The sequence below is a fragment of the Dermacentor variabilis genome, chromosome 4 (assembly GCF_050947875.1).
Source record: "Dermacentor variabilis isolate Ectoservices chromosome 4, ASM5094787v1, whole genome shotgun sequence".
Classification (NCBI taxonomy): domain Eukaryota; kingdom Metazoa; phylum Arthropoda; class Arachnida; order Ixodida; family Ixodidae; genus Dermacentor; species Dermacentor variabilis.
Window position 1 is genome coordinate 151,371,104 of NC_134571.1, and position 136,756 is coordinate 151,507,859.

The 136,756-nt window shown below is 44.4% G+C and overlaps 1 protein-coding gene across 2 annotated transcripts; it reads right to left on the reverse strand.

The window, feature by feature from the left end:
- Positions 1–749: 749 nt before the first annotated feature.
- LOC142578011 (venom metalloproteinase BumaMPs1-like) lies at positions 750–95,605 on the reverse strand. Of its 2 annotated transcripts, none has more exons than XM_075687439.1 (14): positions 95,463–95,605; positions 94,847–95,010; positions 75,299–75,388; positions 69,455–69,587; positions 67,040–67,099; positions 66,620–66,741; positions 54,744–54,818; positions 41,615–41,760; positions 35,418–35,467; positions 22,530–22,638; positions 17,804–17,971; positions 17,585–17,729; positions 14,649–14,750; positions 750–867 (listed from the first exon to the last, which is right to left on the reverse strand). In XM_075687439.1, the coding sequence occupies exons 1-14, from the start codon at positions 95,536–95,538 to the stop codon at positions 814–816; spliced, it is 1,494 nt and encodes a 497-aa protein (XP_075543554.1). In that variant the 5' UTR covers positions 95,539–95,605; the 3' UTR covers positions 750–813. The 2 variants fall into 2 exon arrangements, with proteins under 2 accessions (XP_075543554.1, XP_075543553.1); XM_075687438.1 differs by having other exon boundaries at positions 95,448–95,538.
- Between the last annotated feature and the right edge of the window lie 41,151 nt (positions 95,606–136,756).

The window sequence follows — 136,756 nt, forward strand, 5'->3', positions numbered from 1 at the left end:
ACTGCTCTCCTATCTGTTGTTTGTACTGTCGCCGAGCCTGTCCTCACATTGCATGCGTGATTAGAAAAGTGGTGCACATTTTTGTACTTGCGTGAACACCGGCGATTACCCTGGATGCTTCAATTGAGTCATGCACCAAAAGGTGTACGCTTCTCAACCACAAATTAGATTTCGACTAACGACAAGTGTGCGCGGGGCTGTTTTTGTGCTAAGGTCTTCTTGTTTTTCTGGGCGCAGGTGCCCCCGATAAGAAACTAGCTTCGTGTCCTGGTCGTTGGTCAGCGTCGCGACAACGTGGCAGTACAAAATAAAAATATTATGCGGACGCGTTTGGGTCTGCTTGCGCGTAATCCTATTTGTTTGTGTGTTGAAAATCGAAACAAACAAATCAAGTAGTTTTGCGGAGGCAGAAAGCAATTTCTAGTTTTTGTTTCTTTTCGTACGAATGTGCCCTCCATCGCTTCCAAATACGGAAAGATACAGGAAAGTATACATGTGCTATAAGTTTCAAGATCGCATGTAGCGCAAAAATAAACACAAAATTGCAAGAAATTTTTCTTCTAGATGCAGAGCAGGTTTTATCCTATCAAATAAATTCAATATTACACATACAAATTTGTTTGATAGCGAGAGCATTCAAAGGCTGCTCTAGCTTTGTTGAAAATGAACCTGCTGTGTAAGGCAGTAAGCGCCCTGCCAAACGACTGCTCGGTTTTATTATTCAATGAAGAGAAACATATGCTATTTTTGTTTTTATTACCTCAAATGCAACCGGTTCAGAGTAACTCGATATACAATTTATTCTTTATTAGTTCATTCCCATTTCTTTAATTTTGCTTTAGAAGTGCAATTGCCAAGAATGCACACCTGCAAAAGATGCAAAATGTCACAATATGTGAATTTGAACAAAAACGCTCTATATAGTTCACCAGCATGTCAATCATAAGCGTTGATAAACATTGCATATGAGAGAACACATAAAATTCCAGGCAAGGCATAAGTGGGGCTAGTACTATAGAATAAAAAACACGCTCTCTTCGTATTTTTCAGTATATGATAGACGTTCCTAGGCAACCCAGTATTCTTCGAGCTGCTACTTGCACTAAATGAACGGCAATGAAACATGGGCGAGACATAAACGCTGTTTCTGCTGGGTCTTTTCTGTACCTTGTCACAAGAGCAGTTCCTGCGTAAGAATTATATTTGTGCCAAATTACCTGTACTCGCCAAGAATAAAAGAAAAATAACGAACAGACGTTTCCGGCCCCGTACGGGTCGCTTAATCACAATGAAGATGTAAGCATGGGCGCGCGGCTACTTATGGGTGAGATAGCGTAGCGTTCAGGTTACATTATATTTAAGCTTTTCAATGAAAGCGCGGAGCGGCGCGCACAGTCGTTTTAATTCGGCAAGATGCACATGCGGTAATGACCTGATCGATATGATTTCCAATAAAAATTTATACTTATCACAACACTGTAAATTCAATATTTACACACGTAAACTTCTAGAAAGTAAAACATACTGGACGCACTTTGACGCAGGCCTGTAACACATACAAGGCATTATACATTAGCAGATTCATTGCTAAACAAGGCAACAAGTTTCACGCACAAGCCCTACTCATTTTGTGGATTTCTTAGACTTTGCCAGTGAACTGCTGTTTCCTCCTTAACTACGATGTCAAAGGAGTCTCACACGCGTCCGCCGGACTCGGCAGTGCCCGCTGCGGCTGCCTCCAGGAAGCGCAACGGCACAAAGAGCGACACTGACAATGACGACACCATGCAGTACTATGTCAGCAGTGAATAGTCTTATGACGACACCTTCGAGCTGGTGCGGAGTCGTAAAGCAAAGGAATGTTTTTCAGTGCATCATCAAATTTGAGTGAGTCCACCGTGAGATCTTCACGGAATACCTAGGTGCTCATTACCCTGTTCGCTCCAGTGCTCGCCACTGACAACCACAGACGCCTCAACAGGCAAGCCGTATCATCCCATCTAGAGGTGCTGGTTCCGAATGAAATAAAAGACACCAGAGTGAGCACCCGTAAGAACGTGCTAGCGATTGACGTAGAACAGGTGGCTGCGTTGGGTTCTTTGCGCAACGTCACGAAACTTGACGGGATGAAAGTCCGCCCTCATATTCCGCTGGGCAATGAAGTTAGTACTGGCGTAATTTGCGATGTTGACGAGACCATTGTCGACTCCGATCTGTCAATCTTAACGAAGCCGGCTACAGAAAACACCATCGTCACAAACACGTTTCATCTCCGCACGTCACAGTGTGCTAAGATCATATTCAAGAGCGAATCCCTCCCATCGCATGCAAAAGTGGGCCACTTCCGACAAGCAGCTCGCCCCTTTATACCAAAACTGTTGCAGTGCGGGAAGTGCATGAAGCTTGGCCATGTGAGTAGTGTGTGCACTAACACTACCATCTGTTCTCGTTCCACTGGGCCCCACACCACTTACACGTGCGAGGCCAGTGTGCTGAAGTGCACAAAATGCAGCGGCCCTCACGATTCACCTTCTAAGAAATGTCCTTTGATTCGAAAGGAAAAGTCAATATTGAAGGAAATGGCTAGAGACTACTCGTCTCACCGAGAAGCAACAACATCTATTAAGCAACGACAATCACGTCGCCCGCGTCGATCAAGAGCCCCCAAAGCTTCTGCAGAACGCCATTCACGCACATTACCACACACGCTTCCGCCCAGGCAAAACGCAGTCAGCTGATAGGACAAAGGTGCATCGAACAGGACGGCTGTTGATGCTTGGCCGGCCCACCCGAGGCTACATGCCCCTACTGAGCGAAATTAGATTTCTACAGCAAGAGACACTTTGTCTGTTCCTGATAAATTCACGGACCAAGATTAACAAATTGTCATAATCAGCTCTCTGGGGAGTGCGATCCGAGTTCTGGACAAGCTACATACATCAACAACTCGAAGTGCATTGCAAGTGCTAGATGCCATCAATCCGGTTCTAGCGAGCCTTCAGAAGTCTAGTGCTTGAGAACTCCTACAGCAGAACCATGGCTCATCTACAACAGCGATCGTTGCAGGATGATGTTAGAAGTGCCTCCATATTCCAATGGAATGCGGGCGGCCTGAGGTCACGTATTTCGGATTTTTGACAGTTCTTGTTTGGAAAGAAAGTGCAGTGGTGACGTAGAGGTAGAGCATCCACATCGCGTGCAAGAGGACCGTGGTTCGAATCCCGGTGCCGCGCAATTTTTCACCGAATTAAAAGAAATCCGCGGGTTGATAAAATTGCCCAAACTGGCCTGGAGGGCGGCCTGATGCCGGTGACCAGAACCGGTAACGCACTCCCTCACCAGAGCAGGATTGGCGACCATGGTGCCGTACTTGGCCACAATTTCCCATATGAATACAACAATCAAACCCCGGCCTTCAGTCCCCAGAAGCTGCGAAGCAAATGACCACGGCGGCGGTCAGACCTGTGACGCGGCAGAGGGTGCTAAGAATCCCTCGATCCGGACAGGCCACCATTGGAATCTGAACCTGGTAACGTTTAACGCTAGAACGTTATCTAGTTAGGCGAGTCTAGCAGTGCTATTGGAGGAATTAGAGGGCAGTAAATGGGATATTGTAGGGCTCAGTGAAGTCACGAGGAAAAATGAAGCAGATACAGGGCTAAAAAGCGGGCACGTCCTATGCTACCGGGTACTAGTAGAGAGACGAGAACTAGGAGTCGGATTCCTGGTTAATAAGACTATAGCTGGTAACATACAGGAATTCTACAGCATTAGCGAGGGTTTGGCAGGTCTTGTTGTGGAACTTATTTGAAGGTCGTACAATTGTACGCCCCCACATCCAGTCATGATGAACAGGAAGTCGAAAGCTTTTATGAAGACGTACAATCGGCGATGGGTAAAGTCAAAACAATATACACTGTACTGATCATCATCATCATCATCATCATCAGCCTGGTTACGCCCACTGCAGGGCAAAGGCCTCTCCCATACTTCTCCAACAACCCCGGTCATGTGCTAATTGTGGCCATGCCGTCCCTGCAAACTTCTTAATCTCATCCGCCCACCTAACTTTCTGCCGCCCCCTGCTACGCTTCCCTTCCCTTGGGATCCAGTCCGTAACCCTTAATGACCATCGGTTATCTTCCCTCCTCATTACATGTCCTGCCCATGCCCATTTCTTTTTCTTGATTTCAACTAAGATGTCATTAACTCGCGTTTGTTCCCTCACCCAATCTGCTCTTTTCTTACCCCTTAACGTTACACCTATCATTCTTCTTTCCATAGCTCGTTGTGTCGTCCTCAATTTGAGTAGAACCCTTTTCGTAAGCCTCCAGGTTTCTGCCCCGTAGGTGAGTACTGGTAAGACACAGCTATTATATACTTTTCTCTTGAGGGATAACGGCAACCTGCTGTTCATGATTTGGGACTGCCTGCCAAACGCACTCCAGCCCATTCTTATTCTTTTGGTTATTTCCGTCTCATGATCCGGATCCGCCGTCACTACCTGCCCTAAGTAGATGTATTCCCTTACGACTTCCAGTGTCTCGCTGCCTATTGTAAATTGCTGTTCTCTCCCGAGACTGTTAAGCATTACTTTAGTTTTCTGCATATTAATTTTTAGACCCACTCTTCTGCTTTGCCTCTCCTTCAATGTGACTTCAATGTCAAGGTAGGCAAGAAGCAAGCTGGAGACAAGGCAGTGGGGGAATATGGCATTGGCACAAGAAATAGCAGGGGAGAGTTATTAGTAGACTTTGCAGAACAGAATAATACGCGGTTAATGAATACATTCTTCCGCAAGCGGGATAGCTGAAAGTGGACGTGGAGCAGCCTTAATGACGAGACTAGAAATGAAATAGACTTTATATTTTGCGCTAACTCTGGCATCATACAAGATGTGGACGTGCTCGGCATGGTGCGCTGCAGTGACCATAGGATGGTAAGAACCCGAATTAGCCTAGAATTGAGAAGGGAACGGAAGAAACTGGTACAACCGAAGCCGATCTTTGAGTTAGCTGTAAGAGGGAAAATCGGGGAATTCCGGATCTAAACTACAGAACAGGTATTCGGCTTTAACTCAGGAAGAGGGCCTTAGTGTTGAAACAATGAACGACAATCTTATGGGCATCATTAAGGAGTATGCAATAGAGGTTGGTGGTAACTCCGTTAGACAGGATACCAGTAAGCTATCAACGGAGACGAAAGATCTGTTCAAGAAACACCAATGTATGAAAGCCTTTAACCCTACAGCTAGAATAGAACTTGCAGAACTTTCGAAGTTAATCAACAAACGCAAGTCAGCTGACATAAGGAACTATAATACGGAGAGAATTGAACTTGCTCTCAGGAACGGAGGAAGCCGAAAAGCAGTGAAGAATAAAGAAGGAATAGGCACGATTCATATGTATGCGTTAGGATACAAAGACGGCAATATCATTACTAATATGGATGAGATAGTGGAAGTGGCTGAGGAGTTCTATAGAGATTTATACAGTACCAGTGGCACCCACGACAATAATGGAAGAGACAATAGTCTAGAGGAATTTGATATACCGCAAGTAACGCAGGAAGAAGTAAAGAAAACTTTGGGAGCTATGCAAAGGGGGAAGGCAGCTGGCGAGGATCAGGTAACAGCAGATTTGCTGAAGGATGGTAGGCAGATTCTTGAAGAAAAGCTGGCCACCCTGTATACGCCATGCCTCATGACCTCGAACGTACCGGGATCTTGGAAGAACGCTAACATAATCCTAATACAAAAGAAAGGGGACGCCAAAGACTTCAAAAATCATATACTGATTAGCTTAGTGTCCGTTGCCTAAAAAGTATTTACAACGGTAATCGCAAATAGAATCAGGAACACCTGGACTGTTGTCAAATCAAGAACCAATCAGCATTCCGTAAAGTCTACTCAACAATAGACCATATTCACACTATCAATCAGGCGATTCAGAAATGTGCGGAATATAACCAACCCTTATATATAGATTTCATTGATTATGAGAAAGTGTTTGATTCAGTTGAAACCTCAGCAGTCATGGAGGCATCAGGGTTTGGACGAGCCGTATTTAAAAATACTGCAAGATATCTATACCGGCTCTACAGCCACCGCACTCCTCCATAAAGAAAGCAGCAAAATCCAAATAAAGAAAGGGAGATACGATCTCCCCAGTGCTATTCACCGCGTGTTTACAGGAGGTATTCAGAGAGCTGGATTGGGAAGAATTGGGGATAAAAGTTAATGTAGAATACCTTAGTAACTAGAGATTCGCTGATGATATTGCCTTGCTTAGTAACTCAGGGAACCAATTGCAAGGCATTTTCACTGACCTGGAGAGGCAAAGCAGAAGGGTAGGTCTTAAAATTAGGCTGCAGGAAACTAAAGTAATGTTTAACAGTCTCGGAAGAGAAGAGCAGCTGACGATAGGTAGAGAGGCATTGGCAGTGGTAAGAGAATACATCTACTTAGACTAGGCAGTGACCGCGGGTCCGAATCATGAGACTGAAATAATCCTAAGAATAAGAATGGGCTGGGGTGCGTATGGCAGGCATTCTGATATCATCAACAGCAGGTTGAAATTATCCCTCAAGGGAAAAGTGTTTAATAGCTGTGTCTTACCAGTACTGATGTACGGGGCAGAAACGTGGAGCCTTACAAAAAGAGTTCTACTTGAATTGAGGACGACGCAACGAGCAACGAGAATGATGGGTATAACTTTAAGCGATAAGAAAAGAGAAGATTTTGTGAGGGAACAAACGCGAGTGAGTGACATCTTCGTTGAAATCAAGAAAAAGGAACGGGCATGGGCAGGACATGTAATGAGGAGGGAAGATAACCGATGGCAAATTAGGGTTACGGACTGGATTCCAAGGGAAGCGAAGCGTAGCAGGGGGCGGCAGAAAGGTGGGCAGATGAGATTCAGAAGTTTGCAGGGACGACATGACCACAATTTGTACATGACCGGGGTAGTTGGAGAAGTAAAGGAGAGGCCTTTGCCCTGCAGTGGGCTTAACCAGGATGATGATGATGATGTTTGGGAACCACTTTCCTTTACTGGTCATCTGTGAATCGAACTTATCAGGCTCCATAATTATACTGTAGAAGGATCGACATTTGGGCTAGTTGGTACTGGTCTAATATCTTGAAGGGGCAGCGCAATTATACGAAGACAGAAGGCAGGAACACGCTGTCTTGTGTGTTCCTGCCTTCTGTCTTCGTCTTATTGCGCTGCCCCGTCAAGATGTTCAGACACCATGAGACTATCAGGATATGAACCTTTTTTTTCAAATACGGGTGTCCGTAGGAGTAAGGTTCTGGTTTACGTTCTCAAGGGCCCTACGTATTTTTCCCAACCCATAGCGCACCACAACGGTAACCAATACGTCTGTGTTACTGTAAAAAGAAGAGGTTGTCTTTTACTCTTATTGCCGTGTACCTTTCCCCAACAAGTCAGTTCGATAGCGAAAGACTAGAAGATATTATGGCTGCTACTCCCGGTCCTTGGATAATAACAGGGGATTTCAAAACTCACCACCATATATGCGGAGCTCCAGGATAAATTCAAGTGGCAGATCACTAATATCCTTTGCATCAGGCCACAACCTGTGTCTTCCAAATGACGGAAGCCCAACATTTATGTGAGGAACAACGTACAGCAGCTGTCTTTATTTGACATTGGTGGCACAATGCCTGACTTCGAGCCTGCAGTGGTTCACTGATATTGAAACCCACGGAAGTGATCATAATCTGCGCTATGTGAGAATTTATGGACTAGACGCCGCATTACCTCTTGTATCTCGCCAAATCGACTTATCAGTCTTTCAAGATCGCGTAGAAGACACATGCAAGAAACATATCGCACGCAGATTAGATGACATAATTGCAGACGCAATGCAAGATTGTACACGCTGCTTCACAAGTTCATCAAAGCGTACAGAGAATGACATTGAATTGGAATGGCTTCGTGCACTACGTCGCCGAGCTGAAAGGAAGTACAGCCGCGTGAAGTCAACTCTTGACCTCAGATGAGCTCGGCGCAAGCAAAAGAAGATAAAACGCCGAATGGAGAAGCTAGCGGATCAAAGATAGAAATGTTTTGCGACTGAGTGGACCCCCGCAAGCCATTGTTCCGCGTGTGGCGTACCCTACGGCGTCTTTGCTAAAGTCCCCAGCAAAGACGCCCTATTAACGCCCTTGCTCTCTATAAAAACCGCCGCGAGATAGACGTTGCAGAGGAATTTTGCGCGAAAATTGTCGGCGGCATAGTTTTAGTCCCTGACATGGCTTTTGGCGACATCCCCTGTCCACGAGATACAAGTATGGAGGCTCCATTATCTATGGAAGAGTTAGAAGCTGCTATGGCGCTCTGCAGGTGTTCGTCTTCACCAGGGCCCGATGGCATAACATATACTGCTTTGCGTCATCTGGGCCCATATGGCAAGATGATATCGTCCCACAGGAATGGAAACGCAGCCACGTGGTACCGCTACTAAAGCAGGAAAGTCGCCGCTTGGACTGGCATCGTATCGGCCTATAGCACTTGCCAGCTGCGTCGGGAAGTTTATGGGACACGTGATCCTCATGAGTCTCGAATGGTACTTAGAACACCACAATATTTACTCTGATTCTATGGCGGGATTTCTACGAGGCCGTTCATCGATTGACACTGTCATCGATCTGGTGTCATCTATAGAACAGCACAAATCTTCGAAACGATTATCAGTAGCGCTCTTTCTGGACGTGAAAGGCACTTACGACAACGTTTCCCACCAACCCATTATAGACGCACTTTTCACAGTAGAACTAGGATGGCGAGTATATGGATGGACCAGAAACTACTGCCGAGGAGTTCCTCAAGGTGGTCTTCTGAGCCCTATTCTTTTCAACCTCGCGCTTCATGGGCTGGCCGAATCCCTACCGGAAACAGTGAGTGTCTCCATCTACGCCGAGGACATCTGCCTCTGGGCATCAGCCGTCACTCGCCTGCAGGTTCGCGCAAGGCTACAGAAAGCAGCAGCACAGGCATTTGGCTCTCTTCACACGCAAGGCCTTACCCTGTCAACAGAAGAATGTACATTAGGCGCTTTTACGCGAAATGCGATGACTCCTTATGCAGTATGCATCAATGACCAACCTATTTCCTACAAAAGAAATAAACGGTTTTTGGGCGTCATTGTTGACCGGGACCTATTTTGGAGCCTTCAGGTTGCCCACTTGATGAAGCTCACATCTATTATTAACGTCTTCAAGTTCATTGCCAGCAAAACATGGGGATCGTGACTGGGCTCCATGATACAGTTATATCGAGCACTTTTTATCGGATTCCTACGCTATAGTTCCCTCGTGCCTGCTAAAACATGCAAGTCAAATCTTGGAGAACTACAGAGCGTGCAAGCACAGGTACTACGTGTTTTCCTAGGCTTTCCAAGGAGCCCCTCAACAGCACGAACCATCATAATGGCTCAAGACCATCCGATCACGACTTACATTAGCACTAACACGCCTAGTGGCCATGTTCGTCATGTTTCACGGATGCAGTAGCTCTCTTGCCTGGCTGCCTGGCAGGACGACGACCACAGGCATCATCCTCCAACGAGGTAAGCATCGATCGTACCTCCTTACTATCGGGCGTCACACTATCAGCATGTTCAACCTCAGCTTTATGGTGTTTAAAAGAACCTGAAGTGCGTCTTACGGTTCCAGGCATAAGAAAGAAGACCAACCTGGCTATTTTGTTCTTGAAACAGGCAGCCCTGGATTGTTTGCACACCTTCTACTTTGACCGCGTCCACATATATATGAATGCGAAAGAATGGCACTGGCGCTCACACACGCACACGTAGACAGGGAATTCAGACATATTCCCGAGGAGGGAATGCGCACACGAAGCTTAACTTTTTCACTCGCGGAAGGGAGACAGCGCTGACGAGCCCATAGAGACATCAGGTTGTCGCGCACGATTTAACCAAGTTTAACAAATATGTTAACAAAGGTTAACGCATTTTTGCAGCCGTGGCATCCGAGGCGTTTCTCAACGGATCTGGGCTGCTGAGCGTTTTTGAAACGTCCTGGCTTTTTGGTTTGGCAGCATTCCACAAATTGTTCATCACACAGGCCAGTCGTTACAGACTGTCCACCGGGAGAAGACAATACCCAGGGGAAGTGCACAGCTTCCGCTACTTCGAGAGTGCACTCGTAATCGTACCGGCGGGTGGTTGCCCCACAGCTTGTGACCAGAAAGTGGTCGGCGAACTTCTTTCGATAGGTGCCTCGTTCCACGTCAAAATTACCGCTCAGAGCATTGTGAGGTCAAACCGCAGCCTCCGGTACAGGACATCATTTAGAACCACACCAAAACCTTAACCGCTCAGCAGGGAAGCGCGAGGCATTCAATTACTTACGACCGCTAGGCTTACTGTCATAAATATGTCACGCTACGCTACTAAAATAAAACGGAAACACTGAAATCCTGCTCGTGAATGTTTCCTACAACAAAACAATTTCTTACGGAAAATTGCAGAACAAAAGAAAAAGTTCGAAAGACAAAGTCGGGAAACGAAAACAACAAAATGTTCATTGGAAATTTATTCTTGCGTTAAGGGGTTTGTTGAGCAACGTGCTTTGCCATTGAGACACCCCTTTTCGCACGATCCTCGAAATAATCTTTTGCAAGAGAAGGCTCCAGTGTTAAGGGCAGCGTCCAACATCATGATCGAACCCTAACTTTCAAGGTTGCCTGAAAATTCACGAACAACTAATACAAGGCACGAGCACTCTTTCTCGGTGGCGCTGTACGCTTTCTCCTGAGTGTTTCATTTCATATATTACTTGAAAACAGGTTGCTCCTCCTTTCCCCTTCGATCTGGGTCATCGAATCTGCCGTGCAGCACTCACTGGCGTGTCCCTGGTCTATATAATCACTTTAATCGCGTGATCTGGAGACTGGCTCACACTGGTTTTCTCTCTCCAGGGCGCGAATTGCTCATTTACTTTTTTGTTTACGGAAAATTATGTTTTCTGGTGTCATCAGAAACCACGGAGTTTTGAATGTCAAGCCTGGTAGGCGTAGGCGATTTATCCCTGGATCGCCCAGCTCAACTTGACGCGTTGCTTCTGTACAGCCGTAGTGGATATTGGCTCTGGGCTTAGCATTGGACCTTGCCTTATCTGACGATTCCTGTGGCATAACATCTCTGTGGTAGGACTGAACAAAATACCCCAGACCCAACAATGCCTAGATCACACAGGAAGCCTGCACGCCGACGGAGCATCTCTATGATTCGTGCACAATCGTGCACTTATCCCACCGACTGCAGATAAGAGGGAACTTGTCGACCTCGAGCACTCAGCTATCGTGAACTATCACAGAGGGAGTATCTCCCGATATCCACCGCCCCATCGCTTCCAAAGACGAAGGATGCTGCTGCCTGGCGTAGGCTCCAGACAGGCACTTACACTACTCTACACATATTAAATCACATGCACCCCACAGCTAACAGCGACGAATACCCGTCGTGGAGGCCACACCAACCCTATACCACACTACGTGAGAGTTCACGCTACACAACATAGAACACGACACGGACCCCGTGAGGGAGAAATGGGAGGTACTGCTGTCAAGCTCGGCGCTCGATGACTAGCTCAAGCTTAACCAGAAAGCTGAGACGATGGCAAGAGTCAGCGAATCCCTGGACAAGGGGCCCGGTCATTAGTGATTATTCTGACTATTCTTTCAATAACATTTATCTACCCCATCCTATGAGGATACCTGTGCTTCATTAAAGCCTTCGTGTGTGTAAAGCTACCACTGGGTGGCCCTTGAGTCATTGAAGGGATGCCTACTAGCCTTACTGGCGCTTCCGCTTAATCAGCTGGCATTCCTACACATTCAAGTAGGCCGCATATCCCCACAAGATGCTATGTCTCGCAGAAACAACCAGTTTTCCTTGAACCTGCTTCCTCGTAGCATGGACTTCAGTGCGACACGTGCAACATGCAGCCTGGCGATACGGCTGAGGCACGAGCAGCTCATCGGACTCTGTTCCCTTTCTGCAGTGCAACACCTCTCTCGAAAGCCTACATTATTTCCTGCGGCATCATTGCTTACATCACCCAAGATATATGGTAATGTAGGATCTTCGTTTTCCTTGGGTCACAAGGCGGAACTGCTAACCTCTAGTGGTGTTCCGCTTCCTGATGTGGGCGTCACATGAATGTCTGTGTTGATTTATCTATCCAATTAGTTTAAAATGATCTCAGTAGCGTTTGCTGCAATCGCGTCGCACCATGTTCACACCTCTTTGCGATTGCGAGGGCGTGCGGCTCCATCTCGCGGTGTGAATTATGTACACCGTGGTCTATCTCAGAAGTGCTGCAGATCTCGGAATGCGGCACGTCTGATGAAACGCCTGAGTTTTGTAGACACTAGAACTTCCGTATTCGCGGCATTGTCATACCGCTGTAACGTGGGCCTGCTTTCAATCTCAGGGGTTTCAGCGCTGTACGCCTTTCAATGGCGCTCGCAGTTTGAAACCACCGTTTCCCGAACCACCGCTTTTGCAGCGTGCTCATTCACGCTGCAAGCTTTGACGAGGACGCTCTTGCGATATCAGAGCACAGCGCTTCTGACTTTTGCTTACCGCTTGGAGCTGTTCGTTAAGGAACTATGATTGCTTTTGCAGCCAGTTCATTCGTTTCTAACACGGATGCTTTCACAACCTTCGAGTGCGGCGCGTCTGGCTCATGCTCGGCGCTTGAAACCACCGTGAAACGTACGGCTTCCGCGGAGAAGGTCGTTACGCTTCAATGCGTGGGCGCTATCGATCTTATCGCGCGGCGCTTCTCTTTAAGCTGCCTCGCTTAAACCGTCGTCTCCTAACCTAATGGTGTTTGAGCGAGCTCACAAGTGTTTGGCGGAGCAGTACTCGCGAATATACATGGTTTCATCCACTCACTATCACCGCGCTTTTCTTTGCAGCGCAACTCCTGTCTCAGTTATTCAATACCTTTGTCGAGTCCTTCTATTTGCTCACGAATTCCTTTTTTCCTGAGTCCCTCTCTTAGAATCACGCTCACAAAGTGTTTGTTCCTGACATAATTAAGTTCACTTTCTAAAATGAATATGCGAATATGCAAATATCTTCCACTGCATCTACATCAAGCTCCCGACACAAATATCTCCAGCAGCCCGACCTTTCGCAACCTTCCCAATTAGAAGGTGCATAATTCTTCGGGCGTTGCTCGTATCTTTCTCGAGCACAGGGTGCCTTGTTGTTCAAACGCGCTGCTCGAAAGATTTCTAGTTTGTCATAGCAGCGTCATGTCCCGTGCGAATTCGCGCTCTCTTCATTTTTTCGTTATCTTGCCTCTGAAGTTCGCGCTCTGGTCTTTCATGTGCACGTATTTTTTTGTTCATCAGCAGGCTGGCGCTCTTCTGCCTGCCTTCTTGGTCTTTCCCGAATTGTCTCAAGGCATTCCGCAAGGTCGACATCAGATGCTCCCCGCGGTAGAATAGGTTCGACCAATGCTGTTTCTTTTAGTGCGTTTGATACATCGATAGATAACTCTTTCGCGAGCTCCGGCAGCTCTGGTTCAAGCAAATGCTTCCATTTCATGACTGATCTCATTGCAGCTTTTTTTACTGGACAGACAACTGCCTTGAAGCTCCCACAAACAAGGTGACAATGACAGCTTTTACCTGCTTTTTACCTGACTGTAAAACGAGTGGTAAAATTCAGTGGAGAAAGGATCGCTTTCACCTAACCTTGCAGCCAAGAATTCGGCGTAGACTATCGTGCCGCAGTTATGCATCTCATGAGAACAACCAATCGATGTGGGATCGCAATGGTCGCACCTGTTGCTGCAAGCTGGCACTACTTGTCAGGCACGTGCCTCTCACTACTTTGCAGCGGCTCACGAGTTCAGGCCAAAACACGAGACGAATTAACATAATGAGTAACAAAAACTAGTCAATACATCGTTACGGAGTGGCCAGTTCTACAAGCTTTGTGGCGCAGAGAGACACCCACGTTGTCGATTGTGCTGAAGGCAGCAGTCCGTCGACGGGGGCGTCCATTATACAGTCTTCAAAACGCCCTCGCCCAGATGAAGTAGAGAGCGAACACCCTCCACGTTTGCGGCAGTCAGTTCAACGGATTTTCCCACCGCCACTCGCGGAGTAGAGGTAAAGGCACTGACGCTAACTGACTCACGCACACACAGACACCACCGGTCTCTTCCACTGCGAGGAGGACGAGAAGGAGGGAATGCGCACATGAAGCTTAACCGTTTCCTCGGTCATGGTTGACACACTGATGGTGTCTACGCAGACATCAGCGCGTCGCGCGGGCGCTGGGTGGAAATGGAAGAATGCGTTAAGGAAATCTTGCGTTTTTTCGACGTTGCGGCCTCCTAGGCCTTCTTTATACATACGGCGGCATGGGAAAAGTTAATTTACTGGCGCAAACATATTTTCCTGTGTGATAGGTTAACTTCTGGCTTCCCGCATTGCAATTAATTTATTTGGATGCTGATGGTGAAGTTCATTTCTCTCTGTTTTACTCCTTTATCTAAATCACAATATACAGACCCGTGAATGCAGAACAACACAAATTAATATAGGGCGCAAAAAACAATGACCAAGCTTCCCTACCTTTCCTTTGCCACATTTTACGCCGTCGACTGCGCCAATCAGCATGTTGTCCCATTTTTTGCTTATAAAGCACTTAATGATGCACCCTTTCGCCGAGTAATGCTGCAAGAAACAAATGTACCGAAATCACTTCTCATCTTATGTAGCAGTACCACAAATAAGTTTAAATAAATGCACGCTCCTGCTGAAGTCACGTTAAGACAGAAACGACTGGTTTACTACGTACTATAGCACCGACAGATTAACACTAAATTAAATTCATGATCCGCATATTGCATAATGACTGGTTTTCGAAAATATTTCGACCGAGGCTTGAGCTGTTGGGGAGTCTACAGCAACATTCAGGAGGCTCACTCTGCCGTAGGGCCAATATCTTTTTTATAGTGTTAGTATACCATACGCAACTGACACGGTACGAATTGTATATTTCATATTTGTCTCTTATACATAATCTCGCCTTCTAAAGACTTTGGGAGGGGGAGGCAGTCTTGAAGGCAGAAACATACCGGTCGCGGCCGGGTTCCTGGCAATGTACATTGTCGCCAGCTTGCCGGCACTAAAAATTCTATCTTTGGACAGAATATTTGTGTTGTTTTGCGTCGTGTGTAAATGTAACTCATTGCACACATTGCATGAGTAAAATGCAGCTTCAAATTGTACCCCGAATTTTGTGTGCGCATTACGTCCTCACGTTTCTTTGGGTGTACCATTATTACCACACAGCGCTGCATTGGCTTTTTTCGTTGAAGTTGAAATTTACGAAATGATGTATGCGACGCTCAGCTGAATCTAACCGGAATTTTATCGCTTCGGAGGAGTTTTCATTTCATGGTTGCCACTCTGTTTGAACCCTCGAGGGAACTTTTCAAAATTTTTTCAATTGATGTGAAATTCCCTATTTCTCTGTGGTATGGCTCACAAAGCAAAGAAATATCACATAATGAAAAAAAAAGAATATTACACCTTACATGTAGCATGTGTGTAAGGCTGCTGCTGGAAATATGTGAGTTATTTTTTTAATATTAGGTCGGAAAGTTCGAAATTGACGTTATCATCCATTTTGGTGCCGTCGACGGGAACGGGTACAAAGAAGAAGTAAACAAACACCCAGCGGTAGGTGGCCGACAGTCCTCGCTTGACGAGCGAAGCAGAATCGGATAACTGGTTGTCAGTGGCGGATGCCTGTCATGATCCCGGCGTGCTTCAAAGTAGGGTCAAGCAGTACGAAAGCGAGAACTGGTAAACAGATGCACACGCGAGCAGGTTGGCACTGAGCAAACACGGGGAGCGGATAAGGACGTCATTCGCGCCCATTAGCGCACAAATATCACCTCAAGAAAAGTGGATATTGGTGCTTCGCCCCGTTCATTTCGTGCTGCAGTTCTGACTGCGAATGCTCAGAGGTCCGTGACTTTCGCTGGTTGCTGATGTCAGCGCACCATTTGCATTGTGACCGTTGGGGAAGCCCGTTTGTGAGACCATGACAAGTTGAACCTTGTAGGAACGTTTTTCTGGACAAATGCTTACATGGCAAGTGTCGACGAGGCCAAAGTACCTCATTCGCAGCTTTTTTGATTTATGGCCCGCAATTACTACTGTCCTACGCCATCGGTTTTTGTAAAGAGGGCACGCAGTGAAAAACGGGTGTCGGGGCAACAAAACATATGTCAATCACCGTGTCTCTTTGCTTCCAGGTGCTACCTGTTACTATTTTACTTGGCCCCTTCTGTTGGGCTCTGTGGGTTTACGCGGGATAAGACTGCTATACGGTTGTGTCTCCTTCCCTTGTTTTTTATGTATTTTTCAAGCAGAGGGGCAAACATCTTAAACTGACTTAAAAAAGAGGGGCGTAGACGGAGTCGAATGTAAAATAGCTGACGGACCACTGACATGACAACCCTCGTGCACGATTGTTTTTTTTTTGTGCCATCTGATCATGAAGAAAACCATCCGGTGGCAATTGGGCTGAAAATAATTGATGCGGCGCGCCGAGGGATAGACAACTTGGCCCCATTACCACGAGCAAGCGTTCTGGGCTCAACTTGCGGTGATAGGCAACATCGGCGCAGCCGATAAAAGGTCGCCTTTGTTTTTCCAGTTTTAGCTTGCATTTCCATGTGTAACTTTGTGTGAAATGTATCAAAAAATTTTCTCCAAGTTCCCACTATGTCTTCTTGCCTCAACCTCCATCGTCTTTGCCCGAAGCGGCCTTATTCCTCACTTGCCTAGACCATGCCTGGCGGTGTGTCTCGGAGCCCAAGTGGATAAGTAATATCTCTGACCTCGAGAGGGAGGAAAGAAGAACCTGCACCCTACTAACTGAATCTCCAATTAAAATGGATTTGAACACCGGAACCACCAAGAGCAAACAGAAATACTCTATGATGAGCACAATTAAAAAAGTGTTATGAATGTATGCCAAAACATACTTTCGTCACGCGCGAAAGAACGATCGCATTGGTCACATATTAAGCCACCGCCACACAGAGTTGATTCCAGAGTATTAATGGCCACGGCATCCCACCGTGCGAGACATTTCAACAACAATGTAAATTATACTATTAGATTTAGGTGCACGTTAAAGAACCCCAGGTGGTCAAAATTTCCGGAGTCCTCCACTACGGCGTGCCTCATAATCAGAAAGTGGTTTTGGCACGTAAAACCCCAAATATTATTATTATTATTAAATTATACTATGCGCAAGTTAGCACGTTCCGAGCAATGCCACCACCTCTAATGTCGACAGCTGCCACACGCCGAGCTACGTGCTGCCGTGAACCTTGGACTGGCCAGCGATCTGTATCATTGGGCGTCACATGTGCCACCCGCTCGCACATTCGTGGCGCCGCTGACCACGGAAGTATGAGGAGAATAGCTCTATTTCCATATGGCTACATTATTCACCCCTTTTCCAGGAACATAGAATGGCAACTTACCCTGTCTACCTTAACGTAACTACTGTACAGCCCGTAAATTTTTTCGCAATATGTTTGACGACTTGACACGGCACCCGGGAGTTTGGAAGAAAATATCCGGGTTTGTAGGCTGTTCTTCACAAGAAGACACTGGTATTCCGGGCGGCTGCGAAGCAATAATTTCGGTTTAGTAACGGAAATCAGGAACCCAACTCGTTATTGAAAGCCAAGAATTCTTACTTGTAGATATTCGTAAGTTCTCTCTGGCAGCACTTAGAAAACCTGTACATGTTCGGCTTTACAAATTTATAACTCATCATGTAGCCAAGATCCCAACCACAGTCTTTTGACCCAATATGTCCATAAGGCCATTGTGCAGCATCGTCCCCGTCGTGCGCACAGCCAAGACTGAAAGGAAGGAAGTGAAAATTATAACATTGTCAACTTGTACTGCAATAGGCACATACCGAAAAAAAGGAACACATATTCTAAGTAACAAAAAACAACTCAGTACCCTTTACCTCTGTGAAGACGGATTACCAGCAAACATTTGCATGGGGGCCGCTTACAGGGGAACAGCACCTCTACCGCGTGTTGGCCCGCATTTCACTATCTTCGGGATCGGGTCACGTATGGAGAGTGCGTAACACGTTGGTCAGCTCTGCCGGGGGTCGGCCCGGCATTGTACTACCTTTGGGATTTTTTTCTACACGTGGACACAATAGTGGGGAAACCGGCCCTTAACACTTTCGCTGTAACTGCCGAATAAATTATACGCAGGACTTTCTTTTTATTTTATAAGTAGCTTTGGTTTCTTGCTTCACAGCCTACTTCTTCTATAAATATATATTTCTCTAGACGTTATATTTTAACGTCAACTGCAGATAACTCTCTGCCCAGATGGAAGAGTAGCAAAAAAGCAGATAATGTTTTAAATATCAGCATTAGTTATTTGAGTTAGAACTCAAGATAAGATGGAGAACACGTGATTCGCTCGGCGCATAACTTCGGGGAACGCGACCAATATTTCAAGTTTAGCCGTGGCGCTTCCGTATGCAAGAAAAGTGACGAGACTAATAACTGCTATTAGAGTAGAGATGTAGAAAAACTGCCAATGCCATTTAGGCGCCAGTAGAGATTTTGGCAAGCATAGGTTAGTTACACTTTACTCTCAGAATAAGCTTGCACACGATTCACGTTGGTTATGGTTTCTTTCTCTAAAGCAATGGTCACAACTGCTGGGTATTAGAAAACATGAGCATGTTCTAGTGCTGGAAATGAAGATCCCTTTTAGCAGAATTCAACAAACAAGCCCTCTGTGCCTGTTGTGCGTTGTACTTCGCTGTTTGTTGTGGTGGACACAAGACCGGTTTCGTAGTTGAGCTCTGCGAGCGGCAAATACTGGGATCCATGCTGGGCCAGCATGGCAGAGCGCATACCGTCGTAAGGCCGCGCAATTACGTACACGATGGTGAAAAGCGTATTGATTTACAACCGGGAGTGCGTCAAGAAGAACGGCACATTACACCGGTTGCACCATGATGACCATCAGCTTCGAGCTGGGCAAACCATGCTTCTGGAGGAGGCAGAAACGGTGGAAGTAGCGAGATGAGCATGTGAACGCCCATGGGCGTGGGTCGCTCGGCGCAAAGCACGTTCTCTCGGGTGACCACATTGGTAAGACACTATGGCGGCCGATGAGCCGTGGATCGTTCTATAATAATTTTATGAAGGCACATCGGAGGCTGCGGCAACCAGACCTGCTGATATGAGAGCGTTATTTTATGATCATGGCAAACTACGCGATATGTGCGGGGGGATGATGGAAGATGTAGATGCGCAGTGATGACGACGCTACAGAAGCCACTCGTGTGACTGATTAATAGGCTAACTTACTAAGAAGTCTTCGTTTATGTCATTATAAACAGTATCGACACGACTGAGTAACTATTCAGTCATTCGCTTCAACTTTTCCTGTAAGTCCCCGCGCGGTCTTTTGCACTCTAAAATTGGTCCTGACTACTACAGTTGGCCCATGTTTCCAGGAATTTATGACGACCTCCCCCCCCCCCCCCGTGAAAGTTTCATGACTTAAGTCTTCTAGTCATTCTGGGTCCTATCTGTGCCTGTAAGCTGGTCAGTTTTAAATCTAAAGCAACGGATAAACTGCACTTGTTGATATGTAGATTCCAGTTGGCCGCCTTTCTAGCTATACGAGAAGAAAGCACACTAGTTTTACATATATTTAACACTCTTACTAAACACGAAAACAAGAATCTTTCATAAATTAAACAATTCCCATTTCATAAGAAAATGGCCGCTGAGGTCTCAGTTGCATTAGAAGTCACATGGGCTCAGTTCAACGAAAATCAATATTCTCTTTTGTGTTAATGCGATTTTTCCTATTATCGCTAAGACTTGTAAATTCTGCAATCTCGTGGGGTTGTGTAACAAAATAAAAATTCTAAAAGCGGCGTGGTACATGTACTTGAATCACGCGTTCTACTTATCTTTTACTGACTACCCGGCCGTGCTTCCGGAGTTTGCTATTCAAGCTCATGTGCTGGTGAATCCGATTTCTGGTGACAGCGCCGAATTCCTAAATTTATCCGTAATGTCAAATTTCTTCTTTTCCTACAGCCCATAGCTGAAATTACTGTTCTTGAAGGGTACACAAGCATATCCATGAGTGATATATTTGCCCAGTCGCTACAGATCGGTGAGCTCCCGGTTGACTGGGGAACCGCAAAGGTGGTACAAGGTCACACGACTGGTGATATTCATGGCGTCACTACCTATACTGGCAAATTTTTCTCACATTTCGTTATAACATCCTCACTAAGCGAAAGCGGAAATGGACACTAGTTTATTCAGTGCCGGCGTATATATATATATATATATATATATCCACGTGACGTCCCACACACACACACACACACATACACACACACACATATATATATAGATATATATATATATATATATATATATATATATATATATATATATATATATATATATATATAAAAACGTTAAGTAAAACAAGTCTCCCAAAAAGTTCGTCGTCTCTTTCCTGCGTATATATATATATATATATATATATATATATATATATATATATATATATATATATATATATATATATATATATATATATATATATATATGTATATATGTGTGTGTGTGTGTGTGTGTGTGTGTGTGTGTAACTGGGTGTGTGTGTGTGTGTGTGTGTGTGTGGGACGTCACGTGGATCATGCACAGACAGTAATGTACACATGCGGCTTGACGTGCTGCGCTAAGACAACTCCTTCGCGCTTCATTACATACATTGTTAAGTTAACATTAACACACGTCGCCCTCATTAAGGGGCAATTACTTGAAATTCTAGTCTTAACCAGTCCGATTGTTGGCGACCACAAGCACCTAGGCCTAGGAGTGGCTGGCACGGACGCCTTGCAAGTCCTGCGGTACAAGCTGCTGATTGGGCGGCGGTGCTGATCCGTCATGCTCTGGTGCTTGCCTGCGATTGTGTTATGCTGGTGTCCAAGGGGAACTGGGACCATCCTGGACTGTTTGCTGTTGTCTTGGTGTCGTAGTGCGCTCTGGTACCGGCAACTCTTCTGGTGGCGGTTTGCTTCATACTCGCATCTGAGTGCGGGGGCGTGTCGGCGGTATCAGCACGCCCAGGACACTGGTAATCGGCGTGTATGAAACGGAGCTGACCGCGTACTTTCACCATATGTGTAAGCGCTCTGACAGTTTAGATCACAACACCCTGTTCCCACGAGACGCGTTCGCCATGCACAGTTTTCACCAACACACGGTCACCCAACGTGAACATGTGCTACTGCCCATGAAACAAATCGGGCCGCTTTTTCAATTCCTCCTGTTTGTGTTGCATGGTTTTTGAAAAAATTAGGTTTCAGCAGTGAAAGCCTTATGCATGGCTGGCGTCTCAAAAGAAGTTTAGCTGGTTATTCTGACACTGCTTCGTGTACTCCGGTAGGCCATAAGAAAACTATCAATGCTTTCTCGTACTGTCGGCTGCTTACACGAGGCCTCACTCTTAAGCTCCTGTTTCAGCAAGGCCTTTTTCATGGTTTCTACCGTTCGCTCTGCAGCACCATTGCACGCTGCCTGATAAGGACGAATACTAACGTGTTTTTACACCATCGGTGATAATAAATTCTGCGAACTCAGCTGAAATGAACTGTGCCTCGTTGTCACTCTCCAATACTTTTCGGGCGAGCCATAAGCGGCAAAAGCACTCCGAAGTTTTTCTAATGTATCTTTTTATTTTTTTTTGGGGGGGGGCGCAGACGTTGACGACATCGGGCGCACTTCAATCAATTTTGAGAATGAGTCGACCAATAAAGAAAACGCTTCTACCCGTCCTCGGGTAGAAGCGTTTCTTTATTAGTAGAAACGCTTCTATCGGCCAAGAGGCTGCTTGTCAGCCTTGTGAGACACGCCGCAACATTACTGTCTCATGTGAACGACACAAATCGCAAATATGCTAGTCGCAAATGATCATACCTCAGGCCAATAGCCTGCGGACCAGGCAAGAAGTACGTTGCCTTAGTGGTATCGTTTTATCACATTAGTGATACATTTTGTAGGTGTCCTTAGCAATATAGAATGCGTAGATGACTACAAAAACTGACTTATGCTCTTTAGGCTTTTATTTTTGCGATGCGGCTTCGGGTGGCAAATTTAGACCTTCTGTTTTGTTTTAGAGATAAATTGTATTCGGAGAGCACTATGATCGTAAACGATTACTACTTTTCAAAAAAGCACGCTCTGACTGTTGTCGCAAAAGTTATGAGAAAAACACTGAGCACTCCAGTTTTGCTAAACAGCTGTTCTGTAGGTTTCCAATGCCTACTTTCTCATAGAATCTAATAGAAACAATGAGCCAGCATTTAGATGCAATGGAAATACAACTGCGAAGACGCTCACTTACCTGTGTGCAATCTCATGTGCGAAGACGTACACGCCATAATAACTGCCAACTCTTTCTTCAGATATTCCCACCTTCCACTCTAGGCACACTCCTCCAAGGAACGCTGATCCTACATAAACAGATCCGTAGAACATTCGGGCGAATAAAAGACCCACCTGGTCATTCACTATGACTGCAGTGCAGATGGTAATGGCAACACGGTTTTCACTTTTAAAAGCTGAATATCGTTGTTCACGTCATAAAAAGCGTACTGCAAGATATTTCTTGTTTCGCTTTAAAACTGAATGAATATTTTGTATGGAACTAATAGACCTTAACATTCTAGAAACATTGTACTCTAAGAAATAGATTGTATGTTTTGCGTAGAGCACAAAGCACACATTTAAATTACTCTTACACGCAGTCATACTACTGTCTACAGCCCACCGATTTGCAAAACTTCAATGCTGTTTTACAGCGTAAACTGTTATGCGCTCCTTCGTATAGCCGTTTCAGTGGGCGATATTGTCCGCCGCGGCCGCCTTTGTCCATCGCAGCTATCTCCAGATTCCGGACCCGCTACGGGGATTGACAAAGAAATGGTTGGATTGTCTTGAGGAAGAAAAAATATAGGACAGATGCATAAAGATTGCGAGAAATAAAAACATGTAAAGCATACCTGAATAAACCAAACAGGTTAGGTGTCTGTTTGTCAGCGCCCTGTTTCAAAGGGGTTCTCGATTAATCAAAATAATAATAATCATCATTGGCATCGTATTGTGCCACCTGCCACGCGATGTGAGATGACCGCCGTATAGTGTCAATGCGTGCGGACTTTCCATTGCAGTTCTATATTATCACACAAGCGGCATGCCAGCTAGCAGTTGCACCCGCCGTAGTTGCCCAGTGGCTATGGTCTTCGGCTGCTGAGCACAAGGTCACGGGATCGTATCCCGGCCACGGCGGCCGCATTTCGATCGGGGCAATATGCGAAAACACCCGTGTACTTATATTTAGGTGCACGTTAAAGAACCCCTGGTGGTCAAATTTTTCGAGTCCTCCAATACGGCGTGCATCATAATCAGAAAGTGGTTTTCGCACGTTATACCCTCTAATTTATTTTTTTTCAGCTAGCAGTTGCATAAGCAGCGGTACAAGATAGCATGTATTTTCTGTGAAGTATGCGCCTCCTACCCACCACAGGGGATCGGCTGTGGCATTGATAGATTGCCTTAACGGATAAAAGGAAGCTTTAGGTGTACGCAAGATGAAAAAGAAACATGTACAGGATACTTGATTATACATGCAGGCTTGTTGGTCACCGCCCCGTTTCAAAGAGCATGCCAGCAAATCGTCATCGTCATCATGAGCAAATCGTGCCACTTGTCACGCGATGTGACTTCGGCGCCGCGTAGTGTCGATACATGCAGCTTTCCTGTGCAGCTGCGTTGTGTTCAACCACGTGTCCCGACATGTAGCGCTTGCATGTAGGAGTTCCATGTGGCTAGTCCTGATTTACTCAAGTAGGCTAAGTGAATATTTGTCACTGCCCATATCAAAGTGTATGCGAATAAACCATCATCATCATCATCATCACCGACACCACCAATAACATCACATTCCCTGTCATTACCCATCTGCAAGCTTTATGGCGCTTCCTCGCAAGGTACGAACCGCTGTTAAATGAATCGTAGACTAGGCGCGCGGCTAGAAACAGACAACGTCAGGCTCCGCAGACCGCTGTGCACAGTGCAGCACATGCCGTAGCTCCCCGTGAAATGACGTGAAATGACGCATAGAGAGTTCCCTGTGAATGAGTGCGAACTGCCCCTGAGGGCGGACTGTAAAAAATGGCGTTCCCATGGAGCCGCTGCTCCAGCTTACGCTGCGGCTGTACTCGATGTGCCGTATCACGTTTTGTAGAGGGCCTCCTTGGTAGGTTCTAGGTTTTCTGTCATATTTCCGATCTACATGTCGCGAAGTGTAGAAAGCAACGATAAGCACTATGAAAGCGACAAGAGCAGTATGAGCGCAGACGAAAGTCAAGATAGTCATTTGTATTTTTAGAGCGCATTCCTAGGCGCTTGTTTCTGTCGCGAGTGTCGGCGTCGTTCCTCGTAACCAACCGAACGAAAACAGGAATTATGAAGGCGAATTCGAAGTGCAGCGAAACATGAAAAACGACTATAGCTAATATTATGCGAGGAGAAAAGGGAATGTTGAGAGTGCAGTGGACCAATGAATCGGAAGGCAAAGGAGGAGAGAGAGAGAGAGAAACAACTTCAGGTAGTCGCCTGCAGAACGACACCATGACTAAATGGCGCCGTGACGCGGGCCCTGACGTCTTCTCAGCGGGTGGTTTCTACTCAACTCCAGCGCGTGTTACTCCCGCGGTCGGTCGCCCTGAGGGGCAACGTTCCGTCGGTTGCGCTCGTCCTTTGTCTTTCAAGAACCGCGGAGACCTGCTGGACGGGGGTATCACGAAAGCATGAGCAGAAACGCGTAGTGCCGCTCTTTGCTGCAGCGATGACTACGAAATGCTGCCAGAGTTGCGCGCGTCATCTCTATGGAAACAAAGCGCTGCATGAGCTGAGGTTTGTCTGCAGTGGCTGCTGTGAAATGCGCCCATGTCTCACCCACGCGCTACCTCTCCTGATCTCCCGATTACCGAGGCAGTGGTGCCACGTCTTACTCCGTTTGCAACGTGCCGCGCGGGAGCGTTTGCCCGCACCAGCCAATATATTGTGAAATGAAAACAATCATAAAGCTTTTACGCAAATTACGCATTAGGGAGTATCGTAATTGAGATGAATGTTTTTTTCGTTTTGCAGAAACGAATTCTTACTTCAACAATTTGTATGTTTCATTTAAGATACCTAATCACTAAGGCGCGAATGGAAACTTTGAGGTAAATTTCGAGAAATGAGCGATAACCACTTTAAAGGACCTTGTTTTGTTTGGCCATATTTTTCACAAAAACAAAAGCAAGCAAGTAAAATGTAACTAGTACAACATGACAACACGATGTGGCACCAGAAAATATGGTCTATTCGAATGTTAACTTGATCGAAAACGGACCTAGATTGTCCCACTGGGAAGTAGAAGCCATGCTCTATCTTTGAGGCGTGAGCACCTTTCCGCACGTATCTTCGTTCCTTATCAAACGTGAACACACGTCAAGCACTGGCTCTATATTGGCGTGAGATTTCAAGCTACATGGGAAGCCTTACGTTTAAAAACGCTCTAATCGCTGACGCGCGAAGCCTCTTTTATCCTTCGCCGATTCGCCCAACGCCGCCTGGATTTTCTTCTAAGTGGTGTTGGTTTGTCGCGCACCCAGCGCGCTCCTTCACACTTTACGCGGCACGCGATTCTCTGCTGCACATCCACGCGCCTTCCTCCTGCGGCGCTCGCTTCTTACGCGGCTTCAAACTATTTATTGCCGATATCGTTTGCGGGCCATTTACGTTTACGCGTCACACGACAGCGTGACGATGGCGGTGTGGCAACGATGGTACGATGAGCATGACGAGTGTCGGGTCGCCAAGCTCAAATAATGGGGATGCAGTGGTCACAACGGTAACATGACTATGATCTCTAGTGGCCCAAGTCATTAGCAGACCATAGAGGGGCAGCCCGCTCGTCCTCCAGGTTCCAGGTAGTGGCCATTAGCGATATAACTTCTAAACCTGCCCCTGTGCTATATGTAATCCCTTATGGCTCTGTACGGGTACCTTTATTTCTTATATTAATAACTGATTTGGCTAAGAGTCTTCCTGTTGAAGCAGGGCTTTTCGCTGGTGAATGAATTATTTACAAGGAAATTCGCACTCCGGCAGATCTGAAATTATTAAATAGCGTAGAATTCGCACTCCGGCAGATTTGAAACTATTAAAAAAACGTAGTAAATTGCATACATACATTCTGTTCAACGTGGTAAATGAGTATTAACGTTAGGAAAGCAGTGGCAATACAGAAAAAAACTGGCAAAGTTCAATCTTTTAAGTTGACTTAGGTCCTCAATCCTACCAGCATACTTGAGCTGTCAAGTTAAATGTATATAGGGCTACCAATGACTGAAGACCTTCATTGCAATGATCGTGTTACCTGCCGAGTTAAGAGAACTATGACACGCTTAGGATACTTTACCGATTTCTAGGTAAACGAACGACATAAATTCTTGTGCGACGAGACGATCGCGCACCTCCTCTGTGAGTGTCCACGTTAGAATGTGCCAAGAAAAGTGCTCGTTGCCGCGCTCGAAAAACTGGACAATCGCCCATTCACAGAAGAGAAAGTTCTAGGACCCTGGTCCAGGCGGGTTTCGGCACTCATGGCCTTAAGGGCTTTGCTCAAGTTTTTAAGGACATGTGAATTGTGCGACCGCCTTTGATTATTGTTGCGCGTAACGTCGCATTACTGTGTTCATTTTCCTTGCTTTTTGCTCTATTCCTTCTCCTTATATTCTCTTTATCCCTTTCCGCAGCTCAGGGTAGACAGCCAGTATTTACACTGGCTAACCTCCCTGTCATTTCTTCCCTTTCCTCTCTCTCTCCCTCTTGGGCTTTAAAACTTATTTAAGTCATATCATCAAGTACGCTGCTATGGCTTGTGACGCGCACACAAAAACTAATCACCAAAAACTCGAGAAAGTGCAGTGTAAATAGCCGGAAAACGCCGCCCGCAACCCTGTTATGGAAAGCCAATTGGTCAGCTTCGAGACCGGGCGACACCGTGATAGATTAAAACGTTTCTATTTACTGTATCATGATATAATTTGGAATAGATTAGATTTTATGCTTCCAATCAGTACAGCGAAGGAAACTCGGTCCTTCTACTTTATGAGATCAGTGAATATCTGCCCAAACCAATGCGTCTAAAAACTCTTCTTCCCGAGTACAATCCGTAACTGCAACGACCTCACCGCGCAAGTGGTCGAAAGCCTAACTATTTCGACTTTCGTGTGCGCACTTGATTGTTTGCAATAATTTGTTTCATGGTGTTCCTTATATCTGCCATGCGTGTCCCTTTATCTATTTCTTTTATTCTTTCCCATTCTTGTTTTCGATAATTTAGCTGCTTTATAAAATGTTCACTTTGTTATGGCGGTGCAGAGTGCTGTCACGCGCAGCGCAAAGATGCTCTTCATGCGGAATTTTTGTATCCCGCTATTGTTTCACTTATTCTTATATTGTTTTATACCAATTCCTGCTCAAGGCCCAACACCAAGGCCGGCAGTATGTACCAAATATATAATTGAGGGAGCTGCGGTCCATGGGTCGGCGTAAGGGACGGACGGACAGACAGACAGACAGACAGACAGACAGACAGACAGACAGACAGACAGACAGACAGACAGACAGACAGACAGACAGACAGACAGACAGACAGACAGACAGATTCAAGGTGGCTGAAGTAGGCAGGGAATGCTATTGGAATTAAAGCGATTCCCGCCCATCTGCCGCATTCGCTCAGTGGTTATAGATATGTGAAATGATTTAATTAGCGTCCCCTTTAAACAGGGCGGCGGCCTACGCCTCGAAGCTCTTGTTTTTATTTTGTCTGTCTTATTTATCCAAAAAAACCGCAGACAAAGTATTGCCAGTATGAAATTTTCTCAACCACTATTGGGAACATTGTTTTTTAGTACTTCATTGTTTGTGGTCTCCCTATTTTTCTGCTACCAATCCTCCAAGTTCCTTCTAGTTCTCTCTTTTGTGTGTATATTGACTTTCTGCAGCTATCCCTAAACCCAAGAGCTTCAAGAAGGCCACAGGGCTCTAAGCCGACATCTGGTTAGATATCTTCACAATCGCAGGGAGCACATGCTTCTTCCTCAATTGTGTACCTCGCTTTATATTGTTTGAATAGAATGGACGCTTCAGAGAAATAGCGTAATGTAAGACGACGACGGACATAGGGGCTTGGCACGAACTGGCTTCCATCGGGAGCTGTGGCTGCATTGCTGTTTTCAATACAGATTCACTCTTTCCTTTATTTGTGTAAATCCGCATGTAACTTTTTAGTAAAGAATCAAGACTACTAATTGGGCTAGTTCGAAAGTTGGATTCATGGTTTGCTACTCTTAAACGCAAACACAATAGACAAAGAAAGGAAGTGCAGGACACTTTGTCTTACTTGAGCAATTACTTTGTTTGTTTCTTGCGTTTGGACGGAAATATCGCAACCATGAATTTTTGCGGTAGTTTGCAAACGGTCTCTTCGCCTTGGAGTTTTGAAGCAGTCGCAACATCGATATCGCTACCATGCCTTCCAGGGATGAGGCCTCATCAACATCGGCTGCGACTCACCAGAGTGCTCCAATTGTGATGATTTTCTACGCACTGGTCTGTTTTAGGCTTGGACGGCACTGACGTGTAACAGTCGATTATCCTTTCTGAATGCGTCAACACTAATAACAGGTGAGAGCCAGCAATAATGCTCGCTAACGTCCTGACTGGCACCACACTCGTATGATACCGTTTCGACGATGAAATAACAAACTTGTACATTTCCAATGAAAAACATGGCGAACTGTTCAGTGACCCCTTCAGGTACACGGTCGCCGCAAGAAACGCCCATGCGACGCTTGCTCTGACCCCAACACAGCTCTGCGCTTTGTGTTTGCGAGACGCCCTGCTCCTTTGTTGCACAGCTGACAACAAGATGTCTGAATTCGAGAAACCTGCGCACATGCTAAAGGATATTATTGCTGACGACGCCTTCAACTCGCTGGTTTTTGGCAATGCTCCTAATATTGACGGCTTCATCAAAGAAGGTCGCTCATTCGGACAAGTCAACACTCGACGTATAACAGTGTACATCGTGCGCCTCCCAAACACGGCTGCTACGTTGATTTGTGAGGACCATCCCCACCAGCCAATCCCATGTGACAACCTAACTAGCGTCGTTTATGGCGAGTTAGAGGCCGCTTATGCACCTTTTTTTGTCCATGACGTCCACTCATTCATCAGCACCCAAAATTGCTATGATCCAAGCTGTTGTCCGACATTAATTTGAAAACACTGGTCTCAACTCCATGCGCTCGTCCAGCCACGTACACAGTGTGCTCCACTTCTTTCGCCGCCCTCTGGTCACCGACAATTTCATCGCGGGCATCTCACAATGCGTCTGAATGACATGTCTCTAATATTATGCTCATTTGCTTCCACTACTGCCGCATTTCCCGCTTCACTCGTCACTGCCGCAACCGACGGCGAACTCTGCACTTACTGCTCCGCATGCTTCTCGCTGGATCTTGTTGCCACTGACGCCCCTGCTCTGAATTTTCGCAACCTTCGATCGCTGTTACCCCGACGTCGTCAGCCTCCTTCGCCCCAGCCCCGTCGCTAATCGTCGCCGTCAATTTCCCCCTCAACTGGCCAGAAAACTAGGAACTGCATCTTCTGAAAGTGAAGCTGCGGTGTCGACATTGGCGCCAAATCCTCTGCTTACTTTGTTCGCCTACCAGAACCTTCTTGAAGTTAACGTTCAAGGCATTGCTGTCACTGCGCTGATCGACACAGGTGCCCAACTTTACATTATGAGCGCTGCATACCGACGACGAATTAAAAAGCTCCTTACCCCTGCACCAACTCACGTCTTCGGCGCTGTGAATGGCGGTACTGTTCCTGTCCTTGGTATGTGTACAATCTGTGTAAGCATCGCCGGCTGCTAGACTGTCTTTTTTTACCGCGATTTGGCATTACCTGCACGACCCAATTCTTGCCCTTGATTGCCTCTCAGTGAAAGCGGATCTTACTGACTGCTCCACCAGCATCCTTTGACTAGAACTGCCCACTTTTCATACTTTGGGTGCAAACCCCAGCCGCTTTTGCCCCAGAAGCTTTGTTCGACTGCCCTCCAAATCATTATTATATATCAAACTGTCGCCTTCCTCGCCCGTTCCTGAAGGAGAGTGATTACTACGCTGCCCGACATTCCAGTGCAGTGAGGTGTCACCTTACCTTACACAGTTAGGACTATCACAGCCAACGGGATTTCCATCCCTATAGTAGACCTCGGTTTAACCAAGCAAATTGTGCTTTTGCGGCTTTCTAACCAGACGTTTCGTCTGAGACTGCCAGTTCTCCAAAGTCTGCCTCTTTGGCTGGTCCCAAGATTCAGAAAATGATTGCGACGGACCTTTTAGCTGCGCCAAGCCGACAACTTCTACAGCGTTTTTTATCCTCCATGGATGTTTTCGAGTTTTAGAATCGCCCGGTAGGGCAGAAACTTGCTCTCAAGCATTGTATTAATACTGGCTATGTGCTACTGCTAACCGAAGGAAGACAATATCGAGTATCTCCGTAAGAATGATGGCTAATGAAAACAGAGATTAACAAGATGCTCGACAAAACATCATTTAGCCTTCGAGTCAGGAGGCGTCTACGGTAGTGTTCGTTAAGAAGGACAGATCGTGGCGCCTCTGTGTGGATTACCGCCATCTAAACAATGTGACTAAGAATTACGTGCACCGCTGCCGCGAGCCGATGACCCCCTTGACTTAATGTACATTGTCAGTTACGTCTCCTGATACTGACAGATCGCCATCGACTACATGGACAGAAGACAGCACTTATAACAGCCGATTATATTTTCCAATTCAAAGTTATACCCTCTCAATTACGAAACGCGCCGGCTACATTTGAGCTTATGATGGACTCCTTCCATCAGGATTTCAAAGGGTCTGTGTGACTAGGCTACCTTCGCGGTGTTATTATCTGTTCACCAACATTTGGCACTCACGTTGAGCGTCTCTCTACCGTACATGACGTTTTTTCTAAGGGTACGCTTCAATTCATCTCGTCGAAATGCCGTCTCAGTCGCGAACGAAATTACGCTTTTAGGTCATCTTGTCGACGCTTCCGGATTATAGCCTGAACAAGAGAAAAACCGTGCCGTCCAAGACTTTCCCCCTCCAAAGTCAGCCTCATAAGTTCGCAGCGTTGTTGGGCTGTATTAGTATGTCCGAAGCATCGTCCTACATTTTGCCGCTATTGCTCCACCTCTCACTGATCTTTTGATGAAATTCGTGCACTTCGCATGGGGAGCTCAACAATCTACCAGCTTCTCTCATCTCATCACGCATTCGAACCCTGCACCGATGCTCGGCCATTTCGACTATATTACCTTGAGAGGAATGCGTACCGATGCCAGTGGTCGGGATTTAGGCGCTGCCCTAGTCAAGTGCCAGTGTCGTCACGATCACGTTATCGCTTGTGCCAGCCGCCTCCTCTCAGCATCAGAGCTTAAATATTTCATTAGGAAACGGGGATGCTTTGCTGTTGTGGGGTCATTGACAAGTTCTGTCCTTACCTTTATGGCCGTCTCTTTTCCTTAGTACCCGACAACCATACTTCTGCTGGCTTTCCTCCCTCAATAATCTCACGGTCCGGTTTGGCGATTGGGCTTTGAGGCTTCAGGAGTTTTCCTATTTGAGGTTCACAAGTGCGGACGCTTGCACCAAGGGGCGTATAGTTTGTCGCGTTACCCCGTCCACAGCACTGATGTCCCTGACATAGGAAATGCCGCTTGTGTTTTCTTCGCGTCGCAGCTCCTCCGCATTTCCGATGAGTAATACATGATGTCTCACTCAAAGCGCTCGTGGATCCTTTTAAATCCGGGACGGTATCCGGGACGGGGATCCTTCTCCGGGACGATAGTTTATAAACTCGTGATGCTCACCCCAAAGACGCCCGTCTCCTTCTTGTCATCCTAATGCACCTCTGTTGAACCGTTTTAAAGGAACTTCACGATGCACCCACAATTTAAAATCTCGGGTCCCTTGGCTATATCAACTTTCACCTTGCCTTTCCTTCCCATTTCCTTTCCTTTCCTTTTGACGCGAACGGTATTTTCTTGCTAAATTTCTTGCAAAATGTGTATACAGTCGTTTCCTAATACTTCTCTTCCAGAATATCGAATAAAATGTAGCAGTCCATATTCTCATACGCTCCAGTAATGTCTAAAAGTGCCACATATAAGGGTCTCCTTTCTTCTCGTGATTATTCAATACACTCACTAAAAACCTATAAATTATTATAAATAGGCCTATCAATTCTGAAGTCATTCTGAAATTCTACCAATATGTCATTATGCTGTGTCTATGGTGTCAGTTTTAATTTAATTGCCTGCATTGCTAACGTGTACATTACCAATATAATGGTAAACGATGTATTAGTGTATATTCTATATTTTTCTACCTTACCTTGATAAGGTACATTCATTCTACTTTGTCGCCAACTGCCTTGTATTCATCTATCTTGCAAGCTTTTTTCTACTGTTTCCCACAGAGCTTCCTTACTTTTGGTCCTAGGTCATTTATTAGACAAACGGGAACCTTGTCCAACCCTATGGCTGTGCCCTTAAAAATGTTGTCTTAGGCTTTCTTCCCATTGAAACTTCACAGTGCCTGTTAATTTTCCATTTGCTTCTCCTTCACGCTCTTGTTTTTTTAAAGCCACCTCGTCATTGCTTTGAAATGATTTGGCTCTTAATTTTCGCATGTAATTTAATGCCGCCTATCCCTCTACTTCTTTCCACGTTCGTCTAGTGTACATTGTTTCGTTGCAGATATCCTGAAAAATTGGTTAATGCGGTTCCATAATACTCTAGGTGCAGCCTTCTTTTTTCTAATGCATTTCTGGTAACAAATGTTTAACTTTACTCATAATTTTTTCTGGTCCAGTATCTGAATCATAGATGTTCTTCTCAAGGTAGCTTTCCCGTTCTGTGTGTATTCCGTCCTGCAGCAATCTGAATTTTTGTCAGTAGATGTTTTTTGACGTTTTCTGTTATTCATCGATCGCTTCGCGTATCTTTCTGTTCCACGAGTTTTTCGGTTGCCCCGTTCCTTTCACATAAACGTATTGATTCTCATTCTTTCTTTCTTTCCTCATTTGCTTAGAAGCTCACTATATTCGTACTCTTCGCTTGCCAGTATATAAGGAGCTTCTCGCTATTTGTGACTGAATGGGTTATTTCTTCAGCGTTAAACTTTACTGGGGGTTCTTCGCCTCTTGCTTTTTTTTCACAAATACACATTCCATTTTCAAAATGATGCGCTTATGCTGACATATTATATTGCTATGCTGTGTTACGTCAGTGACCATTTCTCTCAACTTATCGTAAATTCCTTCTGTCATCAGGTCGTAACCAATGGTCGAGTGCCTTTTGCGGACTTACTATTTCATCTTGCCATCTCATTTAGGCTCCGTATTTAGAGTAACATGGTTACGTTGCCAAAATAGATCTAGCATTAACTTCCCGTTGTTGTCGCTATAGAGGTCTAGATCCTTCATGTGCGAATTTATGTCACCTAACAGGATAATTTTGGCATTATTATGGAAACATGTAATATCAGAACTTAGGCATTCAATTAGGTCTTCAGCATTATCTTTGCAATTTTTTCCCGTCTTCAAATACGTTGCGCGCAGCCGAATTTTCTTTCCATCTAATGTTCCTGATAACTTAAATGCTCTTGACACTTTGAATTCACTTGTTCAGATTGGCTTCTTCTTGCGTGAGTGCGTTTGGTAGGCGAATGAGCTTGGGAGCTATTACGACAAGTTTTTACTGGCGAGCTTTTCTCTAGCTTGCTCCGTGACAGAGCCCAATGTCTGCCGTAGAATACCACTACCGCCATTTTTTTCTGGCCAATCGCAATCTCTACAATCGCCTCTGAGCACCTACTCATATTTGAGCCACCGGCAATAATGACCTTTTCATTCTCTGTTACTAACGAGGCCTCTTCCTCCCTCCGTTTGTCATTCTTTTCTGCGTGACGCAAACTGTACACCGGGCACTGACTGCATCATTCCTGTTTTCTATTTGTGCTAGCTTCAAGCTAGGTGGACCACTTTCCAGCTACCCCAACCGCACATTCCACGCGTTCCACGCATTCCGCGTGCTTTGCTGGCACTCCTGGACACGTCACATCGGGAGTCGGCTTCCCATCGTCAATACCATCTTCATTCCTTATGAGAGCCCTGTTCTCTTTTTCTTTGACCACTCGAAGTCTTTCGTCGGCAGCATTCCGTGCTTATTGCCCCGTTTTAAGCTCAATTCTAAGTTTTCAACTTGTTTGACAAGCTGACCCTCGACATCATCCATTTTCTTTAGTTTACAATGGACGTGACATTGTGAGCCGGGTTACTCGATTTCCTTTCCATTTCCATCCTGCCCCAATGTTACCTTGAGGGAAGTCCTTCACGCTGCACGATTTACCACCTGTCTTCCAATATATTGCGCATACACTTATCTAACTTTCACGCCAAAACCTTGAAAAGCACGTAATTACAAGCAAAGTGAGATACGAACAGAAGCTAAATACTTAAAATGCCACAAATTAGTCATCTACAAAGATTTAAAAGCAATAAATGTTGAACAGACTCAACATGTGACACATGGTCGCCCGTTTTCAAACATAACGCCCCGCTTTCATTGTCCTAGAAAAGCAATACTAAAAACGTATATACTGTCGCCGATCCTATGCGGAGTACCTTGCTTTTAGCGATATTAGAGTCGTAGAAGTCTTCAATGATTTGCGTAGCCGTCAATGGAGGAACACTTTAATTCAAACGATGTGTAGCACAAAGCCACAAACTACAACAATGTCAGTTCCTAATAGTAATTATGCATTATTGTTTGACGCACAAGGTTTACTAGAATATTTGTCTAGTTTTCAACACGTACTTAATGCATCTCATGGCATAAAAAATTTCACAATCGGTTGCCTGTTTCTCCGAAGAACAACTAAGCCCTGCAGCGATTACAACAATACACACAAGAATTTCAAATATGGAGTATTACTATATTTGATCTCACTGCTATTCAATACCATGTTTTTACTGAATGAACAGTGTTACTAGTGTAGTGGTTTCCCTTGCGCGCAGAAGTTGTACGTACCTCCGATCCAATGCTGTAAGGTGCCACCTTCCCACTCGGATAAATTCTTCCTGAGAGAATACAGACGCGTGAATTAAACAATTGTTTCAGAGAGCGCACTTTAGCGCCACAGCCTACAGAATAATGAACATGTTGTAATGAACAGTGTGTGAACATGTTCGCCCGAACCCTAGCTATGTTCTTCGTCTTCACTTCCACCTATGGGCATTCTGTACACTATTACATATGCTACGTATGTAAGGTTGATCGTGCACACTATTACAGCACGTGCTCTCTTCATGAGAGAGCACGTGCTGCAAACAACATGAGGGACAGCAAAGAGTCTGGTGAATAAACAGCATAGGAATGTGCCGCTAGTCTAATGTTCCAAGATGATTCTGCAACCCTTGACAACTTCATAGAATGCTGTGCCCGTAGACGTTTAGCATGTGCTCTGGTGGGCGAGACTGACTTGTGCTCCGGACGACGTCTACATGTGCCGTCCCTAGGGCACATTGAACGTAGTAGTAAACGCTCATCTCTTGACACAGCTTAGTGTCATTCAATTGCCTTGTAGTAGAAAGAGCGGTGGTTGCTCTTGAAACTAGTGCGGACGAAAGGGCGCATGTAAGGAGTTTTCTTTGAGATATTCTGTGCACATGAGATGCACCGATTGTGAGTGAGTCGTCCCGTTTATTATGCTGGGCAATACGCGTTTCCTGAAATGACTACACGTTGTTTGGGACTGCTGAGGCTAGAAAATGGCACTCGGCCTTTTCGTCGTCGCATGCGGTGTCAGCGCGGTAGTCCTTGCAATAGGTGCAGTCTTTACTGGCGGTGCTGATAAGGTCCACGTTCACGTATTTTTGTCGCATCTGCATTTTCGGCGATGCTCTTTGTCGTCGCTTGGGCAGAATTCGTCGTCGTTGTCGCTGAAGTTGGTGGTGGAGTTGATATTGATATTTTTAGTGCTCATGCAGGACTTGTGGATGTAGCGTTTCCATCAAAATTGAACTTTCATTTGTTCGGGAAACTGACTCCGGGTATCCGGTAGACTGCTCGCTTTTGAGACATGTCTGGTTCAAAAGCGTGGCGCCAAGCTTCAGAGAAGGCTCTTTTGAGGCTGTAGTAATATGGTAGGGTGCGGCGCTTGGTGTTTGTGTCACTTCTGCAGAGACAAAGGCTCGTTCGGGAGTTGTACGCGGAAGAAAGCTTGTGTATTGCGAAGTAGTTTGGTATCCAAACGTGCCTGGCTCGCCCGTAGCTGCTGAAAGTGAATTGTCTTCTTTCTAAAAATAGCGCATGCTGTTGGAGGTTTTCTTCTGTTTTCTTGGTGGCAAGGCAGCCTGCTTGATGCCACCGCTGAAAGTAACAGCGGCGCTCGTTTCTTGACTGTTGTGAGTGGTACCACAGTCTGAGTTAATGCGTCTTGGAATCCTGAACGCTCGATCACTGTATGGTGTCGCAGTACACGTGGCTACAGTGCGCGTTTCCAGTGATAAATGTGTCTCTGGAAAATTCTAGGTGCAAGGCCTGGACGAAGCAATTCTGTGAATGAAGGGCTGCGTGATGAGGTTCACAGAAGAATCGCGTGAGTTGAAGCCACGCCTACAAAAACAGTGTACACATTATATTCTTTACCGAGAACAAGTATTTGATGGCCTGATGAAGACACGCGTAACGTCAATTCCTACGCGGAAGAGAAATATGGTGAAATGTTTGATCTCGAAGAAAAGAAACGTGGATATCGGTCAGTGATCGCAAGTTTTACTTTGTCCGTTGTGCGTGGTGAAATAGTACTAGGCATACGATTTATTTTGGTCTTACCGACAAGATCACTGCATAAGAAAAGTTACAGGCCTGCGTGGCGCACGTCGCACTGGAGGAGCGGCTACATTGAAGCTCCATTTTCGACACCACGCATTACAAGGTATTCGGGGCGAAGTATCTTCAGGTCGTTTTCAAGAAAAGGACCTTAACTGTCCCCCCAGCGTTGACGGCAAGCTACGGCTTGCACTGCGGCTTGTTCTACTCTCTGCACCGTATTATGCTGAGCCCGACGTTGCTTGGTTGCAGCCGCGCGTGTAGCTCTACGACTCACTTCTTCAGGTTCGTCCTTTTTGATGAGGCGCCATAACGTGTACCGAAGAGTAAACAGAGGTTTCCGGGCTACGTGGCGCACTTGTCTCGTCTGCTGACCCGTGGCACGGTACGCTGCTGTTCATGATGTTGATGATAATTTTGACAACCTGTTCGAAACGGGTTGGCGACAGTCACCTAGCCTGCTACATGCACCATGCAACTGCTACATACAACAGCTACATGTTGGGACACCTTGTAGAGTATAACGGAACTGCAATGCAAAGTTTGTACGTTTCGGCGCTACGCAGCGCGGCTGTGAAATGACACAATACGATGGTAATGATGATGATGATTAATGGCATTCGCTTTCAATCGGTACAGTGAAAAATAGTCACATAGGCAGCCTGAATTATTCAGGTGTGCCATGCACGTTTTTCATAACATCAAAATTTATACATCTCGGTAATTTTCTTTTTCTTCCTGAAAACTTCTCTATTTACCTTGCACCCCTAACAATGCAGCTGCTGCATTGCATGCCATCTGGAGTAATATGCGACTGATACGCAAAGGACACACGTGTAGACGCTAGGCAACGCGAATCTCATTGCAAGGAAAGCGGCACGATACGATGAAAGGATGATTATGATTGATTTGCATCCCCTTTGAAACGCGCTGGTGACACAGTCATAGCGAGCTTCCTTATTAGAGGTCCACAATGGATATTTTTTCAAGCATCCTTGTACACACTCCTTAAACTTCTTTTTCTTCTTCAAAATTTTTTTAAATATTGTTCCGTTGGATGTTCACATGTAACGTGGCGTGCTACCTTGTGCAATGCATGTGCAATTCAAGACGGCTTCGTATTTGCGCTACGCATTGTTGTCACATCGCGTGTCTCCTCGCGCGCTATGTCGCGTTCATAGGGCACTTTCCCGCTGCATTCTATCTAGCGCAGGTGTGGGTCATTGTCAGGGTAACGGACAGCACGAAGTGGGCCCGGGTTTCATCCCTGCGTGCACTGGGTCTTTTTTCTCATTCCCGGCGGTACCTGCGGTGGAGGTGGTGGTGGCGTACACCATCGCCACTTGCAAAGGGTGTTGGAAGGAGCCCATCAAAGCTTAAACTGTGAAAACTGTCGACGATGGAGTTACACGGGACTGTGGTTGGCAGTGGTGATGATTGCTATGTGGAGACTGTCGGTGACTGCGGCGACCCAAGTCCAACGTCTGAAGCTGTTGAATAACCAAGCGGCCTGCAACGTATCCGTCAAATCGACTGATTACCCCTTTTTCGATTTTCTTCCATGAATCGTTGTTTTCAAAGACGCGCATGACGTATAAACAAAATAGCTAACTGGTGACGCAATAATCGAAGTTTGCGATCATATTCCGTTCCGACCATGATTCAAAAGATGCGTGGAACTCGAAGAGGAGGAACAAATCTTCCACGGGCCCGTCTTCCACTGATCCGGTCTACTTGGGTATCTCTAAAGCTTCCGATGTCGTGGCCAGGACGCTGTTTGGTGTCGGTGGTGGATCTCTGCACTTGGGGTTTACGGCGTGCTTTTCAATGCTTGCGTGATGGCTTGAGGCTGATGAGGTGGCTGCCAAGTTTTTATCTTGCCGACTTGTGTGATGTGAGTAGGACGGTATGAATGTAGAACAACACGGTCGCCCGAGCACTGACTTTATTCTTCGTCTTCCTCGTTCCGCACTGTTGTACGGCACGGTCCTTCTGCGGTCCGCGTGCCGCACACACCACAAGCACACCGCATAGATCACCTCGCCAATTAGCAACACAAATCAAAGCCCAATGCTGATGCGAGCAGTACCTGAACAACTCCTGCTGAAGTTTGAAAAGGATCAGTACAAACGCCTTCATAAGCATCAGCGACCAGGACGACGACTTCGACTCAAGCGACGACGACATGCATCGTCGAAAACACAGAGGCCACGAATAATAAAGGCAGTGTTCAGGCAACAATGTTGCTCTACCTGCACAACCGCCTGCTCATATATATATATATATATATATATATATATATATATATATATATATATATATATATATATATATATATATATAGACAGGACTAAAGCGACCTTGTGGCATTATTCCTACTATTCCGAGGAGCACACAAAAGCAATTATAAAATTTACGTGGGAGACAAATGTTTTGCAACATACAAATTCAAGGATATAGCCGACGAATGTAAGAGGCATGACGTTTCTAATTTCGCTAAACCACTGCCCTTCATTCAAAACACTGCGCCTCCATTCAGAATACGGGCATCCGTTATCGCCTTACCGTGGCAACCAGCAGTCCCTATTCCTGATGGACTTCATTAATATATTTAAGATAAGGGTGGACGAATGTTCGAAGTGTCCGACTAAAGAGTTTTATTCTAACTATTAGGTATTTTTGAATATCAAAAGTAATCTGAATATTTTGCAGGAACACACTGTTAAAAGCCGGTTGCGGTTTCTCGTCTGGTAAATAAAGCATCGCCAGTGATCAGAAGTGAAATAACTAGAAATATATTCAAAGCAATTAAGAAACGGAAGCGGAGTAATGGAACCTCTGCTTCTGTTATCGGTTTCCCGACTGAAGCATTCATGATAACCTGAGCAGCTTCTTTTGTAGTCTGCTATTTATCGTTTATCCCAGCTTAGTCATATGCAACTTTTAACCTTTAGGATACAATCAGAGATGTGTTCCTTATTACGGGCCCTTTTAGATGTGTATATGTTACTCAGGTGCCTAAGCAGCATTTTTGGTAGATTTCCTGTAACCTTTGATATTTTGTCGGCAACCAATAATTTAGCGTTTCGGGTATGCTAGCCATGTAACAGCAATTCATTCTTGTAACGTTTTCTTATAAACATCTCTGAAGAGCCTGAGAAGCTACTGCCGTAGCTTTTAGCGGCAAATATTCTTCTTCTGTTTAAGCTGCTCCTAACTATTCTAGATAGTTGGTTTCTTTTTATCGCTAATTAATGCAAGTTTAGTACCTAACTATATAGAAATAAAATTTATCTTGTGAACATATGTGTCTGCATTTGAGCACATTCGAACCCCGATATAACAAAGTTGTACTTTCAGAGAATCCATTCGTCAAATCGTGAATTTCATTAATTAATGGTATAAAGTTTCAGCATTACAAACAGCACTACAAGGAAGCCTATGAAGAATTGCAGGAAAGTGGGGCCATAATAGCGCGGTTATGAGCGCCAGCGCATACAGTGAAGATCGCACCGAGAGCAATGCACCGATGTGGCTCACGGCGTCCGAGATTTGCGCGTGTTGGGTCACGCGGCACCGTAAATCTCGGAGGCTGTAGCTGACCACGCTTAGTGGCCGCAGGCGGTGCTCGAAAAGTATGGGTAAAAATATGCGGATATTGGTAGTACACAAAAAAGAACTCAGTGCCCTTCCACTCTACGAAGAATGATGGCCAGTCAATCTGTGTCTGTGGGCCTCTGAATGGCTAACTGCACCTCCATCCTGGCTCAGCCCGGTATTGCGATATCCTCAGGATCGGTCAAAGTATGGGGAGTACTTAACGTCTGCTTCACCTTCGCCGCGAGTCGGCCCGGCATTGCACTAACGAAATCGGCCCACGTATCGGGAGTGACAACGCCTGCTTTGCCTCTGCCGTGGGTCGGCCCGGCCTTGCACCATCTTCGGGATCGGCCAACGTATGGGGATTGCTTTACGCCTACTTCACCTCCGCCGCGGATCGGCCCGGTATTGCACTACCTTCGGTATCGGCCCACGAATGGGGAGTGCCTAAGGCTTGCTTCACATGGGCCGAGGGTCTGCCCGGTATTGCACTATCTTCGAAATTTTGTGTCTACACACGGACACAATTCTGATGGAGGTAGCCTATAATAGTTTCGCTGTATAAATTAGTTTCTCCGGAATTCGGAGCATTGACGGAAATAGCAAAGAAATACACGAAGTAGGGTTCATAGTTTTAGCGTTGTCCCCCGCGCTCAGGCAATATTAACCGGTCTTACTCAATGGTTGCGAACTAGCAGTCACAACGCGATGGAGCGTTTGATAGCGTGTCTGAAAATTGAGATGTGCTACCACCAACAAGATCAATTTCATGGCAAGTACACTACACTACTTACCCTGTGAGTAGGAAAATAATGTCGGACTGTTCAAAATATGGTTGCTGCTTTACGTAATTTTTAAAATTATATCTGGTTTTCTCATTAAGAATATTGCGCGTAGCCTCATAGCCATGTACATTAGCCATGTATGGCTCGTCTTCTGGCTGAAAGAAACAAAAACAATTATGTGCATTCAGAAAAGTGCCTATTTTTTACATAAATACGCTTTCGCTACATAAATAACATGAACCATCGTAGCACATACGGCACATGATGACTACTAATTCATAAAGCTGATGTTCTGTTTGTCACTTATTGATGCAATATCCTTTTTACCTTTCATGGACGAGTAATAAGTTTTCGTCAAGTGATTTCTGTATATGGGACCTCCATAAAAGTGAAATACGCCAAGTATTGCCCGGCCTTATATTTCACCACACACTCCTCTTCCATTCCGAACACAGTGTTAGCTTATCGTAGTTCCTCATGATACAGCCCCAGCCTCGACCGCAGAATACTCACTCGGACGCTTTATGGTAATGCAGATTTGAAGGACGCGTGACAGCCTTCGCAACAGCTTTCTTAAAGTTTGTAGAGCTAACACTGTGACTCAACTCAAGCATAGGCTAATGCGGTAGCATATATGGCCTTCTCGATGTCACCATGTTCATAATACGTTCAAGAGATAGAGAACTGTTCGTTGAGAGAAAAGAGCAAAGCCTGATGACCGCATCATAATTGTCAAGCGAGTGGTTGACAACCCAACATTGCTCAGCACTGTTGGCCATGAGAAGGGACGTACATTGTGTCTATCGATTTGCAATGGTTTACAGAATTAACACAGAAGTTCGATCATTAGGAATTTGTTTAGGTAGCCAAGGAGAGAGAGCTACCGCGACCACGATTTATTAGAGCCGACCTGCTGAAAGAGTGATTAAACAGGGATGCAGCAGGCGAAGGCGGATGCTCAAGTCCGACGCACTATACACGCGCAAGGAATTTACAGTCCTAAAAGAGTTTCATTGTATATATACCTCACCTGCTTACATCGATAGGACAGGTCTCTCAGTAAACTCAACAAACTTCTACTAACAGCTAACAGGTAACAGCTAACATAACTTCAGCAAACATTTCGAAATGTTTGCTGAAGTTATATATATATATATATATATATATATATATATATATATATATATATATATATATATATATATATATATATATATATATATATATATATATATATATATATATATATATATAATGTAGCATCAACTATATTGTCATTCTCCTAGTTTTTCACTTTTGTCCCGTCATTCTCCGCTTTTGTCGCGTCAAAAAAATTCTATATATTTGCCAGGCGTTTAGAAATGGAGTAAAAGAAGAGCCCACATATACACCGCCTTGATTCTAACCGCGGACTTACAAATTGCTAATAGGAAATACTAGCTCTCCCCAAGTTCATATTTATCTCTTCATTTATTGTCTTTACTCTTAAGCACCAGATTAAAAGTAAAATGACGGCGAGAAAATTTCGATGTCATGTCGAGCGTATGAAAACTAATAAATTGCACCTCTATATTACAGCGTGACATGTGAAATTGAGACTACACTGTATCTATGGATCACCAAGGAATGCAATAAAAAAGTACAAAGAAAAATTTTCATCATATTTCTTAAATCTAGCGATATCATTGATTAGGAGTTATTTGAAAAGAACAGATGAATGCAATATACCGTTATGAGAGGCGAAAATATTTCCACACGAATTTATTTATCCTTTTGTTGGGCAGTGCTGTCTCACCTGCTAACATTTTAAATTTATCGTGGAGCCCAAGGTATGCCTGAATTATTTAGAACTTATGCGAATGTTATCGTTGATCGTATTTGTTTGTATATGTCCTCGCCAAAGATTGTATAATAAGATTACATGCGCGACACGGACCTTCGATAAGTGATGTATAAAAATCGATGGGCTTGACCGGCTGATCAAATTTGGAGAATCGCTGACTGTGTTCGCTGCTACCATTTTGCTTTCACTGCAACTTGTTTTGAGGACACAGGTTCGCCCAATAAAAAGTTAGTTTCGTCATGCATGGTTTTGTGGGCATTTTCTTCGCCGTCACTGTTACGTGACGTCTGTTGCAGGTGTTAGCGTGTTCATGTACTGAACGCCCCCCCCCCAAGGTAGCAACCCGAACGTGAAGGTAACATCAGCATTAATATGGACCATCGAGCTAGCCGCAGGCTTCAAAACGTGCCCCTCGAAAATGGAGTTCTACCTGAGACGACCTAGACGACCAAGGCCAAGTGAACAACCACAATGTCAGCCCAAAGAGCCCTATACTTTCCAGCGAACTTCATCGGAGAACCTGGAGACATGTCTTAAGGCACACGAGAGAGTGTAAACTGCAACAAGTGGAACGCTGAGGAAAAATTGCGGCACGTTTATTTTTCAGTGGAAGTAGCAGCCAGAACCTGGTTTTAAAATCGGGAGTCCTCGTTAACGACTTCGGACTTGTCTGTTCTGGAACGAGTATATGAAGACATTCACAAGCGTCTTCAAGAAAGAACGGACTGAATATTCACTGCAAGCACGAGTGAACCTGCCCAACGAGACCACCGCTTTTTCGAAAAAGATTATCCGAGTTTTCCGCCATGCTGACCCGAATACGCCTGAGAAGAAAGAACTTCGCTTCCTTGTTCGTGGGGTTATGCAGTAACTCTCCAGGGAAAATATGCCCACCCCGCCCATGACCGCAGCAGAATTTATGACGATCTGACACGTATCGACGATTGTTAAGACGATACAAATACACACTAGGCCGTACATCTGCAGCTCGAGGCCAGACAAGGCAGACCTTCAAGCACTGTGCTGCAATGATTGGCAGGAGAAGATAAGGGCAGTTGTGTAAGAATAAGGGAAGATGTTGCCAGCATCGCAGCCCCAAGTTAATTCAATTTCTGGCGCAGTTCGAGAGGAAATTCAGCTGTCGTTTAGATTTTTCGAGGTTAACCGGAATTGTCTCAGCCCGGGACTGAAGTGATAACATACGCCGTCATCTGCCATCTTCAAATTACCCCTCCGTGCCCACGCCAGGACCTTTTAACGCCGCAATTTCGTTGTTCAACACGGCCACCGCCGCCAGCACGCCCACACGTCGCCCTGCGCAGCTACTTGAGGAAGGCGGACATTTGGTGCGCCCTGGACTACCGTCGGCTCTGCTATCATTGTGAGGAAGGTGGCCATGTTTACCGCTGATGCCCACACGACGACTTGTTATCTCGAATGTTCGCCACCAAAGCACCTTGCCCATAGCAGAGCTAAGAGCCTGATGATATCGCCGGCTGCATCGTCGCAACGCAGTGGACACCCCGGCGTTCTTCGCTTTCGCCATGACCAGGACGCTACCTGTCACCGCAGTACCGACCGCACATAGAACCAGCCCCTGGATGGATCCGTAGTAGTAAGCCAATACTGAGAACAATAAAAGTACCAAATTGTAGAATTGCACTTGCTGTATGTCGAAATGTCAAACATCCTCTGCCTACAACGACAACGTTTCAAGATCCATCTTGACGACAAAGAAACGACATGCCGCTTCCCTGTCGAAGCTTCGAAGCCAAGAATACGGCGATAAAAGAAGACCTGAAGACGCTACTTACCATCTACGGAATAACATGCTCCAGCCGTAATGCGATATCACGACCCAATTTCAATGCAAGGCTAAGAACGAGAGACATCGATGTGCTTCTAGACGGCCACACTGTCAGCACTCTCGAAGGCAGTGTACCCGACTACTCCATAATATGAGAACCCTTCACCGCCAAGCTGAAGAAAGTCAACATTATATATGACGGCCCTTATATCCGGACAGTTGACTAAAATCTTTACAGCAAGAGTTACATTGCATGGCCGGACTTACACTGGAAGCTTCGTTATTCTGCAAGAGCACTCACGCGCCGTCATTCTCGATATGGACTTCCTCAATTGCTTGCTGCTGTTGACTGACACAGACATTTAGCAATCCAAGCTGCGCCACTCACGGCCTCAAATTGTCCATGTTGTGCACCAAAAGCCCTTTTACTAGCGCTAAGACGCTCGTGGACATTGTTTTTTGTTTGTTATTTTTCATCACTATCTATGCTTTAGTGTCTTGCCCTCCTATTTCTAGCACAGGCACGATGCTTTATCAGACGGAGGCATTGCCATGTGTACTTTTTTATCCTTTTCTCGGGGGCTGTTTTTAATCCACTCAAACTTATAGTTATTATAGAACAACTCAACACACACCTACATGATTTTGAAAGTACGCTGATTTTATCGTTGATTCTACCTGTTTCCTTTATGGAACCTTGTATAATGAGATTGCATGTGCGACGCGAATTGCGTACTAGTTTCTCGAAACTGCGGGGGCACGACCGAAAAGTCTGGAACCTTTCATGACTCATGTATAAAGCCAACGCGTTTAACTCCCTGATTAGATTTCAAAGATCGCCGGCTGTGTTTGCCGCGATCGTTGTACTATCAGTGTAGCTTGATTTTGTGGGCACAGCTTCGGCCAATACGAAATCAGTTCAATCGTTCAGTTTGGCGACTGTTTTGTTCACCATAACTACTACATCGCAATATCTTTATAACTGCTTTGAACTTTGCAGTATCCTGAACAGTAGCGAAACGGAGAGAAGGCTAAAGAAAATAGAAACCATGGCTGCTCAAGCTAACAAGTAATATATAGTACATTAAATAACCAAGCAATATCTGGCATTGAAAAGGCCGATTTTTTATTTTTTGTTGAGTTAATAAACAGCTACCATTTTCCTGAAGCGGAAGGGAACATACATAGGAACGACTTCGTTTTGTTTTAAAAAATCCATGAAACTGAGGTCCGCAACGCACTTTTATCACCTAATAACAGTTATACTTGTGACTTTCGACTTTGATAGGATTGAAATAATTCGTGGTAAAAATGCTGTTGTTACTGACAAAGCCTGGCTTTAAATCACGCGCACCAGGTGTTTCCTGCACCCTTCTAGTTGTTCACGGCTACGTACAAAAGAAAGCAGCAGAGAAACAGGCAACATGAGCTCGCAAAACACAGAAGATTGGAGCAACGCGCCATCAGTACGTGATACGAGGAAAAGAAGACGAGTGCAACTCTTGGAAAAAGCCTGTGTGCGTTGAAGTTACATTTTCACTTCAACTGTGTAAACTCTATTACAATTCTGGTGCCGGTGCGTAGTAATGATTGCAAGCCCTTTTTCATTTAGGGAAAGCATTGCTGCCGCAAAACAAAGAGGACCCAGTGAACTGACTATTGGTCATCGGCGCAACAAATGTTGCCTACCTGGTGAAGCCCTGAGCTGAGAAATTCGCCAGATTTTACTGTAGCGTCCACTGATGTTAGTTGAGTTATTAATTAATGAAAAGTCAGGTCACATTACACTTCTCGTGAGGGAAAATCACCAAACGTTTACTTCGCATTAGTAGTTGCGTACAAACAATTTGAAAAACTAACCGACCTTTATGTCATGGGATGCTTACGGATGGTAGTGGCTTGACACTTACCCTAGTACAGTCCGCCAGGCGAAGATTGAATGCTTGGCCATTTATGTAGAAGACATCGTCACCGCCAATTTCGCCGAGCTTACCCGAACAAGAGCAAAGACAAGAAGCTTCGCCATCAAATGCGGGGTTCGAATTAGGAAATGTTCGCCGGGTTAACTTGGAGCCCGCCGCGCACCATCGGTGAGCTTTGTTCTGAGGTGACAACAGTCGAACGAACGTTGCAACAGCGATCAGTGATGTCGAATCAGCATATAAACTGCTCCTTTGTAGACGCAATTTCATCAGTCTTCGGCAAGAGCATAGGGATCACACGGGAGATTGCGTGATTTGTGTTGCGAGAAGAGCTTCAGAGGCTACGACCTGACCAGACTGCTCCAACGCTCTCTCCAATGGCAGATGTGGTTGGCGATGAAACTCATACAGGCGGTCCGGCAACCAACGCTAAATGCTTAGTCTGAAGCAGCGCTACTGAGCCATACGAGCGTCTGATATGCCGATGTAATGCGACAAACTCACGGGGGTGTTTACGTCGCAGCTACTAACGTTATAAATAACCCGATGCCTCGAATTGACGTTACTGAGGTCATGACGATGGCCAAGCGACAGCTTGATGACGATAGAGTGGCGAAAGCACCAAGGCATATGACATCACAAGAGTCGAATGACGAAACCGAACTAAAGAAGATGGAAAGACTATGACGGTATTGAGACAGCGGTGTGGCAACGAATGCATGAGGACTCTGTGGCGACGATATCGTGAAGACGAAGGCATGGGGAGAGTGGTGCGATAAAGTTGCAATGACAACAATGCAATGGCTATGACCGAATCACGACCCTGAGCCAATACCTTGCAGGGAACGCTATGAGACAACTTGGGGCGCTAGGTAAATGTAGAGGGCGTAACGACGACGGCCTTACTAGTCTATGATCACGAAGCTGCAATGGCATCAATAAAACAACCACAATGGCATCTTGACAAGGAGCGCGTACCTAGGGGCCGAAGCAGTAAACTAGATAGATAGATAGATAGATAGATAGATAGATAGATAGATAGATAGATAGATAGATAGATAGATAGATAGATAGATAGATAGATAGATAGATAGATAGATAGATAGATAGATAGATAGATAGATAGATAGATAGATAGATGTTGAAAAGGCTGAAAAACGCAACGAATGCTTTTCGTATTAACAGGAATATCTCTGCACCCGCTGCGGTAACCAGAAGCTTCATTCTATAACAGCAGATTTCATGCACAAGTACACCACATTACATCGCAAAGATCGAGAAAGGTAGTGCTATCCGCGTCTTCAAAAGAAAACAAAATCCGATACCTATCTTTGAATAGTTCAGCAGTGACCAACTGGGTAAGTAATTGCTCACTTTAGTTGTTCGGGATTCTTGTTGTCATGTTTTCTATATTGTTGAATTCTGGGGTTTCCATGCCAAAACCACGATTTGATTATGAGGAAAGCCGTAGTGGGGGTGTCCGGAATATTTTTTACCACCAAAAGGTCTTTAACGTGCCCCATCGCGTGCGACCCGGGCGTTTTTGCATTTCGCCTACATAGAAATGCGGCCCCCGCTGCCGCGATTTCATTTCTTGACCTCGTGTTCAGCAGCGCAACGCCATAGCCGCTAAGCTAGCCCGGCGGGTTTCGTTTTAATGTTCAGCGTATCATCTAGTGTTTGTGTAGTAAGCTCTAAATGTCATCATATATGCTGACACGTTTACTTGTTTGTCTTTATCGGGCTACACGTTTCACCGCCTAACAAATGTTATCGCACAGCGCAGGACGCGCCTGCATGTATCGGAAGTTTCTGGAATGTTATCGATGCTTCCATCCGCTGTCTGTCGCCGAACCTTGTGTAATCTGGTTGCATGTATGCGCGATGCGAATGGCCTAGAACTTTGTGGAAGGCACGCGGGTCCCAGCGGTTACTCTGGAACTTTCCACGACTGATCTATAAAAGCCGACGCGCTTGACCCGCTGATCAGACTTTCGACGATGACCGACTGTGTTCGCCGTTTTCGTTGAGCATTGAGTGTAGCCTGATTTTCTGTGCACAGGTTCACCCAATAAAGTTACTTTTGCCATTCACAGTTTTCTTGCTCTGTCCTCAACCGTCACTATACGACGTGGCAATAGATATATATATATATATATATATATATATATATATATATATATATATATATATATATATATATATATATATATATATATATATATATATATATTGTGCGGCCTTGTAGCCGTATTTGATTTGTACAAGTTCTCACTTTTTACACCAAGAATTTCCCTGTTTCTTTTTTACTTTTGCATCCAGTGATGACTGGTTTATATTTTGTTATTCACACTGGTTTATGTGCGTTTGAGTTGCTGGAGTTCTGTCAACCATTTATTCTCTCTGTCCGCAACCTCCTGAGCAATTTATGCATAACTTTTCGGATAAACACATTCCATATCACATATAGCATCATATCATTGTAAGTATGTATCATTTAGAGCATCTTGACTGCAGGCACAGGTTGAAGACTGGGCGTGTTGGTATAGCAAATAAGAGGTTCGATTGCACAACAATTGGTTGACACACACAAACAGGAGAGACACAAGCCACGTGTTCCTACTTGCAACTATCGTTTTGTTCCCTTGTCAATGGAATAAATACAGGAAGACACTCGGGGGGGGGGGGGGGGTGAGGAAGGTAACGACAAAAACAAAAACAAAATATTTAAGGAAGGTCAACTGCACGCTTAGGGTAATTGTCACTGCTAAAGACACCTGGCAGTTGCCTGTAGCCTCGTTCCTGCAGAGCAGGTTAATATTACTGGTAGTTGACAACCCCTTTCAAAAAAATATGACCAAGCTATTGCGTTTCTACGAGACCTTTCTGACAAGGGGTATTTGGCTTATTCTATTGATGTGAAATACTTATTTTACTCTATTCCTCATAAAGAGCTCTTGTTTTTCATTGAACAATGTATTGACAATTACGGAAACGTTACCTTTCTAAATGATTCACAGATGCATGTTCAAGCCTTTTTAGAGTTGTTGTCCTTGTAATTAAGATCCACCTACGTGTATTGGAATGGAGACATTTTCCTTCAGAAACATGGAATATGTATAGGTTCTTCTATCGCCCCGATTCTGAGCGACATGTCCCTAGCCAGCATTGACAGAACTTTAGCGGCGCGACTCGTGAATTCACGGGTTGCTCGTGTGTTCAGGTTTGTTGATGGTTATTTAGTTTAGTGGAAAATGTTAAAAACAAGACTTAGTAGCCGTTGACACAGCTAGAAAACATGTTCAGAAAAGGGCTAGAGCAATTGGTGATCACAAGTGAAGAGCCAGACTGTGGACCAATTAGGTTTCTTGACTTAAAACTAAGTCCGGGCTCCAGTCATTGTTGTCGGCAATACGAACCACGTGCAAATAAGCCTCTTTTGCACTTCGAACCTGCGCATTCCAAAGTCGAAAAACGAGCCATAGTTGAGTCATGTTACAGAAACGCGTTGCAAAAATCGTGCCATCATAGCATTGCTGACAACTTTCGGGAGCAAACGCACTGGCTCACGGAGGCAGGTTATCCTTTGCATGTAATTGGTATCTGTGGTACAATGTTTGCTCAAGGAAATCGAAACCAGGGCACCATTATCTGGGAAGGAGTTTTGCCGTCCAAGCACCCGAGAAAAACAGTGGGGATGCCGCACATTGATTCGGAGTAAGGAAAATTGCTAAGCGTTGCGATGTAAAAGTGGTGTTTTCCGCACCGGAAGAAATTGCTGAGGATGCGCGCAAAGGTAAACCCAGGTGCCGCACAGAAACGAGGCTGTGAAACACAACACAGAAAAAAGTTCCTCGACGGCAGTAAGGGGGTGGTATATTCTATTCCACTTCAGGGGTTGCGGCAGAAAGTACATCGGACAGACTGGAGAGATGTTTGAATGAAAGCTTAATAGAGCATGATATTATAAGTTTTCAAAAGAAGTCGCCGCACACCTGGGGATACATTTTATAGATTGTGGATGTCGGCCAATCTTTAAGAAATGCAAGATAGTGAGAAAAGATGGCAGTCAAATGACGCGAGAGATAATCGAAGCCGCTGAGATTGCGCGTTTGGGAAGTATGTGCGTGAGCATCCCATCAGTGTCCCTTAGTGCAAAGAAAATAGACTCCCTCATGCGCTAATCTGAAATTTTGTATCCTGGTTCCTTTTTGCAATGTCAAGTGCAGCAAAAATGACCACATGACAAAGCCGGCTTGGCATTGGTAAATGGCCGTGTTTGTAAAAGATTTTTGCTTTCTGTTTTTGTCGTTACCCTCCTCCCTTCTACCCCCCTCCCCCCGAGTATCTCCCTGTACTTATTCTATTGACAATGGAATAAAACAATAGTTGCAAGTAGCGCTCTGCGGTGTGTGTCTCTCCTCTGTGTGCGTCGTCCAAATGTTGCGCAATCGAACCTCTAATTCGTTGCAAGACAATCTACTACTAAACATGGCAACAGTTGCGGACAAACTGTTGAAATGTATATTCGAGGTACCCTGCAGTACGTTTTGCTTTTTTTATGACAAGAAAACTAGAGGACGCGTAAGCAACGCCTATAAGAGTGAAACGCGACAGAATTCGCAGATTCCTCACTGCTTCTCGCGCTTCGCGCAAACTGCAGCTTATGCAACATTAATGTTTAGCGGGAAAAGCTAGCAGTGACCGCTATGGTAGAAACGCGGCGTCTTGGTTGTGTCGATGCCGGAGGTAGTGCACAGCCACGAAAACAAGGCAATATTTTCAAGCTTTTTTATTATTGAGCACTTTTAATATTTAATTGTGAGAAGATTTAACATAAAAGCCATGCGCTGTGGGTGTTTTTTTTTTTCATGGCATTTGTGTATAGGCTTTCATTCTCAAAATTCCCAAAATAACTTTGTAATAAACGTAAGACAAGGCATGAGCAACAATATTGTAAGAATGGTGAGGCAGTATGACCCGCACATACCGCATGTCATATAGCAAGACGTGGCATATACATATACCTCAATATATGTGGGAATTTTCGCTCACGGGGACCCGGGCGCCGGACGCCGACAGCGATGCCGAATTTCCCCCGAGAGGTGTTAAAAGAAACCCAGTACATATTTGATCATGGGGACAATTGGTGGAACGTGTGGAGTAGCAAACGCGGAGTCATCTACTGCAATGCGAAGATGACGCTACACTATTGGTCATCTAGCAGACCATCGCTCATGCCACGATGCCACGCGCAGTATGAAGCAATGATAACCTTAACCTCTCAAATGCGTACAAAGAATGACACGCAGTGTAACCTCAAGAAAATAGGTCGCACAGTGTGTTCTGTGCTTTACATACAAGTGCAATTGCTACACGCAAGTTAAAATTAACATTACCACGCCCGTCTCGTATTAAACCAAGCTTGGAAAAACCTAGATATGTAGTCAACATCAGCATTAATTATCGTCAACCAACGCTACTGCTACAAAAGCTTCGTTTACAGTTACTTATTGCGCATTGTTTCACATCCTTTTATTTATTTATTTATTTATTTATTTTATTTATTTATTTATTTATTTATTTATTTATTTATTTATTTATTTATTTATTTATTTATTTATTTATTTATTGACTACTGCGTACACCTGAGCAATTTTAGATTGCGTTCGCGTGTGAACGCCACGGTCTCTAAAGGAGAATCATGTTGGGGGCTTACACGAGGGTTTACATTCTTGTTGTCGGGTATGTAGACAGCCTAACACTGCCGCCAAAGAAGCACGAAAAAAGAACATGTGTTCACTGAAAGGAGGGTGGAAGCAGGTTGAGTCAGCCTTCTGTTGCTAGGCGAGACCTGGCTGGATATGCATGCACAAAACAGGACTCTTTACCTTCCTGCATGGTCGCAGATTAATTAAGCCTGGTCCCGTGCAATGTGGGCCTAGTATTTGGCCGTAAGAGCCGCAGGTTACTTCGTGTGGTTGAGGTTATCAAAAATCTGGGCCCTCAGTTTCTCTTCCTTGTGTTCAAACTATTGGATATATTTCAATGTGTCACACATATGCGTGTTTTTCTATACAAAGTGGCAAACATGACTCTCGCTATAGACTCAGACACAGCAAATTGAGGGCTCTGCAAGCAATAAATGAACAGCAAACACAAACTCATTTGCAATAGGGAAGTTTAATGTGCAATAAAATTGGTTAACAGTACTATATAAGGTTTTGTATGACAAGTTAAAAGCCGTACACTCTGAGAAAATGTGATACATGAAGCGTTCAACTTTGTATTCTTACTTTTCTCCTTCCCGATATATTCAGAGAATAGCGGTATTATGTTTATTGCTATTATACGTAATAAACGGGAGAGCATGTAGTGATTATTTATTGCTTGCATGACTTCTTCTTTAAATTATGGCCGGAGAACCTGCTTGGTATAATCTTGCCCTAGAATGTTGCGTTACACCCTGATGTGAATACTAATAAATGTGAACCTTGCTATGTTATATGCTACAATTAAAGAAATGTGATATGATGGCCCCCATCAGGTGCTCTTCAACTTCATCTCCTGCGCTCTTCTACAAGTATATTAATGAGAAACTGTTTACATAACTTCAAAAAGTGTGCCAAAGATTAAATGCATTTCGCTGCCATCCTTAGTTTCTAGAGTTTTCAGCAGCCAGCATATATTTTACCTGAATAAAGGTAGTGTTTAAAAGGATAATGGAATCGACTGATGCACCCTAGAGTGCTGCTTACGAACGTTCGGCATACCTACATGTATACCTCCCTGTCAGGTAACGACTAAAGGAGAGCTGGGGCAACAACTCTATGCTTCCACAATCAAGCGAAATGCGCTATACCTTATCGTATACTACACGCAATACAGACAAAGGTACATGAATAGAACATCTGCAACATCGTCCAATCAATACAACATTTCCATGGTGGTCATCAATTTGAGGAAACATCTGAGGCGCCACTGAATGTATTCGAATATTCATCCTAGCAGCTCTGTTTATATTAAAGATTCCTATTCCTACTCCTTCGCGAATTGCTACTTAACTATAATGCAAACTAATTAAGGGGAAATGAGACATCGAGCCAATCGTAGCAATAGCTACAAAGGAATCCCATATGGGTTCCTCGGAAGAAAAGCCTCTCAGTTCAAGAAAAATTCGTCCTTGTCCGGGACTCGAAATCCGGACTACCACCTTTCCGGGGCAGCTACTCTACCATCTGAACTAACTAGGCCGCTAGCAGATGGCCGGACGAAGTCGAATTAATCAACACCTCGAAGCGAAGGCAATAGATTGATGTAATAGTGATGCGGAAACCCGCAAAGGGGCTTTCCACCTTGTAGGTTTCCGCAGAAATATTAAGTCACATAATGGAACAGTTCGCACGTAGGTCCCCAAATATAACCTTGAAACAGAAATATTTAAATATATTGCATGCTTGCTTCTACGCTTTACGACTTGAACCTTCAGCAGTACAAATTGCACTCACATGTACATGCAGTCAAATTTACCGCGTGTATAGAAAAGGTGAAATAAACCAGCTTTACCCTTTTAGTTACGCTGACGCCAACAATCACCAGCTGAACCCTTGGCTGAATAAAGCTTCGATAGCGTAAATTGGCCTATTGGAACAAAAAGAAAGCGTTTACATTCATCAGCCACATAAATATGTGCATTAGGCACGCTAATACTTGTAATGTATAGACTAGTATTGGAAATGTTGGGGTGGAATGGTAAACAATGACATGGAGAAGAATGTCGATAAACTCAGCCCATAAAGCATATTGCAATGTGACGGTTGCTGCTCCCAGCAGTACATTTTCGCAAAAGTCTGCAGCAGTAATAGAACATGTAAAAGAAATTAAGTACCTACAACACATGTAAGTTTTTCGCCATTTACATTGCGCCAATTTCGCAAAGTAAACTTGGCAAGTATACTGGAAACATAATATAAAAGTGGAAAAACGCACAATTTGCTCTGAGCAGGCTCTTTTCCTGCTCAAATATATGTGGCGACAGTTTGGTAAAAATGGCGCTTGGAAAACTTCTTACGCTTTCACTTGGCGACTTTGTCTTTCTCAACAGATAATCGTTTTCTACTGCTCTACCAGAACGGCCATTTTCACTTTCCCGCACGTTCCTTCAGACCCTCCAAAGCAGCTCCCTTGATCGGTCAGGAGCTTTGCTGGCCCAATGAAAAATGCGCGCGCGTGTTTCTGACGGATGTGCAGGAGCACAGCTGCTTCTGCCTCTAGTGTGCCAAACTCACTCTATAGGCTACCTGTACAATGTGAAAAGGAAAGCTGCGTTTAACAGTAGCTTGTGTGATGCACACCGTATTTTCTTTTCTGGTAAGTTATACGATTCTACTTAGGAGCTATGAACCACGTCAGCGAATGCTGCAGTATATTGGAGCACGTAATACGATTTTCAGTTAACTGTCACTTCGCTGACACGATGCTGCAAAAGAAACTCGTCTCGATCGGAGCTTATGTTGACCTGCGACATGACGCCACGTGACGTTGCGTTTAGTACTTCTAATAAATAGGCCAATCAATTCCCTGAAGTGTATTTTGCTGACACTTAGATTTCAGAGTCATTTTGTCCCTAACACCTTCACTGCCGGTACTTGCATCTCATGACTGTGTGCCCTGTCTATCACGCGAGGTACGGGCTCATCTGTCTTTCACCTCAGCGGTGCTTCATCCTGTAATTAAAGAAATCTGACTTCGCGAGCTGGAAGTCACAGAAAACTTCAGCTAATTTTGCTACTAAGCAACAGTATAAACGGTTGAAAACCCCCTAACACCTTGTCGTGCTCACCGAGAGCTCTTTCTTCTCTAAGTCACTTCTTTATGCTGGTCATTACATCAACACGGAGGAGGACTTATTCCTGGCCCGCATATTAGTTTACCTAAACTACTTCCGGAATGTCTGCAGATAACTTGTACGTCTTCGGCAGCCTTCCCCTAACCCGACTATATATCTCTGCTCTGCACCTTTTATCGCCATCAACATTATTTGTCGGCTTCAATCTTTTTGCGCATCTAGCTATCTATCCAGCTTCTTACGCCGAATTAGTGGCTCAAGTTGACTAACAGTTTGGGACACAATGCATGTGCCTGTGGCCGATGTGCCACTGTGTCCGTTGCAGTTTCATTCTTCCAGCTTCTTAATTTGATTCTCGGCTTGTCGTCGTCGTCCAGGCTTCTACACCGAATTAGATGCCCAAGTTGAGTATTTCCTAGAGCCTCTAAGTGTGACTCGTGATCGCAATGCTATTATTGTGCCACATTGTTGTCATCCCAGTTTTCTCACCCGACTGTGGTGATGCCATCATATTCACGCCATCATCTCCATACAGTCGCCATGCTTTCGTTGTCACATCGCTGTCGTGACACCTCCGTGGTCGCTCCATCGTCTTCCGCGTTTTCATTCGACTCTCGTCGTTACATATGTCATCCTGTTGTCGTCAAATATCCGATCGTCAACAAGTGGTCGTTTTGTTTTACCATCCTCATGACTTCCGGAACGTCATGTCGTTGCAGCCCCCATACTACCTTCGTCATTCTAAATATCTCATTGGTTCTTCGTAATTGCATTGTATTTAGGCTGTCGTCATTCAGTAATAATTATGCTCTCACTGTCATGCCATCGTCATTAGGAGGTCGCTGTAATTCATCCGTTGTCAGACTCTTACCGTCCCGTCATCATGACCGTGCCATCGTCATCACTCCAGCTTCGTCATGCGTCTTTCATTATGCAGCCGTCATCATGCTATCGTTCTCGTACAGACTTCTTGATACAATCGCCACCAAACCATTGTCATGATACACTCTTCGTTAGCCCAATGTACTCATCCCAATGTCATCAGCCATCATCATCACATCCTCGTCGTCACGCAGTCGCTTTGCCATTGTCATCACTCCACTACGCCATCCCATTCGACGACTTATGGATTTTATCATCAGCCTGGATCCCCCCACTGCAGGGAAAAAGCCTCTCCCATACTTCTCCAACTACCCCGATCATGTACTAATTGCGGCCATGTTGTCCCTGCAAACTTCTTAATCTCATCCGCCATCTAAATTTCTGCCGTACCCTGCTACGCTTCCCTTCCCTTGGAATCCACTCCGTAACCCTTAACGACAATCGGTTATCTTCCCTCCTCATTACATGCCCTGCCCATGCCCTCTTCTTTTCCTTGATTTCAATTAAGATGTCATTAACTCGCGTTTGTCCCCTCACCAAATCTGCTCTCTTTCTATCCCTTAACGTTACACCTATCATTCTTCTTTCCATGGCTTCTTGCGTCGTCCTCAATTTAAGCAGAACCCTTTTCGTAAGCCTCCAGGTTTCTGCCCCGTACGTAAGAACTGGTAAGACAGCTGTTGTACACTTTTCTCTTGAGGGAAAATGGCGACCTGCTCTTCATGACGGGAGAATGCCTGCCAAACGCACCCCAGCACATTCTTATTCTTCTGAATATTTCAGCTTCGTGATCTGGATATGCGGACACTACTTGCCCTAAGTATTCCCTTACTACTTCCAGTGCCTCGCTACCTATCGTAAACTGCTTTTCTCTTCCGAGACTGTTCTCTTCCCCAATTCTTCCCAATCCAGGTCTCTGAATACCTATTGTAAACACACTGTGAATAGTATCGGAGAGATCATATCTCCCTGTCTGACGCCTTTCATTATTGGAATTCTGTTGCTTTCTTTATGGTAGACTACGGTGGCTGTGGAGCCGCTATAGGCAGTTTGCGAACGTAGTTCCCGCGCCTACTAGGGCGCGCCTCGCGGCGGCGAGCGCGCACCCGGAAGGGTACGACCGGCCCCCTTGCGTTCGGATAGACTGGCTGTGCACTGTTTCGCGCGTAGCTGTTGCTTTTTCTGAGCAATGCCCAAGTGCGACACGAATTGTTGCGTAGTGGGCTGCCACAGCACGTGCAGCTACTCACCAGGAACGAAGTTTTGCAGGTTTCCGAGCCGACCGTATGAAGTAGAACGGCTTCAATACTGGATCGCGCTAGTCCGACGGCAGAAGCAAGCTGTTTTATGTTCCGACGTTATGCCAAGTGCGTTGTAACGCTGAATTCGTTGCTTTTACAGCAATGATGGCGGCAACAAGACACCTACACTGCGTACCAGGATAAGCAGCAAACAAAGTAGTTCGTTTCCACACTTTACCGCAGTAAAGCTGTGGAAACCTTTCCCAATACTCTCCCATTCAAACAGCGCCAGGGCTTGCTGAGAGCGATGAGGAGGGGTTGCAGCTGGCTCAACTGGCATACACCCTTCTGCGCCCTGCATAACAACTAAGGGGCAGTTGAGATCACCAAAATATTTGACGACGTGGTTTATTGGAACTTCCTTTGCACGCACTGAAAAATCGCAACGTAGAAAGTCTCGGACTTCCAGTAACTTGGACGAAAATATTTTCCCAGCATAGTCTAACACAACTGGTAAGCTCCTCACTTTTTTCTTGTGTTTAGGGAGATGAATGTTAGCATACCTCAGGTAGGTCTTACGAGGCGTTCGTACGCCCCACGTTCTTGGATGAGATGTTTTCGATTAGCATATGCCGCCATGTATGTACAGGACAACTACCGCGGCGTGCTTGCACTTCCCTGCGATGCCAGCACGGCAATCGCAGCTCCCCGCTAGGATTTGTCTACTGTCGCCAATCTACAAGAATCAATGTCACCTATAATTTCATGAGTCCACACCGTATATAAAGAAGTAACTTACGCTGAGCTTCACGCATCTTGCTGGGGTGCTGATTTTCGTTTGCGGAATGCACCTAGCAGTCACTTCCGATAAATGCGAGTTCAGCAGTTCCCTCACGTCACGCCCCGCTTCAAATAGACGACTTTCTTTGTCTAAATTCTTTCTGCGAAAAAGCTTTCAAGATCTTGTAATTCCCGAAACCCGGCTAAAATTAATATCGGCGCGCTGTTTCGAGCCATCACTACCGTTTCACAGGGCGCCAAAGACGCAGCGCCAGGTGCTGATGCCGTGAGTAATCCTACCGCATTCGAGCAACTATTCGTCATATGGCGCTAGGGGTCCCAAAGACAGGGCGCCGCCTAGCACTTGCAACGTGCCCATAGATATCTTTCAGTATTTTTACATATAGCTCGTCCACATTCTGATTCCGTTATTCCTCCATGACTGCTGAGGTTTCGACTGAATCAAACGCTTCCTTGTAATCAATGAAAGCTGTTTATAAGGTTTGATTATATTCCGCACATTTCTCTATCACCTGATTGATTGTGTGAATATAGTCTATTGTTGAGTAGCCTTTACGGAATCCTGTCTGGTCCTTTGGTTGACAGAAGTCTAAGGTGTCCCTGATTCTATTTGCGATTACCTTAGTAAATACTTTGTAGGCAACGGACAGTAAGCTGATGGGTCTATGATTTCTCATGTCATTGGCGTCTCCTTTCTTATGGATTAGGATTATGTTAGCGTTCTTCCAAGATTCCGGTGCGCTCGAAGTCAAGAGGCATTGCGTGTAGAGTCATTGCGTGTCATCGCTTTTACATATTTATACAGAAATCATGCTGTTCTTATTCAAGCGTATTTACACCACCGTTATCATGCAATCATTTTCACTGGGTCGTTGTAGATACTCGCTATCATGCAATCGTCATCATACCGTGGCGGACCTGCTGTCATCGTCCTTACAGCTTCGTCACCGGCTGTCATCATAGCCTTGTCATCACGCAATCGTCGTCATAGATTCTTCGACACTCCATTTCCGTTATGTCATCATCACCATCTGCCACAGTTATGCTATTTTCAAACTTTACCAATCGTTTATACATTGCCGTCATGTCATTGTGGTGACGCCACCCTTTTGTGCCAGTGACGCCATTCCTTCTTCGTCGTTCCGTCGTCGTCGCTGCGTCGCTTAATTTAGTCTTCGTCATGGTGCAGTGCTCACGGGCGACTTTGACGAGAAACAGCAATAGGAAACTTGCAGGACGCTGATGCAATGCAAGTATTATAAGTAAGACTACAGATGTTTATTAAACCTCTGTAGTCCTGATTGTAATACTTGCATTGAATCACATCAGGAATAAGGTGTGTCGCTATATTGTTTGATTGACACTCGCATTACTATTAATATTCATCTTGAGATTAGTGCTGCCGTAATTTTTTATCAAGTAGGCCATGACATATGCTAGCTCTGAGTGCAATATCAGGAGGTGCTGCACCCTTATTTCGTTTTTCAATACCTCCATGTGCCTTGAAAATTCCATGACGTGAAGGCTTTATTTTCTCCTTTTCTCTTAGACGGCATGAAGTCCACCTTGAACTCGTTGAGGTTGCCTTCGCTCGGGTTTGTGCTTGTTCTTCTCCTTTATTGTGCTTGTTTAGCTCAATGTGAAGATGTTTCATTTCAATATAAACATTATTAACCTTGATGTTTGCCTTGTGCACTTCGCATTCTGAGCTCCTAATCAGTTGTTCCTGCGTTTCACGTCCTGCCTCCCATTTTTTCTCGAACTTCAATGGATTCAAACCTTTTATCGATTTCCTCATCGCCTGGCCCAAATGCACTGATTCTTTCATTGATATCTTGTTTTCTTTTATGTACGTATGTCTAGAAACTGTTTATACTTGTATTTCAATGCAACATCTGCCTTTGTTTGTGTCCACATGTTAAACACCTCTTATGTAATACCCCAAATTGGGTCTTTAAAGTAATAAAATGAAATGAAGCATTTCGCAGATTCACGGTTTTATGTGATCATCCGTACATGAATACATCTGTTTTGAGCCTATTTTTCAATCAATCAATCAATCAATCAATCAATGAAACAATCAATCATTCACTCAATCATTTAGTAATTACATGATCAATAAATTATTTATTATTCAATCAATCGATAAATAAATCACTCAATTTATATATCTGTCTATCTGACCTCTCATGCTGCTCTGTAGACTAAGTTGTCAACCAGCTTGGGTCACTAGGAATGGGTTCATGGCCGTGATCTCCTGGCCATTCTGTCGTCATAATTCCACTTTCCTAATATGACTGATCATACCATCGTTGTCAAGACTGCTACGCCAACCCAGTCGCCACAATTGTCTAATAGTTTGAACGATTCTGTCGGTACTTGTGGTTGTGATGCCGCCATGATTGTGTCATTGTCGTGCCTCCTGCTTCGTCATTCGACTCTGGTCATGCAATTGTCCTCACGCAGGCTTCGTTATACAGGAATCGTCACGCCGTTGTCTTCATAAAACCGGCATAATAACATTGTTCTCGTACAGTTCTCAAACTGTCGTCGTTATACAGTCCTCTTCATGAACATCATTTTCATACCATCGTCGCGATACCGTCGCCGTCGTACCCCTGTCGTCATTTAGTTTTGGCATCTAACTCTAGCCATGCTATCTCCGCCGCACGGCATCGTCATGTCATAGAAGACACGCGGTAGTTTCCTTTATTCACAGTACCTAGAACGTACGTTATCTAGTCATAGTGTAAGAAGGGCATCAACATGGTAATTATAGCACTGTCATCCTCTTGCTGTCGTGCTTTCGTCGTTTCACTGACGTCCATCTTTCTTCCTCATTATATAGTATTTGTGCGATTGTCATTCAATCCTGAATGTGCCGCCGTTGTCATGTCATCGTCGTCACTGCTTGGTCGACACTAAATAGCTGTCATGCCTCTCCTGTACTTTGTGAGCAGGCCGTTTTTGCCGTTCCAGCGATGTCTCTCAAGCATTGTCATCTGGCTCTTGTCATTTCGTCATCAGCATACATACTTCATGATACAGTCGTCGTCCTGGCAATAGTCATCATACAGTCATAGCCATCGCGTGGTTCTCATATTGGGCCTCTACGATTTTCCACTTTTGGCTATCCGCGAGCTACCAGGGCCAGCCAGAGCGTCTTCGTTTTTCTCAACTTGCTCCGCCCACCGCGCGACGCACTTCCCCCGGGCGTTCGTTTTACTCGGCCTGGACGGTTCTCGCTACCCGCTGGCTGCCATAACCAGCCGGGACGATTTTGGTCTTGCTGCTCTGAGGACGTTCTCCGGCTAGCAGGCGATAAAAGAGGCGATGAGCGCTCGCTGCCGTCTTTGTGGGGACTTGACGGATCGCAACGGGGGCGCATGAGCGCTTTATCTCGCTCAGCCAAGTGGCTACGGTCATTATCGGATTTTCTTACTTCTAACTTTACCTTCTTAGGTTCTAAAGCACATTCGGCATTTTGAGGCGGTGGGATACGAGCGGCAGTGAATCATTTGAAGCTTCTGTGCGTGTGTGTCCCGAGAAGGCTTCTTTCCGGCAGTGAACAGCGCGCCGTGCTCTCATGCGTGCATGTTATCTGCTTCGTGTTCTGCGCAAGTTCTAGACGCTCATTCATACGCATTTTGGTACATTTTTGGTCCATTTTTCTCTTGTGGTTTTCGTTTTCACATATCTTGTGTATATATGCGGTGATATCTCCTTTTTAGCAGTTAGCGAAGGCATCCGGCGGGCACGCGGCGCGAGCCAATATGGCCCTGAACTAAGACCTCCACACTACGAGAAACTCTCGCCACTTCATTAGCAATAAATCTTTTTCACTCTCTCTCCATCGTATTCTTGGGTGCTATCTCGAAGCACCGTGTGTTCTAGCTGCAGGTTGTTGATGTAAAGAAAGCGCTGGTTGAATGATAGGTACACGTACAGTCGCGTGCAATATGACTTGCAACATCCTTGTTCGTGGTCGAAGGGGCTCCAGGGCTACGCAGCAGCTCTGACATGCGAAATAGCGTTTTAATAAGCATCACTAATTGAAGGTGTGTTTAGAAATGGATCACACCCTTTGTCTGCACAGCCGTACAGTGTTGGAGGCCCTTCGACAACGAGGACCGATGTTGCAGGTCATATTACGCGTGACTGCACATTAGCTGATCGCTATCATGATCGTAACCAATATTGTTTTTCGTGTACAACACTTCGCTGGTCGCAGGCGGCGAGCATTTTTATGCTTCAGCCGCATTCCGAGCTCCTTTGGGTCATAAGAGAAGCACCATTAGCGGAAAAAAATCTTTTTGAAATCGAAGGCCAAACATGTCAGCGCAAAACTTTGTGTGCAGATAAAGTGTACCCGACATCCTGCTTTTCTGCCTCGTCAAGCGATGACACAACGTGAACTCATCAATGTCGCCGGTGGGCGATGGGATCCCTTTGAGCAGGCATCCTCGAGCAATCGTTTTCGGGGACACAATAACTTGCGCGCGATATTGCGTCTTGGCATCGCGCGTGTTGGAGGCCGTCTGTTACTCTGCGCAAAGTGAGGGTGGCCAGTGCGCTTCCTGTGCCGAATCGCTGTGAAATCTAGCGAAAGTGCTGGTATTGCTGAATGCAACTATGCGTTTTCAAGCTGGAAACGCACAAATTGGCCGAGTACGCCAAGCGCTTGCAGGGTTCGCCGGGCGGTGCCATGTTGGTAGCATGGTTATATTTATCCCGCGGCTAGCTGACCCGGCGTTCTATTTTGGAAACTTCGGGCAGCTTAGGATTGTCTTGGAATCCCAGCCCACGTGACTTCCTGTCAGGACCGGAACTAGCTGGCTGCCATCTGGCTGCTAGCGGATTGCCAGAACTTTGAAAATTGAAGAGGCGCATTGTTCTCATGCTAACTTCTTCATTACGTCGTCGTCATACAGTCACCCTCGTGTATTCGTTGTCCTAATCGCGTAGTGTTGCCATCGCGTCTGTTCTATTTACGACATTCGAACTTTAACATCGACATACGTTATTGGATAACATGCGACGACAGTCATGCCGTCACGGTGGTACCGCCTTTTTGAATCGACTGATGTCATTCGTTCTTCGTCCTTCTATGTCCCACTTGTCATGCCACCATCGTCATTGCGTCATGGTGAGATAGTGGTATTATGTATCGGTTTTCATTGATCGTTGTCATCAGTGTCATAAGCACTATGTCGTTGACATAAACGACATAGTGCTTATCCACCGAGAAGCAAAATTCATAAACTACGCAGATGATATGAGTGTTTTTTTATCTAACAACTCTTTTACAGGCCTCATTGGTGCAGCGAACAACCTATTAACCCATCTCTCAAGATGGAGTGAAGACAACTTTTTAAAGGTAAACTCAAATAAAACACAAGTAGCCATCTTTAAAACAAGAGGCACGTGTGCTCCATTGACCCACAACATATTTTACAACTCTGAGAAAATAGAGGTTGTTGACGCGGTAAAAGTACTTGGCGTATATTTTACCGACACATTGCAATGGGACGCCCACGTGGATTTTGTACTCCAGAAGCTGAGCCGCATAGCAGGTATACTACATAGAAATCGCTACCTTTTACCAACGTCAGCTAAATTGATCATTTATAATGCACTGTTTGCCTCGCATGTAAACTATTGCCATCTTGTATGGGGCACGATATCAGCTTCCAATCACTCTAAAATACTATTGATGCAAAAAAATAACACGCGCTATCGCAACTGTGCCATACAACTCGCACACTGAGAGTCTTTTCACCAAGTACAACATAATAAAAAGTCATCATCTCTACAAACAAACCCTCCTACGCACCAGTACTTTCAGGAAGAAAATAGAAGTAACTTAATGACAAATATAGCAAGCTTAAAAGAGAATACACCCACATATGGACGCGCAGCCATGAAAAATGGCTCATAACCTTTTCGAGGACAAATTACGGCCATCAAATGGTCGCAAATACCCTGCCACGGCTACTAAATTCTTATCTAGAAGCCGGCACTGACATCCATGCCTGGACACCATCGCAGCTCATCTGTCTGGCGAAAACTACGATTTAAATCGCCATGGTTCTGTAAAACCACATGTATTCATTGAAAGAAATGTAATTTATTTGATGTAACGCACTGTTCTTTATTTTTTCGATTTCTGAAATGGTTCTTCGCCACCGGTCTCCCAATATGTAAAGGGGGCCAGGGACCACTCAAGCTGCCAATAGGCAGCTTTTACCTTGGCCCCCTCCATTTGGTTGTAAATGGGCACAAATAAAATGAAATGAAATGAAATAAAATGAGCTTAACATTCTTTAGGTTATTTAGTTTGTGCTATGACGATAGGACGTCAAGAATGGAAATACAAAAGAAAAGAACGAAAGGTAGAAAGTCCTTTAAGCTTTGAAAAAGGGCTCGTTGGAACAACCAGAGATTTCGGTGAAAGATTTTTAATGTAGAGTGATGTTTGTGCGCTAGTGAACACTGTAAGAAATATCATGGGCCAATATTCATAGCGAATATCACATTGACGTAGGCAGCTGATCAATGAGAAATAGTTCCTACAAATGAAAAGCCTCGTGTATCCGGAAGCAGTTTTCATAGTGTTATCAATGCATTAAGCCGAAGCATAAAGTCCCCCTAGAGCAAGGTATCTTTTCGTCCACATTCTTTACCGTTTAATTTATTTCTGCACTTCAAAAAAGTACAAAAACTGGCCTCCTCTACGTTTTTTCTGGCTTCATCTTCTGTTACATCGCATGGTTGTTAAAAAGTTCGAGGAAAGTGAATCTCATGTAGTAGGATGTTAGATGAAAGTGAGCAATTTAGGCCATTCACAAAGGAAAATTGTTTGACGTTTGGGAACCCCCACTTGTTCCTAGTTTGCATATTAGCTGGAAGTACTGTCCTAGTCAGTAGACTTCCCAAGAAAGAGATGTAGCGCCTTACTCCAACTTTATCTCTGCCCACTGCCCATTATATGTATGGAAATAAACACTACAGCACTCTGTCTACTACACCTTGACCAAGAAACCTGCGTAGCTTCTGAAACGTCAGATAATAATTTTTGGATTGCTGAGTGAGAGTGCGTCGCTCTTGTAGGAATATTTTATGTTTATGAAACATATTTCCATAACGCTCTGGAGATATAGGTAAATTTAAGTCAGCGCTGCGGAGCGTTACAGTTGCTATTGTTAAGCACTTTTTAGATTTGCTGCATACGCATTCATCGAAAAAAAGGCGCATTTGGGTCTTGAAATGCGTTCTATCGGGACCGGTCTCTAAATTGACCACAATCGAAAAGGGCTGCCACAATATTTTGTACTAAAAAATAATAGAGAGGGAATGTTGCACTAATGCTACTAGTTTTCCTGGTTCGACTTTATTAGGCCATATAAATGAGCAAGGTGATACGTCTTGCCCCTTCGTAAATTGTTGCTTTGGTAATTTTCTTTTATCTGATACATTATGCTGGCTACGGTTTTACACTTTACTGTCTTCTGGTGACTGCCAACAGAAAATAAGTTTACTCTTACCAGGAATGTATGTGGCGACATCGTGATTACTTTTTCTTTAATTGTATTTATAAATGGGGGGGAATAAAAAGCAGTAGCTTCTAACCTAACAGTCATTTGGACCTGGCAGAAGAACAGGATACGTACCGAAGTAGTCATAATAGCAACGTATCTTGCAATTTTCTTTTCTTCAAATTTTAATGCTTTGCAGATGAGGTAATCAACGACGACGTATACTTCAGGCGTTATTAACACAGGCAAACGTGGTGCTGTTGAAAAGATAATTAAATGTGTTGTAATTTCTGTGAAGTAGTGATACGCTATTGGGGGTGGGAAACAACGGGAAACAAAGACAGAAGTGCTAAAAAATAAATTCGCCGTTTTCTGAGTGAACTTGCGTCAAGTAAACCGAGCAACATTAAAGGTAAAACTACAGAAGCGAGAACAATCATCGGTGAATAAATTTGCTCTCACGTATCAAGTTTGTCAACTATTTCTATATAGCTATATGGTGTGGTAGACAAGTGACTGGATAAGATGGAGGCTATGGTACTTGAGAAACCTTACCTTTGTACCAATCAAATCGAGGTTCGACCTGTCGCGCCTCCATGCTGATATTTGGCGTTGCTGCAGAAGGAAAGAAGTACACAAACAGTGTCAAACGTAGTATTGAAAGTACTTGAGGCTCTTTATTCTTTGTGTGTGAGGAGATAGTGCTATTAAAATAGCCGCATTCTTACCTTCATGAACATAGTGCTTTATTGCATCTGTTGTACGAACACGTATAAAATATCCTTACGTATAAAGTGGTCTGATTGACGTTTTCGTGATAATAAATTTTGTTATAAGCTAATATACCGGGTGTTTCAGCTTATTTCTGTCAAACCCTAAGAAAATCTATGTTCGGCCTGCAAAAACCCCGCCAACCAAGTGCTTGTAAATGCCATCTTAAGCAAAATAACTAGTTTTGCTGTTCACATAATTTATCAAAAGCCCCTGAACCACCTGTCCTCGAAGTTCATAAACGCAACTGAATTTACAGTAGAGTATTGTAGAAATACCTTGACGCAAAAAGTTATTCTATTCCTTCATAAGAAGCGCAATTGTTGGCAGTCAAAGGTCAACTTCACGGCCCTCCTGCTCCTTCTTCAATGCCTTGCACTGCTAAGGCTATGGTAGAGAAAGGTTGGTCCACAACGTTCGACATACTGAACGCCACTGCGTGGCATAGTCAAAATTTTATTTTGAATGTCCCCGTAAACGGCGCTATTTCCGAGTTTGGCGCCTACGACGCGCCAAACGCGGTCGTTCTCAGCGAGTTGCAGTGCCCACAGCCAACGTACTGCTCCCGGCAACACGGGGATGCCGCGGTGTCAAAGCCACTTTGCAGACCGCAGCTACATGAAACGCTAGTGCATGTGCGCAGTGTTTGCTTTGCGCACGACAAGTCTTGAGTGTGCGCTGGCGCTCATTTGCTCCTGTGTGGCTGTGCTACACGTTTCAGGCTGGCTTGGTTTTGCACCAGCTTGGTCGTTGGATAGTAGCCACATCCAAGATGCGCATTTTTAGGCCTTGTCAGCCGCTAAGTTAGAAGCGAAGTATGCGATGGTGCCTAGCCAGGTGCGGCCAGGAGTGAACGCGCGCTTGCACTCGTATGTGTGGTCTGACGTCATGTAGCGTGAAGGTCGAGGATAATGGAGTGTTCAAAAGTAATCGAGATTTGCGTCACCCGAAGTCTTGGGCACCACTAAGCAGGCTGGGAAAAGCTTAGCGGCTACGCGGGCGGCCGCGGCCAAGGATGAGCAGACGATAACCGGACTCTTCTGCATATACTTAATCCTTACCGTTGTTCGAAAGCATATTTTCTCTTTCTGCAGTCATCTTGTTAAACAGCTTCAATAAGTGCACACATTATTAAAAAAAACAAGCGCAGTGATTCAACCATCTTTGTTCGTTGTTGTCAGTTATTAACCACTTGTTGCCGCATACGCAATATGCTGTACGACGAAATATAGCGCCCGAAAAACTCGGAACGAGGCTTGTGTTGAAAAGAGAATGTTTCAGAATAGGGGGATTTTGCACTGCGCTTTGCAGCGCCACGCGGCGTCTAAGACTGCAAAATGTAGCTAAGGTGTGGACAGCAGCACACGCTATCCGTGGACTGTGCTTTTTCACCAAGCATGAGAGTGGTTCAGGACCCCACTAAATAACTCATTTAACCGACAAACTTATGAAGCTGCAATTCAAAGCCGGAAACGCAGCATGCTGGGTAACGTATTGAGCAACAATAAATGGTTCTTTTTACATTAAATTGGCTGTTCAAATTTTATCATTCCTACACTCATTTAAAACCACTAAAAATCTGGAAATCAACCATGTGATGCGGTTCTAGCGCGCATTCGAATTACTGCCTTCACCATGCCGCAGACGTGTTATCAAAGCTGTCTGCATGCACAACAAAACAATCAATTGACTGCAAGCGGAAGAAGATGGATGACCATGACCGCCTTCTGAGAGGAATCATCATCAGCCATGGTAACCCTCTCCCTCACGTAGCGTGTCGACGGCAAGAAATCTGACAGGGCTACAATATATTAAATTGGTTATTTATTATTATATGACATGCCTTCATTTACTTTACCACTTCCTTGCCCAAATTAAGTTAACAGAAGAGGCTGCTAAAGACCTTTTATTTAGGCCGTCTCGTTTCCTTCTGGTGTAGTTTCGATATTATGCGTCCTTGTCGCAGTGATTATTTGTTGAAAGCTTGGGTGAGAGCACCTTGTGTCGCCACGCGGCACTGCCGAATGCCCTGATACTTTTGGGTGAATCCATTAGAGGTTTGTGAAAACAACTCCTTGCTCAAAACCGGTATACCTAATTAAAATGAATCTCTTCTTTTAGAGTATTTAGAATATTTCCACCGTAGATCGCATGCAAGATGCGAATTCTTAAAGCAATAAGCCAGTGACGTCTCCTTACAGTAATCGTCTCTTCGATGTTCCTTATTCTCTGGGTCAGGAATCTCGTAGAGTTTATGAGGTATTTCACCACTTGACGATCTCTCCATCTCTTCCAACGGTTTTATACGCAAAGTGTGGCCAAGTACACCCTCCTAAAATATTTGCAATAATGAGTGACAGCAAACAGAATGAAAGAGACCATATTTCACTTTAAGGAAAGGAGCACTGCTGAGCACTATGTCTTACTTGCTGTTTATTAGGAATGTAAACACTTAGATGTTAATTCATCGCAATGAAGGAAAAATTAACGATAGAGACAACACCAAATAGTGACAGATACTTACTGGGTACAACCTTAATATAGAGGCAAACTATGGTTGATATGTACGTAGGCTCCAACTGTCAGGCAATGAATGCAATAGTAAATGAGTGGTCACTGCTGAAAATGTTTATTACTGATGGCAGCAAACGGTGCCTCCAGCAACGATAACTGCTCGAAATGTCTTGACAGGGAATGTGAATAAATTTTACGGCGTAGCAGTGGAGCTATGCGATTGAAGGGGCAGCTGTAGACCACTAAAATAGGGGTGAAAGATGGGATGAGCGGCTGCGTCAAATAGGGTCAACGCTGCTTAGTCATAGTACGAAATGCAATGTTGTCAGGCGCATACAGTTTGCTCGGGTGAGGTATGAGGGTGCAAGCAATTAATATGCATGCAGGCTGGGTTGCAGCCTGTTGTGATAAAAGTGGGATGAATTCAGGCATTCTGCATAAAAAGGCCACGTCGAGAACCGGGCATAACGTATAATCGCCGACAAGTGGGTAATTAGGTGAACAGAAATATGTGAAGGATTGACCCTCATGTTAAAACATCTTAGTGTATAGGTGTCTTCGAGCAACAGAGATGCTGAGGTAGTAAAAAAGAGACCTTTTGAGGTATTCTGTAAGTCTTCACTAAGTTGGCGTGTCCATTTCGTATGCTGTTGAAGTTCTGATTTTCTGGGGTCGTCTGGTTATTGCTCACGCGTACCCCAGCCTAGCCAATGAAAGCTTCAGCAGCCGACATAACTGACATGCTCAGAAACTGGACGCTTACAGAATCACCCGCCCTGCATTTAAGTAAACCCCTATCGAGCAATAGATAATGCAGCATGCGTCTAGAAGAAGCCATGACCGATAATCACGTCATCAGTATACTGCAGAAGCATGGCATACAAAGTAGTTGTCTGACACCCAGAAATACTCACAGAAGTGCACATTCCAAGAATCAAACGTGCAGTGCTATCGCTGGACCCTGCAGGGCACTGAGCAGCGGGAGTAATAATTTTGCGGAGCCTAGTGCAGTGCGAAGCACTTATGACAATCCGCGCTCTGCGCTCTTTAAAGGCTTTAATGGTAATATCATCGACAGGAACAGCCACTTGGTTTCGTCATGTACGAGTCGATAATAGAGAATTGTTGTGCACGGTAATGAATGCAGTATCACATCTAATATCTCCGCAACATTTTTTTGCATATCGTAGTTGCCGGAAGTTCGTAAGGAACGAGAACCAGCACGCATGCACGCTTGAGCGTAGAGTAGACGACTGTACCTCGAATTTTGTACTATGAATTCAGAACATTATTGTTCTGAATGAGGCCAAAAACGTCCAGTGCTCTCGCTACGACACCAGAATTGACGACTTTCGTTTGGAGGCGATGACCAGCGACGTATAAAATTGCGGCGCACGCCTCCAACGCGAGTGACGTTCATACATACAGGTTGTTTTTTTTTTTCTTAAATGCTGTAACTTCTACTATCTTGAGCTATTTCTGAACTTCTTTTTTGTGGTTTGTTTATGTAATCACCAACTGCTATGCCCGGGTGTTCTGGGGTCCATTTGTCCCTGCGCATGTTTTCATTTTTCTTACTTTGCTGGCACATGTCTTTTGGTTTCTGCCGCTTTATATCTGCTGGACATTTTATCATATATATTATACGGTACAAGTTGTATGAGTATCCCTCCCATCAAGATAGTTCTGTAGCTCTGTTTGACCACCAGTTGGATATTATCAGCAATACCTGGCTTGCCTAAATCTATTTCCTTTCTCTCATTATCAACTGCCATGTTGCAATCTCCCGCTTTCTACCTAATCGATACGGCTGCTTTACTTTCTGTTAGTGTCGCAAAAGTATACTTTTGCTCCTTTGCTTTTTTGGGTGTTCCTTCAGTTTGGTTGATACTTTTTATTTTAAGTTCCAAGTGTTACTAGTGGTTCAATGCAATGATTTTGCACTGTGCTTGAATTTTCGCGGGCACCAGACTCGTCTGTGTCGCTGACGGGCACTCCTACCCTTTTCATTCATAGCGATCGCTTTCTTTAGCACATCCAGACACTTTTCCACGCGCATGTTTCTTTCCGTGTATGGAAGGGGGGTCAACGTCGGCCAGTAGGTATGAAGCGGCTTCTGTATTGCCGCAGAAATAACATCGACAACTGATGTGTTGCCCAAAGAAACAACTTCGGCACTCCTTCTGCAATATGACCATGTGCGTATTCATGGGCACTTTTCGTACTGATGGGACAATGTGCCAAAAGGCGTCTATAGCCTTCAAAAATGCGGCAGAACCCGTCTGACGAGATCTGTTGCTTGCAATGCATTAGAATTCAATCACTACAGCGGTACAACGTGTTGCGACCGTCGAAACGCCTTTTGTACGAGGCGTGTGCTGCAGCTAGTTTCAACTTTCGCGCCTCCCCAAGAACACTCGTCGCCATCTAACGCCACCGCCGCAAAGCCTGCGCAGGGCCTCCGAAATACATGCACATGCGTGCGAGCGCTGAGAAACACGTGATGCGCCACCGGGATCCTATGTCGCGGTTTTTTTTTGGACACGCTGTGCCTACAAGTCACACTGCTTAGAATTCCGCACGTGGTATCATATACGAGAAGCGTGGCACACCTGTTCCTGTGAACCCTGAGAATTGTTCCCTCGCTTTCCGCACACTCAGTGGACGAGAAGTGCATTGAAGAGTGACACGTACTTAAGGAATTCATGGCGCAGCTCGCTAAAGCGTAGCCGTGAAATTTGAACCCCCCTATAGCATCGCGTTGGCTTTCTTTGTGGAGCCCTTGAGCTATGGCTTCGATTGTAGGTAGCATCGCAGTTTTTTAAGGGATTTTTGGTCATTCTAGGGCGGCAAATTCTCAGAGCAACACACCTAATTACACAAAATGGCATCAAAACGTTTATTGAGGAGCGCCACCCAAGTACTGACACACAACCAGACAGGCTATTTGGCATCAAAGAGGTTCATTGAAGGCCACCGCAGACCGTTTGTCAAATACCTAGTGTTCCAAGTCTGTCCTCGTGAAGGATACCCGCGAACAGCGGTGCCTACCCACTCGCATCTAAGGTGTCCCATGTCGGCGTGGCAGAGTCGTTGAAGAGCAACACATATGTACACGCTGTCGCACACTTAGGGGCCGAACCTGGTTGGGCGGTTGATTTCGAAAGCTCTTGCCCCAAGACAGCAGCCCTATGCGCAAACCATACGGCCACAGATGAACAAGTCACACAGGTAGACGGGGAAGCGGTTAAATACAAATAAAGATAGATAGATAAGTAGATAGATAGATAGATAGATAGATAGATAGATAGATAGATAGATAGATAGATAGATAGATAGATAGATAGATCGATAGATAGATAGATAGCTAGATAGATAGATAGATAGATAGATAGATAGATAGATAGATAGATAGATAGATAGATAGATAGATAGATAGATAGATAGATATCCCTTTAAAGTTCTATACAACCCACCTTACGATAAATGACGAGATTAATGCGATTACCAATAAAGCATCGTAGTATCGCCATAACGCCATCGCAGAGACGCGTCGTGTATGCGGCGTGTATCCCACCTCGCTCCTGCCTTATGCACAAGTCCTTGCTACGTCATGCAGTGCCGCTTCCGCGAAGTCCGGGCTTCCCAATTGTTTCAATATAATGCTGAGACGACTTTGCGTATATAAGTTAGGCAGGTTCAGTTCAGCCGAGCCCTGGATAAATTTAAATTATTATTTTGCCAATGCAGAGTGGTACATGCTAAGGTGCGCAAAGTCCCCCAAGTAGGCGTCAACTAACTTTATGGCAAAAAGCAGATACATAGGGATGCATACATACAGTGGCACATGCGCAGTTGTCCATCGTAAGGCCACGGAGGTTCCCTGAAGAACGCCATATACCCTGTGGCTTGTACCTCGTGACCTAATTTGTCCTCAAATAGGTTCATTAAAGAGCGGCACATAGCAAGTGGTGCAGTTTGTCGTCTGGATGCAGCTTGGCTTCTGCCCGCCCTGCGTAATTTGTATGCTTGATATATTTGCATGGTGTTTATTTTTTTCAGAAATTGTAGAAACGTACCGTTGCGTACCTTGTACTTAAGTTTATCCAGTTTCCCCTCAAGCGCTGTTGTGTGCATAGCAGTGCCGTTTGTTTGCCTTTTCCCACCGTCTATTGCCTTTGTTCCCTCCTCAACCTCTTGTATCTGAATTGCGAGCGAAGAATAACAGGGCCCTTATTCACTAGTTTCATGACTTCATTCGATCTACCCACCCTCTGCCTCCCCTCCCCCTCCTCTCTACTATTCTAGCTAGCTTCACTGTAGACTTGCAGGTTAGTAAAAAGGTAAACGGGATGCAATTTCTGCATTGCTTTTGCGCGATACCGCGGATACTTACAATTGTCAAGAGGCTAACATGGCGACGACCAGAGAGCTCTAGAGGGAATTTTGCACATTCAACATGGTGCAAAGGTCAACCCGATTTTATCGCGTCGCCTTTCCTCTGTGCCACGCTCCTTCCATATATACATGCTCTGAACACCCCCTCCCCTCCTCCTCCCACGCACGGTGCAACACGGACATCAGTAGCAGCAGTAGACAATTCGAAGGAAGAAGCAAAGAAAGCTTTACTAATTAATGTCTCCTATCAACTTGTACCTGTCACGTGACTAGTGTATTGTTCAACTAAACGCGTGAACAGGCTGGACCGCATGATACTACGTACAGCTCTTCTGGCCAGTGAGTGTGTATCGAGTGCTTTGCAAGCCTGCGCATACTCTGAGCACATACAAATTTAGTAGATAAGATCTATTTCTTGAGGTTGAAAAGCATAGCAATAATAAATCAATCCAAGTTCGAAAAATTTTTTGACATGCGGCACACAAGCCTACATGAGAGTTTTAAAACATATTTATATTTTCTTTATTCTAGCCCGTTGAACCAACGTACTGAACATTTGATTAATTTCATGCTTTGCAGAACGCAATTTTCTTTCATTGTTTCGTCCGAATAACAGCCTTCATCAAGATGTCAATGCAGTATTGTGGAATTGGGATCTTCTATTTGGTTGGCAGATGGCTACGAAGGCAAATTATTATTTGAAAGAAAAAAAACAATTGGATATAACAGTGCGCTACCCTCGGGGACATGCGGTCAGCAGTGGCAGCCTTGCGCTGATGAATGACATGTGATGGTTCGTCACTAGAATATTAATTACCTTTGAACCTTTTTTCAGAAAGCGATAGTCGGAACTGGCAACTTGAAGTAAGCTTTCCCTACAGCCCAATTAACTTTTGTCACCGAAAAATTGCGATTACCCGCTGAAGTGTGACCCAACAAATAGCAGTTCTGAGAGTGTTGCAAAAGAGCAACTGGCAGGCTAATGCACACCTTTCAATGCAGCTTTAGAATTTACGCTACTGCGCTGAGCTGCAGTAGCGAATCTGAGCTGCAGACAGCCAGTGTAAGGTTAACACAGCCGCAGTGAGCTCGCTGCATGCCGCAAGGTGTTGACATGAAACTGATACGTACAACGCTCAAGCCATCGTCTTCTGAAACATGTACAGCTGCCATCTGTTCCTGATCGTCATAAAGATTCATGTCCATTTCAGCACCAAGCATCTGAAACAAGAGTACTTATAATGGAAAAATCCGCAGAACATAAATCACGATGACAGCCTATGGTACTGCAGTTATCACTCAAGCAATGTAACAGGAAAGCCTATTGGTTAAGTCATGCCTATTTATAATGTGTATTGGTCAATATGAGACTTCCGTTTTTTCAGCAACATGAGACATACATTGCTTCCAGTGTTGGCTTACTTCATTATTGCATTCGCTTTACAACGACGCCCATAAGCCTGACAACGTGACGACCATTGTATGATGATGATGCAGTGCAGACAATGGAATGATGAGGAAGGAAGGACGCCAATAGGATCACAAAAAAGTATGACGACGGCTGCATGACGACATCGAGATGACGATCTTGAAATGATGGTAATGGTATAATGACAGCGTGACGACCAAAACATAAAGAAGATGGTATGGTGACGAGTGCATGAGACCAACCCGATTACGAAGCTGCGGCGATTACGTTGGCATGATAAGGAATCCGTGAAAATGACTGATAATTATGCAATGTCCACTACAGTATGACAACGGAGGGGTAATCACTATTGAATTAGGACATCAAGAATATACTAGAATGATATAGAAGGAATTGCTAGGGCTATATGACGACGACAGCATGAAGACAATGAGAAAATGTCACATAAGTGATGACGTTAGAAAGACGCCTTCACACAAAGGCATGGCGACAGTGGGATCAAGAAGATAGATTGACGAAGACGGAACGACCACGAAGGCAACACGATGACGGTATGGCTATGAATACTTGACAACAGCGTTATGTGCACGGCGCACTGATGTGGCACGCATGCTAACGGTATGACGACAATGGGATGGTAAAAACAACATGACGACACCTGTACAATGCAGAATATATAATGATGCTGGCATGACTATGGCGTGTGGCGACTATGACATGACGAGAGCTGGATGACGAAGCTGAACTGACGGTGATACGACAACATATGCTGCATCACGACAATGATGTGACAACTAATTCCTGGCGCCTGTATGACGATAATGGCGGGCACGACGGCATAACTACACCAATATGACAACGGCTCCATTAGTGCGGCTTTCTAATGATAATGCAATGGCGACTATGGCATGACAATGCCGGATTAATGCTGATTCCATGACGAGAACAAGGACAGGTTAGAATGAACGAGAATAAATGACATCGATGAAACTACAAATACAGTATGACGGCGACAGCATGGCTACAATTCGTTGATGTTTTTGAGTTAATCACGATGGCAAGATTAAAAACTGGATAGATGCAGCAAGTGGGCATTCGTATAGTGACGACTGTGGGAAAAAATGGTCATAGAAGGATCACGGTGACATCGCCACTACGGCATGACAGCGGGTTCATCAGGATTACAGTATGACGACGCAATGATATGACACCGGTATGTGGACAGTGGATGAGAATGAACGTATGAAGAAGATTTGTTACAACTACTGTATGATAACGACTCGACGATGGCGATGGAATGATGACGATGACATAAAGAGAGCGAACTAATGAACTTGCAATAACGACGATGGAACGACTATGATAGCATAGCGATGACGACACGACAGCGATTGCATGACGACGACCGTATGAAGACGACGACATTACGATGATGCCGTGACAACATTATGAGGACAATAAGGTGCATTCAGTGTACAACAACCACGGCGTGACAATGACAGCTTGAAGAAAGTCGGGTGATGAAGCTGGAGCGGCGGCGATACAACGTCCTCATGGACACCATGAAGTAAAGCACATGCGTATTGGTCCATGCTGCTAGGCTACTTGGGTTACTGGCCCGTCTTGGAAGGCTTGACGACAGTGGCATAACGTAAGTCAGATGGGGCTGCTGCAATGCACCTATGAAACGACCAGGACGTCATCACGACAAGAAATACCTAGTGGTTCGATTTGGTAGCGAACTCGCGCCGCTGGGTAGGCGTGAGAGGTTAGAGTTATTATTGAATATATCGGTGTCCCACCTAATTTGGACCAAGATGTTAAAAATACCTAGGAGCAGTAGAGAAATCGTACCGACTGCATAGTAGCCGCAGTCGTATGTACTTACGGCGAGTATTTTTTTATGACGAAGTATTACTTAATTCCGTCCTTTTAATTAGAGAACTTTTTAATTATTGCTTGAATCAGAAACATATCAATTACAATGTCCTAGGGAACCTTAAATAACCTCCGAATCAAGCATTTATTTGCTGCTGAAGTAGTCCAGGATGTTCCTTTCAAGAAAAAACAAAAGCCCGCGAAATACGAAATAGATACGCACTCGAATGCCCTACTCAAGCGCCTTGAAACCATTGAAATACCATTGAAATATATACCAACCATTGAAATATATACGGCTGCATTCTCTTATCGCCGCAGCGTACGAGGCTCCGCTACGCTTTCCAATGCATCAGTGGCGTGTTTTTTTATGCCGCGACCATCACATAGCGTGAAGCCCTGTGTCGAGCTGCCGCCGCTAGAAAAGCCGTGTATCCGGTGCTACTGGCTTGCGAGCGCTTGAGTAGCGGCGCGTGAGGGCGTATCTATTTCGTATATTGGATGGTTCGCGCGCTTTTACTTTTTTGCGGAAAGACTAACGAGACAAAGCAGAGCACTAAACAAATGCTTGATTCGGAGGGTATTTGAGCTACCCTACAAATTTATAATGGATATGTTTAGGACTCAAGCAAGAATTAAACAGTTCACTGATTAAGAGTAATTAAGCAATACTTAGTGCTGAAAAAAATACTGGACGTAAGTACATACGACTACAGCTACTATGCAGCCGGTACGATTTCTCTAGAGCTCTTGGGTATTCTTAAAATCTAGGTCCAAGTTAGCTGGGGGACCCTGTATATATATATATATATATATATATATATATTATTGCTATTATTAACAACAACCCTTTAAAGCCATTTCATGGGACTCTTCTTTAGGAAGTCGGCAACGAGTGAATATAGAAAGCGATGGATTCTTTGTGTATACGTTGTTGGCTGCTCCTTTGTTTGAGAAGTTACGTACTGGCTAAGTCTCGGTGCTTTATACGTAATATTATCTTTATTGGTTTACATAAATATTCAGTTTTTCGGTAAGGTTAATATGTTTATGTATGTATGTATTATGCATATTATGTTTGGAAAACACCTTTGTTCTGAAGTTTCCCATATTTTGGGGAGCTTGAGTTACATCGTACCTTTACACTAGAATATGGAGAAGCAAGGGATATAGATTAAGGGATATGGATTGGTTGCAACGTCCCTTTCATTTTACGTGTGCCGGTAAATTTAGCGCAAGTTATCGCGGCTTGCTCATGGTATGCCGTGATATCTATTTGCAGATATAAACGACAATGTTCTGGTAGTCGGAGATGGAATAAATTTTATTACACTCACTCGAAGACACCGTTGGGGGCCCTTTCAGGAGATACTTTATATCGCTTCGTACAACTGACAAATTTCTCTTGGGCAGACGCTTATATTTTGTAGACATTTGTTTTCCAAATCACCACGAACACGGTTGTTGAGAGGGCACACGAGCATTTCATTTGGTCATGGTACTTTTCGGCTCATTACACTCTACGCGGGTACATGACAAAGGACAACTTATTTCTCAAATTTTTTTGGTAATCTTGACAGCATTAGTCCAAACATAGTCTTCACGTCCGCGTTAAATGCTGATGCGTCCGGTTTCCGAAATAAATTTCTAAAAGCGCCAGCTGCTCTTTCTTTAGAAATTACAGATACCGTATTGATACAGTTGGACGTAGCATAGAAGAAAATATATGCAACCATACATTCTTTAAAAAATGTGCGCGTAGGCTGTAGATACTTGCGAATAAGCGTTGCGTCGATGTTGCTTTCACTTCGTCGCTATGGCACTCTAGACTTTGTGCTTTAGCTGGAAAATTGGAAACGAAAATGACAACAACCTGTCTGTATAATGCGTGACTGACTACGACAAGAAAATGTAGAATTACATGTTGCTTACTCCCCCTTTTTTATAGAACTTCCCATTCCCGTCTGCTAATACAAATTTGAGAATATCAATACGCGTTTAGTATTGGCAAGAGTGTATACTGTAGCACGTACCGCCCACCGATTGTTTTCTTTACATCCAAAATATATTCGCGTGTGTTTTGCGTTGCACGAGTGGAGCATTGTGTAATTGTTATAAAGCATCGCTTGTAGGCTATCTATTTACTGCCTGTCAATAACCTTCTGAAACATGTTTCAGTATCTTTAAGACAAGCGTAAAAAATGCCGTATTGCATTACAACATTGTTGTAGAGTAAAAGGGTTACAGTGGTTTGGCTTCGAATTCGGAAATGTGCGTACGATTTATTTGCCGTCACAAACTTCCTCACACTCGTACCCATTTTTTGTCGATGTGGCCAGAATATTGTCGCCAAAGTTACATTTTCCTATGAGTTCTCCATTTGTTTGTGTATCTGAGGACAATTGGCTTTGGCTGCTTTCGTACTGAAATTGTTTGCTCGTTTTGTGCGTCTAAACAATATGCGTCAAGGTTTTGTCATGCGGTTTATTTTTCGCTCAGCAGCCAGTGTTAGTGCAATATGAATTTCTCTTCTAGTCAATTAGCTCATTAAAATGGGGAATAGCCATTAAAATTATGGCTACAAGAAATGTATTTGGTATCGTCAACGTTTAGCTCTTCGATGAAAGCTCACTCAAGCCTAGCGTTTATTTTAAAATTGTACTGTAGTTTCCAAAGTGCTTAAGAAAGCACAATAAGTCGCACTGAGCAGAGCTCAATGACAGTGAATAAATGACAGCTGTAGATGAACTGCATTGGACTGTAAACTTTGGTCTCCGAAAACAATTAGTGGCACAAAAGTTCTTCAATGTAGCAAAAAGTGTGGCATGGTAAGAAAGAAATATTTGGCCCCGCTTTAGCTGGAACTATAAATAATGTTTACCAAACTAAAATATTTTGTATTTTCTTATATTTCTTAGCACTTGTGCCATGCCAGAAGATACAGCGAGCATGAAAATCCGCTGCCTAAAGTAAGAGTTAGTTAATACCAGAATTTCTCAAGCTATGTCGCCGTGACTTGTATATCATTACGAACGACTAGAGCTACCTCACCGCCTAATTGAATACAATGTCCCTGGATCAGAAGGAAAAGGATGGAGCTCTGAACGAATTATGTTTTCGGGCGCAAATTTTCTGATAAACGCATTAGGTGATTCCTCAAAATTTATAAAAGTATATTGTATGCGGTCTGAATTATGTGTTAAGCCTCTACAACTTCAATTGATAACAAAATCAACAATACCCGATACTACATAAAAAATTATGCGGATTCCACGGACTGTGGGAATTGTAACCGAAGCTTTCTGTGCTGTTTGCGTCAATTGACGATAAGCGGCGGTGAAGTTGACGGCGAATATTATTTTTTCTTTTCAAAATTCAGTTCAACACGAGGTGGTGAGTTGATGTTAAACGTTACCGTGAGTGCAGCACTGCTCTTTGTCTGCATAGTACACAGACCACGCGGGGAAAGGGGTCGCTTCAGGAGTTTGTGCGCCATATATCAAAACCTCCGAGAAGGTTGTGCGTATTCATTGTCTCACATGACACATTGCACCGTGGTCGAAGTATCAAACCGCAATTTCATTATGGAACTGTACAAGCCGAAACTACAATCGGATTATGAGCCATGCCGTAGCGGTGGACTCTGGATTAATTTTTACATTGTGCTGTTCTTTAACATGCTCCTAAATATAGATACACGAACGTTTTTTTATTTTATTTAGCCTCCGTCGAAATGCGGCTGCCGCGGCCGGGATCAAGCTCGGAACCTCGAGCAATGCCATAGCCGCAACGCTACTGCGACGGGCACAGAAGTGTTTGTGGGATGTCGTGTCTGCCGAAAGACGAATCCCAACATAAAAAGGTAACGCTTCTTTATTCGACTAACGATGGCAGCGGACGGGCATGCCAACGCTACGTTCGTCACAGTAGCGGAAGGTAGAAAGCGGTCTTAGCCAGGCAGCCTGTTTTAGAGCGCAGCTCTTTGGCGTCCGTTCCTGGGTTTCGCGTCGTCGTCGGCGTTGTCGTCGGCCTCGTAACCAGCTCCGCCCCCCTTTCATCCCCCCAGCGCTAGCAGCGACCGACTGATACCGCTGGATGCCGCTGACGCCGCTAGAGAGTCAAGATAACGTGACTGCATAGAACACCGTCGCCGCCATGCAGAAAGAGGAGGAAAGGGTCCCCCCCCCTGTTCTTGTGTGGCCGATAGGGTGCTCTTCAGTTGCCGACGCGCCGGTTATTTCACGTAGGCCCCGGCACGTCGACGAATACGTGACCACCTTCCCACGGCTAGACCTGGTTCTTAGCGCTGCGGAAGCGAGGGTATCATATTGTTTGTGTCGGCATCGGCGGCGTTGTCCCTGAAACCAACTCCGCAGCTGGGGTTGACTCACTATCGGCGTCAGCGGCATCAGTCAGTCGCTGCTATCTCTTCCCTCCTCCCTTTATCGTGTTGTCCGCTTGCTGCGCGCGCTTCTGCCCCCATCGTTTGCCGCTGGGTGTACACGCCGCCCCCCTCCCCCCTCTTCCTGCGAGTCTCCGGTTGTCAAAGCGCCGGCTCGAACTTAATTCCTTTCTTCGCTCCTCCTCCAATGCAACCCCTGTGCGGTGGCAATCAGAGAGCCAGATCGGTGGCGGCGGATCTGTATATGTGCACCGCCCGAGCCGAAATTGCCGCTGCCGTTCGCCCTGTGCGGTGGCAATCAGAGAGCCAGATCGGTGGCGGCGGATCTGTATATGTGCACCGCCCGAGCCGAAATTGCCGCTGCCGTTCGCCACTGCGAAATTATCTGCCAGTTCTTTCTGAGCCATGAGCGAGACGACCGATGGAAGTCCTCCGTCTGCTGCTGCTGCTGCTGCTGCTGCTAAACGAGCTGCCAGAGCAGAGGCCCAGCGCCATCGCCGTCAGAATCCAGAGGTGCGTGCCGCCGAAGCAGAAGCTTACCGTCGCCGCCGTCGAGATGATCCAGGAGTACGGGAAATATAAAAAAAAAATTCTGTGATAGCGCATACATGTGTTGCTCGATTTCTTTGCCTCAATCTATCGAAAAGGTGAAACAGCTTATTTGCTGCGCTCAAATTTCGCATTAGGAAGTAACGTAATCGTCGGTAATTTTTTTATAGCCACCGTCGGTGACGCATACCTCGGGTGACGTGGCGGTGGCGCTATGTTTTATCGACCATGCAGTCCAGCGTGCAGCTGTGTTATGCCGGGCCAGATGATAAGAAGACGGAGGGTGCGCGGAAATATGCGCGGAGTGTGTCGCCACATGTTGAATAGTCGTGTGACCCCTTAAGTAGTGTCTCCTAGATCCCGCACAACCTACATGGGGACTGCGAGCGAAGAGTGGCAAAACTGTTATTCATTCATTTCGCGATTGCCGTCAGTTCTACCCATTCTATGCCTGACCCCCCCCCCCCCCTCTTTACTACCACTTTACTTGTTGGCCTCTGAACACGAACGTTAGTAAATTGGTAAGCGCTGCAATCTCTGTAATGATTTTGCGAGTGGTCACGGATAATTACAGCTGTCAAGAGGCTAATGTGGTGACGCCCAGAGGGTGCAATAGCGCATGGTGCGCATTCCACGCAGTGCAAAGGTGCAAACGAGTTTATCGCGTTGCATTGCTGCGCTCCTGTCATGTATACACACGGCGTAGCCCTCCTCCAACGCGGTGTCCGAGACACCAGCAGAAGCTGCAACAGCAGTGGGAAATTCGAAAGAAGAGGCAGAGAAAGTTTCGCTTGAACAACGTGAGAATCTTGAATCGTGATAATCTTGAAGAATCTTAGTGAGAACTGTTTCCCTAATTCCCGTAGCCTTCTTATAGGCAGTGAGAAGATGTCAGGCCCATTGGTCTCTTTCGCAAGATAATACGGTAACTTGCTTGAGGCCCTTCTAGAAACAGCGGTCTCTTCCTCATGGGCAAGATCCTGTAGACACGCTCCTGTTGGTTCACGAAGCGACAGGTTCACCGTGATCTCCCTTCTCTGCGAATCTGTTGAGCTATTAGATAAAGACGTGCTGCAGAAGTCAGCAATAAAGATCTGTTTATGCACGGTGACACTTGTATTGATGCGAGAATGGATAAATGATTCTGGCCGGCTGATTGAACAAGCACGCAGCGCGTCTCCGACTTCGTTTTAGAGATGAAAACTACCCCTAGCAGGCGCTGCAACTCGGCCTAGGTGCCTACAGGCAAAATTATCTGTGCGGGCCTTCTATGTAGCGCACTGGCAAAAATTTCTGGCTTACTTAAAGTTAGTTTGTTCCTCGTCTGCGCGTAGATGTCTTCGGTCCTCTTTAGTACAATGAACTGATCTAAACGCATTAGTGATTATTTCCATTTACGCTATAGTTTGTATGCAACGAGTAAGCCGCAGCAATACTACAGGTAATGCACCTCTATAACAAAACTGTCGATATCATGCTTCTTGTGTGCTGAACAAACACGTATTGTTTTTCACTGACAATTAAGAAACAAACAGTACAGTAGATAAGAATGAAATCACGAGAGTGAGAGGAACATTTAAGGTAACCTTTGTCACGTGGTGTCAATCCGTGGTTGGCGTCTGCGTGAAGCCAGAGTAAAGCTTTTTTTTATGGCCGCTGCAATCGTTCTAAAAAATCCAAGCAGTCGGCGTTGTCCTTTCGATAAGGTTTCCCTTTTCCCAACCCGAATACGTCCCGCATAGATAGGGGCTCGGGTACATGCTACAGCAACACACAAAATAGCGTCTCAAAAACGCACTTTTGCCGCCGCAAATTGCCAGGTGCGAGAAATCCTTGAAGGCTGTGTGGGTTGGTTGCTGCCCAATATATTTAACCTAATATTTTAGGAACCTATTCGCATTGTGGAACAGATGGAGGAGAGCGGATTACACATTGCAGGTGCTCCATAGAGCTTGCACAATGCTACTCTATGTATCTTTAAATGTGTTCCAATTCGCATAACTCTTCATTCTTCGACAGTGAAGGCCATCTTTTTTTTTAACTAAGCAGGTACCTACTAAGTATCGCCATCGAGAACGCATTGCGCTATCGCAATTTAATTTAGTCACAGCGAGCAGCAGTGAGTGCGGGCGATACCACCAACGGAATAGTTGGCTCTGATCGAGGAATGAAAGTACCTGCGTAAAAAGGCAGCATTTCGTTGCTGTGGTCGTTTCAGAAACTCGTCACTGCGCTCTGAAATAGCGGGAATGGTTCCGATAGTATATGTGAACTTTTTAGCTAGAATGCGCGAAGCAGCTGCAAGTGGGGCCGGTAACAGTTTCGCAGTGCTAACATGAATTTGTACTGTCAGACAATTCACATGGTTTTCGCGCGACGTATGTTGGGAATATTTTAACTACCCAAGCAGACGCTCATTTCCTTTCAGGAAGACCGAAAGCTTCGCTGCAGAGAAGTGCTCGCGACAACATGAATAAAGGAGAAAAGTTGCTCTTTGTTGGGTCAACCCCATCATTTGTTCTAAGATTCAAGCGGCGAAAATAATTATTTTACAGCAAAAGCTGTATGTCGGTTGTCTTCCGTAGTTTTCATGGCGTCCGGCAACAGAAACGGACTTACCGATTTCGAACAAAGCCTTACACGGTGCAGTGCGGTGGCGCAGGTGACAAAATGCAGAAGAGATTGAAACGCTCGCCTTGGACAATATTGTGACGTCAAGTTTATCGCACTATATAAGCAGGAAGGGTATCGGCACTAAAAACAGCTGCGTTATTAATGAGGCGGACACGTATGTTTCATCCGCCCAAAGAACAACATGCGTACGAAGAGCGCCGGAGTAAACAGCAATCAGAAGGTAAACGGAGCCGGCGCGAAACGACCACTGATGAAGAACCTTAAACGATGCTGAACGAAAGCAACAATGATGAGCCCAGGCACCTTCGAACGAGCAAGAACGCCAGACTTGCAACGTAAAAAATGACAACCATTCCACATTGGCAGGTAGGAATGGCAGCAAGAGCACTTTGCTTTTTATTTGAGAATTTTGACCGTCGCCAGATTTCACTGCCACTCCATCTTCACAGAGTGGAAAGGTTGTCATTTCGTTTGTTCTCAAATTAGCTTCAGAAAAAGAATATATACGATACTAAATACGAAAAATAAGCAAACTACTGCGCGTAGGTAACAGAAGGGCAGTGCCATTTATTGACGCTAAAACATCCTCGGTATTTGTCGACTTAGGAACAGTCACCACTTCTATTAAGATACCTTAATTGATGAAAGAACGCATTACAGAGCTAAACAAAGAAGTTTAAGAGTGCACTACTGACTAAGAGATGTTGGCAGAATTCGTAACAGTCCTGAAATTATGTTATTTCATAAAATAGGCTCTCGGTCACTTGAAAGCCAAAAAAGGAAAGGAAAGCTCCGCCAAGCTAAACAAAGAAGTTTAAGAGTGCACTACTGACTAAGAGATGTTGGCAGAATTTGTAACGGTCCTGAAATGATGTTTTCTCATAAAATAGGCTCTCGGTCACTTGAAAGCCAAAAAAGGAAAAGAAAGCTCTGCCAAGACGTATATTTCCCCCTATGGCAGTGTCATTAGATAGCACAGAGGAAAGTGCTCGTCTATAGTGCAGAGGCTCCATCAAACTTAGCAAGCTAGAACTCCGAACTTCATTAGAGAGGTCTGCAAATGCCCAAGGTTTTAATTTGCGAATAGCTGGAGACATCCGTGACTGAATTCCAAAGTCCTGATGACGGTAAACATTATCAGTGGTCGCATACCTTTTTACTCGAAAGTAGCTGCTACATCAATCGATAGTTTTCAGGCACTTGTGAGTGCGCGGAGGGCACTGTCCACGTTGCAACGAAACGCCTTAGCGGCACGTGTCGTAAATACAAAATACCTTTCGCGGTCAATGAATGCACCATCGCCAGACATTGACCACATTCTTTGTCTTGTATATCATGGCCAATGACCCTCACCTCCAATTGACTAAAGGAACAATTATCACCCCGGCTTCTTCGTAGCGGCGCAACTAGTGACCACAGTGCCTGAGAAAGAGTTAGGAGCAGGCCGCCTCCTTGACAGAACTTGAGCAACCCGGTGGTCAAACAAAAAGCAGAACGCCCGGCCGCCTGCGCATTATGCAGAGGTCGCCTTCACTGGCGGCCTCCACATACTGGTTACGTCCGACGTGGACCATCATTGAAACCGCAACCTGGCCTCCTTTTGAAGACAACTTGTGAATACTACTGCTACTTTTTGCCTATTTACGAGAACGGCTGAGCGGTATGGCTCTTTAAGCAAGTAAAGTGCCACCTGGCTCTTCAGTCTCTGCGCTTCCATCTTCGCAGAGAACTGCCGGAACATGGTAGCCGGCCATGCGATGGGCTCTAAGCTTTTCTCAGCCAGCCCCTCCAGCCACCCCCACGACCACGCACAACACATTGGCCTAACCATGATGCAGTACCTCACACGTAACCGTGAGCTATGTGGTGGAGGCATCTATCATCACCCCTAAGTAGTGTTGCCACGCTACGTCTTCAATTCCATGGGCGTAATGCACTCAGTTCAACCCCCTGCTTCCACATTTAGAGCCCCGTTACATCGAAGGAAAGTTGATCAGGTTTGAGACAGCCATATATGACAAAATCCCCATTCATACTCTCAAATATCAGGTTCTGCTGCATGGTCTCGCGATTTACATAGCAATTCTTCAACCCTTCTTGTCACCCTATAACACACCGTACGATGGCTTCAAAGCTAAAGTGTTGCCTCAGTTTTGTGTCCAGCAATCACTGTCATGCCTGTCACCTGCGCCATCAACTGTCTTAGACGACACCTCGACCCGAACCTCACCCCATTCCACAATGGCAGCACCTACGCCGACAGCCTCTACGGACGCGGATGTCGACATCCAGGTTTCACAAAACGCCACGTGCACCGTGCCGAATTCTTTACCGCGCGACAAGCCGCTTTTGCCGTTCGTTGACGTGGCACACGTTTTTCCCACCCAGCAGTCACCTGGAGTGCGAGGCACGGCACTCGACGGCACCTGCTTCAGCGGACACCATAAAAAAGGGCGTTTCTTCGTTCTCGGAACCGAACATTGGGCCAGACGTTTCTGCCGCCCTCTGTATAGCCAGCAACCAGCAGACAAACAAAGATAACGAAATGTCCATGCAGTATTGCGTGAATCAGCTCCACGAATACAAATGAAAGACACAAGCGGAATTTCCGGGTTTAAAAGTACCAAGGAGAAGCTGGTTCTTTCACATTTCAACCATTTCGCCTTTGTTTTTGAGCCTTGCGATCAGAACAGTGCATAGGCAGATGCAATTTATAGATCCCATATTACCTTTCTTATTTCGTCAATGTTTCTCAGCCTGCATTTAATGACGCAACTGTTGTTGTGACAGCGACAAGAGTTACGCAAAGTGTTGGTTTAAAATAAGTGGCTTTGTCTTAAAAACTAAATTAACGTCACTAAACTTACTGCAAACAATATTTACACGACAGGAAAAATATTTTCACGTTGTGAAACTCATACAAAATCGGCAATCACGAAACTACGGAAAACATAAATTAGCTATTGTATGGACATAATTACAAAAAAATAGTACATATACTCATGCGGAACGCCACGACAGTACCACCGAGAATTGGGTCTTACTGCAAGCAAGCAACTAGTTGTTGCTCATTCTGCCCACAGGGCCAACAATTCCACTTATTTCTGGACAAATGTTCTGACTACCAAATTCCGTTTGGCTATGAGGAGCTTCTTCTGATGAGTGGGTGTGCCGAGGTGCGCTTGCAGGAGCCCTGAACGAACGACTACAACATGAAGTCAACGAAGACAGGCGCGTGATATTGCAACTGCAAAAAGAAACGTGAGTGAAAAAAGAAGCAAGAATTCTTGATGAGCGTCGAGGCGTGAGCGTAGACCAGAGAAACCGTGCCACTGTGACCGGAGAAGACGAGAGAGGAAGGCACCAGCGGCAGACGTGGTATCCCGAGAGACGGCCAGCTCATGTCCATGCATGGTGTCCCTGAGGGTGCAGCTCAACGTTTAGAACATCACAGTCGACCAGCGGAGCACTGAACGCAACCTTTCTTCACTTGGCTTGTGTTCCCGGCGTCCCCTCGCGAGTGACTAGTCTTGCCGCATCACATGGTCAACCGTCTGCGGTTGGAATGATTCAGCCACAAGAGACAATCGACGCCTGCGTCACTTCGGCCTTGGAACCTCCCCGACGCAATAATGCATGGTGATATTGAACATCTGAATTATAGGTACATAGTTTGAGGGACTTATTTATTTATTTACATATACTGAAGCCCAATATAGGGCTATAACAGTAGTGGAAACCTTATAGATTACTATACATTACACATTAAAAAAAACGCATACACAAAAAGAAGAATGGGCAAAAATAAGCGCTTTGGACGTTAGCTAAGTGTTGACCAGTGCTAGCTGTATATTGTTTTAATGATAGCGAACGAATGTACCTTACCGCGTAGAGAATCCCAAAGCTATATTTTACGTGGAAAAATCTGTATTTGAATGTGTTAGTACAAGCATAAATATGTGTCGCGTTCATGGCGTTGGAACTACGGGTACAACTTGTGTTAAAAATCTGATATATTTACAATTAGAAAAAGAAGAGGTGGAGGAATGAATTGCATGTAAAAGCTTTATGACTTGAATGCGATAACCTATGGTAATGGCTCAATGTTCAAAGATTGCTGAGTCTGTCTTGGTGAAAAAATGCGGCTGTTTTTTGGAAAAGAAATGAATAGATTTTCGTTGAGCGTTATTGAGCAAGCTTATTTCACATTGCTTGTAGGGGAGCCCTAGGACAGATGCATATTCTAGAATAGGGCGAATTACAGTTTTATATAATAACAGTTTAGTAACGTGGGAGGTATTATCTAACGTATGGCGCAAATCAACTGTTTTAGTGCTTTTCCGTTTATATATTCGATGTGTTTAGCCCAAGAACGAGGTTCAATTTGAATGACCCTTACGTATTTATATTGAGACACTCTTTTGGTTTGCATAGCATCCAGGAAATAATCAACGAGAAGGGCTCTGTCTATTCCCAAAAGACATTGCGACTGTTTTACTTCAGTTGATATTAATTTGTCACCTTTTGAGCCAAGCTCAGAACTGTCTAAGAGGTTGCGCAAGACGGTGATGGTTTTCATTGGAGTTAACAGTTTCGCATAATATACCGTCATCTGCATACTGTGTGTGACTCGTGTTCAACAAGTTGTTTATTAATAATGACCTTTATATGTGGGATAGCGATCAGAAAAGTGCCAAGCGAGTGTCTCAAAGAGCTACAGAATGACGAGTGCCATGTGATCACACTAGCCATCAAACCACTCCACCGATATCGAGGAAGAATTACGCCCAAGACCGCATTCCTTTTCTTTACACGAGCATAAGAAGTGTCATTTCTAAAACAGTACAGCTATCATCCATCATTCACTCATGTTCAGCATCGATAGTGATACTCACTGAAACATGGCTTACTGATACTGTCCCCGATGCCCGCATTCTGGAAAGCTGGACCTCATTTAACTACTTTCGATGTGACAGGCGATCACATCGGGATCTTCGGCTACATCCGCGATGTTCGCTACATCCGCTCATATTTTAGATCTTGTATTAACCAGTGATCCTGACGTGTGTTTCGACTTAACTCATCAAGATCGGCTATCTGATCATGATATCATAACAGGTAGTCTTGCAGTTCCCTTCCAAGACGTCCGTGCTCTCATAAATACATCCGATGTTACAATAGAGCGGATTTTGATAGCATAAACTCCGCACTATCTGACTTCTTTTTACATTTCCTCAATAGATGCCAATTTCAAACCATCGGACATAACTGGGCTGAACTTAAGACCACTCTTACTGAACTAACTAATCGATTCGTCCCTCTAACAAAAATAGCCTGCACCCCGACAGCCCCGTGGTTTACCGTAAATCTTCGGCGCCTTAATAATAAGAAAAAGCGTTTATATTGTAAAACCGATAAAGCCCATGACTCAGATTCCTGGCACCGTTATAAGACCTGCGATAAGAAATACCAGCCACTGCTAAATCATCTAAACGACATTTATTTGCCCATGACCTATATTCTATGCTCACTAACAATCCTCAACGTTTTTGGCGCCCAATAAACCCGAATAGCTATCCCGGTTTTGCACTAGTTGATGAGCTCGGTGATATGGTCCACCACTCGGAATGTACCGATTTATTGAATAGCGCATTTTCATCTGTATTTACACAGCAAGGCACCATATCTGCACCAACCCTTGGCAATCTCAGTAACATATCAATGCCAGAAATAATTGTTAGCGAAGCAGGTATTACTTCTTTACTAAATAAACTTAAGGTTTCTTCCGCAACTGATCACAATGGAAATAATAATAAAGTGATAAACATTTGTCACCTAGTTCGTCACCTATATTGTGTGCCCTCTTCTCGCAGCCTTTATCAACTAACACAATTCCGCACGACTGGAAGGTGGCAAAAGTCATACGCATTTTGAAGTCCGGAGACCGAACTCACCCATTAAATTACCGCCCCATCTCCTTAACTAGTACTATTGGTAAATTACTTGAACACGTCTTGTATACTGAAATCATTAACGACTTAGAAGACCACAAATACTTGTTGATTACCAACATGGATTTCGTCGTGGTTATTCAAGCGAAACACATTTAGCGGGCTCTTTACATGACATACATTCATACCTAGACCTGGGGTTTCAAGTTGATGCTATCTTCCTTGATTTCCTTATCTTCCTTGAACCATGGACTAGTACTGAAGCTAATGAACCTTAACATTCACCCAACCGTTATTGCGTGTATGTCTGTTAACAACAGTAATTCCTATTCGACCAAAGTAACCTCCGGTGTTCCGCAGGGCAGCGTTCATGGCCCTTTACTTTTCTTAATCTATATTAATGACCTGCCTAACTGTGTGTCTTCCCACATCACACTTTTTGCCGATGACTGCGTAATATATCAATTAATTTCATGCGACAAGGACAAAGATATTCTTCAAACCGATCTTAACGCTATTAACACATAGTAAACACAATCACATGGTTGATGACTCTTAATACAGCTAAAACGAAGTTATTATCATTTACTAGGCGCAACCACCGTATTCCAACATCGTATGTAATATATAACAACATATTTGAACTTGCAACTTCATATAAGTACCTTCGTCTTGACTTACAGTCTGATCTAACGCGGCATCATCACATCCGCCTGACGTTGACCTCAGCTAACCGCTCTTTAGGCCTCCTCAAACGCAACCTCAAGCATGCTCTAGCGAAACTACGCCGACTAGCATACATCACAATAATACGCCCCGAAATCGAGTATAAATCAGCTATCTGGGATGCTTTTCACATATATATCACCCAAGAAATCGAATCACTGCAAAACGGCGCGGCCCGTTTCATTTTTTTCTGATTATTCACCCTATACTAGCATTTCAGCACTAACAGCTCGCGTTAAGCTTGACGACTTATCTCATCGCCGCAGAATTGCCCGCCGCTCGCTGCAGCACAAACGTTATCATCATCCGTACCTTCACCGTATTTTCGAACCAGCGACAGCCTTCTTTCCACGTACAGACCATATTTTCAAGATAAAACGCACCAGTTGTCGGTGAGCTAACTATGCTAACTCCTTCGTTCCCGCAACAATCGTTGCGTGGAATACCCCACCATCACACATCGCTACTCAAACCGATTTCCCAACCTTTCAGGTACTTTTACGCAATAGTTACGTGTAAATATCCATCATGTACTGTTTCTTCATACGTTGTTCAGTGTATATATTGTTTTGATCATTTGTGTTACTGTTCTGCGTACACATTGTACAAGGGTATTCATGTCTCACTAATTTGTTAAGGTGACAACTGACGCAGTTTTGTGCAACACCTCGTTTTACTTCTTTTACATTGTGCCTATTATTTCCCTTTATTTGTTTTCTCAGACAGGTTTGTATTTTCTAGCTGAGTTTCAGTTGACTAATGTATTTCGTATATATCTTTTCTTGTGTATCTTGCTAGACATCGTACTTTTGTATAAATTTTGTGTTCTTTTGTAAAAATTTTGTATAACATTTGTATACTTTACATGTTTTGTTCCGTAGAGGTTTCCCCTATGTAATACCCCTTCGGGTTCCTTTAGGGGTATTATGAAATAACTAATATAGTCAAAAGCTTTAGTGAAGTCAATAAAGAAGGGATCCTCTACATTATGCATTATGAAGCTGCAACGCAGCGTCACTCATTTACTCGGACTCAAGAACAGCTATTACAACCATCTCGTCGGCCCTCGTCTCTAGGAAAGCAGCTACGGTTATCAACACCATCTTCTTCCAAGAAACGGGAGGAGACAACCTCACGTCCCCACACATCACATGGTTCCCGGCCCACATGGGTAACATTTCCGGACCTCCTGACTGTAATGCGAACGAACGGGCACACCAACTGGCGCGAGAGCTCACATTCCGCGTCTGTGGTCCGCCCTCTCACTTCAACCCAGCCTGGAGGGTTCTAGACAACAAAGACCCGCTCATATCATACCACGAAATCACTTCAAATCATAGGTTATCACGAAGAATTTTCCTCCTCTTCACCCAAAGCTCAAAGAAGCACAGGCCATCACTTACAGACAGTTGCAGACTAGGACATACATAACACCAGGATCACTAGGAAGCAGGATCAATGCTGACCTTCCTACTGAATGCCCACACTGCGGCCACGAATACAACTTCGAACACTTGCTCTGGCGGTGCCCAGCCAACGCGAGCATGGACCTTCCCGACCGGTCTTCCTGGGACTCAGCGCTCAGAAGCACAGAGCTCATCGCTGAGCTCAAGGCTGTCCAGAGGGCCTGGGCCGTCGCCGAAGGACTCTGTCTACCGGCCCCGACCTGGGTGGAGCCGCCGGATCGATTTTCTTTCCCCTCAGGACCTAAATAAAGTTCTAACTCACTCACTCACTCACTCATTATGTATGTCTAGACTAGAAGCGATATCATGAACAAAATCGAGTAATTGCGTCACATGGGTACGGCGATGGTGGTAACCAATCTGGGCAGATGTCAGAACATCATTAGAGTTAAGGGATTCGATTATATGATTATGAACAACCTGCTCTCATATCGTACATGACTGGGATGTGAGATATCGGCCTGCAATTAGAAAAAAGGGTTTTATCACCTCATTTGTACAAAGGTAGGACTATGGTTCTTTTCCATTTAGTTGGTACTTGACCAGAGCCTAAGGATTACTGGAAGGTTACAGTATGGTACTGAGCTGTGCATAGGTAGTATCTTACAAGAAAAGAATCCGGGATGCCAGCTTAACCGGTACACTTTTTGGTGTCGAGATTCAAGAATGCGTTTAAGACACCATCAGAACAAGTTACGATATCACGTAGTTTATTAGTTTGTAAATCATAACTAAACTTTGGAACTACACGGTTTTGGAGGTCGAAAATAGATTCGAAGTAAGAGTTAAAGCATTAGAAAATACGATGGGCTCTTAGTAATAGCGTCGACAATCTAGATAAACTTGAAAGAGGTACTGTATGTTGCACTAGGTAAAACTGATGTCCAGAACCTGCGAAGTGTTTATTTAACTAGTATAGAGACTTGCACTGAAAAATAGAAATCTTTAGCATTTTATTACAGGTACAAAGTTCCTCCATGGCTTATTCAAAAGGAACACGAGGCCCAAAATTAGAATGCTTTGATTTACGCAATCTACCAACACGGCGTGACAGCCTTTGTCCCGAAGGAATAAGTTACGAATTTATAGATAACTGTTTCTACTTTACATCTTAATGACGTATTATGCTTTTTTCAGATTTATATATGTGTGCGACCCGGTGCAACAGGAAACTTGCGCATCGTCTTCATTTGCTCAATTCTGTTCATATTGAAGAAACTCAAGTACCGGCTACGGTGAATATGCCTAAACCATGACAGTGGTGCACTCCTAAAAGCGGTGACGTGTTACGCGGAAAAACGCCATTGCTAGCACAGTTCGAAAATCTCCTAAAATATTGTCTTTGTGCAAAAACGCTGTTGTCAAGCTGAAGGTAGTCAGAAATGTGTGTTTATGGACGGGGTAAACAGAAATTTACCGAAATTTAGCAAAGGCAGGAATCACGTGTACACATATGCGTTTTTTTTTCGGAAATAGAGCAGGATATAGCTCTGTTTGTCTTTTGACCCTCATCAAAAGGTAATTTTGAGTAGACAAAAGTTAAGCTGTTATATGTCCGAAGTAACGTTATGAAAGCAGGCACGTAAATAAGCGTACTTTATAACTGTACGTCAAGCACTTGCAACCGCGGTAAGTTTTACGTACGTGGTATGCTATGGGTTTGCCATCCATGGTTGTGTGAATTAGAAATTCTTCCGAAAAGACAGAGGCTTTTCGCAAGTTGAGCGTCAAATCGTCATTTATTATCAAAACCTTTATGCCATCTTCAGATCGACTTTCCAGCATTCTTGGGTAGACAATTGAAGACGCTGAAAGAAAATTTTCTCTGCTGCAGACCACTAGTCAAAGTACATATTCAGTGTAAAATAACCGTGTATGAGTATGATAAATGGGTTCTAGACAATATGCCATAAAAAACCTCCTTTCCAACACCATACATTCGAAGTACGCAATCCACACACAAATACCACGCACTGCAATCAATACTTTGTACAATGTGTAATTTTTGATGGAATATGCAGCCAAAAATAACCTTTCTCAGATAATTATGGGGAGGGTTTTTTATAGGTTTTACCGTAATCTGCATGACAATATCTTTGATCCAGAAAACCCAGAGAGAGGAATAACGAAATCCTTATTAACACCGTCAATAAATAAGACTCTACCGCGATAAACATGTCCCGAAATTTCGGGCCAAAAAGAAATGGTCTCAAGGAACAAAGAATTATTTATGAATGGGGCCTACTTGTTAGAAAATTACCTTCTATGGCATAGACAGACGCGATGAATAGGAGCAACAACCACAGAGTGGCATGATTCATGGCGATATTAAACATAGCGTCAGTGCTAGAAAGTAGTCGCTTAGGATTTTATAGCGCTCATAAGAGAAACATTATGGCAAGAAAATGTCAAAGGGCTTCTCGTATGTGGACATCAATATATGCGTTGATCTGCACGGAAGATGGCATATTTAGATATTGCCGTTTAACGTTATTTCACGTGAAAAAAAACTATTGGAACTGCCATTTAAGTTTCATATAAGGGCGCGACGGTGGTATACAGAAAAGTCGGTAAATGTTCTCATAAAAGAACATAGCTAGAATAAATGGCTGAAACGTGGAAAAAGACATATATGTAAGCATTTATTTTACTCACAATCAGACCATAATTCAGCCGCTTCGTTATTCATTTCAATTCTTCAATTGCGCGAACGCAAAAAAAAGATGCACTTTGAAGTGTGTGGGCTTAATTTTGAAGCATATACGGCATTTATAGCACCAGGGCCGGTAGCAGCTAAGGAACTGACCAAATATATAAAGGGCGAGAAAGCTTTATTTATATGGTAGTACGTGTGTTAGAACTTGCGGACAGCAGTTTGTGTTGCTTTATGCTAGCACATAGACAATGTCAAAATATAAACTCTCCTTCGTAACTTTTTCTTCGACTACATTAAACAGATGAATTCTTCCTTCACTTTTAGTTTATAAAAACGCAATGAAAATCTCAGCATAGATGAACAATATTCATTAATACAGAGGAACCAATATCTCCATATCCGCGGCTTCGCACTCGGTCGTGGAGGTCGCCCTTCAATGGGGGTTACTTGCAAAAATTTCGCGTACTTCGACTTAGTTGCATGTAAAGGAAGCCCAAGTGGTCGAAGTTATTCCGTAGTTTATGACTATAGCCAGTGTAATAATCAGATCGCGGTTTAGTCAGAGAATGCCAAAAATTATTTCTTCGACGAATTTAAGATTTTGTACATATTATTCACAATAAGCTCCCGAGTATATTTCCTGCTACATGGATAACTGGACGGAAACACTTGCTCTTCATTTAAGTCGATATAGTGGGAACATACACACCACAATCATTGGTATAGTATATCGACGATCTATGTGGCAATAAAAAGAAGTAAAAATACAGCGTGCTCGTTTGCTTTCACGCTATAGTAAATCTGGCACGCATATATGTCACGTCACCCAATGCCACCACGACAAGTAATCCTGCTTGGAAAAAGTGGAAATCACGAACATCGTTCACTGAAGTGCTGAGGTGGTTCACAAGATATCGCTCCGGTGCGACAAATGCTGTATAGTAATTTTGCAGGGAACACTCTGCGCACCGTGCACCAGAGGCCGCCACAAGCCTACCGCATGAATAGCCTTCTCACTCGAGACCGAAGAGGCATCAGCGGCAGGCGGCCGCTTCAGATACGCTCCACCGAGAGTTGGGGAATCACGTAGTAGTATCAGTATAAAATGTGGATGAGTAGATAAATGACGTGTTCTACCATGAACTGCCAGAACTACGACATGAGGCTTTAATGTGTGGGATAAGAATGTGTGCCAGCATCATACGTCACAGTTGCACAAGCAGTTCGAGTGTTTACGATCCTTCCTAGGAGGGTCGTAGCAAGAAGGGGGAATGGGGAATTTTGGGGCTTCAGCCGCTCCCCGAAATATTTTGGTGCTGTCATGCAGCGGAGAATAATACAACCCCCGCCACCGGAAATCATTCTGGATTTTGTCTGGAATGTCTTTTTCATGCTCGCAAAGATATTTAGCCGCAATCATTGCGAACTCTGGCTGGATTTCGTGGCAACTCCCATGCGCCGGGTGTCCCATAACGCAAGAAGCCCCATCCAAGCACAAAGTTTCAAGGGCGTTTCGATGGCGAGCGGGCTCGCCGTGCCATCTCGCGGAGGCCGCAGAATCAACGGAGCGCAAGGATTTCAATTTCTAAACGTTATAGCTATAAAGTTCTCATAAACTTTTGATGCCAAAGGTGCATTCAAATTTCCAAAAGTCGTGCTTTAGATTTTAAATTCCGCAACATTGTGGGTTTAATGCTCCTATAAACATTTCACACCAAAGGTGCTTTCATTTTTATTAAGTCGTACATCGGGCCTAAGTCGTACACGAGAAAAGCCAGAGCAACACACTATCGGGCAAATAGCCTAGAATGTGCTACTCTAATGTTGACAAAGTACGCAGGGAAGTCTGATAAGGCAAAACGTTGTGGTAGTTAATTTGTGCCGTCATGTCACAGAAGAGAATATCAACGTTTTATTCACCTGCGCCAACGCATCAATGTGAAGACGCTAAAGCCAGCAAAGCTCAATACCTACTTATTTTTTCTTCTAGTGTGACTTTTGTTCGCGAGAACATATTAAGCCTCTTTAATTTTCTTGTTCTCGCTACCCGCGTGCTGCCAGAGCCATCCAGAGCGTATGCGCTTTCCTCGTGTTGCTACGACCCCCGCGTGGCGCACGTCGGTGCGTGTTCGTTTCTTTTTTTTCTCTGGCCGAATAGATTTGCGCCCGTTAGGGTTTTGGACGATTTGTGGCTAAAAGACAAGAAAAGGAAACAATGGTCGCTCACCACCATCAATGTGGCGACTGGACGAATTTCAACGGGTTCGGTTGAGCGCAACTTCTCCGGAAAGTGCTTTCTGGCCAGTGTAGGATACCGAGCAGTATATATGCGTAGTGTCGCTGGAAAGAAACTTCATTGCACGTTCTAAGGTTCTCTGTGGATCAAGCGCCTCACGGTTTCGTGAACATTTCCTCGGTAAGTGCCGAAAGTACTCAGTGGATTTTGGAAAACATGCTTTCCTTCGGTATATTTTTTTTTTCATTTCGGTGCCCCCGTCCCACAAAAGAAAAGGAGGCATTGTTGCGGCGCAGCGAATTTTCGCATGGTGAAAATTTGTTTTTTGTTACTTCTCCTTTTGCGGAAAGTAATGGGCCGTGACACGCTTCAGTGGCCGCATACCCTTATTATATTATTGCGATTGCAAATACGTAGACACTCCAGCCACACTCCTGCAGTGGCCGTCGCCCTCATGTTCCGTATAGATGCCAAGGACGATAACATCGTCACCGCGCGCCGCATGCTGTATGTGCGAGTGAAAGCGTAGTAGGTGGGCGTTGCCATGGGTGAGCCGACATTGGTGCCACAGTATTGTACGCGCAAGGAAGGCAAGCGGCGAGGAAACGCACCGCCTTCCGTCGCGCGCGATTATCAGTAGCAGTGGAGGAAGGGCGGGGGGGGGGGAGGGGCAGACCTTCGCATTTTGTGATTGCGCAGCGTGTTTATTTGCCTTGTATTGCGCATTATATGCAGCGACTTTTTCTCAGATACCTAGATTTATTGGAGGCTTATACGTATGTTCAATATTCTTGTTGTGAGGTTTTGTGTATGCGTGCAGTGAAGTTTTTTTCTAGCAACTCTTTTGCCCTTTACCAAGCTGTATCTTCGCATTTGTATATTTCATTGTAGCTTCGAATTTCTAATGTACGAGAGCGACACAAATGAAAGTGACCCAACTCACGCCGCGCAATAATGTTTTGGTTCATTGTCTGCGAGGCATGCATGTAGCACACAGCCATCTCTATTTACAAAAGTGACACGCAGTTGTGAAGGTAAATGTTCTTTAACGCTGTCATACACTGGGTTGAACCTGGTTGCGTGACATAATGGACGCTACAAAATTTGAGCAGCGTGGCGTTGCGAGGTTTTTGACAGCTGAAGGTGTTTCGCAAAACGAAAGGAGTAGCCGTATGGCTGCCTTTTATGTTGGACATTGCATTTCATTGGCCGCTGTGAATCATTGGTAAAAACGGTTCAAAGATGGATGTGAAAGTTGCAAAGGCGATCCAAAATCGGGCCTAAGCCACCGTCCAATCATGCCCAACAGTATAGTAAAGGTTGATGCGCTGATTAAATAAAACGGAGGATAAGCATCGATGACCTGGCAGAGCGTGTGAACATCAATGAGGGCTCGGTTTACGTCAGAATTCATAAACATCTCGGTTATCGGCTCTTGTGTGCGCAATTGATGTCAGAGATTTTGAACCACCGCCAGAAGACGGAGAAGTTCGGCGCTGCCTTCATTCATCTGAATCCCGTATCAGAATGAGGATGACCACTTCTTGTCTGCAAGTGTGGCCGGGGACGAATCATAGTGCCACTACTAAGAGCCTGAAACACGACGGCAAAGCTTACAGTGGAAACATTCAAATTCACCACCTCTAACGCAACCAAAGGCGGTCATTTCCGATGGGAAGGAGTTCTCGACTTTTTTTTTCGATCGTCAGGGGCTATTACTAATGAAATTTGCTAAACCTGGAGAGACTATCAATCGTTTACAGTATTGTGGCACGTCGGATCGACTGCGCGTCGCATATTGTGACACGCAGGATCGGGTGCGCGTCGCAATCAAAAACAAACAAAGTAAGAAATTGACGAATGAGGTAATCCTGCTCCAGGACAATGCCCGTCCGTCCCCATGTCGCTGATGTGATTAACACAAAACTGGCAAAGTTCAATTGGGAAACGCTGCGACATCAGCCTTAGAGTCAGACCTGTGCCTTGGGATTTCCACACTTTGGGGCACTATAAGAAACAGCTCAAGGGAACCTGATTTGTGCAGGAAGATGACGTGAGAGAGTCAGTTACAGACTTTTTGAAACAGCAACCCAAGGAGTTTTATGAGACGGGAATCGCACGACTCGTTAGTCAGTGGCACATATGTCTAAATGCCCATGGAGACTACTTTTAAATAAAGTACCCCGTTTGTCATATATTCGCATTGGCTAACTTTCATTTGCCTCGCCCTTGTATATTTGCAGAACTGCTGCTTTTATATGTGCTTTCTGTTCAGACTATAATTTCCGTGCAATTACTCACAAAACACGACTGGTGACAGCTCCTCGTGCGCAATACATTGGAACAAAGGACATCGACATGGAGATATTTCCCTGGCCGATGCATATCGAAAAAAATGCAAGCAAGGTTCTTCAATGACAGTTTCATTAAAATCTTTGTCCTCAACTCATTCGTTTCTTTGGATTTACGTTTTCTATATCAGCAGCATGCACTGCTTGCTGGTTTCGAACTGATATAGTTTTAAAGTTCGTGTGATATTTTCTTTTCTTATTGGGTAGAGAAAATACATGAAAGCATTGATATCAGTTACTTCGGGCACAATTTTGGGACATACCAGTTTATTCTATCATGAAAAATACGCATTTTACTAGTCTTGACAGCGCGTAGAGTTGAAGAATTTGCTTAGAGCATCTTTGGCATTGACAATGCAGTTATTATACATGTATTTGATCCCTTGACGAATTCAATATGGAGGAGAGCGAGCTGCAACAACATCCCCCACCATTCTGTACACACAACCTTGAGGAGTTCTGTCAGGTCCAAGTACTGTAACACCATCAACAAAGCTGAGGCGAAAAAAAAATTATCGGTAGGCATAGAAAGAAAACGCTCGGCAGCATGTTGTACTCCTGTAACGCGTCAAAGCAAAAGCCTGCAGCAGGCTTCGTAAAGCGTTAGCTTATACGAACTGAAGGGTCAGAGTGTTCGCAAGTCAAGACTAACGGCAGTGTCACGTGCACATGTGGCCCTCTATAGGTGAACCTCCTCAATGCCACTTGCGAGCTCTTAATGCAGTACATATAAGTGCAGCTTGCTTGTTGCCAGTAAGTGTTGCGAATGTGCAACACAACTCGAACACAATGAAGTACACATATAATTGTTGTAGCGCATGACTGTTTATTTGACAAAGGCCATTATTAGCGTCGTTGATTGGACAGACATACTCCAATCACATACTGTCACTGGGGCAGCACAGCGGCTTCTCAACGTTTAGAGGCATAACCATTGCCTTATGGTTTGTAAAGTAGCAGGAGACGTACTGTAACCCTTTATTGGCATCCTAATTTTGGAACATCAAGCCTATGCACGCTCCCCTGTTTTGTAGTGATATTCCGATTGAGATTGACCAATTCCAGTCCTAGCGCTCGCTTGACTTCAGTTAAGAACGTCGCATTAGTGTCAGCGTTCTGGTTGAAGTCAACAACTAGGAGCACGTGTCGCTGCCTTAGCGTAAGCGGAAGGTTGCTTGTCAGAAAGTGACTTTTGCTTGCTTCTGACACATTTGAAACGGCAATGGAACGCGAGCGCGGCTTCTATTTTGCCCGCAAGACGCCGCGTTTCTGTACATCATCATCGTCATCAGCCTGGGGCCCCATAACGTAAAACTATTCTAATATGTTTTTATTCCATTCTCCTGACGTCAAATTGCCGCACTGACGACGCAAGCATCGGGCGGACACCCGCAGGGTCGTCTGAACAGACCAATCAAACGCTCTCCTCGTTCATAGGAGGTCAGTTTTGTTTGCCTGAAAACGAACAACATTGCCTACATGAGCGGCTTGTCTTACCTAATTGGCTCCCAAAAGGTGAGGAGCACGCTCAAGTTGAGAGGGATTCGATGGGGCCGACCCACGGCACTTAACATTGATGACCGGATGAAGAGGGTGGTGCCGGCGTCTGCGATTGGTACGCTTTCCCTTACTTCGCTTGCGGTGGCTCGCCGACAATCGCGGCGGCTTACAAAGCAAGCTTCAGAATGTCGCTAAAAGGGATCCTGAGCAAAAAAGAGCTGGTAGAACGAGGTTGTAAACGTGCCGAAAGTGCTCGAAAACGTTACACGGCCACGATAAAAGTTCTATTACGCGCAAATAAACCCATGCTCTCCGACAGGCGCGACTAACCAGTGCCTGAACGATCGGCGGCAGCCATCATCGGTTCCTTTCGGAACGGGGCAGCCTGCGGCTATTCAGAAGAAAATTCAGTTTTGTTCGGCATAATAATGCATCTTTATCGCGTACACGTCACTTTGACGCGGTGAGTTCTTGCGGTTTTGTAACGTCGCGTGAGAGGCAGGTGAAATAGGCCCAGCGCGAAAATTTTGACCAATGGCGGAGGGCTAATGGCGAAGAGGCGTTGAATCAGCAATAACTATTTTTCTTTTGTTCGGTCAAAATATGCATAATCCGTGTGTACACGTTACATCAGATGGGGAGCTATCGCGGTTTTCGTGACGTCGCGTGACAGACAAGTGAAATTGGGGTGGTCCAAAAAAGTGTTTAACGAATCGCGGAGGGTTTTTTGCAGAATTGGAATAGACAAGTTTGGAATAGTTTTACGTTATAGCGCCCCTGGTTACGCCCACTGCAGGGCAAAGGCCCCTCCCATATTTCTCCAACTACCACGGTCATGTACTAATTGTGGCCATGTCGTCCCTGCAAACTTCTTAATCTCATCCGCCCACCTAACTTGCTGCCAGCTTCTGCTAGCTTCAGTTCCCTTGGAATCCAGTCCGTAACCCTTACTGAACATCGGTTATCTTCCCTCCTCATTACATGTCCTGCCCACGCCCATTTATTTTTCTTGATTTCAACTAAGATGTCATTAACCCGCGTTTGTTCCCTCACCCAGTCTGCTCCTTTCTTGTCCCTTAACGTAACACCCATCATTCTTCTTTCCATAGCTCGCTGCATCATCCTCAATTTAAGTAGAACCCTTTTCGTAAGCCACCAGGTTTCTCCCATGTAGGTGAGTACTGGTAAGACAAAGCTATTGTACACTTTTCTCTTAATGGATAATGACAACATGTTGTTCATGATCTGAGAATGCCTGCCAAGTGAACCCCAGCCCATTCTTATTCTTCTGATTATTTCAGTCTCATGATCCGGATCCGCGGTCACTAGCTGCCCTAAGTAAATGTATTTCCTTACCACCTCCAGTGCCTCTTTACCTGTCGAAAACTGCTGTTCTCTTCCGAGACGATTAAACGTTACTTTAGTTTTCTGGTGATGAATTTTTAGACCCACTCTTCTAATTTACCTCTCCAGGTCAGTGAGCATGCACTGCAATTTTTCGCCTGAGCTACTAAACAAGCCAATATCATCAGCCAATCGCAAATTACTAAGGTATTCTCCATTAACTCTCATCCCCAATTCTTCCCAATCGAGGTCTCTGAATATCTCCTGTAAACACGCTGTGAATAGCATAGGAGAGATCGTATCTACCTGCCTGACGCCTTTCTTTATTGGGTGAATATTATATTCTGAAGCGCAGATGATCGCGAAATTGGGTGATGCGTGTGTTAGCTTCCCGTCTCTGGCTCTCACAGAAAAAGAATTACGTTACTTGGACGCGGCGTCACATGACACGTAACCATGTTACATGACTTCGCACTTCATTTCCTTGTAAGCGCATGCGCGATCTACGTTGCCTGCCATGTATAAAATTACGCAGTGGCACAATAAACTTAGTTGAAAGTTTGCGCTTGGTGTGTCGTCTTTTTTCACGTCCGTGTCGTTTTTATGTCGCGCAATATCATTTAAGCAATGGATTACCAACTTGCCCGGAATGCTGCTCTCATTAAGTTCTTTATTGGGATTTTCTTGCTTTCTTTATGGAGGACTACGGTGGCTGTGGAGCCGCTATAGATATTTTTCAGTATTTTTACATATGCCTCCTCTGCACCCTCATTCTGGAATGCATCCATGACTGCTGACGTTTCGACAGAACGAAACGCTTTCTCGTAATCAATGAAAGCTATATATAAGAGTTGGTTATATACCACACATTTCTCTATCACCAGATTGATAGTGTGAATATGGTCCATTGTTGAGTAGCCTTTACGGGATCCTGCCTGGTCCTTTGCTTGACAGAAGTCTAAGGTGTTCCTGATTCGATTTGCGATTACCTTAGCAAATAGTTTGTAGGCAACTGACAGTAAGCTGATCGGTCTATAATTTTTCAAGTCTTTGGCGTCCCCTTTCTTATGGATTAGGATTATGTTAGCGTTCTTCCAAGATTCCGGTACGCTCGAGGTCATGAGGAATTGTGTATACAGGGTGGCCAGTTTTTCTAGAACAATATGCCCACCATCCTTCAGCAAATCTGTTGTTACCTGGTCCTCCTCAGCTGCCTTCCCCCTTTGCATAGCTCTCAAGGCGTTCTTTTCTTCTTCCGGCGTTACCTGTGGGATTTCGAATTCCTCTAGGCAATAGAAGTCGTTGGTAACTCCGTTATACAGGATACCGGTAAGGCATCGCAGAAGATGAAAGACGTTGTAGCATGATTTTAACGAATTATATGCATTGCACGCTTCAGTTTGACAAGGGCTTGTAGCGTTCGGCAAAGTGAGAGGATTGAGCCTTGTATATTTTGCTTGCTTGGCCGGTATGAGCCATTGCTGATGGTGATAGCTTTTGTACCATTGGGGGAGACTAGGCGTTTTTTCTGTATGATAGTTTTGTACCATTGGACTGGACGGCGCGTTTTTTAGGCATAAGTCACTGCAATGAGTCACATAAGACTTCCACTTTAAAAAGGAAAGAGAAGGACGTTAACCACACTCTTCAACTAACTATTAACGGGAGTAAGAAAATGTCGGATTGACTCAGCGAGAGAAAGCATAAGAGACCAAAACTCGTTTAATTCAATCAGGGTTTGACGAAGTATAGGTTTTCTAAAGTCGGGCGCTTCTGTGTGTTATCCCTGTGGGCTGCCAAGCACTCGTGTGTCCTTTTCAGCATTAGCATTGGGGCTATGCACCAACAAGATTAGCTTCAGTAAAGTTTACAAAAGTCAGTTGCTTTGGTAATGCACAATGAAGTGAATCCAGCTCAGATAAGTCGAAGGGCCAATCTTAGGCGTACGCAGAAGCCTTGACATCGAATGAAACATTTATTTCCGGTTTCTCGATTCTATATGCCGAACTTCCTGCGCATATGACTGCAGATGGCAGGATACGCGGCCAGCAGAGGAAGAATGGCGAAAATTGCCCTACACAAAGGTGAAGGAAACCGTCGAAAGTACAAGACGTTCTATTCTGTTTTCGTGGAGACAGGACTTGTTAGGCGCGTACCATAAACAGGTGCACGAAATATCTCGTTTTCAGAAGTTGCTGTTGGCAGATGCATGGGACAATGCCGGTTTCTTTTGCCAGAAAAATGTCAACTTCTGCGCATGTCCAGTTTGATTTGAAAATTGCGTACCACTAAAATTTTGTTCTAAACCTGAAATATAGAGTGATGTTTTGCTGCTGAGGTTTTGCTAGTGTAGTGTACAAATGCTACATTTTAAATAAAAGTTCGCTTCAAAACTACAATATGATTCTGACGAATGGCTTAGTGCGAATTTACGGAATAAAATTTTAGCACCTTAGTTTTTTTGACATGCACCTAACGCACATTTCACGAGCGTTTTTTTTTTTAATGCTGCCCCTATCAGATTGCGGCCACCTCGGCCATTATTAACCACACTATCTGGTCCAACACATTATTGCAATGCCACAGCCACAGAACTAGCGGTGTTCTTTACTAGGCTTTTTGTATAGTCCTTTATTAGTAGTGCTGTTTGCTAAATGTTTGTTTGTACATCAGGAGAGAACTCATTGTGTTATTTATTTTCTTTATCAGTGCAAAAGAATACGGGAGCATTATGGGCGGAGTCTTTGAGTGCATCTGCGCGCGAGGGTAATAGTTCGTTATTGAAAACAGCCAAAATGGATATAAATCTCAGGAATATTTCAGTGAACGTGCAGACCTGCATGGATCTAGAGGTTCAAAGGCAGCTGAGTCAAGGTCGGTGGGCATGGGTTGGAACAGATGGAGAAATCAGGAACCTATACTCGCGGACAACTTTCTGTGGCAATGAAGGAAAAGCTACGAGCGCATTGCTGTTACACATGTGTTACTGCACCAAGTAGTCCGCCAAAGTTTGAGAGTGATTTCGATTGCTCGGAGCAGACGCTGAATCGATGCAGCATCACGTGCGACGCTTTCGCATTTGTCCAGACGCGGAAGGCAAAACCTGCAAATTAAGTAAACTTTTACATTCAGTGGTGTGTTTCATCTTATTTTACTGTTACTAATAAGGTGTTTATGTTTTCTCTTCCCCAGCTGAAACAAACGTGCATGAAAACACGGGATTCTTTTCAGAAGTGCTTTCACTTGTCCGCCCTTCACCTCCGTAGCCTTTCCGTCATTGCCACAGAAACTTGTTCGTGAGTATAGCTAAAAGAAGGAATTTACGATGATTAGCTTGAAGGTGAATGTACACCCAGGGGCAGCGACGACACTTTCCTGCATCACCGGATACATTTTAGCGAAAAATAGCTGCTCCATCTGCGGGATGTCGATTCGCGGTAAGGGCAGTAGTTACTGTGCAGTGACACTAAATTAAATTTAAATAAATTATTATGAAGGAAAATAACTCAAACAATACAATTATTAGGCACTATAAGCATTTAATATAGCGACACAACAGTGAGGAGCAAAATTAAATTGAGAGTTAGAGAACGATGACGCACAAAGAACAATTATATAGACCGCACAATTTGCTACATGAACATGCCTGGTGGTTGCAAGACCGCTAAATGGCTCAATGTTTAAACGCACGTGAATGAAAAAACTATTAGTGTGTTTGCCTTGACTAAAGCATATCTGAGAGACAGGACGAGCAGCCCTTTATTGACGATTTGCGTGCGAAATGTGCAACAACCTGATGGGATGGAGGACGTGTGTAGGCGCAGGTTTGCTTCTCAAACAGTGTATTAAGTGAGAACGGGTTGAAATACATGTAGTAAATATGGGTTAATAATTACTAAGCGGGTCGTAAAATAAGGCGTGGTTGAGGATACCTCAACTACGGACCGGTAGTAATTGTGAAGCACAAAGATAAAGAGCTTGTCGACTGCATGAGTAAGGAGTGGCGCCAGGTGGTAGCAGGAAATATAAATACGCACATGGAAGATCTGGACGCATGTACAGGTCAGAATGATTCTCTAGTGCTTTATCCATGCCAGGAAGAGAACCTTGCTGTAGGGAAAAGGTAAAAGTATCATTGATAGATTAGGTGGGAATGCGGAAATGGGCGGTGGCGTATCGCTTGCACCTTAGCTGTCAAACGGATTGTGAATGTCTCGAACGAATGGCAATATATGAACATGGTAAAGTTAAGTCGGGTAGTGATCATAAATCTGCAACAATGTGTAACTTTGGAAACGCTAGTTACGCAAGAGAGGAAACAGTAGCAGCATGTTTTCATACCATATATTAAAGCAGATATCAAAGAATAGGTGGTCTTTATGCATGGATACGAGAATAGCGGGTATTTATGCCACACTCACCAATTAGAAGAGGCTGGTTGATGTCATGCAGCAGAAGATAAAGAAAACATGGATGAAAAAGTGTTGAATTGGAAAGAGATAACTACATTAGGCGTTAGAAGAAAGAAATAAGGCAACTGTCAAAAATACAAATGTGAGTTTATGGAAACTATTCAAGGTTAAACAACGTAACTACGACAAGAAGAGACACTGATTGGTTTTAATAAATACAGCAAAAAATGAATTGGCGATTGTGATAAAATAATATGCAAATAATCATCTCCATGCATGCCATTTACAAAACAGATAAAGGTGGACAAAAGGATGGCGCAACCAAGTGAGGGCATTAAGGGCACCGTCTGAAGATTCACTAAATACTATATGTTGGTTGGTGTATGGTTAAGGATGAACAGTGTTTCTTCAAAGGAAGAGGCCGATGGTCGGGTAAAGATGGCGTGAATATGCTGCGCCAACTAATGTATTCTTCCCCTTCTCCTTGCTCTGATCCTGCCTTAGCAATCCCCGGTTCCAAGATGAAGTTTGCTGGGAAAGTACAAATCACTGGGAAAGTGAAGGGTGAAACTGCTTAGGCAAGAGGGACAGCCAGCTCACTTGAAGCATGCCACCCCGCACGTCAACTCGCTCAGGCCATCTGCAAGACGTATGAGCGGGTGTATTGGGGTAAAAGCGTTTCGCATAAGCAACGTTTAATTTGCGGTGTCCACAACTAGACAAAGGCTGCTTTAGCGTACGAGACAGACTGACGTTGGCTGTCGTAGCGCTCTTTCGGTCGGTGTTGCGATGCCACAGTACAAAGACGAGCAATGCGGCGGGCTTATTTGGCAAGACACAGGGTTTTGGCAACAGAGTACTCGCTGTGAAACTCGAACGGTAGTATGATGTCAATGCAGCTTTACGGTGGACGTGAATAAAGGAGGTAAAATGGCTGTAATCATTCGTCTCATGCTTTGCAGTATTATAAGCATAAGTGATGAAGAGGAGACGATCATCCCACTCTTTGTGATGGGAACATACCTACACGGGCAGCATGTTAGTTTGGTTCGTACGCTGTGCAAGTAAATTTGTCTGAGGGTGATAAGGTGTTGAATGGCGGAACTGCGAAGTGCAGAGATGAAGGGTATGGCGTCTGCAACAAACTGACGACCGCGACACTAATGATGACGCCAGGGGAACCATGCCGAAGAATTATGAATTGAAGCAAAAACGTTGCAACGCACGCAAATGTTGAAAATTGTATGGCCACCATTTGTCCGTAACAGGTGAGCTAGTCGACACATACGATCATCCATCCATCAAAAGACTAACATTGTGGGTATTACCGAATGAGTGCATGCCAGGCCAAGGTTAATTATTCCATTAAATCAGAGATCTTCTAGGTGTTAACGAAAAGTCGGTGTGGATATGGGGCTCCTGCTTTGCCCAGGGGGCGCTAAAATATGGTGCTAAAAAGCGCTTTCTGTCCTAAACTGGGCAGTACCAAGCTCGGTCGCCTGCTTCGGAAAGCACGTTTACAATATAAACCTGCCACTTTCGGTTGTGTTGTACCACGGCTTGCGGCGAATATCGGGCGCTGAAGATGTTTTCAGTGGTGGCACGTTGCGTAAAAGCAAGAAATTATGCAACGCCGAATACGTGTACGCCGATCAAGAAATAGGCCGCGAAGTTATAGCGTGGTGTCAATCGCAAGCGAAGCGAGTCGCGTACGAAGTTGAACTTCATGTAAGGTTGGCACGCTGCTAGATACCAGACACGCAAACGCGAGGAAATGCTTGCTATAAATGAATACACAGCAGCGATAAGCAGACATCATGAGTACGGAACTGCTCGAGCGCACGGCGGTGCGCGCCAAGACGGCAGCGGTCTTTCAGCATGCCGCGAAACGGCGGGCGTCCTGCAATCTTTGTTGACTGCATGCGCTGCAGTAGCGGCCATCTGTTCCTTTAGCAACTGATAAATACCTGATGCAATGCATATGAGCTTGCAGTAATGTACGTGCGAATCGTGTTGCAGCGCGAGCTCATGCGCCGCTCGCATGATGTAGTTTTTAATGACAGCGCTCGAACGTCCATGTACTATAATCAGTACTGCCTTGCTGCGTTGCCTGAACGTCCTGTCTTGAGGTCAAGAATGGGCACATGTAAATAACCTGTGCTCCTCGTAGTGGCGTAGCGAATTATCACCGCATCAGCCCGCCCATTCGTGCTCATTTGCACACACCTGGTCACTTCACCGTTCGCACCGGTGGAATTGTTAATTTTCGCTGTGACCGGCTCTGGAATCGTGAATCACCAGCCAGCCATGCATATGTCGGTCTGTCAGTTAATAGTCACTATCTGAAGTGAGATGTTGGACTTGATTTGTAAATTATTTACTCCATCTCTTATTTTTGCTACTTGCTGTGTTGTGCATTTCCCAGACATGCTCTGTAAAGTCTGCTATGCATCTCTCTTGTCGCTGCTTGCTGTGTAGCGCATTACCTAGACAACATCTGTGAATTATGCTATGCATCTCTCACTTTTTGCTGCTTGGTGTAGCAAACGAATTGTAACTAACTGCAGTTACCCAGCGCGTCCGACGCTCCGCTTCGTGAAGCCTTGAAGGAAAACGGTAGAATCTGATGTTGGTATTCAGGCCTTCTTGTTCATGGCAGCCCACGACGCAGCAGTAACGACGGTGACGTTTTTTCGAAGGTGAGCTAGCTCTCTCCGGATCGGCGTCGCCGATTCCTTCTGCTTCCAGCATTAAGTGCCATGGAACACGGTTAGTCCGTTTTTATTAAACTATAGGCTGCGGCCAGCTCGCAGCGTGGTCGGCATGGTCTGTGATAAGTGACGACCGTTTTCGCACTCGCAACAGGGCAGAAAAAAAGTGCGAATCGGTGCAAGAACTGGGCTAGAAACGTGCTTCGCCGCAACCAAGGCTCAGTACTGCCCAAGCAGGTACTACCCAGATAACGTTTCTCGCCGCCATCAGAAGCCGCTACTATACTTAAACTCCAGCTGAAGACACCCGTTGTCATTTGAGACCCACTGTAAAACCGCAGATAAAGCAAACTGAAATGGCTTGGGCCTCTTTCAACTTCAAATAAGCGCACAACAAAATTTGCTCTGAAGAAAGGCCCATGAATGCAGAGGAAAATAAATAGTTTACAAAACGGGCATATATGTATGCACGTCTAGAGCATCCACAATAAAGCGATAAAGAGGTCATGAATATACAGTACAGCGCAATTCAAAAAACAAAAAGTTACGTTGCAATAAAGAGAAGCCGCAGTTTCGAGCAAACGACGGAGTACTTCAGAGATGGGAAACAACAATAAACGCTGAAATAATGAAAAAATTTACAATATTATTGAGAATGAAGCACATGGCTTGTCAGCTCTTAAGGCTATCGATGAAACTGTAACATATACATATCTTAACAAGCAATGCAAACGAAAATGCATATACATCATATAAGCACGCCAACAAATGAGGAACCATAACGTCACTATAAGGGAGAGGTTTCAGGCGGGAGAAGCAGTATGTATTGTTAGGGGCAAAAGCAAACTTGTTAAATTAAATTATGCTGTTTTTCCAGATTGTTGCAAAATTCCTGGTGAGTATCACCTAAGGGGCTGTTTCATTGTGGTCGTTGGAACCAGCAAAGACTATCAAGTGATGGTCATGCAGGTTAATTGGATTTGATGTATTAAAATTCATGCACAGTGCCTACCCCGTGTCTCATTTATGCCACTCAACTCGAGATACGACAAAAGAAAGCGAATGTTAGTGCTATATAATCAATACAATTGCAGTTTTAAAAATATTTCCTTCATTGAATGTCATAATGCTGAATTCCATAAGTGTGGAGCAGACGTGAAAATGACGTTAGAGCAGACGTACGTGAAAATATCATGATCGGTATTGTCTTTTCTGCAAGATAGTTGCAACTGCGCGTTGCGATGAGGATGAGAAACCTCATGAATCTATGCAGCAAGCCACATGAAAATGACATGTGCTTGAATATATTTGTTACTGTTTTTCTTAACCTCGAATAATTCTAAACAACCGAAGAATAAATTTTTGCGTACATGATGAATCCAAGATACCCAATGAATTGTCGAGTGAACTGTGACTCCTGAGTGTTAAAAAGCAGCTATACTGCTCTAGATGCAATCCACTAAAGCGCACATTGTACTTATGCACGACAAGCTTGCGACCTCAGGCGAAAAGTATATTTTATCTATTACTTATGGTATGCTTATTACAGGTAAACCAATTTACGTCGTTTCTTATGCCGTCATTTGTGTGAGTTTCAGCAATTTCTAAAGAGCAGTGTCTTATCATAAGAACTTTGTCATTCTCGTGTGTTACTGCTGTTTTGTGTGTAAGAGAGGAAGAAGAACCCTTATTAAACCAGGAAAAAATTGCTCTGATGACAGAACCTTGTGGGACTCGGGCTGTTGCGTATTTCACGACAGCTTTTATTTCTGTTAGTTCTGAGTATTTATTTGTTTAAATATACTGAAGTAACACTTGAAAACCCGATAGAATTACTAGGCAACTACACTAAATAAGGGTTGTAGTGTGATCGGCAATATAAATTGTAATAAATATTGGCTTCATAATTAATTAACGTACAATGTCTGCCGCGTGTACAAGCAAATATGACTAGACCTCACCATATCACTGCGAACAGTCCCTCACCCCTCGCTGGCCTCATGAAGAACGCTGGCACTGGGTAGCGAACGCGTCATGTAACCTCTCCCTTAAGCGTGTCTCTGAACCACAAAACACATACGTGATCTCCCACAACGGCACATGCGCACGCGAATGTAACCGCCATATCGGCATGCCAAATTTGTTTACTTTCCATAGATAACCTCATATATATGCGCTCTGCCATGCCCTCGCTGCGACTGCCGGGCTAGGGGCAAGGATGTGCACTAACTTCACCGCACCTCCGCTTTGCGCGAGGCTTCATCACGTGGGCTTAAGCAGTGCGCGCGCTGCATGACGGCGCGCATCCAGCCAACATCTTTGTTGGCTCACCGCCGGCCGGTGTTCTTCACAACATGAGCGCATGGCGCGCGGAGCCCTATTTTATCTTACTTGGGCTTTGTACGGAATATCATGGCGACGCTGACAGTGTCAGCGAAAATCGTAGATAATGTCGCCACTCCCCAGAAGTTAAGTGAGCGAAACGGAGATGTTAAAATTTATACAAATGCTAGAAACGAAAATGTCGTGGAGAGTTACGAAAGGAATCAGGAGTGAAAATATTTTCGGTAATGAAAAGCGCACTGCCTTGCTGTTTATTCCCGGGCTGGCGGCTTGAGGACAAATATATGAAGGAGCAACTATTCACAGCAGAATGAGCGGGAGATAACGTAAAACACCGTAACTCAACCATTGGGCTTATGCACTTTCCTAACGCTTTGGGATTCTGAATGGATGGACGCAAGAAATGGTGGGGGGACTAAATAAGCACTAGGCGTTTAAAGTGTTGGGGAAGAAACGGTAGGGAAGACATGAATACAGCCCAGGTCATTGTTGGAATAGGTGAATGTGCAATAGAAATGGATATTTTATTGAAGAGCAAGATTTAATATTAATAAAGAAAACAGACAAGATGCTAGACGGATTATCTTTTGAGGAGATCAGGAGCGCAGTTCCTCTCATTGCTTCGATGGCGGTGCGAATAAATATAAGGATCATCAGTGCATGATTCTCAAGACTCTGTACTTTTGCGCCAAACTGAGGACTGTGGCACCGAATTTGGAATGTATCTGACAACCTTCTTTAGCGAACAGTGCTGAAAAAAGGCATGACGCAAGAGCCGGGCCCTCAAGAAGACATATTTTTATGAAAGGCAAAGCATTATTTCCAATAGGAAAGCGTTATGCAAGTGCACGAAATAAGGCTAGTACTTTTATCAGCTGTATAAAGTGCAGTAAGCATTCGGTTAGTACATAAATTAAAGAGCCTGGTATTCCGCGCACACAGGTATACACTAAGTGCTCTCACTCCACAACCGCCCACACTCGCTCTCTCAACGCTGGCGTGATAAAGAGTGCAAACGGAAGGGAGCAAACGCTACTGAAGTCTTACGCTGCAACACGTCTCTGGAACTTGAGATTACGCGACCTCTAACATTAGGAGAGCAGGGAGAACGTGCACTGGCAGCCATCAGCCATCTCGGCTTTTCCAACCTTTGCGCCCGCCCGACATGTGCTCCAAGAATAGTGCACTAAAGGCGTGCGCGTCAGCCGTGCGGACAGCCATGCGGAGCCAGAGCCTGGTTAGCGGAAGAGACGCACCCTCACCTGCCCCTCTTAGCGAGAACTCGGTAATGTTACCGCGCGCTAACGCCCCTCTCCCCTCAGCTTTGTGCGCGCTCTATCACGCGACAATCAATATTTGGCGCGCACGAATCCACAATTCTTCTTCCTTTAACGTTGCACGCGTTCCCTCGTAATTACAATATACCGTCCACGGCGCTAGAGATGATCTGATCGCACTAGGTCTCTACACGGATTTCTAGGCGGCGACTACGGCATAAATTGACCAGGAGGTTCCATATAAGACAAACTTTGCTTGCGCACCGCACCCGCCGCAATGTAGAAGTTCAACACAAACTAAAGGTTACGCTCCCAGATGTATTGTGCCAGCACAAACCACCAATAAAACAGCTGAGAACGTAACCAAATGTCGAACACACCGCTTGAAGCGTTCACCTTTAGCATCCAATATCGCAGTAGTGCACTTTAGCTAAATGCACATAGGTGGAAACAGAGAAGCCATAGTTCGGGGCTGCGAAGTGCAGGCGTCAACACCGACTACGGTGGAGGACAGAAAGCATGCAGACCCACAAAACGCGCATTTTCGAATACTGTTTCATCGAGCTATCCGCCGTGGCGAGCCCCAAATGTCAACACCGAAACTATTCTTACAACATGTTTGAACGAGACGCAAAGAATATTCGCGATTGCTCTGACAAAGATATACTTAGGCTTTTCTTGAGAATTTATCAAGCATAAAAATAGCTTTGTAGGGTTTGAAGCATGCCGACCTTCACCACAATAATAAAGGAATCAAATGTCATCGTTCGAGCAAGATTTGGGTGCAAAAAAAACATGTATTGAAAAATAAAAGCAAAAGGCTACTTAGTAGTTAACGTTCACCAGTATAACAGAACGAAGATGCCAGCTTCCGGTAATCACATACTTTTAGAATTTTACTAAAATTACTAAGTACTACACAACACAAAAAGGAAACCGGGATCATCAGACTTTTTTTACTTAAATTGGGACTACACTCCCTCCTATCTTAAATTTTCCTACGATACAGCGACGGCTGGACAATCCTTAAGAAAATAAATTGCCCCGTACGCAGTACAGCCTCTACGTCGACAAAGGCTTTTCCATTGTGCGACCAATCACAGATCAAGCGCGTAAATGCAGTGGACAGTCACCGGAAAAAAAGTGTGACGCCGCAAGAACTCCAAAAAGAGGCTGTTTTGATTGTAGAATACTTCCGAAAGTATTGTAAATGAAACGATTTAGCTAGAAATTCTGCTATTGGAATATTCCACTCATATTACAGTTATCAATAAAACTTGTAGTGGTACAAAAAATTAAGAACTTCTTCCTTGCTTCTGCAATAATAACCGCATGACAGGGTTTCTAGAGGAGCGGGTGCAGCGGTGGTTGCTAAATGTCACATAATGGCCGTTGTTCGTAACACTTGGCGCACATTGCGTTGCAGGTGTAATAAGGCATTTCTATACCGCTATAGCTTCTGCTGATGAGATATGTACATGTCTCCAGATATCCCAATTGTCTAACTATATGAGTTAGAGGCTTGCATTTTTAGGCACTAAAATAGCCAATATACATTCACGATTAGTAGAGCACATCGCACTCAATATTTAACGGATCCATTATCGTCGTGCTCGCGGGCGCCTCTTGACAACCTTTTTTTAGGGCAACATGTAAACATTGAGGCAATCGAAGTTTCCGAATCACCGAAACGACAAAATATGCATCCTAAAGTCACCTATTCACATAAAACAGAAATATTGCGGAAAACCTTATGGAGATCCTAAACCACCTTTATCGCGAGGACGAGAGTAGTTTGTTTCCGACCTTCACTAACCTTCTTACTGGCGTTCCCTGCGTCTGGTATATCTCTATACAAAGCGTGCTCACTGCTTCAGTGCTGACATAGTGTGCACGGGTTGGCCTTACATATCAGTTCGAAAGCACCATCAACTTCCGTTTATCAGCACTTTGCAATGCATATTTTTATTTACACGCCACTTGCGACGATGGCATGTCGCACTAATACACGCTACACAATGTGGAATGATTTGATCGCGCCCGGAAAGTAAGAGAGGCGGCCAGTTAGTGTAGAGCGTTACGGCATGGTAAACATGAGTACGAATCAGCGCCCCTATCTACAAGAAGTTCTTAGGATTGTTCGTACGAGCAAATCGTACAAATCCGGATGGTGGACCTTTTAATAAGAAAGTCAGGTGGCGAAGAAAAAAAGATCACTTACAAAAGAAAACCTTTGTGAATTTGGTCTTAGCTTGATGCCCTCTCTGAGAGCTCGACGAATCTGCAGCTGCTACCCTGGTGACGTCACGCGCATGACCCTGTCGAAATCACGATATCTAAAGACCGAAGAAGGCAGAAGTGGAGACCACGATTGTTATTTTAAGTTGTGACAAACTCTTGAGGTGCCCTTTATTACGCTTAGTCATGGTGTTTTCTCGCTTTCTGGTAAATATGCATGTGTCTGCTTAATTTCACAAACGTTGCATGTCAATTTCTTTTTTTTCTGTGCTGGCCGGCTCTACAGGATGTTGACACCAAACTATTAAATTCATATGTTCAAAATATGCACAGCGATTCCTTTCGTGGCTATTCTGTAACTCATCGAAATTGTTTTATTAGTTTTCGGGCTTCGTAACTACGATCTAAATTAACAATCAAATGTAGGAGAGGCGGTATAGTGACGACAGGTAAAGAAATGAACTACAGCTGTGGAATGAAATTTGCCGACTCATTTCTTCAACATTCTCGTGCCCACAAGCCTATTTCACATAGTTACCCTACACCACATCTTTAACCAGCATTCCGCACTACATAGATGGCAGCACGGATTTAGAAGATATGCACCGTGACCCAATTTATTTCCATTATTCTTTCCTTCACCTTCAGGTTCCACCATTTTAACTGTTTGATTTCCGTAGGTCCTTTACGAAAGTGCCATGCGCTCAACTAATTTTTGAAATGTGAAAAAGGCAATTCTTAAATACTAGATTATGGGATATCCATCGAATTCTTCAACTGGAAACATATTGTTTGTACTGGCGGTGAACTATTCGATGGCCGTCCAATCTCACGTGATAAGTCGCATAATAGCGTCCTCCGCCCTCTTTCTTTAATTTATTTATTATTGAGGTTGTCGACAGTGTTACGCGTGGTGGGTGAATCCGATTATGGACGGATTACAGTGAGCTTTTAAAGAGGAACGTGCCTCTAGCCACCATCAAAATAACGTTGCTAGTAACTCGAGTAATATACTTGCACGATAAAAGCACTAAGGAGCCCAAGTCAACGCAAATAAAAGCGGATACCTAGGAATAGCACTGAAGACTGCGTCTATAATTCAGTCTTTAATTCTTCGCAATGTCAGTGGCTAGAAATATCTAGTAATAATTCTTGATAATATGTTATCCCGGAACCCCTGCATAAGCAACAGTTGGGCCTGAGACTTTCACAAAATTGTGTTGATTATGGCACAACCTAAAAAGTGCCTTACAAAGCAGAGAAGATTGGCTCTTTGCCATTGACTACGCACACTGCAAGATTCAGATTCAAATTTGTATAGATAGTATAACTCTATCATGAACAGCCTCGAAAGCATCTTGACAATAGTCCTTATATTCATTTTCAACAACTTTAAATGATCAACCTACTGTTCGTGCTAAGGACAATGAAGGCAAGGTCAATTTTTAAATCTAGCTTCCTTACCTAAACAAATTGTTCCTCGATTCATCCAAATATTTATCAGAGTTATTAATTAGAACCATACTCTACTGTAGGCATATAGATTTAGTGCCGTATTTTGCACCATTCTTCTCTTACTATGTCAAATTGTATAACAGTAAGCATTAGTTCTCAATTGTTTTCTGTTCTGTGTATTACCCGCCGTGGATGGCTCTGCGTAGCGCTGATGCCGGTGGTGGTTGCTGCGTTTCGATGTCAGCGAAATGCAAGAATGTGGAAGAATCGACACATGGGCAAGTTGGTACTAGTTGAAGATCTTGAATGCCTATTCACATGTCACGCGACGTTGCTCTGAACATGGGTCAGCTCCACTCGATGAAGACACCACAATTATTTCCGCACATAGCAGTCAGACTAGGAAGCAGATTGTGAGGTCTGCTATACCAGAAAAAAAAAGATCGCGTTGTGCAAGCATGCCTTCATTAAAGTTGCATGGCAGTTAACATGGTTTGTTAAAGAGGTTCATAGTATAGCAAGAGATTACAGGGTTTCGCTGTTCGCCTGTGACTGACAGTAACGCCATCGGTGAGAGATCACGGGGGTATAGGTTGCAGTACTTAAGTTTGTGTAAGGCCTTCTAATAAAGCTGCGCGCTCAGCGCTATTCTTCGTGTTTTCGTCCTTCCGTCTCTGCCGTCTTCCGCTACCCCTTCAAGATTAAACATACGATATAAGGGGCACTCGATGCACGTTAAATAATCCGGAGTGGGGGATATTATTCAAAAGTCCCCCTCTACGGCGTGTGTCACAATCTTATCGTGTATTGGGTTATAAAACATCAGAACTACTTTACCACTTGTAAGTTTGTTTTCTTTGTGTTTTGTTGTATTGAACTTTTTAACACTGTGGTCACTTCCATCTAACGTCCTAAGGCCCTATGGTAAATAAATAAATAAAAACTTAAATAAAGACAAATTTTAATTGAGTCCAGTTTCCCATTAGGAATATGACTTTCGTTGTTTCATTGTTCAATGAGCCATCATTGCTTTGTTGGCTTTCTGTGAACTTATTTAGACCCGTCCATGGTCGGTCATTTGTCAGGAGTGTTTAAATTATAATAAATAAGAATAAATGCTCACCTTGCAAAAGAAAATGCTTGTTATAAATATAGATGGTCATGACCAAGTAGGGCATAATATTATTGTTTATTTAGTGCTCGAAGTTTATTTTTTTGGCGATTCCTTCTTCAAATTGCAGAGCAGCAGGTGGAGAAAGAAAAATATTTCAATATTGTTCAGCAACAGACATAGCTTAGGAACGTTTATAGATGACTTGATAAAACCTGTGTCTTTTCCTTCTCCTCCTCCTCCGCCTCCTCCGTTCGTTGGCTAGGGCAACATCTGTCCCGATATCCTTCTAGTGCCATAGAAGTGGAATGGTCGTGCCCTTTCTGGTTCCGCATCGCAAATAAAAACGTCCCAGGCCTGCGCGACACACGCAGCACAGTTACAGCGTAAGCTGGAGGAGCGCCCCATAGAAGCTCCGTTTTCGGCAACACGCACTGGAGGGCTCTGACCTCGTGAAGTAGCGCCTTAACGTGTACGAAGAATAAACACATGTATCGAGACTACGCGGCGCACTTGCTACTTCACTTGTCCCGTGTTACAATACGATGCTGCTGCTGTTGATGATGATGATAATTTTTTGTGTCCCCTTTGAAACGAGGCGGCAATACATATTCGCTTAGCCTGCTTGACTTGACCATTTCCCGCTACATGCAACATGCAACTGCTACATCTTGGGACACTTGGTGGAAGTCGACACAGCTGTAATGCAATAGTTACAAATATCAACGCTACGTGGCATGCGGGTCAAGTTATGACAAGTGACACAATATCGTGTTAATGATCACGATGATTTAATGACCTCTTTGAAACGGGGTGGTGATACACTATCACCTAGCCTTCTCCGTTTATTAAAGTATGCTACACATGCATTTCAATAGACCGCGTCGAAGTTGGGCCCGAGCTAAAGCTTCCTCTTAAATGCTCCTTAGAGCTCGCTTGTGCATGCGGGTACATCGCTCATAAAGATGTATTTATCTGCGCCAGCTATCGACCACCAGATACGCCCATGAGGCTTAGTCACGAATTGCATGACCTGTTGCACAGCTTTGCAGTGCTGCATCTTAACGGTACTAATTATGCTTTTGGAGAAATTAATTTTGCTAATACCATGTGGCCCAATGCATATGGAGCAGTTTCTTATTCTTCGTCTGAAAGTACCAAGCTTGTTAATCTATGTGCTGATTTTAATCTCCTTCAACTAGTTAAAAACCCCACGAGCACTGTGTCTAGATCCCAAAATTTATCAGATTTAATAACCACATCGCCTGGAGATATTTTTCTCTAACTCATTTGCGGGGACCAAGCAAAACACCATTCTTCATTTGGCACGTAATGTCTGCCGCCTGCGAAAAGCCAACACCAAAAAAGTCATTCGGGACTACGCAAGAAGAGATTTCGCCTCAATCAACGTCGAACTAAATGCGTTGGCTAATGCTTACCTGAATAATTTCGCGAATGGCTCTGCCATGATATGTGGCCCGCATTAAAGAAACTTGCTTCTCTCACTCAAAGAAAAGTACGCGCCTCTGCAGAATGTTCACGCAACTTTCCGCTCCCCGTGACTTACGCCAACGCTTAACATACCTCAGAACAGAAAAGCTCCTGTGATGTCAAGCCCTCGCCCATCAATACTGGGACCACCGGTCAGCTTACCATGCAGGCTTCTCGGAGTATAAACGGGCTACGCGCTGTGAGAAGGAGTGGTTCTTCTCTGATATCCTTTCTTCACAACTAAGAAACAACCCGCGTAAATTTTGCAACATTCTTAACGGTTCCCAAAAACACTCTATTCAACGGCTCGACGAGTTCGATGTTGTCATGCCAACTAGTAAGTTTCGCGTTCCATTTTGTACCGCTTCTATTTCGAGTAATTTTCCCTATGCTCTGCCTAAAATCTCTAATCCCGGGTTTTCTCAGAAGGATCCGGTGTTTGTTCATTGTATCGGTGTATCTAGACTAATTCAGAACCTACAAATATTATCTCCGGGCGTTGACGGTATTGTTGCTCAGTTTTAAAAAAAAAAGCACTAACACCTGTTCATCCTTATCTTGTCAAGATTTTCAACAATGAGCAGACCTGCCCAGTGACTGCACGTGGCTGAAGGTGGTTGCTGTGCCAAGACAAGATATTTCGCGCAACCATGACAGCTACAGACCGATTAACTTGATTATTATTCCATGTAATGTAATGAAAAAGATTAGTTATTGCAGTTGTATCTAATTTCTTAAAGATAGTAAATTATTTGCCACGTCTCAGCATGACTTCAGGAAATACTTCACCTGTGAAACACAACTTCTGCTCTTTACTAGTGACTGGTTTCTTGCCATTGTCCGTGGTTCTTGTATTGACTGCATTTATCTTGACTTCCGCAGCCTCCGACACTATCTCGCACCGCCAACATAACTTCGGCTCAAACCTGCCAAAATGGATCGCGAATTTTCTATCCTCTCGCACGCAGTTTGCCTCTGTTAATCACTGTAATTAACATGTTTGTTCTGTCAGGTCTAGACTATCACAGGGCCCGGTCCGGAGACCACTGTTATTTCTTATATTTATTATTGAATAATCTAATGGAGGCTCATAATTCGCGCTCGGGTAACCTCTCGGGTCCTTGTTTACTCGTATGTGCCTAATAGTGTACCCATAGATTCATATAACTCGCATAAATACTTTGGTACCCATATTACAAATAGTTCCCCATGGAAAATGAACATTGACTGCGTAATTCATTATTCTAATCACAGCCTCGGTTTCATTCGCCCTAAGTTCTCCTTTGCTCCAAGCTTTTTTAAAATTAACTCTCTGCAAAGCTCTCATCAGGTCAAACATGGGATATCGCTCAGGTATTCGGGATCCCTGTTCTACCCGAACTTCTTCCCTTGAATTAATTAAAAATCGGTGTCCACATTTTGCACAACTACACCCGCAACGCGAGGTGTCAGTAATCAAGGATCCTCTCGACCTACCTGAATTATGAATTAGACGAAAAGGTGTTCGACTATGTATCTTTCATAAAATACTTTTTAATAGTCTAGAGCTCAAACACGAACTTCTCGCTGCCCCTGTATACACTTCCTCCCTCATTAATCACACTCCGAAAATCGATGTGTCCTGCAGCCAACCATACAAGTGCGCAAATTCATTCACAGAGAAGACACCCTCTGACTGGAACCACCTGCCTGCCTCCGTCGCCAGCAATCCCCACGAGTGTTCAGTCGAGACCTCCAATTCTACGCTGTGATTGAAGTGATAACCACTCCTCTTGGTAACGCCCTAGTGACCCTGACAGTACCTAAATAAAAAAAATATATATAAAAAAAATAAATTAGTCCTCTTAATGCTCCTGTTCAAGCCACATGTAGGTATTTAGGGGACCAGGGAAGTTGTCGAATTACAGAAAAGATGAAACAAGTATTTCATACGGCAGCTGGTTACAGAAAAGTTCATTATTGCTGAACACGTCAAAAAGCACCTATGTCGCTCTGGACGCCAAGACGAGAAAGCCCTTTCGCTCTTGACAGCGCTACCGTCCTCACAGTCGTTCTCTGCTCTTAGCTCGACGCTACTCCAGCACAAAACGCCCAGGTCGCGCTCTTTCCAAATGCGGAAAAAGCAGCTCGTCCTTATTGTGACTTCTCGTTCTACCCTCCAACACACTGCTGGTGCCGAACGCACAGTGACAAACACGCTACACAACGTGGAATCAGTTGACGGCTCACGACAAGCAATCCAGGTGTGCGAGTGCAAGACGTAGGTGAGTACGAATCAGGACCCGGCATTTACAAAACGTTTTTTCGATTGAAATGTTCCTAAGTGCAAGTGGCAGCTAGTCTTTGTGCTGAAAATTCGATTAGTGAAGTGGGCTGGCCAACGCAAAAGGACGCTTCAGGCGGAAGACCTTTGCGAATTTGGCCCCAGGTCTGATGTCCCTCGCAAACTGACCGATCGATCACGTTTGCCCTAGTGACGTGACAGGCTCACAGGTGTTGGCGCCACGATGGGTGAAGAAAATATAAAAAAGAGCCCGAAGTGCAGCAGGCACATGTGTGTTGATTTATTATAGGTTGTTTAAGGCCTTTTCATACGTACTTTCGAGGGGTTTTCTCGCTTCCAGGTCAATATGCACGAAACTAAATTTTGTGGACACGTTCGCTGTCATTCTCAGTTTCTGAACTAATCTGCTCTCCAGGATGTCGAAACTAAAACTCTTAATTTCATACGTGCCGTACAATATCCAGACCACGTTCCGTCGAAATTATTACGTACCTCTTGAAAACTGCATTCTTTATTTCTGTGTTACGTTGTTGCCATCATAATTGTGGAGCGACTGGGAGAGTGGCAGTATTGCTACAAAATTGAAAAAAAAATTAAGCGCAACTGTTTGAAGAAATTTACCACAGTACTTTTCCAAAACTTTCGTGCCGCAAGCCCACTGAACATAGCAACTAGCATACAGCAAAGTTAAACCAGCATTGTACAATACCTAGCTTTCAGCACAAACTTACAGAAAGACATTTCACGCTCACTGAGCTTGATTCTGCGATTAATTTTTGTGACGTTCCATTAAATTTCATTTGTTTATTTCCGTAAGTCGTTTAACAACGTGGCATGTCTTCAACTAATTTGAAACTTTTCAACATAAAAATTTCTGAAATATTTATTTCTTTGATATCTGCTGACCCCGGAAATAGCTTATAGATATCCGAAAACAGCTTATGTAAACTACGAAAAAACTATTCGACGAGCTTGCAGGCTCGTGTGGTGTGGCGCACGACAGTGTCCTCCATTCTCTAAATTTAATTTATTTATTACTGACCTTCTTGGCATTTTTGTGTGTGTTATCAGAATTGGGTGTGTGCTGATGGCAGTTCGCTTTTTTAAAAGAAAGTGCGTTTACGTACGATTCGAAGTTTTGTTATTACTCAACTATTACTTCTGTGTCGTGGAGGTGCTGGGGAATGACAAACAACAGCGACAGATACGTAATTTTTGTAAAGACGCAGACATATTTTTTTAATGTACACCCACCCATTCCCTTCAAAACTTGCTCACAAGCTTTCTAGCCCGAAATGGCTAGTATGCGCTCTTAATAGCATGCGATCGCGGAACACCTACATAAACAATAGCTGTGCGTTAGTGTTCAGACAATTCTTTCGTTTGAGACAAAAACCTTAAGAGTCTCTTCTCAATCACAATTATTTTCCTACTTGTGATTTATCAGACGCACTGCGAGATGCATACGTGAGTTGATCTCCATAATACAAATTTAATATGAACCGCATTCGAAGAATCCCGATAATAGCTCTGAGATTTATGTTCAACAAATCTAACAAGTATAATTGTCTAACCTAAGTTAAAACTGACTTTTGTCGAACTCTTAGTGCTAAGAAGAGAGAAAGTGAGGTAATTTTTGAAGCTCCCTAACTTAAACGAACTATAACTTTATTCATGTCTACTTTTATCAGAGTTATCAAGCTGTCCTACTCACCCTGTGGTGTAACGCCATAGTTTACTCCAATTGGTCATACGATTGCAAACTACATTTCTTTGTTTGAGTCCGCGTTTCATATGGAATCAGACATTTACATTTTTCAGTGTTGTATCCGTTATAATTGTTCGCTTTCTGTCCTTGTATGTATTGGTTGTCGTCCTTGCTTGTAGCATTTGTGAGCATTTCCATAAATTTATGAGTAAGAATACAGAACCATATCTCTAACAAACATGCTTGGTACTAAACATAGATGGTGTTGTTAAGGTAGCTTATAATATCTTTATTTGTTTAAATTTGAACCGTCTCGTTTTTTATTGCTCCTTGGAATTCCTGGACAATAGTCTAGCTGAGAAAGCTGACTAACATGGCCTAACATGCTTCCTTATAGCGAGAAAGACGCTGTGCACTAGAGAGAATATTTGTCCATCATGCCATCTGTCGCTAAACAGTGGTACTTGTTGGGGCCCTTCGCAGACCATTCGCAGACGGTTGATGACCACGGAAATAAACCAGCAGCACGAATGAGCAGTTTTCTTGTGATGTGATCGTAAGGACGTAGTGGGTTGTTATTTGTTGTAGACGTAGGGTGCATGCAGTTCTACGGTAACTTTAGCTTCACGAGTGCAGCAGGGTGCCTGTTGGCCGGCGCGACAGAGTTCAAGATGGCCTCCTTGTTTCCGGTTCGCAGGAGCAACCGAAAAACGCAAAGCTATCAAGCCATTCGGCGCGTAAACACAACTCCAAGCCTCAAAGTACATAAAGGTTGTCTGTGCCGGCGCACATGTAGTAAAATACCACTAAAAGAAAGAATTGTACTTGTATAAACGTGACGATGTCGCGTGTCTTGAGATAGCTGCACAATAAGACCGGTAACTCTTGTAGTACTCTGAGTTCTTCGATTGGAGCGCGTTTTAACAATGTGGAGTTCGAAAGATCTTTCTCCTTGCGCATGTGTGACACGAACAAGCAATATTGTGTTTACGTATTACAATAATTTTACAATAATATGTGAAAACAATGACGAGTCATTTTAGTGGATATGCTTGAGTACCATGTCATATCGTATGCCAAGTCGACATCTGTTAACAGCTGTGGCCTAATTCGTATAATAAACACTGTATAGTGTAAGTTATTACTGAAAAACAGTGTACATCTGCTTACATTGCTGAAACTGATCGTTTTTTGAGACATATATGTGCAAACATATGTATAATAACGCTGTTCAGTGGCCATGACTTCATCCCGTTGATCGCGAGGTAGCGGGTTTGAATAACGGACGTCGGCCATATTTTGTTGGAGGCGATATTTGAAATCGCTCGTGTAGTAAGGTTCACAGGCACCTTAAATGGTCCCAAGGGGTCGACCCTTCACGAAAACAGCGCACTATGGTGGCTTTCATAAATCACAGTGCAGTTTTGGTGATGAAGCCTCATTTGTAGTGTTTATTTTTTTAATGAAGCGTCACCTACAAAGTTTCATTACGAGAATAGAAACAACGAATACCACTTATTTCACAAACCTGACATTACGAGAACAAGAAAAGTAAAAGAGAGAGGCGCACATTATCAACAGGCAATGCGAGCAACGAGCGCTTCTGGGCATTTTCCCTTTGGTGTGGCGATCAGAGATGGCGATTTTGTCACCTCCACTTCACTCTACCTACTCTTTCTTCCCTGTACCTCAAGCCCATTGCAACGCAATCATTCAGCTTAACCTCAACTTTAGCTTACTGTGGCGTAATTGAACGTACTACTTTTTTCCCGTAATATTATTATCCTATTACTAATAGGATGGTTTCCTTCTTTTTCTCGCATAGGCTAATAGCCTTCGACATTGAAACGCGCAGGTAAGGCAACACCTTGCACTATTTACAGTGGTGTAGGCAGAAATTTTATTCGGGGGTGGGGGATGGGGGGGGGGGGGCTCACGTTCCAGCTCGGCCTCCTCCTTATAGTATTTGTGGAGGTATCAATTACAGGAATAATAAGTGCATTGCATTTGCCAAAGATGCTGCAAACAAATTTTTGAAAGCTACGCACTGTTAGGACACGTAAAATATGTATTTTTCATAAAAAAATCTGCTCGTATGTCCAAAAATTGTGCCCGAAATAACTGATATCAGTGTTACGTGTCACTGCGTGTCACTTTTGAAAATGAAATATGCCGGTATGGTACGCGCATGCCTCTTACGTAATGAACGAAGCCATTATTGCGCGGGGTGGGTAGGCTCACTTTCATTTGACTCGCCCTCGTACATAAGAAATTCGAAGATAGAATGGAATATGCAAATGTGAAGAGACTGATTGATAAAGGGCAAGACAGTGTCACTGGAAACAAAGTTCACTGCACGTATACACAATATGTCGCAACAAGATATTGAAATATACGTATGTCTCCAAAACATCAACATAGCTAAGAAAACGTTCCTATATATAATGCGCCAAACAAGAGAAATAAACACCTTGGGAAATCACAGGTTCACAAATAACAGAATCCTGAGCCCCCTCCCCCCCCCCACCCTGCTCTCCCCCCGATGTACCGCGCACAGCGGAAGCTTGCGCGCTTCTTGCCTGATTTTTTTTATATGCACACAAGACTGAGCGACCATCGTCCGCTCACCAATGCCCTTCCCCCCTCCCCCACGCTTTCACTCGCACATGCAGCATGCTGCGCACGGTCATGATGTTATCGCCTTGGACTTCATACAGAGCTTGAGGGTCACGGCGACTGCTGGAACGTGCCTGGAGTGTCCATATAATTGCTATCGCAACAATATAACAAGAGTATACAGCATCTGATGCGTCCCGTGGCCCTTTACTTCCCGCACAAAAAAATGTAACGAAATCGAGCTTTCACCATGCGGCAATTCGCTGCGCCACAACAATGTCTTTTTTTTTTTCATTTTTGGGGTGGGGGCACCGAATTGAAAGAAAAACGCGAAGGAAAGCATGTTGGGCACAATCGAATGCCTACTTTAAGCACCTAATGTGGCTACCGAAGGAATTCCCAAGAAAACTTGAGACGCTTGGTCCACAGAGAACTCTACGCGTGCTGCTCGGTATCTTACAACGACGAGACCGGACTTTGCGGCGAGGATGCGCTCAAGCAAACGCGTTGCAATGCGCCGAGTCCCCACAGTGATGGCGGTACGCGACCATTGTTTCTCTTTCTCCTCTGCTAGCCAGAAGGTGTCCGAAACTCTTCCAGGCGAAAATCCACCCGCCATAGAAAAATGAACGCGAACCGAAATGCGCCGCGTGGTGGAGGGAGCAACACGAAAAAAAGGATGCGCTCTTGCTGGCTCTAGCGACTCGCGAGTAGCGAGAACAATAATATTGAAGAAGAAGAAGAAGAAGAAGAAGAAGAAGTTTATTTTACCGCATAGGTACACTTATGTATACAAAGCGGTGGGGATGGCAGGATAAAAGCTGCATATCGGCAGCTTGACTAGTCCCACCTCCCCGTGAAAGGTTCATAGTGTCCGCGCGAATAAGAGTCAAAATAGAAAAATAAATAAGGAGGTAGTTACCTTTGCTGGCTTTAGTGTCTTGACATGGATGCTTTGGCGTAGGTGAAAAAAAATGTTGATATTGTTGTGTGTGTCATGACGGCACAAATGAACCACCACAATACTTTGTCTCATCGGACCTCGCTGCTTGCTTTGTCGACTTGCCTGATAGTGTGTTGATTTGGCTTGTCACGTTGTATGGTCCGATGTACGACTTAAGAAAAGTTAATGCATCTTTGGCGTGAAATGTTTATAACAACATTAAGCCAACAAAGTTCCGGAATCGAAAATCTAAAGCCCGATTTCGAAAATGTCAATTCACCTTTCACAACTATTGTTTATTAGAATTTCATACCCGTAAAATTTTGCTACTGGAACCCGTCTGCTCGGTAGATTACGCGGCCTCCGCGAGGTGCTGTGAAGAGTCCGCTTGCCATCAAAACGCCCTTGAAGCTGTGTGCTCTGGTGGGGCTTCTTACGTTACGCGACTCTCGGTGAATGGGCGTTGCCGCGAAATCCAACTCGAGTTTGCGATGTTTGCGCTGAAATGTCTTTCCTAGTTTGAAAAAAGACATTCTAGACAGAATCGAGAATGATTTCCGGCGCCGGGGGTTGTTTTGGTCAGTGGTGCATGACAGCTACGAAAAAATTTCGCGGGACAGCTAAAGCCCCATAACCCCCCCTCCCACCCCCACCACTCCCCCGGCTGCCTCCCTGACTCTTTAAGTAATGTGCCTAAGAGAGAAAACTGTTAGGCTGACTGCACACACAGCATTTCATTAGAAAGACGACCTTGCCACGTAAACTACAACTGATCTAAAGCCAACTGGAAAATAGGTAAAAACTGATGGTGGCTGCTCATCAACGTTAAGTGAGCACCTCTGAAATTTTGCATCTCCCTGTCCTCTGTAGTGTTGTAGTCAAAATCTCATGTGCTCTTTTCCACATCGTACCAGACAATACTGTATATTTTGCGCAATGCGGAATCTTTGTCGGCGTATCCATCCTATTCTTATACGAAATACTACAGACAGCCATGATCGAAGCTGTGCGAGACGATTTTATTCAGATGCTGCCATACTGATTTGCCATTTTCATCGTTCTATGTTGAGTCATCCTTCCCCCAGCTAACATTTTGGTCACTTGTATTTGCTGTACGATAGACATTTTAGACTGGTCTTGAAGGTTATGCGGGCGCTTGAGTGGTACAAATTTTGAAATACCAAAGCGTTATTTTCGGCGTGTGTCAGCGACACTTTCAAGCGTCATGACATTCTTATGTACAAAGAGCACTTAGTGACATTCACTGACTACGTCTCAGTAAGTAAGCGTGGAGCTGTAAGCAAAATACTAAGAGAATGTGTATGTGAGCGTTTCTCTAATGCAAATTAGTTTTTATGGCTCTTGTTTCTGTTCTTGTGGTGGCCGGCGGCAGTTCATTATCCGCTGATACAAACGTCCTGATGGAAAGGATGCGTCCTCTCAGGCAACGCAATTGTGGCGTGCATTCTTCGCTGAAGTCCGGTGCGGCTATACTTTAGCTTCGTCATTTCCTCTCGACGGCTCTCTGCAGTTGCGCATGGGCTGACTCTCAGAATACACGATATTCGCATGATTTTAAAGCTGCTCAGCTACTTCTGCGTGGAGTAAACTGGCACTCGGCTGCTGTTGTCATGCCATCGTCGTCATGCTGTCATCGTTCTATTGCAATCCGGCACCCGTTCTCTTACAGTCGTCGTCACACCATCATAATTACGCTGCGATCATGGAGACCAGCAATTGGTCAAGTACGGTTGTTGTCCCGCAGTTAACACATCCTTGCGCGCGATTTCGCCCTCATCACATCATCGTCCACACGCATTCCTCACCATCTCCTAAAATATGGCCACGCCGATGTATGCCGTCTTTATCAAACATCGTTATAAAGATCAGCAAACTATTTTTGAAGAATTGTTATTTTCTGCATTTAATTTCTTCAGTCCGTATAAGTTTTCCGTTTACACTTACACACATTTTTCATAATTTCTGCAACTTTTTTATGCTATGGGTAGCAAGAGTTTACTTGAGATCGTTGGATTATTTGTAGGAACCATATTATTTTCAGGGCTCCATAGTATGCACGTTAAAAAAGAATTCCCTTTTGTTTTATTTGGTAAATGCGTTTCGTTATTCTTGTTCACAAGGAATACGTTTGTAAGTTTTGGTTAGACCATGCTTTTCTCAGAAGAATGATTCACACAAATGAGCAAGAACAAACGCTACAGTTAGGAATCGCTCCAATGGATATTGAAATAGTATATGAAAATATTATATAATTTCACTAATGGATCAAAACCAATCCACGCAAAGTCAAGCCTAACGAACATGCATTCTAATATGTTGTGCGCTAGTAGCTTTAGAAATACATTACGCAGAGAAGAGGCAAAGCATGAGTGAGCACTTTCCGAAGAAATCGCATTTAATTCAGTGATCAAATGGCAGTGTGTAAAGTATTATTCAAGATATCTAATTCGAAAAAAAGTGTAATGGAATGCATTTAATGCGTAGAGAAGTGCGATACCCGCGTACTATTAAGATAGGCAAAATGAGTTGTGTCTCCTTTATCTGTTGAAATATGTACATTAGCTAAGCATTTTGCAGCTAAGCTGCTGCTTGGCTATAATACACCTTCAAATAAACAGCAATACGACAATGCAAAGATGCCGGCGTAACGTTCTTTCACTCTGTGTGGAAGTACACTAGAGGGTAGAATCTAATGAAGGGTCTCCACTGAGGCCTTTCTAATTCTGCTCAGTTTTCTTTCGTAAATAATATTTATATGTCCATAATAGGTTTCTATGCCAGTATTTTATAGTCTTCGTGTATACAACATGCCCATAAGTGTAGTCCGCCACGCCATTTCCTACTGCATTGCGGCCAGCGCGGTAGTAAGGATTCCATATTAATACTGTACAAATAAAGTAGGGTGCGCTATTAGCAATATTGAAGACAATGTTGATTAGTGCCAAACGGCAAGAATATTGAATACAGTAAATTTTTGCAAGGGATGGCCATTAAGAGGGAGCCTTGTCAACATTATACCCTACAATTTTCTTATCCTGATATTCACAAAACTTGAACACGCCATTGCGCTGCACATTAAAGCGAAGCTGAAGGGTTTTCCAGAAAAAAAATGAGTGAAGAGCTTTACGTAATGGTTTTCAACCCTCCGAAATCAAATATCGCATCGAAATTGAGCGGAAGAATTTGAATTGAATTGTGGGGTTTTACGTGCCAAAACCACTTTCTGATCATGAGGCACGCCGTAGTGGAGGACTCCGGAAATTTCGACCACCTGGGGTTCTTTAACGTGCACCTAAATCTAAGTACACGGGTGTTTTCGCATTTCGCCCCCATCGAAATGCGGCCGCCGTGGAGCGAAAGAAAGGTCAAACATATTTTATTTCGACGAAAAGTGTAGCAGCAGACTCGGGGCCACTCGAGTCTGCTGCTGTTCCATCCAGCATGCTAACACGAAGCAGCTAGCAGTAAATCAATATCCAGGTTTGGACGAGTTCATGTATTCATAAGGTCTTCCAAGACCAGTTTCCAACCGTCCGCCCGCACAAGTCCCGTCTTTGTGCGTTCATTGCCCCGACCTTCTCGCGTTGCGTATAGGAAGCCTGCCAGGAGGAAGTCGTACTCTTACTCATTCACGCATTATTGATAAACTCTGGTAGTAATCGTCGTCACGGAAGTGGTTAGAGCACAACACTGTTGCTCTTGAGCGCTTGAAATTCTTTCGTTTCAAAGCAGCCGCCCACATAGCTAAAAGCTCCTTGTCTTACTGGAAGTAACGAAACATTCGAGCGTCATCGTGGCTGCTGTTCGTGCAACCGTAGGCTGCACAGAATGCCGGCGTGATCGGCCCACCACTTCAATTCATGCTGCGCACGTCAACTAACACTCTACATACACACAAACAAAGGATTGCAGGGTCGAGCGAAGCAGATAATGACGGCACGCACGCAGAAACAAGCACGGTCAGGCACGGTCGGGGAGACTGCGAAGGAACGAATGCCAGTGCTGACGTCGCTACGCCGCGGTTTCCGTTTTCCCCTCGCATCGTCAGCGTCAGCTGCAGCGCGCGGCGCTCGAAGGGGGCGGAGCGACAGCGCAATTTGAACTGACGATTACATCGCTCCTAAGTGAAAAATCCCCCCGAAAATTTTACCTGCATGGTTTACAAGGTTCCCGCATCCGTTTATGAGCGTCTTATTGAATTCGACAGACTCTTCAGCTTCCCTTTAAATAGCATGCTTACCAGAAGCAGAAATCGAGCGTGATACCAACAACTAAGGCGGTAGCGCAGATGGGGCTCTTCAGAGCATACGTGGTCATGCAACATCAAATAAAGTTTTGAAAAGCAGTCTTGAGGGCCCAATACCATCCATGGCTGTATACACCTATTATCAAGCCAGAAATCCGTATTGCATGCATCAACGAGATAAAGGGAAACAATTCGCCAGAACCCATCTCACAACGATCATCGAGGGTAATGCCGTTTAGGGTTAGATTAACTTAAATTTTGGAATCTTACGCACCAAAACTAGGATAAAAAATGAGGCACGGTGAAGTAGGGAACTCGGGGTTAGTTTTGGCCGACTGGGATTCTTTACCGTGCACTCAATGCAAGGTACGAGGGATTTTTTATTTTGCATTTCGCGCCCATCAAAACGCGGCGCCCATGCTGGGGATTTTATCCCGAACCCTTAAGCTTAGTAGCGTAAAGCCGAATCTACTACGTCACCACGGCGGATAATGTGTCTCCCATTTAAATATTTTGGCGACATAACGTATTGTCACTGTGGAAACAAGTTATGTTGAGGTGTGGAGTGCAACGGGACTCCAATTTCGCGCTTTAAGACTTACCCCAGAATTCAGTAGTGGGTCTTAAGTTGAAACTCACGCTTTACTTGATCTAACTGACGCCTGTCACGAACGCGCCGAAGGAATCGCAGTGAGCGCCTTTGGGCACTGTCACGCAAGGCGTCATTTAAATAAAGCCAAATGTAGCCTTGAAGTTAAGTAGCATTTCTGAATGCGGCGGTTAGTGTCTAACGAGTGAAGGGCGCCGGAAGAAGGTCTGCCAGATATAGGCAGGTAATTTTAAACGGCGATTTGATTTCTGAATAGCCATGGAGACTTCGGACGTTGATGCCGGAGAATCACATGTGGAAGAGTTTTAAATTTTTCACTGACGCTATACAGAGCGCCTTAGTGCCAACAACAATGCAGTGCTGCACTTCGTAGAGGACTCGGATCTCACCATTGTGGCATTGTGTAACCACAATCTTGTGCGCAATGTGTGGTACGTTAAAAAGAGCCCTCCCCTCTATCGCGCACACAGAGTGAATTGTCAGTTTCACTGCCAGTTGTTTTCAGGAAACCAAGGAAGCTTACTGAAAAAAAAAAACTGTGAAAACTATTTTTAGTGAAGATAAAGAATGGGTGAAGGGCTGCAGAGGGCGCATTGAAAGATCCAGATCAGCTCGTCTTATTGATTGTTTGTCCAAGGCTGGAAATTAGCGTTAACGTAATTGATTACGTTTTACTAATTGTCCAAACACTTTCGTTGGGTAGTAACTGGTAAATGTAATTCTTACATTTTTAAAACTGAATGTAAGTGTAATCGGTTACTTTATTCCTTGAACTCCTACAAGTCTAAATACCACACTACGAGTTAGAAAGAAGGTGAAGTACCACAAACGTTGCAATGCAAGAGTGTTCAAAACATTTCTTTGTGTAACTATAGGGTTGTACATGCCGAAATCACGATCTGATTATGAGGTATGTCGCAATGAGGAACCACGGATTAATTGTGATCACATCCAGTTCTTTAACGCGTACCTAAAACTAAGCACACGGGTGTTTTTGCGTTTCGGCCACATCAAAATGCGGCCTCCGTGGCCGCGAATGGGTCCCCCGGCCTTGGGCTTAGCAGTGCAACACCAAAGCCACTAAGCAACCACGGAGGAGGTTTACTACTTTGTAAAGTAAGGCATGAGGCATACGACTTCACGCTTGAACATCCCAACACATACATGAGAAAGCAGCGTCGTGCGCTATCGCTTACAGTTCCAAAACGCCTTGGGAGACCTATGCCAAAGAAGCTAGCAAATAAAAGAGCACGAAGCGGCTTCATCGAGTTTTCACACTATTCAGAAGTCCTAGGCGTATGGTTTTCCACAATCTGGAATTTTCCCAAGTTTTTGCAGGCGTGTGATTATGCATGATTAAATTAGTTCGCTTTACACGAGCCATTTAAAATGATTCACTATGTGCCACTATACCCTCCGTATGTTGGGCGGGTGTTTATACGCAGCCACGTTCTGTCCACACTGGTGTACGCGCTTCACATACCGATGGCCTAGCACGGCCGCGTGGGTGGCTCCAAGTGAGGGTAAATAACCGACGCCTGCTTTCATCCTGCTCCTCGTTCTTGCCGACACTTTTCTCCATGGAACCACTTCAGGGGTCTGATGCAGATTGACTTCCTGGCTGTTCTCTACTTCACGTTCAATGCCCCGCTGCTGAACTCCATTACCCGCTTCACCGTGAAAAGTGACGCTACAATTTCATCCCGCCATTAAAAAGTGATTGGAGACCACTCCATCAGCAACCAATGAGTCTACCTGCTACGAAGCGTAGAAGGTAAAATGTAGTCGGGCTATGCTTCGTGGCTAGCTGCAGATACTTATGACAAAATGTCACGACTGTAGGATGAAATAAAAACATATAACAATGGTGATGGTGACGCAACTGTGATATCCATGGGCAGAGTTTGTACGACATCTTGCAATGATGTTGAACCCTGCTTCAAGTAGTAAGTTGAATAGCTGGGCCAGTTGAAATTGAGGCATTCTTTGAATGAGCGGAAAAAAATTATTGCGACAAAAAAGGAAGAACACCGGAGGAGCATCATCCGGGAAAGAGCACGTCCCGTGTCTTTCCTTGACCTGCATGTTCCTAATGGCACTGTGAATTCTGGAACACACAGGGGTTCCATCAGATTTTTCTCGGTGCTGTCCAGGACCACAACGGCAGGCTACTGTGACGCACCCTTGTCAAATTATCAGTTCGGTCGCCTACAATGTCATATATATGTAAATATATATACACTCTTACAAGGGCTTCAAACGGCCTGCATTGATCTGGCGCAAATATGGATTATAGAGGTGGTATACAGTACCTGTGTTCACGGCAAAGATACGCTGTAAAGTCTTTAGCATACTGAGGTATCAGACAACCTTGCTGATTGCAGAGAATATTTCCTTTTATTGTGTGCGTTATATGCAGAAATAGAAGTGAAGAATTTTGGAGAATGGTTGAGGGTGCATGCGTGTAAGAAGCTAGTGTGGGTGTTGACGCCACGACTTGTGAGTACGACAAGGATCGTGGAAAATTATGGAAACAATTTTTCAAATATAAAAGGCTTTGCTTCCGCGTTCTTTAGCATAATTAAAAGAAATAAATTAGATTTATTCACTCTGTGCACCTTACTCCAGCTTAGCTTCAAATAATTAACAATGTTAAAAATTATATCGTGATAATAAAAAAAAAGCAGTGCGAACTACCATTACCATCGTCCTTGCATTATAACTGACGTATTGTAGCTCCTAGTACAATGAGAAATCTACAGCACATAAACACTGCAACTAAACGTACTTTTGTACTCATTCAATGGGCAAATAGCCCTGACAGTCTAAAGATCATGTTTTAAACGTAGTGCTTCTCCCATATGCTAAACCTTGCGCTTGTCGCAAATGAAAGTACTCTGAAAAGTTCTTTAAAGCCTTATTACTTCTTTGAACCTAATACCAACGTGAAAAAAAGGAAAATGCTAAATAATTGGAGCATTTTTAAGGTAAAGATGGGAGCTCTGCATTCAGCGTCAGTTTGACGCACACTGATTGTGGTTGCAAGGATCGCTTCATCTTTTCAGAGCCGGCGTAAAAATATAATTTTGGCTACAATATGTTTTTCAAGGAAACGTTCCTCTATTTAGATGAAATAACAGATATAAACGTTTTTGAACCCAGTTGCCTTCTTGAAATGTGTCCTTACCCTAACTGCCAACATGCAATCGGCATCTACTTATGACCATTTTCACATCGACTTTTGAAACTCGGCAACTGCGTATTTGGGCCACTATTTAGTTCATTGCGGCTACGACATCCAGCTGAAGTACAGCCATGAGTGACTAGTTCTATATTTGCATGTACTGTGTCATATAATTTGTGGAAATTGTGCGGCTGCTCATCACTCTGCTCAAAATTATTGTGCCCGTTTCTCTAGATACCTAATAAGCCGATGTCTCCTATTTTCTCATCTAATGTTCACTGCAGAAGTTGCCTAACCTAGATTTGATCCAATGATCACAATAGTGATTTGCACCGAAGGGAGTCGCCATTGCATTGGTGTTGTCCTGATTTAAAGGGTGAGTGATTCAAATAATTTCAAAGCATGCCTTCGCAGCTTTGTGTCTGGCTATTTCTTGGCTATTGTAATATCGCGCCTTTATTAATCTGGTAGGGTGTATCACCAATTCCCTATAGGCGCCAAAGTGCATCGCCATATATTTTTGTGCGAATATGCCTCGGAACATTAGGTGCCACACCCATCATATAATAAAACAGAGCATAACCCTATCCCTAACCCTTGATATATGTAGAAAACTTACACAAGAATAGAAATAGATTCGAGTGCACACGGCAGGCATTTCGTAATACTGAGTGGCAGCTTAGCGCTGTAGTTGAAAAGTGTACAATTATTGGATTTTACCCGCGCTAATATATGGGGCAGAAAGTGGGAGGCTAACAAAGAAGATCTAAAACAAATTAGGGACCGTGTGATGAGTGATGGAATGAAAAATCTAAGG

Bases quoted from the DNA above. Each gene is read 5' to 3' on its own strand.
- LOC142578011 (XM_075687438.1), bottom strand. From the start codon at position 95,538: ATGTTTAATATCGCCATGAATCATGCCACTCTGTGGTTGTTGCTCCTA. The intron at 95,011-95,447 runs GTAGGCCCCATT...ATTTTCTTTCAG, and splicing joins AGAAGGTAATTTTCTAACAA to CGTCTTCAATTGTCTACCCA. The intron at 35,468-41,614 runs GTAAGTAGTGTA...GTATTCTCTCAG, and splicing joins ATTATTTTCCTACTCACAGG to GAAGAATTTATCCGAGTGGG.